Source organism: Haematobia irritans, chromosome 2 (genome assembly GCF_050003625.1).
Source record: "Haematobia irritans isolate KBUSLIRL chromosome 2, ASM5000362v1, whole genome shotgun sequence".
NCBI classification, from domain to species: domain Eukaryota; kingdom Metazoa; phylum Arthropoda; class Insecta; order Diptera; family Muscidae; genus Haematobia; species Haematobia irritans.
The window spans coordinates 25678102-25822280 of record NC_134398.1 but is presented as its reverse complement, the minus strand read 5'-3'; the positions used below and the strand labels follow the sequence as shown (position 1 = coordinate 25822280).

The 144179-nt window shown below is 28.1% G+C and overlaps 2 protein-coding genes and 1 long non-coding RNA gene across 5 annotated transcripts; 2 read left to right on the top strand and 1 right to left on the bottom strand.

Annotated features, from left to right (window-relative positions):
• Positions 1-58557: 58557 nt before the first annotated feature.
• LOC142223739 (uncharacterized) lies at positions 58558-59148 on the bottom strand. The gene is made up of 2 exons (XR_012718882.1): positions 58927-59148; positions 58558-58831 (listed from the first exon to the last, which is right to left on the bottom strand). It is a non-coding gene; the product is annotated as an uncharacterized LOC142223739 (long non-coding RNA).
• A 3920-nt stretch (positions 59149-63068) lies between these two features.
• On the top strand, positions 63069-105463 carry LOC142223738 (uncharacterized). Its single transcript, XM_075293577.1, has 4 exons — positions 63069-63773; positions 74714-74865; positions 90232-90309; positions 103763-105463. Exon 1 carries the CDS (start codon positions 63088-63090, stop codon positions 63211-63213), a length of 126 nt encoding a protein of 41 aa, XP_075149692.1. The 5' UTR covers positions 63069-63087; the 3' UTR covers positions 63214-63773; positions 74714-74865; positions 90232-90309; positions 103763-105463.
• On the top strand, positions 105327-123066 carry PRL-1 (protein-tyrosine phosphatase 4A family member PRL-1). 3 transcript variants are annotated; one of them, XM_075293573.1, is made up of 5 exons: positions 105327-105459; positions 110905-111071; positions 117893-118105; positions 122707-122838; positions 122914-123066. In XM_075293573.1, exons 1-5 carry the CDS (start codon positions 105343-105345, stop codon positions 123023-123025), a joined length of 741 nt encoding a protein of 246 aa, XP_075149688.1. In that variant the 5' UTR covers positions 105327-105342; the 3' UTR covers positions 123026-123066. The 3 variants fall into 3 exon arrangements, with proteins under 3 accessions (XP_075149688.1, XP_075149691.1, XP_075149690.1); XM_075293576.1 differs by lacking the exon at positions 117893-118105; XM_075293575.1 differs by having other exon boundaries at positions 122707-122930.
• Positions 123067-144179: the final 21113 nt, after the last annotated feature.

The window sequence follows — 144179 nt, the reverse complement described above, 5'->3', positions numbered from 1 at the left end:
TGTATACAGCCTAATTTTTAGGACTGACAATTTACGGAAAAAGAATTCATTAAATTTAGGATAGGAAATTTGCATCCTTCTGTTGAAGTCGTATGTCTTTGAAGTATGGAAAATTTTCCTGAAATGAAAACATTCATGGCTTAAAAATTCATCTTTAAATTAATTGGGATATTTAAACTTTCGATTTTTTTAGATTTAAAGATGACTGACCTAAAAAGTCTCTAGTTTAAAAGAGCCTCCACCTTTGGCTCAGAATCAACACCAAAATTTTTTGGAAAAGCTCGAAATCTTTAGATCCAAGTAAATTTTGGTTCGAGGGTCCCTCTAACTTGCATCTTAGTTCGGAATGATGTTCCTGATTTTATTACAGTACACGGCAGCACTATTATATATAACACTGATCATATCTGGAATCAGGGTTAACATTCAGAATTTCTAAAAATTATCACAAAAAGTGTCGAACATTTTTTCTATAGAAACTTTTGTTAAAATTTAATTTCTATAGAAAACTTTGTAAAAATTTTATTTCTATAGAAAATTTTGTCAAAATTTAATTTCTATAGAAAATTTTGTCAAAATTTTATTTCTATAGAAAATTTTGTCAAAATTTTATTTCTATAGAAAATTTTGTTAAAATTTTATTTCTATACAAAATTTTGTCAAAATTGTATTTCTATAGAAAATTTTGTTAAAATTTTATTTCTATAGAAAATTTTGTTAAAATTTTATTTCTATAGAAAATTTTGTAAAAATTTTATTTCTATAGAAAATTTTGTCAAAATTTTATTTCTATAGAAAATGTTGTTAAAATTTTATTTCTATAGAATATTTTGTCAAAATTTTATTTCTATAGAAAATTTTGTCAAAATTTTATTTCTATAGAAAATTTTGTCAAAATTTTATTTCTATAGAAAATTTTGTCAAAATTTTATTTCTATAGAAAATTTTGTCAAAATTTTATTTCTTTAGAAAATTATGTCAAAATTTTATTTCTATAGAAAATTTTGTCAAAATTTTATTTCTATAGAAAATGTTATCAAAATTTTTTCTTTATAGAAAATTTTGTCAAAATTTTATTTCTATAGAAAATTTTGTCAAAATTTTATTTCTATAGAAAATTTTGTCTAAATTTTATTTCTATAGAAAATTATGTCAACATTTTATTTCTATTGAAAATTTTATCAAAATGTTATTTTTATAGAAAATTTTTTCAAAATTTTATTTCTATAGAAAATTTTGTCAAAATTTTATTTTAATAGAAAATTTGGTCAAAAATTTTTTTTCTATAGAAAATTTTGTCAAAATTTTATTTCTATAGAAAATTTTGTCAAAATTTTATTTCTATTGAAACTGTTGTCAAGATTTTAATTCTATAGAAAATTTTGTCAAAATTGTATTTCTATAGAAAATTTTGTCAAAATTTTATTTCTATAGAAAATTTTGTCAAAATTTTATTTCTATAGAAATTTTTGTCAAAATTTTATTTCTATAGAAAATTTTGTCAAAATTTTATTTCTATAGAAAATTTTGTCAAAATTTTATTTCTATAGAAAATTTTGTCAAAATTTTATTTCTATAGAAAATTTTGTCAAAATTTTATTTCTATAGAAAATTTTGTCAAAATTTTATTTCTATAGAAAATTTTGTCGTAATATTATTTCTTAAGAAAATTTTGTCAAAATTTTATTTCTAAAGATAATTTTGTCAAAATTTTATTTCTAAAGAAAATTTTGTCAAAATTTTATTTCTAAAGAAAATTTTGTCAAAATTTTATTTCTATAAAAAATTTTGTCAAAATTTTATTTCTATAGAAAATTTTGTCAAAATTTTATTTCTATAGAAAATTTTGTCTAAATTTTATTTCTATAGAAAATTATGTCAACATTTTATTTCTATAGAAATTTTTGTCAAAATTTTATTTCTATAGAAAATTTTGTTAAAATTTTATTTCTATAGAAAATTTTGTCAAAATTTTATTTCTATAGAAAATTTTGTCAAAATTTTATTTCTATAGAAATTTTTGTCAAAATTTTATTTCTATAGAAAATTTTGTCGAAATTATATTTCTATAGAAAATTTTGTCAAAATTTTATTTCTATAGAAAATTTTTGCCAAAATCTCATTTCCATAGAAAAATTTTGTCAACATTTTATTTCTATAAAAAATTTTGTCCAAATTTTATTTCTATAGAAAATTTTGTCAAAATTTTATTTCTATAGAAATTTTTGCCAAAATCTCATTTCTATTGAAAATTTCTATCAAAACATCCAGAATTCTGCCAATGTAACAAAGGTAACAAATCTACCATTTATTGCAGAATTATAAAAACTGTTGTAATCTTGGGTGTAACACAATTTACCTACTAAAGTAGAATTTCGTTGTATGGTTTTAGGCGGTATATGTGTCCGCTTGCAAAAAGGTAAAGCAGTCACAAATATAATGTTGGTAGCGTACACTCGTTTATTTGTTAAGTTGGCGGTCATATCCTAAGATTACTGAATGGGAATCAAAATTTACAGAATATATTACAGCATAAAAAGAATTATTTAAAAACGGCATAAAGTGTCAAAAAGATGGTAAAAAATTTAAAAATTATGACATTGTTACCCAGCAAAAAAGCGTCGCCAAAAAAGTAATGAAAATGTTCTTTTTGGAACCGGAGGGGGTGCAAAATTGACGCAGAAGCGATGAATTTAACATGGGCTTGTCATAGGACGGAAGTCCTCCATTTGAACAGTCGTCAAAATTTTATTTCTATAAAAAATTTTGTCAAAATTTTATTTCTATAGAAAATTTTGTCAAAATTTTATTTCTATAGAAAATTTTGTCAAAATTTTATTTCTTTAGAAAATTATGTCAAAATTTTATTTCTATAGAAAATTTTGTCAAAATTTTATTTCTATAGAAAATGTTATCAAAATTTTTTCTTTATAGAAAATTTTGTCAAAATTTTATTTCTATAGAAAATTTTGTCAAAATTTTATTTCTATAGAAAATTTTGTCTAAATTTTATTTCTATAGAAAATTATGTCAACATTTTATTTCTATTGAAAATTTTATCAAAATGTTATTTTTATAGAAAATTTTTTCAAAATTTTATTTCTATAGAAAATTTTGTCAAAATTTTATTTTAATAGAAAATTTGGTCAAAAATTTTTTTTCTATAGAAAATTTTGTCAAAATTTTATTTCTATAGAAAATTTTGTCAAAATTTTATTTCTATTGAAACTGTTGTCAAGATTTTAATTCTATAGAAAATTTTGTCAAAATTGTATTTCTATAGAAAATTTTGTCAAAATTTTATTTCTATAGAAAATTTTGTCAAAATTTTATTTCTATAGAAATTTTTGTCAAAATTTTATTTCTATAGAAAATTTTGTCAAAATTTTATTTCTATAGAAAATTTTGTCAAAATTTTATTTCTATAGAAAATTTTGTCAAAATTTTATTTCTATAGAAAATTTTGTCAAAATTTTATTTCTATAGAAAATTTTGTCAAAATTTTATTTCTATAGAAAATTTTGTCGTAATATTATTTCTTAAGAAAATTTTGTCAAAATTTTATTTCTAAAGATAATTTTGTCAAAATTTTATTTCTAAAGAAAATTTTGTCAAAATTTTATTTCTAAAGAAAATTTTGTCAAAATTTTATTTCTATAAAAAATTTTGTCAAAATTTTATTTCTATAGAAAATTTTGTCAAAATTTTATTTCTATAGAAAATTTTGTCTAAATTTTATTTCTATAGAAAATTATGTCAACATTTTATTTCTATAGAAATTTTTGTCAAAATTTTATTTCTATAGAAAATTTTGTTAAAATTTTATTTCTATAGAAAATTTTGTCAAAATTTTATTTCTATAGAAAATTTTGTCAAAATTTTATTTCTATAGAAATTTTTGTCAAAATTTTATTTCTATAGAAAATTTTGTCGAAATTATATTTCTATAGAAAATTTTGTCAAAATTTTATTTCTATAGAAAATTTTTGCCAAAATCTCATTTCCATAGAAAAATTTTGTCAACATTTTATTTCTATAAAAAATTTTGTCCAAATTTTATTTCTATAGAAAATTTTGTCAAAATTTTATTTCTATAGAAATTTTTGCCAAAATCTCATTTCTATTGAAAATTTCTATCAAAACATCCAGAATTCTGCCAATGTAACAAAGGTAACAAATCTACCATTTATTGCAGAATTATAAAAACTGTTGTAATCTTGGGTGTAACACAATTTACCTACTAAAGTAGAATTTCGTTGTATGGTTTTAGGCGGTATATGTGTCCGCTTGCAAAAAGGTAAAGCAGTCACAAATATAATGTTGGTAGCGTACACTCGTTTATTTGTTAAGTTGGCGGTCATATCCTAAGATTACTGAATGGGAATCAAAATTTACAGAATATATTACAGCATAAAAAGAATTATTTAAAAACGGCATAAAGTGTCAAAAAGATGGTAAAAAATTTAAAAATTATGACATTGTTACCCAGCAAAAAAGCGTCGCCAAAAAAGTAATGAAAATGTTCTTTTTGGAACCGGAGGGGGTGCAAAATTGACGCAGAAGCGATGAATTTAACATGGGCTTGTCATAGGACGGAAGTCCTCCATTTGAACAGTCGTCAAAATTTTATTTCTATAAAAAATTTTGTCAAAATTTTATTTCTATAGAAAATTTTGACAAAATTTTATTTCTATAGAAAATTTTGTCTAAATTTTATTTCTATAGAAAATTATGTCAACATTTTATTTCTGTAGAAATTTTTGTCAAAATTTTATTTCTATAGAAAATTTTGTTAAAATTTTATTTCTATAGAAAATTTTGTCAAAATTTTATTTCTATAGAAAATTTTGTCAAAATTTTATTTCTATAGAAATTTTTGTCAAAATTTTATTTCTATAGAAAATTTTGTCAAAGTTTTATTTCTATAGAAAATGTTGTTAAAATTTTATTTCTATAGAAAATTTTGTCAAAATGTTATATCTATAGAAAATTTTGTCAAAATTTTATTTCTATTAGAAAATTTTGTCAAAATTTTATTTCTATAAAAAATATTGTCTAAATTTTATTTCTATAGAAAATTTTGTAAAAATTTTATTTCTATAGAAATTTTTGTCAAAATTTCATTTCTATTGAAAATTTCTATCAAAACATCCAGAATTCTGCCAATCTACCAAAGGTAACAAATCTACCATTTATTGCAGAATTCTACAAACTGTTGCAATCTTGCGTGTAACACAATTTACCTACTAAAGTAGAATTTCGTTGTATAGTTTTAGGCGGTATATGTGTCCGCTTGCAAAAGGGTAAAGCAGTCACAAATATAATGTTGGTAGCGTAAACTCGTTTATTTGTTAAGTTGGCGGTCATATCCTAAGATTACTGAATGGGAATCAAAATTTACAGAATATATTACAGCATAAAAAGAATTATTTAAAAACGGCATAAAGTGTCAAAAAGATGGTAAAAAATTTAAAAATTATGACATTGTTACCCAGCAAAAAAGCGTCGCCAAAAAAGTAATGAAAATGTTCTTTTTGGATCCGGAGGGGGTGCAAAATTGACGCAGAAGCGATGAATTTAACATGGGCTTGTCATAGGACGGAAGTCCTCCATTTGAACAGTCGTTGCACTGAATCTGCATCACTTCTTTAGGTGTGATCCGAATTCAATGTTTTGGTTGTAAATTAAAGAATTCTGTGATATTTTGTCAAATAAATAATTCTTATAATTTTTTATAATTTTTAATGGATTCTAACGCTTGTCGGAAACGTTTGACTTTATAATATTTTCAAAAATTCTCAATTTTTTTCAGATTGGATTTTGCATTTTTTTTGACAAAATTTAAATGATTTGTACCATTTTATGAATTCATACTCCGTTTTTAACGTGTTTGAAACAAAAAAGTTAAAATTATCCATTAAAAGTATAAAAAACCAAGTTCTAAAAAATTGAATTGAAAGAACTTCCTGGGTAGTTAAAATAAAGAACATCATTGGGAGTGCATCTTCTGGAAGTGCTTTTAAAGTTGTGCCTTTGGAAGAACTTCCAAATTTTTTGCTGGGTAGTGGCACAAATTTTGCAAATTTGCAATACTAAAGTGACGACGATGGGTGCTGTCACAAACAAAAGTAAAAATTGTGTCATAAAAAACCGCGTCAAAAAAGTGTCAAAGTTGTAGCTAACATGACAACATAATTTCGTCACTTTGGAACGATTAAGTCTAATTGCCTAAATGTATGCTTTAACAAAAAATTTTAACTAAATAATATCTTAATATTTCTTAGTAATAACAGCAACAAAATCTAACGAACTTTTCTAATGTTCAAAAGAGAAATGTCTAACAAGAAAAAGAGAATTATGAAGTATACTTTTAGGAGTACAACATTTGGAGAAATATACCTTTCTCAATGTAATATTTCTTGAAAGAGCGAAGAGAATATTTCTTTATACAGCTAAAGTCTCCAAAAAAAAGTTGTCTAGCGAAACATTTTCTCTTTGGGCAAATATTTCTCCTTGTACATGAAATACCGTACCAAGCCATAATTCGAATCCTTAACTTTAGACAAATATTCAGACGCGACTGTCTGACGCCTTTGTGTATATGCTTTCGTTTTGGGGAGGCTATACATACATATCGTTGGGTTGTTTTTGTTTTTTTGGTAAATAGCTTTGCCGTATATGATGTGTGTATCATATGGAGTTGTTACAATGTATTCCATGTTGTCTGTGAACATCTATCCCACGAATTGTTTAAAGTATGGTCTTGGATGGCTTACTGCGACTTCTGCGGTGGCGTTGTGTACATGTGATGGCATTGTGGTTTCATTTGTAATATTGTTGTTGCCCGTTGCTGTGCAATGATTGTACATAAAAAACGCGTTTTTTGTTTGGCATTTTCACTTGGTTAGCGGAGAATAGAGTGATGGTGCGATGGCGGTTTTTAAATTGACATTGTGAGTGCATATTAAATTAAGGGCGGAAACATGTTTCAAATTTTATAAAATGACAAGGCTGAATATACTATAAGAAGGACGCTTAACTCCAAAGATGAGTATGGGAATATCAGGGATTTTAGAGTGACTTAATATAGACATTGACAAGTCGTTGATATCATTTTATTTTAAAAATTTGGATGTATAAGAAAGTTGTGATGAAAAAAAATTTAAACAAAAAATTAAATTGTTTAATTCTTATTTTTGAGAGATTTATAATTGGTAACATTTATGGCTGCCTAACAATATGCAAAATTTATCTTTTATATTTTGAGCCTAAAAATAGGCAGTAGTTTGTCAGAAAAATTTTAAATTAATTGATTTTAATTTATTTCAAAAGTTGGGATGCGTAAGCAAATTATGAACAAATTATAAGAAATTTTTTAAATCTTAGTTTTGAAACATTTACCATAGGTAGTAGTTATGACTGCCTAACAATATTTATTTTTTTTTTATTTATTTAGTTTGGTTCCTGCTCAACAACATGAAATAGGCAGCCTAGAAATAGGCAATAGTTTAATCCGTATAAAGCGTTTTTTTTTAATTTTCACTTGGTTAGCGTAGAACAGTGGTTGCGCAATGTCCGTTATTAAATTGACATTGTGAGTGCATATTAAATTAGGAGCGGAAATATGTCTCAAATTTTATAAAATGACAAGGATGAATGTATAAGAATGACGCTTGACTCGAAAGATGGGGATTTTTTGTAATTTATTGACATTGACAAGGCGGTGATATTAATTTATTTCACAAAATGCATACGTGATAGAAAACTAGAAAAAAATTAAGAGATTTCTTAAATCTTATTTTTGAGAGATTTACAATTAATGGCTGCCTAACAATATGCAACCAATTTTTTATAGCCTAGTACTGAGCGTAAAAATATGCAGCAGTTTTTCAGAAATTTGTTAAATTCATTTCAATTTATTTCAAAATTTTGGATGCATAAGAGAGTTATGAAAAATTCTACGATTTTTTAAAATCTTAGTTTTGAAACATTTACCATAGGTAGAAGGTATGGCTGCATAACAATATTTTATTTGTTATATTTATTTTATTTCTTGCGCAACCACATTTTTGTACAGCCTAGAAATAGGCAATACCTTAATTCATACAAACCGTTTTTTGTTTGGAATTTTCACTTGGTTAGCGGAGAACAGAGTGGTTGCGTAATGGTGGTTATTAAATTGACGTGGTGGGTGCATATTAAATTAAGAGTGGAAATATGTCTCAAAATGTATAAAATGTCAAGGATTAATGTATGGGGATGACGCTTGACTCGAAAGATGGGAACATCAGGGATTTTAGAGTAGACATTGACAAGGCATAGATTTCAATACATAACAAAAATGTATATGCATAAGAAAGTTGTGATAAAAAAAATTTGAAAAAAATTTAAGAAATTTCTTAAATCTTATTTTTGAGAGCCTAACAATAGGCAGTAGTTTGTCAGCAATTAATTAATTAATTAAATTGGACCGATTTCGATAATTTTTTGCACGCTTAAAGGGTGGTAAATTAGATTAATTTGTGGCAAATTTGACTCTGATCGGTTAGTAAATGAGCGAAATCTGAACCCATTTATCGAAATCGGATGATACATATATATGGGAGCTATATCTAAATTTGATCCGATTTTTTTCCAAATGCAATGGCGTTCATCCTTGGGCCAAACAAACACTCTGCACCAAATTTCATCAAAATCGGTTATTAACTGCGACCGAAATCCATCGAACCACAAATACATGGACAGAGTGTCCTTCTAGATCGAGTCGGGAGGTGATTCTGAGGCACATTTTTTTGGCAAATCAAAGTTATTATACCCTGACCACTATGTGGTTTAGGGTATAATTACAAGGGCTTGTCATAGGGTGGAAGTCATATTTTTAAGCATCCGCTGAATTGATTTCGCTTTGGATTATAATGCTATTTTAGTATTTTGAATATCATTCTTAAAAAAAATTAGGAGAAACTTCAACTCTAAAATTTTTTGTTTTAAAATAAATTAATTCCAAAAATTTTTAATTGGAACCACCACAATTAATTTCTTTGTGTGAATTTTCGTTTGAATATATTTTCAATTTTATTAAAAAATTCTTATAGAAAAATTATTAGTGATTTTTTTCTAAGTACTAGATGAGCTTTAATTGCGGAAAGGAAAATAATTACTTCAATTATATTCTTTGTGTTGATTGTTGGCGTGCATATCAACTTTGATTTATATTTTTGATATTAAAAAAAATCTTAGTAAACATTTTTCATCAATCACCAACACCAATTAAAAAATTAATTATTCCAATTAAGTTCTTTGTTCGATTTTTGGTTGATTATTTTTTAAACTTTAATAGAAATTAAAAAAAATTTTTTTAGTCCTTTAGTTATATTTTTCCTATGTTCCACAATAGAAGCAGCGCTCGGAATAAGAGGCACCATTCCTTCTAATAAGGGAGAATGGTAAATCTGACTTGACTTCTTTTAATTATTTGTTGCCTACTTTAGGGCATCTTGAAAATAATTCAGTAAATATGGAAAACATTTGTTACTGCATACTTTTAAGAGTTCTTGTTATCTGTTATCTGAAGCATACTTTTGGGCTTTTAATAAAAGAACCACGAAATTCATTAAATATCACAAAAAAAGACCGACATCTTTAATTACGTATCCATACACACAAAAAAAATTTTCTGATTCAATCACGAAATTAATTGATCCAATTAATTTTTAATTGAAATGTCTTCAATCACAGAAATGATAGTATCAATTAAAAAATTAATTGAAGGTCAATTAAAAAGTTAATTGATCCAATTAAAAAATTAATTAATACTATTATTTTTGTGATTGATTTTTGTTTCAATTAAAAAATTTGTTGAATCAATTAAATTTTTAATTGAATATTTTTATACCCTCCATCATAGGATGGGGGTATATTAACTTTGTCATTCCGTTTGTAACACATCGAAATATTGCTCTAAGACTCCATAAAGTATATATATTCTGGGTCCTGGTGAAATTCTGAGTCGATCTAAGCATGTCCGTCCGTCCGTCCGTCCGTCTGTTGAAATCACGCTAACTTCCGAACGAAACAAGCTATCGACTTGAAACTTGGCACAAGTAGTTGTTATCGATGTAGGTCGGATGGTATTGAAAATGGGCCATATCGGTCCACTTTTACGTATAGCCCCCATATAAAGGGACCCTCAGATTTGGCTTGTAGAGCCCCTAACAGAAGTATATTTCATCCGATCCGGCTGAAATTTGGTACATGGTGTTAGTATATGGTCTCTAACAACCATGCAAAAATTGGTCCACATCGATCCATAATTATATATAGCCCCCATATAAACCGATCCCCAGATTTGGCTTGCGGAGCCTAAAACAGAAGCAAATTTCATCCGATCCGGCTGAAATTTGGTACATGGTGTTGGTTTATGGTCTCTAACAACCATGCAAAACTTGGTCCACATCGGTCCATAATTATATATAGCCCCCATATAAACCGATCCCCAGATTTGGCTTGCGGAGCCTAAATGAGAAGCAAATTTCATCCGATCCAGCTGAAATTTGGTACATAGTGTTGCTATATGGTCTCTAACAACCATGCAAAAATTGGTCCACATCGGTCCATAATTATATATAGCCCCCATATAAACCGATCCCCAGATTTGGCTTGTGGAGCCTCTAAGAGAAGCATATTTCATCCGATCCGGCTGAAATTTGGTACATGGTGTTGGTATATGGTCTCTAACAATCATGCAAAAATTGGTCCACATCGGTCCATAATTATATATAACCCCCATATAAACCGATCCCCAGATTTGGCTTGCGGAGCCTCAAAGAGAAGCATATTTCATCCTATCCGGCTGAAATTTGGTACATGATGTTGGTATATGGTCTCTAACAACCATGCAAAAATTGGTCCACATCGGTTCATAATTATATATAGCCCCCATATAAACCGATCCCCAGATTTGGCTTGCGAAGTCTCCAAGAGAAGCAAATCCATCCAAGCCGGTTGTAATTTGGAACATGGTGTTAGTATATGATCTTTAACAACCGTGCCAGAATTGGTCCATATCGGTCCATAATTATATATAGCCCCCATATAAAACGTTCTCCAGATTTGACCTCCGGAGCCTCTTGGAGGAGCAAAATTCATCCGATCCGGTTCAAATTAGGAACGTGGTGTTAGTATATGGTCGCTAACAACCATACCAAAATTGGTCCAATCATACAAAAATTGTACCATATCGGTTCATAATCATGGTTGCCACTAGAGCCAAAAATAATCTACCAAAATTTTATTTCTATAGAAAACTTTGTCAAAATTTTATTTCTATAGAAAATGTTGTCAACATTTTATTTCTAGAGAAAATCTTGTTAAAATTTTATTCGGTTCATAATAAAATTTTCATCATTTTCAAAATTTTATTTCTATTGAAAATTTTGTCAAAATTTTATTTCTATAGAAAATTTTGTTCAAATTTTATTCGGTTCATAATCATGGTTGCCACTCGAGCCACAAATAATCTACCAAGATTTTATTTCTATAGAAAATTTTGTCAAAAGTTTATTTCTATAGAAAATTTTGTTAAAATTTTATTTCTGTAGAAATTTTTGTCAAAATTTTCTTTCTATAGAATATTTTGTCAAAATTTTTTTTTCTATAGAAAATTTTGTGAAAATTTTATTTCTATAGAAAATTTTGTTAAAATTTTATTTCTGTAGAAAATTTTGTCAAAATTTTATGTCTACTTTGTCAAACTGAATTATATACGTATTGGATCGATCTTTTTTGATTTAATATATACCACGTATGGACTTACATACAATTTAGAAGATGGTGTTATGTGGTTTTAAGATACCTTGCCATCGGCAAGCGTTACCGCAACTTAAGTAATTCCATTGTGGATGGCAGTGTTTAGAAGAAGTTTCTACGCAATCCATGATGGAGGGTACATAAGCTTCGGCCTGGCCGAACTTACGGCCGTATATACTTGTTTAAAACTCAATTAAAATTTTAATTGGAAAAATGTTCGTGAAATTTTTTTGTGTGTAGGTAAAAGCATGAGTTCACATTTCCCAAATGAATGTGAATCATAGAGATTGCTAGATTGTCTATGCTGGTATTCTTCATTAGTAAACAACAAGGGCTATACTATAAAGAGAAGCACTTTTTTATAACAAAAACAAACTATGTAATGTAACTATGTAATTTGTGTGATATCATATTCCTTAATTTCTTAACAACGTTTGAATAAATTTTCATAGGCTGTTGCTGTTATATGATATTGCAAATCTTCTACATATAAATTAAATATAAATATTCACGCGGCAAAAGTTTTTAGATACAGAAAAAATGTGTTTGGTGTTGTTGAACATCTGTCTCATATAAAGTTCAGTGACATAGTATTTGGAAGGTTTTCATCAACGAGTTCTCCTCTTCAGGGTTCGAAGCAGATTCTTACTTCTATCAAAAGCAATTTGGAAAATGTTATTATGGAAAAATCATCATCATGCACATTTTCTACCTTAATTGTTAATCTAGATTTATTTCTTCCATTAGTATTTATTAATTGGTTATGATAATTTTATACCAATTTCTCTTTTTTTTCATTACACTCGTTTACTTTATTACCCACATAAATTGCTGATGATATATAATATTTGCTTATATTTCTTTTCTTTTTGCAATATTCTGTTTTCTTTTATTAAGAATTTATATGTGGTTTAACCTTAACATTGCGTGTTTTATTAATATAAATTATTTGTGACAAAGAAACGCAATTTAAAAATTCATAGTGTTGAGGAACGAGTACGTCGTTCTGTATACATTCATTATGGAAGATAAATGGCAGGGAAGTCAGAGTTAAACCCTATTTCAAGGTTTGTGATCAGATGACATTTTTGAAGGATAAACATTATATGTGAAGTTTTCTTCACATTTTAATGTAATGTGGGGTATACTTTAATATTTTAAATAAGTTAAAAAATGTTGCATATCTTTAGGCTTACGAATACCATACAAATAAAATTCTGACAAAATTTTCTATAGAATTAAATTTTTGAAAAAATGTTCTTTAGAAATAAAATTTTGACGAAATGTTCTATATTAATCAAATTTTAACAAAATTTTCTATAAAAATAAAATTTTGACAAAATTTTCTATAGAAATAAAATTTTGACAAAATTTTCTATAGTAATAAAATTTTGACAAAATTTTCTATAGAAATACAATTTTGACAAAACTTTCTATAGTAATAAAAATTTGATAAAATTTGATATAGTAATAAAATTTTGTCAAAATTTTCCATAGTAATAAAATTTTGACAAAATTTTCTATAGAAATAAAATTTTGAAAAAATCTTCACAAAATTTTTTATCGAAATAAAATTTTGATAAAATTTTTTTAGAAATAAAATACAATTTTGACAAAGTTTTTTTTGGAAATAAAATTTTGACAAAATTTTCTATAGAAATAAAATTTTGACAACATTTTCTATAGAAATAAAATGCTGTCAAAAATTTCTCTTGAAATGAAATCTTCATAAAATTTTTCTATAGAAATAAAATTTTGACAAAATTTTCTATAGAAATAAAATCTTGACAAAATTTTCTATAGATATAAAATTTTGACAAAATTTTCTATACAAATAAAATTTTGACAATATTTTCTATAGAAATAACATTTTGAAAAAATTTTCTATTAAAATAAAATTTTTACAAAATTTCTATAGAAATAAAATTTTGACAAGATTTTCTATAAAATAAAATTTTGATAAATTTTTTCTATAGAAATATAATTTTGAAAAAATTTTGACAACATTTTTTATCGAAATAAAATTTTGACAAAATTTCTTACAGAAATAAAATTTTGACAAAATTTTCTGAAGAAATAACATTTTGGCAAAATTTTCTCTAGAAATAAAAAGTTGACAAAACTTTCTATAGAAATAAAATGTTGACAAAATTTTCTATAGAAATAAAATGATGACAAACATTTCTCTTGAAATGAAATCTTGATAAAATTTTCTATAGAAATAAAGTATTGACAATATTTTCTATAGAAATAAAATTTTGACAAAATTTTCTATAGAAATAACATTTTAACAAAATTTCCCTAGGAATAAAATTTTGACAAAATTTTCTATAGAAATAAAATTGTGACAAAATTTTCTATAGAAATAAAATTTTGATAAAATTTTCTATAGTAATAAAATTTCGACAAAATTTTCTATAGTAATAAAATGTTGACAAAATTTTCTATCGAAATAAAATTTTGATAAAATTTTCTATAGTATTACAATTTTGACAAAATTTTCTATAGTAATAAAATTTTGATAAAATTTTCTATAGTAATAAAATTTTGATAAAAACTTTCTATAGAAATAAAATTTTGATAAAACTTTGACAAAATTTTCTATAGAAATAAAATTTTTTATAGAAATAAAATTTTGACAAAATTTTCTATTGAAATAAAATTTTGACAAAATTTTCTATTGAAATAAAATTTTGACAAAATTTTATATAGAAATAAAATGTTGACAAAATTTTGACAACATTTTCTATAGAAATAAAATTTTGAAAAAAATTTTTACAGAAATAAAATTTTGACAAAATTTTCTATATAAATAAAATTTTGACAAAATTTTCTATAGAAATAAACTTTGAAGAAAATTTTGACAAAATTTTCTATAGAAATAAAATTTTGACAAAATTTTCTATAGAAATAAAATTTTGACAAAATTTTCTATAGAAATACAATTTTGACAAAATTTTCTATAGAAATAAAATTTTGACAAAATTTTCTATAGAAATAAAATTTTGACAAAATATTCTATATTAATAAATTTTTAACAAAATTTTCTATAAAAATAAAATTTTGACAAAATTTTCAATAGAAATAAAATTTTGGCAAAATTTTCTATAGAAATAAAATTTTGACAAAATTTTCTATAGAAATAAATTTTTGACAAAATTTTATATAGAAATAAAATTTTAACAAAATTTCCCTAGAAATAAAATTTTAACAAAATTTTCTATAGAATCAAAATGTTGAAAAAATTTTCTATAGGAATAAAATTTTGAAACAATTTTCTATAGAAATAAAATTTTGACAAAATTTTTCTTTAGAAATAAAATTTTAACAATTTTTTTTTAAACTAAAATTTTGACAAATTTTTTTTAGAAATAAAATAAAATAAAAGAAAATTTGACAAAGTTTTCTATAGAGATAACATTTTGACAAAATTTTCTATAAAATTAAAATATTGACAAATGTTTCCCTTGAAATGAAATCTTCATAAAATTTTTCTATAGAAATAAAATTTTGATACAATTTTTCTATAGAAATAAAATTTTGACAAAATTTTTCTATAGAAATAAAATTTTGACAACAATCGAAAAATTTGGATTTTTTTTTTAATTTTCTTTTGTTCACAAACCACTTGTTGGGATTATGTATCAGTGTTGCATATTTTTGCACGTGTGGTCTTTGCATGGGGTTTCGGCAACATTGTGGTAACTGTATAAAATTGTTGTACCATTTGTATACAACACGTTTTTCCGCAAATTAACTCATCACTATTTTTTATTACTAAGTAATATTATTGCATAATTTTAGGGATGTGAATAATGTTGCATAGTGTATGGAGGAAAAAGAGATCTTTTTATGCTTATCTTTTGTATGTTTTATGTATAATTATGTATTTATTATTATCTTTCTTATGTTATGTTCTATGTATCTCATTCATAAATCTTTTTTTTTTTTTTAATTTGTATGACTAATAGAATATATAGATGGCTCAAAGTTTGCATAAAAATTTCCATCCTACATATACCCCAAGGAAAAACAAATTTATTAAATTGACACAAAAAAAAGCTTTTACATATTTAAATATTTATTTACAAAATACATTAAAATTCTTCAAGCTTTGTCTAAGATAAATGTTCTTTAATGAAAACAAAGCAATTACAAATGTCCCATTATATATTCTTCTTGGAGGCGAAATAAATAAACATTTGGTTCCATTTTTTTCATGATTATATTTTCTTTTTCTTTCATTTTATTTTCTTTCATTTCACCTTCTTAAACGTTCTTCTCAACTTTCTGTAAAGTCATGTAAATCATCTTAAGAATTCCACGACAACAAAGTGTGAAATCCTTAAAGTATGCTTTGATTAAGTCTCATGTTTTATTTGATTTATTTAAACCTATTTGCTTGATGTTTGGCATAGCCTTTACAAAAGGAATATTGATTTTGCAAAAAGTGTCGTCACTTTCATGTCATATAATATTAAGAGGCGGCACGTACCAAATTCCAAACCAAAACAAAACGAAAACCGACAGCTAATGTGTCATCTAGAAGGCTATTAAGAAAATTAACTTTTGTTACACACAAAAATTTTTTTTTCTGACTCAATCACGAAATTAATTGATCCAATTAATTTTTAAATTGAAATGTCTTCAATCATAGAAAGTATCCATTAAAAAATTAATTGAAGGTCAATAAAAAAATTAATTGATCCAATTAGAAAATTGATTGATGCTAATAATTTTTGTGATTGATTTTTGTTTTAATTAAAAAATTTGTTGAATCAATTAAATTTTTTAGTGCCAAATATAAGATAATAAAAACCCTTAAAACTAGGCAAATAAATACATATGCTTGTCCTAAAATACATATTTTATTTCATTAGTATTGTTTGTTTTTTTTTTATAAGCTTATTTGGGAAACATAGCTGACCTTACACTGTTGCGAAACCCACTCTTCGAGCTTTTATCCCTTAATTGCTTTTTGCTGGCAAAAAGTTTTCAAAGCCACTTGTTCCTGTGGCTGGCAGAGAATTTGTGGCATATGTTAATGATTTTAACTTGTAATAAATTTCAACATTTTGAATACTTCACACATTTAATATGCTGTTGAAGTTGGCTTTTAATAAACTATAATTGATTTTGTAAATTGTACGACTTTGAAATGTGGTTTGTAATTAAAATTTATACTATATTAATATCAATAGTGTTTGAAATATTATTTAATATTTATAAAATGTTTATTAATTTAAAAAATTTTTGCAAATAAAAATAAATTACTTAGAAAAATTTTAGCATAATTTTAGGAGTTTTTGATTGACAAATACATACCTAATTTGGTGTATGGGACGATTTAATTTAGACGATTTAATATGGAAATTAATTTTAAGATATCTGTGCTAACGAAAAAGTAGATAAATTGTATATAACTTGACTAAAGAAATATGTCTTAAATATGCCTGAAGGTAGGCTGCAGATGTTGGGACAATTTTTTCTGATGTTTATAAATAAGTTTGCAAAAATGTCTGCAATCGATATAAAATAATTTTAGTTGTTTTTTTTTTGGATAAACTTCCTGTCCAAAATTCAATTGGAACATTTCATAGAATATGTTAATTAATGGCCAAATACACCGTAGAAAATAGTATCGTAGCACAAACATTTCAATGCAATTTTTGCGTAGAATTTTTACTTGACCGAAAAGTTGTTCGTTGAAGGCGTTTTTTCCTTAGAAATAGGTGAATTAATATTAAAATGCGTATTTTGCTTGTTTTGTCTGATACAAAGAATTTTTACTTGACCGAAAAGTTGTTCATTGAAGGTGTTTTATCCTTAGAAATAGGTGATTCAATTTTAGAATGGGATTTTTATATACAAGAAAGTTCCCTTGAGCTGAGCATAACTTAGTTTTAATAAATCTCAAAAATTCTGCAATATCTCAATAAAATCATCTTACAAAGCTAAAAAGCTTTAAAAAATAAAAAAAAAAAATCATAATAAATTCGGATAATTCACTAAACCCAATGTGAATTACACTCGAACCTCCCGAAAAAAGTTTTTTGATAGTCGACTTTGCCTTTATAAATTTGCACAAACATATCAATTTTTCCTTTGCTAAAGTTAAATCATCAAAATTTTGATGAAAGTGAAGTTAATATTTATGGCCTCCTAAAAGTGTGCATTTTTTTTAGTTATGATTAGGCATTAATATTTTTTTTTATTTAGCCGAAGGTTTGGAATTTATATCTAGAACAAATTTATACTACTCAAACTATATTGCGGTTAATTTAAGATCATATCAGCCTAACAGTATGCAAGGTTTTATTTTCTTGAAGCCTATGTAATAGGTGTGCACTGAAAACAAAACTATTGACCTAATATGATAGATTATGAAACTTAAATTTTAGGACTTACAATTTACACAATATTAAGGACAAATTTCTTTAAATATAAATAAATTTGAATCCAAAGAAATTTCATAATCTTTGATTTAAAATTTGTTTTCATTAAATTTGGGATACAAACCTTTGAAATGTGCTTCCCTCGAAATTCAATTAATTTTTTAATTAAGACAATCTATTATTTGTTGTGTTATTGTATACTTATTTATAATTATTTTCCCTATAGTCGCAATAATTTGTTATTTTTTTCGAATTTTACATGAGTTTATATTTTTTCCGATTATAATCATAGTTGAATTTTTCTATAGATTTGAGTGAAAACTTAAACTAATTATTTCCAAAGGAAATTTTTAATTATATTTTTAATTGGATATTTTCTTTAAATTAAAATATCAAATGGTATTATTAAAATTTTAATTGAAAATTTTAAAATTATAATCATAGTTGAATTTTTCTATAGATTTGAGTGAAAACTTAAACTAATTATTTCCAAAGGAAATTTTTAATTATATTTTTAATTGGATATTTTCTTTAAATTAAAATATCAAATGGTATTATTAAAATTTTAATTGAAAATTTTAAAATTTGCTATCATTTTTTTAATTGATTTTATTTTCTAATTCGATTAAAAAGTTTATTGTATCAATTACTTACTTTTTTAATTGAGACGTTTTCACCTTCAATGAACTTTGTAATTGGAAATAATTTGGGGATATTGGTTATTGTGAAGGCCAATTGTCCTTAAAGTAAAGAAAATTATTTTCAATTTCATGAATTCATCTTTAAATTAACTGAAATATTCCATCTTTGAATTAAAGATGAAAATAAAAAGTTGATTGAATTTGATTTTTTTTCAATTACTAAATTAATTGATACAATTAACATTTTAATCAATATAGAAACATTAAGTTAAGTCAATGTTTGAAAATTGTAAAATTTTCAATTTAAAAATTAATTCATACAATCAACTTTTTAATCAAACTCGGAAGACTAAGAACACCAAAAAATAATTTTTGGATTCAATCAAGAAATAAATTGATTTAATTAATTTTTAATTGAAATGTCTTCAATTAAAAAATTAATGGATACTATTAATGTTTGCTTTAATTAAAAAAATTTGTTGAATTTAATTAATTTGTATATTTATTAATTGTATATTTTTGAAAATTCAATTAAAATTTTAATTAGATATGTTTTTGTGAAAATTTTTTCTGTGAGTCAATTAAACAAAAGTGATGGATTTTAAATGAAAATAGTTACGTTTTCAATGAAAAAATTAATTGACTTTTGCAATCAACATTAATTAAAAAATTATTTGAAATTTTCTGATGACATCAATTAATTTTTTAACCAAGTAAAATTTTGACTTATTATAGAAATACAATTTTGACAAAATTTTCTGTAGAAATAAAATTTTGACAAAATTTTCTATAGAAATAAAATTTTGACAAAATTTTCTGTACAAATAAATTTTTGACAAAATTTTCTGTAGAAATAAAATTTTGACAAAATTTTCTAAAGAAATAAAAATTTTGACAAAATTTTCTCTAGAAATATAATTTTGACAAAATTTTCTATAGAAATAAAATTTTAGCAAAATTTTCTATATAAAAAATTTTGACAAAATTTTCTATAGAAATACAATTTTGACAAAATTTTCGATAGAAATAACATTTTTATAGAAATAAGAGTTTCACAAAATTTTCTATAGAAATAAAATTTTAGCAAAATTTTCTATATAAAAAATTTTGACAAAAAAAAATTGTTGCCAAAATTTTCTATAGAAATGCAATTTTGACAAAATTTTCTATAGAAATAACATTTTTTTATAGAAATAAAAGTTTCACAAAATTTTCTATAGAAATAAAATTTTGGCAAAATTTTCTATATAAAAAGTTTGATAAAATTTTATATAGAAATAAAATTTTTCATAGAAATAAAACTTTCACAAAATTTTCTATAGAAATAAAACTTTCACAAAATTTTCTATAGAAATAAAATTTTGACAAAATTTTCTTTAGAAATAAAATTTTGACAAAATGTTCTATAGAAATAAAATTTTGACAAAATGTTATATATAAAAAAAAAAATTGACAACATTTTCTATAGAAATAACATTTTTTATAGAAATAAAAGTTGCACAAAATTTTCTATAGAAATAAAATTTTGACAAAATTTTGTATAGAAATAAAATTTTGACAAAATTTTGTATAGAAATAAAATTTTGACAAAATTTTCTACAGAAATAAACTTTTGACAAAATTTTCTGTACAAATAAAATTTTGGCAAAATTTTCTGTAGAAATAAAATTTTGACAAAATTTTCTATAGAAATAAAAATTTTGACAAAATTTTCTCTCGAAATATAATTTTGACAAAATTTTCTATAGAAATAAAATTTTTGCAAAATTTTCTATATAAAAATTTTCACAAAATTTTCTATAGAAATACAATTTTGAAAAAATTTTCTATAGAAATAACATTTTTTATAGAAATAAACGTTTCACAAAATTTTCGATAGAAATAAAATTTTGGCAAAATTTTCTATATAAAAAATTTTGAAAAAAAAAAATTATTTTGACAAAATTTTCTATAGAAATACAATTTTGCCAAAATTTTATAAAGAAATACATTTTTTTATAGAAATAAAACGTTCACAAAATTTTCTATAGAAATAAAATTTTGACAAAATTTTCTACAAAAATAAAATGTTGACAAAATTTTCTATAGAAATAAAATTTTGGCAAAATTTTCTATATAAAAAAATTTTGACAAAATTTTCTATATAAAAAAATTTTGACAAAATTATCTATAGAAATAAAAGTTGCACAAAATTTTCTATAGAAATAAAATTTTGACAAAATTTCTACAGAAATAAAATTTTGACAAAATTTTCTATAGAAATAAAATTTTGACAAAATTTTCTATAGAAATAAAATTTTGACCAAATTTTCTATAGAAATAAAATTTTGACAAAATTTTCTACAGAAATAAACTTTTGACAAAATTTTCTGTACAAATAAAATTTTGGCAAAATTTTCTGTAGAAATAAAATTTTGACAAAATTTTCTATAGAAATAAAATTTTTGCAAATTTTTCTATATAAAAAATTTTGACAAAATTTTCTATAGAAATACAATTTTGACAAAATTTTCTATAGAAATAACATTTTTTATAGAAATAAACGTCTCACAAAAAATAAAATTTTGGCAAAATTTTCTATATAAAAAATTTTGACAAAAAAAAAATTGACAAAATTTTCTATAGAAATACAATTTTGCCAAAATTTTATATAGAAATCAATTTTTTTATAGAAATAAAACGTTCACAAAATTTTCTATAGAAATAAAATTTTGGCAAACTTTTTTATTAAAAAAATTTTGACAAAATTTTCTATAGAAATAAAATTTTTGAAAAAAATTCTACAGAAATAAAATTTTGACAAAATTTTCTATAGAAATAAAATTTTGACTAAATTTCTACAGAAATAAAATTTTGACAAAATTTTCTATAGAAATAAAATTTTGACAAAATTTTCTATAGAAATAAAATTTTGACAAAATTTTCTATAGAAATAAAATTTTGACAAAATTTTCTATAGAAATAAAATTTTGACAAAATTTTTTAACGAAATTAAATTTTGACAAAATTTTCTATAGAAATAAAATTTTGACAAAATTTTCTATAGAAATAAAATTATGACAAAATTTTCTACAGAAATAAAATTATTATTGTTGTTTTTGATTTCAGCTTAAAATCATTCATTGACTAAACTACAAGTGTAGCTTAACCAACAGAGGAAAAGTATGCTTGTCAAACGTATTTGGGCAAAGACCTATAGACTGCAAGATGCGTGTAAATAAGATCTGTATTTGGCATAGATTTAAAGCTAGATGTCTTCTTAAAAACTTTCTTGTTTTAAAAAAGACACAAGGTCTGGCCAAAATCTTCAGTGAAATGTATATAAATAATAGAATAAATAATTAAATGCTTCAAATAAAATATTAATTGATTTTTGTAACCAAAATTAATTAAAGTTTTAATCCAATCAGTGAAAAAATTATTTTTAATCTAAAAAATTATTTTTAAGTTTTTTTTTATTTATAATTATATCTGCGATTTTCGTGAATTATTTTCGTAATTGAATTGTAATTTATAATAATTGTTTCTTATAAGAAAAAAACATGTCTAAAACCATTAGCATTTTACAATAAATTGATAGTCCTTCTTTTAACCAAATGATGATGAAATATATTAATATAAAAGCAATAACATATTACTCTATGATATATTAATATATGAAATATATCAATATAAAAAGTAATAATAATAATAATGACGCTTGTTCAATATCTCAAAACAAAAAATCTAAATGAATTACTCGTATTTGCTTTCCGTTTTAATGATGAAATCAAACCCCTATAGTGCTCTCAATGTGATATTTCACAAAAAGAAAATAAGCCACTGATAAAAAAATTAAAAAAAAAAACAAAAACGTCATACACCGACCACACATATGCAAAAATATATTCGTGATTTATTAGTTCTATGAAATTCTCCCCCATATGGGGATCGAATGCTTGGAGTTAATTCAATTCATAAGAATTCGAAATTTGATATACATATGATGGCGTTGTTTATAGCTAGCTAGCGAGCTATCAGGTCTGGTTGATTTGTTAAATGTATTATTTTATTTATTCTAACAACCAAACGCCGCCAACACTATGACCTTGAACTTGAGATTCGTCGCAAAATGTTTATTTTCTCCTTTTGTGACCTTTTGAAAGATTGAGTTACTCTTGGGTGACAAGAAAAGAATACATTTTCAATGTAAAAATGAAGATAAGAAATTATTTCAACTGCCCTTTTAGGACAATGCCAAATACTTTGCACAACAAGATATTGTATAGAGTTCGTAAATTCATTAACATTTGCCAGTGAAAGCAAGAATTTGTCTTTTAACCTTGGAATAAAACCTGTGTAGATGTAGAGGCATAACTGATAATATTGAAATTTACAGGTAAAACACACCGGTCGAATATATATAATAGGTATAGCACAAACTGCGATAATTGTTTGAAAAAAAAAATTATAATAATATAAGGTATAGTAAGAGGAAAACCATTATTTTTACTTGAAATGACAGGCTATAATTACCATACACAGCTAAAAAATTATATTTCAATCCGTTTAATTTATTTTTTTTTAATTTTATTTCTATAGAAAATTTTGTCAAAATTTTATTTTTATAGAAAATTTTGTCAAAATTTTATTTTTATAGAAAATTTTGTCAAAATTTTATTTCTATAGAAAGTTTTGTCAGAATTTTATTTCTACAGAATATGTTGTCATTATTTTATTTCTATAGAAAATGTTGTCATTATTTATTTCTATAGAAAATTTTGTCAAAATTTTATTTCTATGGGAAAATTTTGTAAAAATTGTATTTCTATAGAAAATTTTGTCAACATTTTATTTCTGTTGAATTTGTCAAAATTTTATTTCTATTGGAAAATTTGTCAAAATTTTATTTCTATAGAAAATTTTGTCAAAAATTTATCTCTATAGAAAATTTTGCCAACATTTTATTTCTATAGAAAATTTTGTCAAAATTTTATTTCTATAGAAAATTTTGTCAAAATTTTATTTCTATAGGAAAATTTTGTAAAAATTGTATTTCTATAGAAAATTTTGGCCAAATTTTATTTCTATATAGAAAATTTTATCAAAATGTCATTTCTATAGAAAATTTTGTCAAATTTTTATTTATATAGTCCAAATTTTATTTTTATAAAAAATTTTGTCAAAAATTTATCTCTATAGAAAATTTTTCAAAATTTTATTTCTATAGAGAATTTTGTCAAAAATTTATCTCTATAGAAAATTTTGTCAAAATTTTATTTCCATAGAAAATTTTGTCAAAATTTTATTTCTATAGAAAATTTTGTCAAAATTTTGTTTCTATAGAAAATTTTGTCAAAGTTGTATTTTTATAGAAAATTTTGGCCAATTTTTTTTTTGATTTTTATTTCTTAGAAAATTTTATCAAAATGTTATTTCTATAGAAAATTTTGTCAACATTTTATTTCTATTGAATTTGTCAAAATTGTATTTCTATTGGAAAATTTGTCAAAATTTTATTTCTTTAGAAAATTTTGCCAAAATTTTATTTCTATAGAAAATTTTGTCAAAATTTTATTTCTATAGAAAATTTTGTCAAAATTTTATTTCTATGGGAAAATTTTGTAAAAATTGTATTTTTATAAAAAATTTTGGACAAATTTTGTTTGTATAGAAAATTTTGTCAACATTTTATTTCTATTGAATTTGTCAAAATTTAATTTCTATTGGCAAATTTGTCAAAATTTTATTTCCATAGAAAATTTTTGTCAAAAATTTATCTCTATAGAAAATTTTGCCAAAACTTTATTTCTATAGAAAATTTTGTCAAAATTTTATTTCTATAGAAAATTTTGTCAAAATTTTATTTCTATGCGAAAATTTTGTAAAAATTGTATTTCTATAGAAAATTGTGGCCAAATGTTATTTCTATATAGAAAATTTTATCAAAATTTTATTTCTTCGGAAGGTTCAACTGTGGTTCACCATGGGTTTAGTGAACTGCCTGAATTTATTCTGATAATTGGTTGATAGTTTTGCTGCAAGTAGCGGATGCTGATGAGGAATGTGGTAATTCCGAAACGTGCGTCCATCCAACCATCTTGCAGTCTATAGGGCTTTGCCCAAATAAATTTGACAAACATTCTTTTCCTCTGTTGTTTAAGCTACTCTTGTAGTTTAGTCAACACAATGGTTTTAAAGCTGAGATCAAAACAATAAATAAAATTTTATTTCTATAGAAAATTTTGTCAAAATTTTATTTCTATAAATTTCGATTAGATTTCTATAATTTTTTCAAAATTTTATTTCTATAGCAAATTTGGTCAAAATTGTATTTCTATAGAAAATTCTTTTTTATAGTAAATTTTGTCAAAATTTTATTTCTATACAAAATTTTGTCAAAATTTTATTTCTATACAAAATTTTGTCTAAATGTTATTTCTATACAAAATTTTGTCAAAGTTTTATTTCTATGGAAAAATTTTGTCAAAATTGTATTTCTATAGAAATTTTTGTCAAAATTTTATTTCTATAGAAAATTTTGTCTAAATTTTATATCTATAGAAAATGTGTCAACATTTTATTTCTATAGAAAATTTTGTCAAAATTTTATTTCTATAGAAAATTTTGTCAAAATTGTATTTCTATAGAAAATTTGGTCAAAATTTTATTTCTATAGAAAAATTTGTCAAAATGTTATTTCTATAGAAAAATTTGTCAAAATTGTATTTCTATAGAAAATTTTGTCAAAATTTTATTTCTATAGAAAATTGGGTCAAAATTTTATTCCCAAATTTATTTATATAAAAAATTGTGTCCAAATTTTATTTCTATAGAAAATTTTGTAAAAATTTTAATTTTATAGAAAATTTTGTCGAGATTTTATTTCTATTTATGTACCTCTTAGTTGGAGCCGAATATTTTGGAAATTAAAGTTCCCACTGTCCATCGATATTCGTGGGGAATGAGCAAATACATTCTTTGGTCATAACGAGTCAAAATTCTAAAACCTTCATGGTATGAATGTATTGAGTCATAGAGTGACTGCAATTTTGGAGCAAAAATTGGTAATAAGGCATTCAATATTGGAAATATTTTTCACTGATGAGTTGTCCATGGTCCGGCAGAAGTGACTTCAGTATCAAGACTAAAGGTCAATAGAAACAATTCATAAAATCCTGAATTTATTTGCCTTTAACAGGTTGGCTGATAAGTCCCCGGTCTAACAAAGAAAAACACATTTTTTTTGTCAACATTCGTCTTTATTATTCAACATAGTTCCCTTCAAGAGGGATACAACGATTATAACGACCTTCCATTTTTTTATACCATTTTGGTAGTACTTCTTCGGTTTTGCCTCAAAATAGGCCTCACCTCTTCATTGTAGCCAAATTTTTTTCCCTGCGAGCATCCTTTTGAGGTCTGAGAACAAGAAAAAGTCGCTGGGGCCAGATCTGGAGAATACGGTGGGTGGGGAAGCAATTCTAGGTTAAAGTGGCAGCCCGATTAAGATTCAGGCTCACTTAGACTATTCAGTCCATTATCTTGGTGGAACAAAACTTTTTCATATGGGGCCGTTTTGCCGCGATTTCGACCTTCAAACGCTCCAATAACGCCATATAATAGTCACTGTTGATGTTTTTTCACTTCTCAAGATAATCGATAAAAATTATTCCATGCGCATCCCAAAACACAGAGGCCATTACTTTGCCAGCGGACTTTTGAGTCTTTCCACGCTTCCGAGACGGTTCACCGATCGCTGTCCACTCAGCCGACTGTCGATTGGACTCAGGAGTGTAGTGATGGAGCCATGTTTCATCCATTGTAACATATCGACGGAAAAACTCGGGTGAATTACGAGTTAACAGCTGCAAACACCACTCAGAATCATCAACACATTGTTGTTTTTGGTCAAATGTGAGCTCGCGCGGCACCCATTTTGCACAGAGCTTTCGCATATGCAAGTATTGATGAATGATACGACCAACACGTTCCTTTGATATCTTTAAGGCCTCTGCTATCTCGATCAACTTCATTTTACGGTCATTCAAAATCATTTTGTGAATTTTTTTGATGTTTTCGTCAGTAACCACCTGTTTCGGGCGTCCACTGCGTTCACCGTCCTCCGTGCTCATTTCACCACGCTTGAATTTTGCATACCAATCAATTGAGTCCGGGAACTCATTATCAAGCCAACTTTTTGCTTCCACCGTATTTTTTTCCTTCAGAAAACAGTATTTTATCAAAACACGAAATTCCGTTTTTTCAATTTTTTCACAAAAGACGCTCTATCTAACAAACTAATTGACTTACAGACGTCAAATTTTGACACGAATCATTTGAAGGTTGGTACTATATAAAAATAATATAAAATAATGTTAGCCGAGTCCGAACAGCGTTCCACATTGCAGTGAAACCACTTAGAGAAGCTTTGAAACACTCAGAAATGCCACCAGCATTACTGAGGTGGGATAATCCACAGCTGAGAAACTTGGTCGAAACTGGGTTTAATTGTATTTCCAACATTTGCCGAGAGTATTTAATGTTTTTGAAACAACAACTTTTCCGTTTAGTTGGTAAAATAAATCAATTAATTATTTTTACATCATGACCCTTCAATAAATTTGCTTTGATCCTAGTCCTCCTCCTCTCTTTGCATTTGTTGTCCTAATATATATTTTATTTTGCAACATTAAAAAAACAAAAACATTACCGGAATGCAGACAAATAAGAGTTGTCCTCATTTTCAATTGTCCGTCTTTACTTTGTTCCCCATTTGATATTCGGCCAATGGTTTTTACCCTTCTCCTTAACCCAACCGTACCGATGAAGTCTTTGTGTCTGAGGTCTCTCAAAAACAACATACAGAGTCCAAAGTCAATGCACTTTTTGCATTGTCTAACCGATTGTGTAGTTGTATGGAGTTGCAAGCAACATATGTTGTATACATTGCTCTGTGCGTTGATGATGAGGATGATGCATGCGCACATTTATCAAACACATCAGTGTGTAACATATAAGGAAGCACAAGCAGCTAGGGCGTTTTATATATCAACATACCTACAGTCAGCAAAAAAATTTGTACACCAATCATGTGAAATAAATTGTGAAACGATATGGAAAATATGAAGTAAATATACAGTGCCATACATAAGTATTGGCACAGCACCCTAAACCACAGAGTGGTCAGGGTGTCTACTAGAAATATTGATTTTAACATAAGCTTCATAAAATATATATCGATCGGCTCAGAACCATCTCCTGAGTCGGTTTAGGCCTTGGTGTTCGTCCGCCTGACCACATATGTGTTATTCACAGTATTCAGGTCACTATTATATACCGATTTTGATGAAATTTGGTACAGTGTTGATGGAAGAATGATGGAATATAGGTTCAAATAAAACAAAAACTTGGGCCATTCATTGTCTAGACTGTTTGATGCTATTATCAAACAAAAAGGAATACCCAAAAACTACAAAATGTAGCAAAAAACTAATTTAGAACTACCTATGCCAATACTTTTGTTCCTCAACAAATGTGCCATTTTTTTTAGTTTTTTATAACTTAAAAATTTCATAACTTTTTCTAAAATAAAAAATGATCTAGATTCTTAATGCAGCCATAATCCAAATTAAAATCTGGTTTAATTTAAATTAGCTTAATAACACTTTTAACATGTGGTTTTTAAACAAAATTGTTTGGTATGCCAATACTTATGTGCGTCACTGTATATGTATTATACCTTAAACACTCAAAAAAGTGAACTATTTAACCATTTAATTTTATTTTTGTTCATGGAATTATTATGTTTGGAGAAAATTTCCTTGAGTTTTGTAATTTTTTGCGTACGTTAGTTAAATGAACTAAAAAACGGGAAAAATCATACATAAATGAAGCACTACTAAATTCGTACTTCCCACAAAATAGTTCGTTATATCTTTAAATTTGTAAATTTTACTCCAAATGTGCCCATCTTGAACTTCGTATGGCACTAAAGACATTCTTGCATTTTTGGACTCCATTTTTTTTTGCTTCAAACAATAAAATTTTCTTTAACAAGTGACAAAAAAATTATATATGTCTAATAAATTTTCTTGAATTTGTCGAAAAATATTTACTTATTTTTATGATATCGGCGTGATGTCAGCGTTTGTAATACTGTTTAGTTAACATTTTCTAAAAGCATTGTTGTTGTTTTTATTGCAGCTTAAAACCATACATTGACTAAACTACAAGTGTAGCTTAACCAACAGAGGAAAAGAATGTTTGTCAAATTTATTAGGGCAAAGCCCTATAGACTGCAAGATGGTTGGATGGACGCACGTTTCGGAATTACCACATTCCTCATCAGCATCCTCTACTTGCAGCAAAACTATCAACCAATTATCAGAATAAATTCAGGCAGTTCATTAAACCCAACAATGAACCACACTTGAAAAAAGGTTTTGTATGTTAGACCGCTTATGCCGAAATAAATTCAAAACAAACATATCTCTTTTCCTATGCCACTGTCAAATCATCGATTTGAATTCAGTTGGCTGGGTTTATTTTGAGCGTGCTTCCTCTTCTTTTTTCTAAAAATTATATAAATTTCATAAAATTAATCCAAAATTTTCTTCCTGGTTGGTTCTCTGTTTTTTTCAGTTTATCCATACGGAGTTTCTTTCCTAGAAATTTTAAAATTCTTCCGCTTCATCACATATGCCGATTGGTGTTCAATTAGTTTCACGTTCGTGCTCTGCGGAGGGTGAGATAATACTTTTTTGGTGTTGTATACCCAGTATTCTTTAAGAATATGGGACGAATGCTTGGGGTCACTATCTTGGACAAAAACAAATCTATCGTCCAGACCCATTTTATGGATAGAATTATCTATTTTGTGTGTATTTACTTCAGGAAATATGAGGGTTCCAATCACGGTTGCCACAGGTGGTAGAATTCTACCAAAAACGGTAGACATTTTACTATTTGGTGGATTGGTAGAATTCTTGTTGTTTTGGTAGATTTTCTGAAACATTCCTCTCCAACGTAGAGGTACTTAAATTTTCTATAGAAATAAAATTTTGACAAAATTTTCTATAGATATAAAATTCTATTTGTTGTTTTGATCTCAGCTTTGAAACCATTGTGTTGACTAAACTACAAGAGTAGCTTAACCAACAGTGAAAAAGAATGTTTGTCAAATTTATTTGGACAAAGCCCTATAGACTGCAAGATGGTTGGATAGACGCACGTTTCGGAACTACATTCCTCATCAGCATCCTCTACTTGCAGCAAACTATGAAGCAATTATCAGAATAAATTCAGAAAGTACAAAACAACAATAAAAAAAAAAACAAAACACGATATAAATTTTGAGAAAATTTTCTATAGAAGTAAAATATTGACACAATTTGCTATAGATATAAAACTTTGACAAAATTTTGACAAAATTTTCATAGAAATAAAATTTTGACAAAATTTTCCATAGAAATAAAATTTTGACAAAATTTTCTATAGAGATAACATTTTGTCAAAATTTTCTTTGGAAATAAAATTTTGACAAAATTTTCTATAGAAATAAAATTTTTACAAAATTTTCTATAGAAATAAAATTTTGACAAAATGTTCTATAGAAATACAATTTTGACAAAATTTTCTATAGAAAAAAAATTTTGACAAAATTTTCTATAGAAATAAAATTTTGACAAAATTTTCTATAGAAATAAAATTTTGACAAAATTTTCTATAGAAGTAAAATTTTCTATAGAAATCAAAATTAACCCAGCCAACTGCACTCAAATCGATGATTTGATTTGAAGGAAAAGAGAAATGTTTGTATGAATTTATTTCGGCATAAGCCGGCTATCATAAACCTTCTTTTCGGACGGTTCAAGTGTGGTTCACTTTGGGTTTAGTGAACTGCCAGAATTTATTCTGATAATTGGTTGATAGTTTTGCTGCAAGTACAGGATGCTGATGAGGAATGTGGTAATTCTGAAACCTGCGTCCATCCAACCATCTTCCAGTCTATAGTACTTTGCCCAAATAAATTTGACAACCATTATTTTCCTCTGTTGGTTAAGCTACTCTTATAGTTTAGTCAACACAATGGTTATAAAGCTGAGATCAAAACAACAAATATGATTGAAGTACAAACCAAAAATAAAAAACAAGACACGATATAAAATTTTGACAAAATTTTCTATAGAAATAAAATTTTGAAAAAATTTTCTATAGACATAAAATTTTGACAAACTTTTCTATAGAAATAAAATTTTGACAAAATTTTCTATGGAAATAAAATTTTGAAAAAATTTTATATATAAATAAAATTTTGACAAAATATTCTATAGAAATTTTTTATGGAAATAAAATTTTGACAAAATTTTCTATGGAAATAAAATTTTGAAAAAATTTTATATATAAATAAAATTTTGACAAAATTTTCTATAGAAATAAAATTTTGACAAAATTTTCTATAGAAATAAAATTTTGACAAAATTTTCTATAGAAATAAAATTTTGACAAAATTTTCTATAGAAATAAAAATTTGACAAAATTTTCTATAGAAATAAAATTTTGACAACATTTTCTATAGAAATACAATTTTGACAAAATTTTCTATAGAAATAAAATTTTGAAAAATTTTCTATAGACATAAAATTTTGACAAACTTTTCTATAGAAATAAAATTTTGGCAAAATTTTCTATGGAAATAAAATTTTGAAAAAATGTTATATATAAATAAAATTTTGACAAAATATTCTATAGAAATTTTTTATGGAAATAAAATTTTGACAAAATTTTCTATGGAAATAAAATTTTATATATAAATAAAATTTTGACAAAATTTTCTATAGAAATAAAATTTTGACAACATTTTCTATAGAAATAAAATTTTGACAAAATTTTCTATAGAAATAAAATTTTGACAAAATTTTCTATAGAAATAAAATTTTGACAAAATTTTCTATAGAAATAAAATTTTGACAAAATTTTCTATAGAAATAAAATTTTGACAAAATTTTCTATAGATATAAAATTTTGACAAAATTTTGGATTGAAATAAAATTTTGTCAAAATTTTCTATAGCAATAAAGCTTCTCTTGCTTTTTGTACTATAGAAATAAAATGTTGACAAAATTTTCTATTGAAATAAAATTTTGACAAAATGTTCTATAGAAATAAAATGTTGAAAAAATTTTCTAAAGAAATAAAATTTTGACAAAATTTTCTATAGAAATAAAATTTTGACAAAATATTCTATAGAAATAAAATTTTTACAAAATTTTCTATAGAAATAAAATTTTTACAAAATTTTCTATAGATATACAATTTTGACAAAATTTTGTATAGATATAAAATTTTGACAAAGTTTTCTATAGATATAAATTTTGACAAAATGTTCTATAGAAATAACATTTTGACAAAATTTCCTATAGAAATAAAATTTCGACAAAATTTTCTATAGATATAAAATTTTGACAAAATTTTGGATTGAAATAAAATTTTGTCAAAATTTTGGATTGAAATAAAATTTTGTCAAAATTTTCTATAGCAATAAAGCTACTCTTGCTTTTTGTTCTATAGAAATAAAATGTTGACAAAATTTTCTATTGAAATAAAATTTTGACAAAATGTTCTATAGAAATAAAATGTTGAAAAAATTTTCTAAAGAAATAAAATTTTGACAAAATTTTCTATAGAAATAAAATTTTGACAAAATTTTCTATAGAAATAAAATTTTGACAAAATTTTCTATAGAAATAAAATTTTTACAAAATTTTCTATAGATATACAATTTTGACAAAATTTTGTATAGATATAAAATTTTGACAAAGTTTTCTATAGATATAAATTTTGACAAAATGTTCTATAGAAATAAAATTTTGACAAAATTTCCTATAGAAATAAAATTTTGACAAAATTTTCTATAGATATAAAATTTTGACAAAATTTTGGATTGAAATAAAATTTTGTCAAAATTTTCTATAGAAATAAAGCTACTCTTGCTTTTTGTTCTATAGAAATAAAATTTTTACAAAATTTTCTATTGAAATAAAATTTTGACAAAATGTTCTATAGAAATAAAATTTTGACAAAATTTTCTATAGAAAAAAAATTTTGACAAAATTTTCTATAGGAATAAAATTTTGACAAAATTTTCTATAGAAATAAAATTTTTACAAAATTTTCTATAGATATACAATTTTGACAAAATTTTGTATAGATATAAAATTTTGACAAAGTTTTCTATAGATATAAAATGTTGACAACATTTCCTATAGAAATAAAATTTTGACAATAATTTCTATAGAAATAAAACTAGCAAGAGTAGTTTAAGCAACAGAGAGAGAAAAGTATGTTTGTCCAATTTATTTTTGGGATTTTTATAAGTTGGTAGATTTGTAGTAAAATTTTAACCTCCTAAGTGGTTAACAGTATTTGAAGTATTTCGTTTTCGTTGAATACATTAAAATTAACTTCTCATACCTGGAGACCTCTAAAATGTGGACAAAATTTACTTACGAATTTTATGTACTCATTATCATGCATTGTGTACAAAATTATACTAGCAACGGTCGCTAATAATCGCAGATAAGAAGTCTAACCTGGCGATCGGTCTGTATAAGAGCTATGTCTAATTTTTTTAGTTGGACATTTGGGAAGTTTTCGGAATAGGATCACCTTAAACACCCAGCAAAAAATTTAGAAGTTCTTCTAAAAGCACAACTTTAGAAGCACTTCCAAAAATGTCCTCCAACAGACGTTCTTTATTCTAACTACAAGAAGTGCTTTTAATTCATTTTTTATAACTCGCTTTCTTCATATTTTTAATGTGTAATTTTATCTTTGTTTGTTTCAAATAGATTAAAAACAGAGTAAGATTTAATAAAATGAGACAAATTATTCGAATTTTTTCGATAAAAATTAAAAATCCAATCTAATATTTGAGTTCAAACGTTTCAAAACAAGCCTTAGAATGCATAAAAATCATAAAAAATCATAAAAAATTATAAAAAAATTTTATTTGTCAAAACATCACAAAATGTTTAAATTAACATCAAAACACTGATTTCAAATCACACCCTAAAAAGTGTTTCAAATTCAATGCAACGGCTGTTCAAATGGTGGACATCCGTCCTATGACAAGTCCGTGTTAAATTCATCGCTTCTGCGCCAATTTTGCACCACTTCTGGATCCAAAAAGAACATTTTCACAACTTTTTTGTCAACGCTTTTTTTTTTTGCTGGGCAGTGATGCCAACTTGGTGCTATTGATTTGAAAACGCAATGGTTACGATTTTATAAAAAAAAAAATTCGCAACCTTGACTCGAATTGTCGCTTTAGCACATTGCGCGAACAGTCGCTTCAGCACATTGCACCACCAACGGAGTTGCCATAAGAACGTCTAACGAATATTTTAAGACTTTTTATGGCCAAAGAAAAATGAAAGCCGTCCATGAAATCGTTAACGCTCGTGCACGGAAGCGTGAACATTTCGTTTTGATTTTTCGTAAACGTTTCCGTTTCAATTTCTAACCGTCCTTTCACCATTTGGGACCGTAATTTTTTCTATTAGGGCAGTGATAATATTGTTTTCTCCATTATTTCACACTCGCAACAACTAATAAATGGCACATTGAGTAATTTCCAAAGCTTTTCATACGGACCTCGTAAATCTTTATTCCTTCCATTGTGCGTACAATGTTTCCTATCTGGATTTTTTTTGTTTGATGAGTGCATACCACCGCTTTACTTGGTAAATTTTATTATTGTTTTGTTGTTGATGTTGTTCGTTTTGTTATTGTTGCTGTTTGTTGTCCTCTTTGTGCCTTTGCCAACAAAATACATATTCGCATACCATCAACATTTTACGATGTGATTCTACTACAACAATGGCCTATGAAAAAAACACAACTCACATGGAATTCCACTCCTCCAATGTTCTCTCTACATCCCTAACAATTATTGAATTGTCCGAGGTCTTAGGCTTCTTGAAACTACACACATGTGGTGGATTGCATTGCATTGCACTGTACAAATTGCATTTTTGTGAAACGGGATGAACTTGTTCAATGGGATCGATTCATGTTGTCGGCTTGGCGTTGTGGTCGATGTGTTTTTGTCTTGGATTTAGCAACCCTTTCATTTTAGAGGTTATCGACCTTGCAGAAGAAGCCGGTTATAATATGAAATTGAATAAAGCTTTATTTTTACCATAAATGATTTATTTTTAACACTGCGTAAAAAGACCGATGTGAAAATCGTATCATTAGCCGAGAATCGAACGCAGTGAGTTGCTAGTATGTGGCATACGTCTGCCTTTTAAATATCCTAATAGTATACACAGGAAACTCTTGTTTTCTTCCCTTCTGGAGGAATGGATTTTTAGACAAATGAAAATTGCTTTTGAAGCTACAAAATTTTCTTTAAAACAAATACAAAAGGCTAGATACTATCGATCCAACACTTGTCATAAACTGGGGTTTATTTCCCCTTACAAAGACTCATTTATGAAAAATCGGAATATCGTTTGTATAAAATCTCGTTGTGGAGGAAAGTGTTTCTTCGTTACGTGTACTGTGGGTTCTGAGACAATGTGCACGGAAAAAAGCATGCCCTGTTCCAAAGATGTTTATACCCTCCACCATAGGATGGGGGTATATTAACTTTGTCATTCCGTTTGTAACACATCGAAATATTGCTCTAAGACAGCGTTGCCAGAATTGTTTCACCAAAAACCGCTAGATTTGCCCCAAAAAATAGCTAAAAAAAGCTAAAAAATTCTAAAAAATAGCTAGAAAAAAGCTAATTTTTTTGTATCAAAAGTCACATTTTTGATTGAAATTTAACAAACTTAAAGGCTTTATTTCACTTACAATGCATATTATTTTCATTTTAATTCCACTTCTGTGAGACTGTAACAATATCTAAGGAATATTAGCTCTGTTTGCGTATTCGATACATTTTTATTACTATCACAAATTTTTTACTGGAAGTCCTTCGTTTTGTGGGAGCTACACGCAAAGAAAAAAAACGTTTGGAAAACGTGTACCGAAACCGTTTTTCTTTTGTTAGAGTTTTTTGAATTGCTTCGAAAAGTATACACTTTTATCACCAAAAAAATTCGTTTGTTACACAATTTTTATTTTTTCAATAAAAAGAGTTATTTTTGAACCAACAACACAGTCCATTTCGTTTATATCAAACACTGTTCTTTTCTGACTTTAGGTCTTTAATAAGACACATTTTACAGTTCATAGTAAAAATTTAATATAGTAGAATGTAATGTTGAAATTTTTTTTCGGAATCTTCCAACCATATCTGGAATATATGTAAAAAAAAAAAAAAAAAACTTTGGTCGAAGCAGGGATCGAACCCACGACCCTTGGCATGCAAGTCCGACGTAGCAACCACTGCTCCACGGTCCCAAACTAAATGTATTTTTCTGTTAAATAAACTTTGTTTAATCGGCTCGTGGGCGCCGCAAGCTATGCTATATTAATATAACTTATATGGATAATTAGCTATTGATGACAATAACAGCTACATAGCTCAGTGGATAGTGTGCTGCCTTACAAATTGCATGGTCCGCGGTTCGATTCTCAGTCCAGGCGAAAGGTAAAAAAAATTTTAAAATTTATAAAATCGTATAATTTCTTCTACATTGTTTGTATTACAGAAAAAGGTGCTAAGAACTAAAAAACTTCGTGGAAGTGAGAAAGATGTGAGGGAAAATGCAATTAGCCAGAAAAAAATTTTTTTTGAGTTAGTCTTTATGAAATTGCTTTTACAGCCTGGAAAAGAATAAACGTTTATCACAAAAAGTATATACTTTTCTTCCAAATACACTTCCTTTCAACGAAAAGCAAATGAGAAACGAACTTTGTTTGTCTAAAATTTCGTTTGGGAGGAAAGAATTATTTTTTTGCGTGTACCTTCCCAACACCTCTATTTTATTTACTTGTTATTTTAAAATATTAAATGATCTAAGCATGCTTTGGATTTGTTCCTGTACATTTAACAAATTTTTAACTCTGAGAGGATTTTCAATATTTCTCTCTTTTACTACTTTCTACTACGAGTAAAGTAAAGGAACACAACTAAAATTTTAGTTTGGATTTGAAATTGTGAAAAATTCGAAATACATTACTTTTATTTAAATTGTAGAAAATACCTATAGTTTACATTTCCCAGTAAAAACATTTTCCTTTTCTTCATGAGCTATCAAAGTGCTTTAAAAACGTGCTAACGCCAACTTAAATTTCCAAATTCAGACTCGACTTCAAGTAGAAATTATTGTATATATACGTTTTTAAAATAAAGTGTTGAAAAACATCTTCTATTTTTGAACGCTATTTTGGTTTGTGGTTAAGATGCAAAAACTCCTCACATTTAAAGACTATTTCATTAATTCTTCCTTCTTTCATGAAAACATACCCATTTTTAAGTTGAATCACTTAATTATAGGGACAAAACGATTTTATCGTCTTTTGGACAAGGAAAACAGTTTATATAAAAGAAATTCACAAATGCTATTATAACCAAAATTCGCGATCGTATTTTAAGGAGACGACAAAATTTTTTCAGTGCACAAAGCTATTCACGTCTACTATTTTAATTTAGTAATATCGTAATAACTTTAGAATATTATAATAACATAAAAAGGATAAACGAGTCAAATGATAATATTCCCAATAATTTACTGACAGTTTATCTAACAAATTTGTATGGTAATAGTAGATTTAAAGTTTACGATAACTTTTATGTATATAATGAAAAAACTTTACAACAAGGTGTATTTGCTACAAAAATGCCCGCATAATGGCTGGACTCATTATTAATGTTTCAACTGAGCTTTGAAATATGTGGAAACCCTTATACTTGCAGCAAGGCTTAGATAAAAACGCCGATTTATCCATATTTCAGTAGAAACATGTCGAAAATAAAAAAAGCCAAAAATAGCTAAAAGGGTCATGAAAAAAAGCCAGAAAAAAAGCTAAAAGCTAAATGCATTTTTTTCCCGCTAAACGTCTTCAAAAAAAGCCAAATCTAGCGGGAAAAAAGCTAAATTGGCAACGCTGCTCTAAGACCCCATAAAGTATATATATTCTGGGTCGTGGTGAAATACTGAGTCGATCTAAGCATGTCCGTCCGTCCGTCTGTTGAAATCACTCTAACTTCCGAACGAAACAAGCTATCGACTTGAAACTTGGCACAAGTAGTTGTTATCGATGTAGGTCGGATGGTATTGAAAATGGACCATATCGGTCCACTTTTACGTATAGCCCCCATATAAAGGGACCCTCAGATTTGGCTTGTGGAGCCTCAAACAGAAGCATATTTCATCCGATCCGGCTGAAATTTGGTATATGGTATTGGTATATGGTCTCTAACAACCATGCAAAAATTGGTCCACATCGGTCCATAATTATATATAGCCCCCATATAAACCGATCTCCAGATTTGGTTTGTGGAGCCTCTAAGAGAAGCAAATTTCATCCGATCCGGCTGAAATTTGGTACATGGTGTTGGTATATGGTCTCTAACAACCATGCAAAAATTGGTTCACATCGGTCCATAATTATATATAGCCCCTATATAAACCGGTCCCCAGATTTGGCTTGCGGATCCTCAAAGAGAAGCAAATTTCATCCGATCCGGCTAAAATTTGGTACATGATGTTGGGATATGGTCTCTAACAATCATGCAAAAATTGGTCCACATCGGTCCATAATTATATATAGACCCCATATAAACCGATCTCCAGATTTGGCTTGCGAAGCCTCAAAGAGAAGCAAATTGCATCCGATCCGGCTGAAATTTGGTACATGGTATTGGTATATGGTCTCTAACAACCGTGAAAAAATTGGTCCACATCGGTCCATAATTATATATAGCGCCCACATAAACCGATCCCCAGATTTGGGTTGCGGAGCCTCAAAGAGAAGCAAATTTCATCCGATCCGCCTAAAATTTGGTACATGATATTGGTATATGGCCTCTAACAACCATGCAAAAATTGGTCCACATCGGTTCATAATTATATATAGCCCCCGTATAAACCGATCCCCAGATTTGGCTTGCGAAGTCTCCAAGAGAATCAAATTTCATCCAATCCGGTTGTAATTTGGAACATGGTGTTAGTATATGATCTTTAACAACCGTGCCAGAATTGGTCCAAATCGGTCCATAATTATATATAGCCCCCATATAAAACGTTCTCCAGATTTGACCTCCGGAGCCTCTTGGAGGAGCAAAATTCATCCGATCCGGTTAAAATTAGGAACGTGGTGTTAGTATATGGTCGCTAACAACCATACCAAAATTGGTCCAATCACACAAAAATTGGTCCATATCGGTTCATAATCATGGTTGCCACTCGAGCCAAAAATAATCTACCAAGATTTTATTTCTATAGAAAATTTTGTCAAAAGTTTATTTCTATAGAAAATTTTGTTAAAATTTTATTTCTGTAGAAATTTTTGTCAAAATTTTTATTTCTATAGAAAATTTTGTGAAAATTTTAGTTCTATAGAAAATTTTGTTAAAATTTTATTTCTGTACAAAATTTTGTCAAAATTTTATGTCTACTTTGTCAAACTGAATTATATACGTATTGGATCGATCTTTTTTGATTTAATATATACCACGTATGGACTTACATAAAATTTAGAAGATGGTGTTAGGAGGTTTTTAGATACCTTGCCATCGGCAAGCGTTGCCGCAACTTAAGTAATTCGATTGTGGATGGCAGTGTTTAGAAGAAGTTTCTACGCAATCCATGATGGAGGGTACATAAGCTTCGGCCTGGCCGAACTTACGGCCGTATATACTTGTTGTGATTGATTTTTGTTTCAATTAAAAAATTTGTTGAATCAATCAAATTTTTAATTGAATATTTTTTAAAACTCAATTAAAATTTTAATTGGAAAATTTTTCGTGAAATTTTTTTGTGTGTAGAAAAGCGTTGGACTAAGTGTATTGAAGTTTCAGGAGATTATATTGAAAAATAAAAATATTTTGAAAAACTAATTATTCTCTTTCATTGATAGGCTAAGAAGTTTCCGAACCGCCCTCGTATATTCTTGATCAGGGAGAAATTCTAAGACGATATAACGATGCCCGTCTGTCTGTCTGGATGTCTGTTGTAATCACGCTACAGCCTTCGAAAATAAAGCTATCTTGCTTAATTTTTGAACAAACTCGTTTTTGTTCAGGTCAAGTTCGAAGATGGGCTATATCGGTCCATGTTTTGGGATAGCCCCCATATAAACCGACCCCCCGATTTTGGGGTCTTGGGCTTCTAGAATCTGTATTTTCTATCCGATTTGCATGAATTTGCAAACCTAGTGGTATTTTAGGACCATAAATAAGTGTGCCGAAAATGGTGCTTATTGGTCCATGTTAGACCGATCTCCCAATTTTACTTCTTGGGCTTCTAGAAACCATATTTTCAATCCGATCTTCCTGAAATTAGAAATCTGGATCAAAAATAGGTGTGTGGAAAAAGAGGTGTTTCGGTCCATGTTTTGGTATAGCCCCATATAAACCGACCCCCGATTTTGGGGTATTGGGCTTCTAGAATCTGTATTTTCTACCCAATTTGCCTGAAATTAGAAATCTGTAGGTATTTTAGGATTAAAAATAGGTGTGTGGAAAATGAGGTGTATCGGTCCATGTTTTGGTATAGCCCCCATATAGACCGATCTCCTGATTTTACTTCTTGGGCTTCTAGAAACCGTAATTTTTATTCAATATGCTTGAAATTTGAAATCTAGAGGTTTTGCAGGACCATGTGTTCCGAGTAAATTGTGTATCGGTATAGATATATCCCCCTTATAAACCCGCCCACCGATTTGTGGTATAAATTCTGTAGGTTTTATATAGACAGATTTTCTGATTTAACTCCTTGGGCTTATACAGGGTGCGGCTAAAGTAACTATATGATTTGTCTTTTAAATAACTATTGAATGGAATGAAAAAAAAAAAAATATGATAAAAAGAAAGTTTAATGTATGTTAGTTTTCTCTAACGCAAAAATGTGCTCTTTTTATGCCATTTTCCATAACTTTGTTGAGTGTTTCTTGAGGTATACGATCAATTTCTTCTTGAATGTTGTCCTTTAGTTGCTGCAAGGTTTGGGGCTTATTCACATAAACTTTGTCTTTGAGATAGCCCCACAAGAAAAATCCGGTGCAGTCAAATCTGGCGATCGTGGCGGCCATTTCAAATTTGACAAAAAATTTTCATTTTGATCAACGAGATTTAAAACTGCTCTAGCATATTCCAAGCGCAATACGAAGCCCTCAGGATTTAGTTTTTGGACTAGTTGGATTTTGTAAGGGAAGAGGTGCAAATCGGATTTTCTTCGACGCTCTGTCGCACAGCATCAATATTTTCGGCCGATCTGCCAGTTCGAAGTCTGCCCGTACGTCTTGAATCTCCGAGAGTCCCATATTCAGCAAAATTATTCACCAACGAACGAATGTTTGGACCCGTTGGAGCAGTTCTTACACCATAAAATCTTCTGTATGCACATTGAGTATTAATTATCGAACGATAATTTTCAATGAATAGTAAAACAATCTTAGTTCTTTGCGCAATTGTATAGCGTTCCATTTTTAAATATTCTCCCAAGTTTAATTTCTGAAATAGAAAAAAGGAAAAAGTTAAATACTCGCAAGCAAAGAAGTTACAATTGTTTTACATCATATAGTAACTTTAGCCGCACCCTGTATATACCGTAGGTTTTAGCCGATTTACCTGTAACGGAATTAGTTTTTATCGCTCCATTTGGTAAGGCCTCCATGTAGACCGATTTCACTTCTTGAGGGTATAGAAGGCGCACTGATCATGAACATTTCTTGAAACTGAAAGTAAAATTTCCAAATCTATAGATTTTAGATTTCAAATCAAGGCGTTATTTAATCATTTCTATATATTATCAACCCGCTATATATTATCAAGTAACACGCTACGACGAAGAGTTTTCAAAGATAACTGTTATATTTGATTCATGGTGGTGGGTATTTAAGATTCGGCCTGGCCGAACTTACTGCTGTATCTACTTGCTTTTGTTCCACAATGGTTGTATCACAATGGACCGAATAGTCTAAGTGAGCCTGAATCTTAATCGGGCTGCCACTTTAACCTAACCTACTTGCTTTTGTTCCAGCTGACCAAAAAATCTGTGGGCCTTACTAGACATTTTCTATTTAATAAATATTGCAAAAAGTGAAAACATGTATTCGGCTCCCCACTGTACATAAGGTGATAATTATTTTTGTCCACTTTTGGACAGATAGACTTTTCATTTAACCTTTTTGAAAAAAAAGTATATTTAATCCTTGACGCCGTGACCAAACATCACATGGTAATATTAGTTTCATTGTCATAGGTCTTTGAACTTAATGGCTGTATAAAAATGAATGAATACCAAAAATTAGTCTGCACTACTCATAATATTCGGCAGTCATGAAAGGGAAAACTGTACTTTACAACTTCCAAAAGAAGTCCAGATACAATTCCCAATCGAAGAGACGAGACGTAAACGGTGTGTGTTTTATTGTAGGTAAAAGGGGAAAGTATTCTTTTGTTTTGAATCCTTCTTTGTTTCACAGGAATTGCATTTCTTAGACATAGTGGTCCTTTATATTTCCTGTGTGGAATTAAAGTTCCTTAGTCGTTGTTTTTTCGGCAATTTTTCTGTTCACAGTTCAACTTCCTTTGTCTCGCAAGAGTCAGCGATTTTTTTGAGATTTTGTTTTGCTAATTTCCACTCCCCTTCCAGACATACGACGGCGTCGCAAGGTAGGAGCAACAAACCAAAAGACATTATCAACAAAAATAATATTGAAAAACTTCAAGTATTCTTTAACTTTTTTCGCATTGGCTGGTATCATCGTACGTGACTGACGACGGTAACATCAAGCCATTGACCTCAGTATTGTTGATTTAAGAGAACGCAATTCATGGGCTATATAACCAAATGATTTTTTGGTTCTCTCTTAAATCGAGTTATCCAGACAGAGTTCAAGTACGTTCACACAAATCCATGTTTGTTGAATTGTTGTATGATTTGAACGCTTCTATAGAATTTCCAAAACTTGGTAGATTTTTATGTGCACAATACATACCCCCTTGATGACTGTCTGGGTAGATTGATAACATTTGGGGAACTGTGAGATAAGAATTGATTATTTTTCAGTCCATATTAATGAATATGCGACTTATTGCATTTCAATTAAAACTATGTAACTATCGGTTTATCTCGATTGGATTTTAATCAAAAGGACGTTCAATTCTTTTCAGGGAGAATTGGGTATTGAGGGAAGTTAATATCAGTTGCAGAAAGCTAAATATTTTTCATATAGGATCTCAAAATCACTGAATTCAACTTCAATCTTGTAAAACATCAGGCCGAAGGACCAGCATTTGCCGAAATGATATGAGAGAGTAGATACAAAGTGTTTACATAAAAAAACAAATCTTTATCTGTTTAGGTTAAAGAAAACGATTTGGCTATACAAAAATACCAGGTCGAAGGACCAAAAATGTACTGGCCTGTTTCTGTAAATCGTAAGAAACCCTATTCGAAAGAAAATTCACTCGAATTCTAGTAAATTTGGGGTTATCTCTTTTTGAATGTTTATTTCTTTTGCATGAGAATACATTGGATAATCAAAACTGAGTATTTTCAAATTTTTGGGCGGAGAATTCATTCAAAATGTTTTAAATTTTTTCTTGACACATATTCTATACGTTTGACTGCTACTTCGAATTAGAGAAACCAAAAACAATTTTCTTTTGAAATACGAAAGAAGACTTTAGTATGAGTAAGAGGAACATGATATAAGCCGAAGATAGTTAATTTGATGGATCTCAATAATAAAATGAAGTGTACAACACTAAAAGTTTGACAAGTCGAAGGACCAAAAGTGTCGCTGTTAAATGGATCTAAGTAATATCTTCAAAGTGTCACAATATACCTAGTTGATGGATTAGACTTCGTCATAGAGTCTCCATTCTATATAGAGGACTCATTCGTGGTCAATATAAATTTAAATGCATGATTTAAATCTTCTAAAAACTCCACGTCGAAGGACCACAATTTGTAGGTCAAAATTAGATGAGAAGGCACACGCAAAATTATATGGGAAGGATGCAAATTAAGGGATACGATTTGAATATACTTGAGGTCGAAAGACCAAGAGTATAGCCGTTAAAAGGATGGATCTCCATAATAACTTCAAGGTTTCACACCTAATTAGTAGATTAGGCTTCCTAATAGAGACTAGAGTCTATATCGAGAACTCATCCGTGGTCGAAGGACCATAATTTGTACGTCGAAATTATATGAGAAGGGTGTCGCGATAAATCAGACATAGATTGCTTACATCGTTTTAGGAACAATAAAGTCTTTCGCCAGTTTAAATTAAGGAATACGATTTGAATATACAAAAATGTGAGGTCGAAGGACCAAAAATGTAGCAGTTAAGTGGATATACCTTAAGTGGTCGAATGACCAACATAAGATTTGAATTGAAAAATACGATTTATAGCTTCTAAATCTCCACGCCGAAGGACCACAACGTGTATATCGAAATTAGATGAGAAGAGGCTCGCAATGCTTACTTCTTTTTAGGAAGAAGAAAATTCTTATCAGTTCAATGTAAAGGATACGATTTGAATATACAAAAACGTGAGGTAGGACCAGAAATGTTGATGGATCTCAAAAACAAGTTCAAGATTTACCTGATGGATTATACTAGTCTTTATCGAAACTGCTGTTTATAAAGAGGAGACTCAACCATGGTAAGAGAGCCAATATAAGACCTGCATTGAAATATACGATTTAAATTGCCTAAAACACCAGTTCGTAGGTTGTAGGTCTCTCGAGATTGAAGGAAGAAGAAAGCCATTTATCAGTTTAAGTTAAGGAAAACGACTTGAATGTACAAAAATATGAGGTCGAAGGACCAAAAATGTAGCCGTTAAATGGATGTATTTCAATAATAACTTCAAGGTTTCATAATATACGTAATTGATGGATTTTTTTCACTGAGATTTCAGTCTATGTAGAGGACTCATCCGTAGTCGAAGGACCAATATAAGATTTGAATTGAAATATAAGATTTAAATCTTATAAATCTCCACGCCGAAGGACCACATTGTGTAGGTCGAAATTAGATGGGAAGGAGCGCGCGCAATTATATGGGCAAATGGCACAAATTAAGGTATACGTGACGTCGAAGGACCAAAAATATAGCTGTGAAATAGATGGATCTCCAAAATAAGTTCAAGATGTGACAATATGCCTAACTGATGGATTAGACTTCATAGAGACTGTAGTCTATATAAAGGACTCATTTGTGGTCGAAGGGCCAATATAAGATTAGCATTGAAATATACGATTTAAATTTTCTAGAACTCCAGGTCGAAGGACCACAATGGGTAGGTCGAAATTAGATAGGAAGGGGCTCACGCAATTATATGAGCGAATGGCACAAATTAAAGGATACGTGACGTCGAAGGACCAAAAGTGTAGCTGTGAAATAGATGGATCTCCAAAATAAGTTCAAGGTTTGACAATATACCTAACTGACGGATTAGACTTCATAGAGACTGTAGTCTATATAAAGGACTCATTCGTGGTCGAAGGACCAATATTAGATTTGAATTGAAATATACAGTTTAAATCTTCTAAACCACCAGGTCGAAGGACCACAATGTGTAGGTCGAAAATAGATGGGAAGGGGCGCGCGCAATTATGACACAAATTAAAGGATACGTGATGTCGAAGGACCAAAAATATAGCCGTGAAATAGATACATCTCCAAAATAAGTTCAAGTTGTAACAATATGCCTAACTGATGGACTGTAGTCCAAATAAAGGACTCATTCGTAGTTGAAGGACCAATATAAGTTTTGAATTGAAATATACGATTTAAATCTTCCAAACCAACAGGTCGAAGGACCACACTGATGTGTATGAGCAAATGGCACAATTTAAGGGATACGTGACATCGAAGGACCAAAAGTATAGCTGTGAAATAGATGGATCTCCAAAATAAGTTCACGGTATGACAATATAACTGATGGATTAGACGTCATAGAGAGAACTCATTCGTAATCGAAGGACCAATATAAAATTGGAATTCAAAATATTTTTCTGTGGTTGCCTTCAATGAACACTTAACTCCCTTACATCTGAATTGATTAATGATTAAAACTCAAAATATATCTACTAAGATCTCTACGTTATTTCGTTTCACATTTAAAATTCTTTTGCTCTCAAAATGTCACATACTAACATCCAAAACAGATCCAAATTCAAAATATAACATCCTGCAAAAACACGAAATTTTTGTGTGGCATTGACATGTCTGGCCCTGTCTGCCAGAGGACAATAAACTTTATGTCGTTATTAAAGGTTCATTCGTTCCCGGGTTTATAGTATAAATTCTCCCTTTGCTTAAGACAAAAATGAAATAAAGAAGATTTTGTTTTTTTGCTTCTGTGTCTTGTGAGTTGTTACTGATGGTGGTTGTGGGCTTCTGTTCTGCTTTTGTCAGTGAGAATTGGTTTATGGCAATTTACCATTGCAGACATTCCATTTTTTTCGTTCGTTTTCTCTTTTTAGAGGCAACAGCCTCAGACTCATTCATCTTCTATACATAATGCAGTAGTTTGTCCATTCCCATGGATCTTGGGTTTATTTACTTGTTGTATCTAGGACGGACACACGTACATATACACACAAAGGGTTTGGACCATCAGTTCATAGGGAAAGACAAACATATAGATTTTGGAGTATGTCCATTTTGGGACATTAAATGAGAGAGGAGGAGGCTAGATTGGAACATATTTTCCTTTAAGATGGCACGCTTGATACTATGGTCTTTTGAAGGTATCCTTCGATGAGGTCTTTGGCCTCTGTACTTTGGTATCATGTGCGTGGTTGGTAATGATAAAATGGCTCAGGAGTTAATTTCATTTTAGGCTTATATTTTTTTTTTGGTTTTCTCCTCTTGGGTTCAATACTCCTTTGAGCGATTCTAGGTTTTTGAGTAAACATGACCTTTTTTGGTCATGAAATGTCTGAAAAATATGTGGAAATAATTTTTTGATATATTATAAAATTTTTAGAGCTTATTCACTAACACAAATCTACTTACTAGAGGTGGACTGAAAGGAAGTAGTTTTTATCAATCGTTTTTCACTTCCCAATATGCCAATATTTTATTTCTATAGAAAATTATATCAAATTTTATAGAAAATGTTTTCAAGATTTTTATATTTCTTTACAAAGTTTTGTCAACATTTTATTTCTATAGAAAATTTTGTCAAAATTTCATTTCTAAAGAAAATCTTGTCAAAATTTTATTTCTATAGAAAATTTTGTCAAAATTTTATTTCTATAGAAAATTTTGTCAAAATTTTATTTATAGAAAATTTTGTCAAAATTTTATTTCTATAGAAAATTTTGTAAAAATTTTATTTATAAGAAAATTTTGTCAAAATTTTATTTCTATAGAAAATTTTGTAAAAATTTTATTTCTATAGAAAATTTTGTCAAAATTTTATTTCTATAGAAAATTTTGTCAAAATTTTATTTCTATAGACATTTTTTTCAAGATTTTATTTCTATAAAAAATTTTGTCAAGATTTTATTTCTATAGAAAGTTTCAAGATTTTTTTATTCTTTACAAAGTTTTGTCTACATTTTATTTGTGTCAAAATTTTATTTCTATAGAAAATTTTATCACAATTTTATTTCTATAGAAAATTTTGTCAAAATTTTATTTCTATAGAAAATTTTGTCAAAATTTTATTTCTATAGAAAATTTTGTCAAAATTTTATTTCTATAGAAAATTTTATCACAATTTTATTTCTATAGTAAATTTTGCAAAATTTTATTTCTGTATAAAATTTTGCCAAAATTTTATTTCCATAGAAAATTTTGTAAACATTTTATTTCCATAGAAAATTTTGTTAAAATTTTATTTCTATAGAAAATTTTGTTAAAATTTTATTTCTATAGAAAATTTTGTTAAAATTTTATTTCTATAGAAAATTTTGTCAAAATTTTATTTCTATAGAAAATTTTGTCAAAATTTTATTTCTATAGAAAATTTTGTCAAAATTTTATTTCTATAGAAAACTTTGTCAAAATTTTATTTCTATAGAAAATTTTGTTAAAATTTTATTTCTATAGAAAATTTTTTTTTAAATTTTATTTCTAAGAAAATTTTGTCAAAATTTTATTTCTATAGAAAATTTTGTCAAAAATTTATTTCTATAAATTTTGTCAAAATTTTATTTCTATAGAACATTTTGTCAAAATTTTATTTCTATGGAATTTTTTTTCAAGATTTTATTTCTATAAAAAATTTTGTCAAGATTTTATTTCTATAGAAAGTTTCGAGATTTTTTTATTCTTTACAAAGTTTTGTCCACATATTATTTCTATAGAAAATTTTGTCAAAATTTTATTTCTATAGAAAATTTTGTCAAAATTTTATTTCTATAGAAAATTTTGTCAAATTTTATTTCTATAGAAAATTTTGTCAAAATTTTATTTCTGTAGAAAATTTTGCCTATATTTTATTTCTATAGAAAATTTTGTCAAAATCTTATTTCTATAGAAAATTTTGTCAAAATTATATATCTGTAAAAAATTTTTTCAAAATTTTATTTCTATCAAAAATTATGTAAAAATTTTATTTCTCTAGAAAATTTTATCAAAATTTTATTTCTATAGAGAAATTTGCCAAAATTTTATTTCTATAGAAAATTATGTAAAATTTTTATTTCTCTAGAAAATTTTGTCAAAATTTTATTTCTATAGTTATATTTCTATATAAAATTTTGTCAAAACTGCAAGAGTAGCTTAACCAACAGAAGAAAAGATTGTTTGTCAAATTTATTTGGACAAAGCCCTATAGACTGCAAGATGGTTGGATGGACGCACGTTTCGGAATTATCCACACTCCTCATTAGCATCCTCTACATGCAGCAAAACTATCAATCAATTACACTAGTTTACACTGAAAATGTACACTTGATGAGAGTCGACTTGTACACTTGATGAGAGTCGACTTATGTATTTTGATCTGCTGAATTCCAAAAAATAGGTTGGAAGAGTTTTTGAGATATCCCGTTATTTTGAGTTTTTCGATCTTTTTCACTATCTCCACTTAGAAATGTCTGATTATATCGTTGTTCCTACTTAAATGAAAGGTATTAAGATGACGAAAAATCGTGTATAATTGGAACTGTGATAAGTTAAGTGGTTCAAAAAATATCGATGCGAAAAAGTCAAATTTTCAAAAAAAAAATTGTACAATCGTTACAATGAACCTTTTCCGCCTGAAAAAGTATATCCCATTGAAAAAAAAACGTCCAGTTTCTCTTCATGATCGTATAGATGATACTCTAACGTAAGTAATAAGACCAACTAGAACAAAAAACTCTAGAAAATTTTGTCAAAATTTTATGTCTATAGAAAATTTTGTCAAAATTTTATTTCTATAGAAAATATAAAAAATTTTGTCAAAATTGTATTTCTATAGAAAATTATGTAAAAATTTTATTTCTCTAGAAAATTTTGTAAAAAATTTATTTCTCTAGAAAATTTTATTTCTCTAGAAAAATTTGTCAAAATTTTACTTCTATAGAAAATATTGTCAAAATTTTATTTCTATAGAAAATTTTGTCAACATTTTATTTCTATAGAAAATTTTGTCAACATTTTATTTCTATAGAAAATTTTGTCAAAATTTTATTTCTATAGAAAATTTTGTCTAAATTTTATTTCTATATAAATTTTTCTCAAAATTTTATTTCTTTAGAAAATTTTCTTCAAATCTTGTTTCTATAGACAAATTTGTAAAAAATGTATTTCTATTGAAAATTTTTTCAAAATGTTATTTCTATAGAAATTCGAAATAATTTCTATTGAAATTCAAAATTTTATTACTATAGAAATTCGATCGAAATCCTGCGAACATCAAATACATGAACGGACAGACGGACACCAAGGGGTAAATAGATTCCAGAGGTGATTCTGGGTCGATTGGTATATATAGCTTATGGGGTCTCAATATTTCTGGTAGGAACATTTTGTTGGCAGATCAAAGTTATTATACCCTTACCACTATGTGGTTTAGTTAGTGTCAACCAACATTTTAATTGAAAGTATTTTGGTGATATATTTCCGTGTAATTTTTTATTATAGTAATAATCAAATATTTTGATATTATGTTATATTTAATTATTTCTGTATTTTTTCTTCTTATAGGTAAGTGACTACAACCTGTTAAGGATAGGACAAGTACGTAATAAGTATCTGAATTACAGTGAGTATAAAATAGTCTCTTAAAATATTCGCATATCTAGAAGGTGACAATGAAGCTAATAAATTCTTTATCTACCCTCACGCAAAAAAATAATTTATTATCTTTACAACGTAATACTAATTTAATATAAAGTACTTTTTTATTTGGTTACAAACCTTTTTTTTTTAGTTTGAGTGGGTGTAATTTTTTTTTATAATGTATCATATTCTCTTTTAGTGTTATCGAGGACATAGAAGTAATGACATTGCTTAGTATTAATTTACTTTTTTATGATATCAATATTTCCTTACGATAATCTTTCCATTGTCCATCACCCTGGCTAAGGCGAATGAACTTTTTTGATGAAAATTGGTCCTTCAATTTTCACATAGCATTCATTGCAAATTTAGTTTGCAAAACACGCGATATTCTAATGATTCTAAAGGACATTAGAAGACATTAAACTATGCCATAGTATAAATGTCATCAAGTATTAACCTTTAATTGCGATTGCAAATAATCCAAGGATAAGAGTATGCAATATTAATTAAGGATTCACGCAAAAGTTCAATTAATTTTAATCGAAATGAAATTGAAAAAAATACAAAACTTCCTTTTGTTGTCAAATTCGCTATATTTTGAAGGCAAATATAGTAACAAAAGGTTATTGATCCAAATAATATTTACTATTGTTGCTAGTTTCCTTTTTAAAAAATTTTATATAAAAAGATTTCTCTAGAAATAAAATTTTGACAAAATTTTCTCTAGAAATAAAATTTTGACAAAATGTTATATAGAAATAAAATTTTCACAAAATTTTCGATAGAAATAAAATATTGACAAATTTTTCTATAGAAATAAAATTTTGACAAAATTTTCCATAGAATAAAATTTTGACAAAATTTTCAATAGAAATAAATTTTTGACAAAATTTTCTATAGAAATAAAAATTTCACAAAATTTTCTACAGAAATAAAATTTTGACAAAATTTTCCCTACAAATAAAATTTTAACCAAATTTTCTACAGAAATAAACTTTTTAGAAAATTTTCTATAGAAATGAAATTTTGACAAAATTTTCTACAGGAATAACATTTTCACAAAATTTTCTATAAAAATAAAATTTTGACAAAATTTTATATAGAAATAAAATTTTGACAAAATTTTATATAGAAATAAAATTTTGACAAAATTTTCTCTACAAATAAAATTTTTACAAAATTTTCTAAAGAAAAGAAATAAAAAGAAAAAAAAACAAAATTTTCTAAAGAAAAAAAATTTTCTAAAGAAATAAAATGTATCAGACTCACTTATTCTATTCAGTCCATTGTGATACCACATTGGTGAACTTCTCTCTTATTACTGAGTGCTGCCCGATTCCATGTTAAGCTCAATGACAAGGGACCTTCTTTTTATCGCCGTGTCCGAACGGCGTTCCACATTGCACTGAAACCACTTAGAGAAGCTTTGAAGCCCTCAGAAATGTCACCAGCATTACTGAGGTGGGATAATCCACCTCTGAAAAACTTTTTGGTGTTCGGTCGAAGCAGGAATCGAACCCACGACCTTGTGTATGCAAGGCGGGCATGCTAACCGGTGGCTCCCAAATATTCTATAGAAATAAAATTTTGACAAGATTTTCTATAGAAATAAATTTTTGACTAAAAATTTTCTATTTTGACGAAGAATTCAATAGAAACAACATTTTGACAAAATTTTCTATAGAAATAAAATTTTGACAAAATTTTCAATAGAAATAAAATTTTGACAAAATTTGCTATAGAAATAAAATTTTGACAAAATTATTACTATAGAATTTTGATAAAATATTCTATAGAAATAAAATTTGGACAAAATTTTCTATAGAAATAAAATTTGGACAAAATTTTCTATAGAAATAAAATTTTGAGAAAATTTTCTATAAAAATAAAATTTTGAGAAAATTTTCAATAGAAATAATATTTTGAGAAAATTTTCTATAGAAATAAAATTTTGAGAAAATTTTCTATAGAAATAAAATTTTGAGAAAATTTTCTATAGAAATAAATTTTTGGCTAAAAATTTTCTATTTTGACGAAGAATAGAAATAAAATTTTGACAAAATTTTCTATAGAAATAAAATTTGGACGAAATTGTCTATAGAAATAAAATTTTGACAAAATTTTCTATAGAAATAAAATTTTGACAAAATTTTCTATAGAAATAAAATGTTTACCAAATTTTCTATAGAAATAAAATTTTGACAAAATTTTGTATAGAAATAACATTTTCACTAAAAATTTTCTATTTTGACGAAGAATTTAATAGAAATAAAATTTTGACTAAGATTTCTCTAGAAATAACATTTTGACAAAATTTTCTATAGAAATAAAATTTTTACAAAATTATTACCATAGAAATAAATTTTGTACAAAATTTTCTTTAGAAATAAAATTTTGACAAAATTTTCTATAGAAATAAAAATTTGACAACATTTTCTATAGAAATAAAATTTTGACAAAATTTTCTATAGAAATAAAATTTTGTTTTGTGTTGTTATTGTTGCTTTTTTGGTCTTTAATCATTGTTGTTGTTTTTTTGATGTCAGCTTAAAACCATACATTGACTAAACTACAAGTGTAGCTTAACCTTTTCTTTTCCTCTGTTGGTTTTTGACCAAAATTTGACAAAATTTGAATTTTGACAAAAATTTCTACAGAAATAAAATTTTGACAAAATTTTCTATAGAAATAAAATTTTAACAAAATTTTCTATAAAAATAAAATTTTGACACAATTTTCTATAGAAATAAAATTTTGACAAAATTTTCTATAGAAATTAAATTTTGACAGAGATTTCAATAGAAATAAAATAACAGAAAAAGGCACTCTTGGCAACAATTAGTCACATTTATATGAGTATATTATAAAGCGTAGTAAAATAAATTAAATTAGACCTTAACTAGCCTAACATTAAGTTTGTCTCCATTTAGTTACTAGGAGTTATTTTTTAGTTTTCCTAGTTCTTTGATTTGACTCTGCGTTGTTTTCCTTTTTGCTAGAATGCGTCCATCACTTTTCCTTGCTTGTCTCTAAGACACTAGTTATCTACACTCCTCCTCCACTTACATTTCCTAGATAAGAATGCAATCAATTAAGTTACAGTTTTATAGGAAATTTTTGGTTATATGGTACACGTGTCGTCGTTCGTCTTCATGGTGCATAGGATGCTTTCATTTTTACTACGACATCCATTGCTCCATTTAATTCCTTCACCATTACCATACACCCACACTATTCATTCCAGTATTTCAACTCTGACCTTTGCAGGTATACAATATTTTATAATAATCCAGGATATAAAGAATTAAATGAAAGGGTTATAAGGCACATGACAGAATCCGTGTGAAAATAATATATTGCCGAAAAGTTTCATAAATTTAAGTTTGCATAGGAAATATTTATATAAGTATTTTTTGTTATATGAGTGTAAAACTGTATAATGCAAGATGTAAAATCTGGTAGAGAGATAATATAAGAATTTTGATTTAAATTGAAAATGTAATCAATTCAAAAATTCACGGAGATAACTTTTTAATAAAATAAAAAAATAAATAAAAAAATTTGGTAAATTTTTATTTCTATAGAAAATGTTGTCAATGTTTTATTTCTATAGAAAATTTTTTCAAAATTTTATTTCTATAGAAAATTTTGTCAAAATTTTATTTCTATAGAAAATTTTGTCAAAATTTTATTTGTATAGAAAATTTTGTCAAAATTTTACTTGTATAGAAAATTTTGTGAAGATTTTATTTCTATAGACAATTTTGTCAAACTATTATTTCTATAGAAAATTTTGTCAAAGTTTTATTTCTATAGAAAATTTTGTCAAAATTTTATTTCTATTGAACATTTTGTCACAATGTTAGTTCTCTAAAAATTTTGTCAAAATTTTATTTCTATAGAAATTTTTGTCAAAATTTTATTTCTATAGAAAATTGTGTCAAAATTTTATTTCTATAGAAAATTTTATCAAAATTTTATTTTTATAGAAATTTTTGTCAAAATATTATTTCTATAGAATTTTTTTTTCAACATTTTATTTTTATAGAAATTTTTGTCAAAGTTTTATTTCTATAGAAAATTTTGTAAAAATTTTATTCTATGGAAAATTTTGTCAAAATTTTATTTCTATAGAAAATTTTGTCAAAATTTTATTTCTATGGAAAAGTTTGTCAAAATTTTATTTCTATAGAAAATTTTTTACAAAATTTTATTTCTATAGAAACTTTTGTCAAAATTTTATTTCTATAGAAAATTTTGTCAACATTTTATTTGTATAGAAAATTTTGTCAAAATTTTATTTCTATAGAAAATTTTATTAAAATTTTCTTTTTATCGAAATTTTTGTCAAAATATTATTTCTATAGAATTTTTTTTCAACATTTTATTTGTATAGAAATTTTTGTCAAAGTTTTATTTCTATAGAAAATTTTGTAAAAATTTTATTCTATGGAAAATTTTGTCAAAATTTTATTTCTATAGAAAATTTTGTCAAAATTTTATTTCTATAGAAAATTTTGTCAAAATTTTATTTCTATAGAAAATTTTGTCAAAATTTTATTTCTATGGAAAATTTTGTCAAAATTTTATTTCTATAGAAAATTTTGTCAAAATTTTATTTCTATAGAAAACTTTGTCCAAATTTTATTTCTATAGAACATTTTATCAAAATTTTATTTTTATAGAAATTTTTGTCAAAATATTATTTCTATAGAATTTTTTTTTCAACATTTTATTTGTATAGAAATTTTTGTCAAAGTTTTATTTCTATAGAAAATTTTGTAAAAATTTTATTCTATGGAAAATTTTGTCAAAATTTTATTTCTATAGAAAATTTTGTCAAAATTTTATTTCTATGGAAAAGTTTGTCAAAATTTTATTTCTATAGAAAATTGTATACAAAATTTTATTTCTATAGAAACTTTTGTCAAAATTTTATTTCTATAGAAAATTTTGTCAACATTTTATTTGTATAGAAAATTTTGTCAAAATTTTATTTGTATAGAAAATTTTGTCAAAATTTTATTTCTATAGAAAATTTTATTAAAATTTTATTTTTATCGAAATTTTTGTCAAAATATTATTTCTATAGAATTTTTTTTCAACATTTTATTTGTATAGAAATTTTTGTCAAAGTTTTATTTCTATAGAAAATTTTGTAAAAATTTTATTCTATGGAAAATTTTGTCAAAATTTTATTTCTATAGAAAATTTTGTCAAAATTTTATTTCTATAGAAAATTTTGTCAAAATTTTATTTCTATAGAAAATTTTGTCAAAATTTTATTTCTATGGAAAATTTTGTCAAAATTTTATTTCTATAGAAAATTTTATCAAAATTTTATTTTTATAGAAATTTTTGTCAAAATATTGTTTCTATAGATTTTTTTTTTCAACATTTTATTTGTATAGAAATTTTTGTCAAAGTTTTATTTCTATAGAAAATTTTGTAAAAATTTTATTCTATGGAAAATTTTGTCAAAATTTTATTTCTATAGAAAATTTTGTCAAAATTTTATTTCTATGGAAAAGTTTGTCAAAATTTTATTTCTATAGAAAATTTTTTACAAAATTTTATTTCTATAGAAACTTTTGTCAAAATTTTATTTCTATAGAAAATTTTGTCAACATTTTATTTGTATAGAAAATTTTGTCAAAATTTTATTTGTATAAATTTTTATTCTATGGAAAATTTTGTCAAAATTTTATTTCTATAGAAAATTTTGTCAAAATTTTATTTCTATAGAAAATTTTGTCAAAATTTTATTTCTATAGAAAATTTTGTCAAAATTTTATTTCTATGGAAAATTTTGTCAAAATTTTATTTCTATAGAAAATTTTGTCAAAATTTTATTTCTATAAAAAATTTTTTCAAAATTTTATTTCTATAGAAAATTTTGTCAAAATTTTATTTCTATAGAAAATTTTGTCAAAATTTTATTTCTATAGAAAATTTTGTCAAAATTTTATTTCTATAGAAAATTTTGTCAAAATTTTATTTCTATAGAAAATTTTGTCAAAATTTTATTTCTATAGAAAACTTTGTCCAAATTTTATTTCTATAGAACATTTTATCAAAATTTTATTTTTATAGAAATTTTTGTCAAAATATTATTTCTATAGAATTTTTTTTTCAACATTTTATTTGTATAGAAATTTTTGTCAAAGTTTTATTTCTATAGAAAATTTTGTAAAAATTTTATTCTATGGAAAATTTTGTCAAAATTTTATTTCTATAGAAAATTTTGTCAAAATTTTATTTCTATGGAAAAGTTTGTCAAAATTTTATTTCTATAGAAAATTGTATACAAAATTTTATTTCTATAGAAACTTTTGTCAAAATTTTATTTCTATAGAAAATTTTGTCAACATTTTATTTGTATAGAAAATTTTGTCAAAATTTTATTTGTATAGAAAATTTTGTCAAAATTTTATTTCTATAGAAAATTTTATTAAAATTTTATTTTTATCGAAATTTTTGTCAAAATATTATTTCTATAGAATTTTTTTTCAACATTTTATTTGTATAGAAATTTTTGTCAAAGTTTTATTTCTATAGAAAATTTTGTAAAAATTTTATTCTATGGAAAATTTTGTCAAAATTTTATTTCTATAGAAAATTTTGTCAAAATTTTATTTCTATAGAAAATTTTGTCAAAATTTTATTTCTATAGAAAATTTTGTCAAAATTTTATTTCTATGGAAAATTTTGTCAAAATTTTATTTCTATAGAAAATTTTATCAAAATTTTATTTTTATAGAAATTTTTGTCAAAATATTGTTTCTATAGATTTTTTTTTTCAACATTTTATTTGTATAGAAATTTTTGTCAAAGTTTTATTTCTATAGAAAATTTTGTAAAAATTTTATTCTATGGAAAATTTTGTCAAAATTTTATTTCTATAGAAAATTTTGTCAAAATTTTATTTCTATGGAAAAGTTTGTCAAAATTTTATTTCTATAGAAAATTTTTTACAAAATTTTATTTCTATAGAAACTTTTGTCAAAATTTTATTTCTATAGAAAATTTTGTCAACATTTTATTTGTATAGAAAATTTTGTCAAAATTTTATTTGTATAAATTTTTATTCTATGGAAAATTTTGTCAAAATTTTATTTCTATAGAAAATTTTGTCAAAATTTTATTTCTATAGAAAATTTTGTCAAAATTTTATTTCTATAGAAAATTTTGTCAAAATTTTATTTCTATGGAAAATTTTGTCAAAATTTTATTTCTATAGAAAATTTTGTCAAAATTTTATTTCTATAAAAAATTTTTTCAAAATTTTATTTCTATAGAAAATTTTGTCAAAATTTTATTTCTATAGAAAATTTTGTCAAAATTTTATTTCTATAGAAAATTTTGTCAAAATTTTATTTCTATAGAAAATTTTGTCAAAATTTTATTTCTATAGAAAATTTTGTCAAAATTTTATTTCTATAGAAAATTTTGTCAAAATTTTATTTCTATAGAAAATTTTGTCAAAATGTTATTTCTATAGAAAATTTTGTCAAAATTTTAGTTCTAAAGAAAATTTTGTCAGAATTTTGTTTCTATAGAACATTTTGTCAAAATTTTATTTCTATAGAAATTTTTGTCAAAATTCTATTTCTATAGAAAACTTTGTCAAAATGTTATTTCTATAGAACATTTTGTCAAAATTTTATTTCTATAGCAAATTTTGTCAAAATTTTATTTCTATAGAAAATTTTGTAAAAATTTTATTTTTACAGAAAATTTTGTTACAATTTTATTTTTATAGAAAAAATTTTCAACATTTTATTTTTATAGAAAATTTTGTCACAATGTTAGGTCTATGGAAATTTTTGTCAAACTTTTATTTCTATAGAAAATTTATCAACATTTGATTTCTGTAGAAAATTTTGTCAAAATTTTATTTTTATAGAAAATTTTGTTAAAATTTTATTTTTAGATATATAGACCATCGGCCATTATGACGGCTCATATCATTCTGGGGCGCTTGAGTTCAGCGAAACTCTTTGGCAAAAATCCGATTCTTTTGTATGTTCATAAAATTATCAATTTAGAATCACTTCTTATCGAAGAAAACAAAATTCGGTAAATGACCTCATTCGTGCATCTCTTTGCCTCTTTCCTGTCTAACTTTTGTTGTGCATCGGTGAGCTCTTATTTTGGAAGTTTAATGGCTTTTATTCAAAGTAATTTTTTTTTCAATACGTGTTCCATCCGTTCTCAAGATATGTTCAGCTCAGGGGAAAGTTTTGTACCACTACGGCTTGATATTCAATCAAATTTGCCCACAACTTTTCACATTTAAATGTTTGGATGTCTCTAACGATAGCCAATTGTGGTTTACCACCTAATCAATCACATTATCACTCTTTTATTCCATCACACTAATAGCTTTATTTCTAAATGCAATAAATCAAAATGCTTTTGTATGCTTATAAACAATAAAATGAACTGTCTCTTATATACACATGTTAACTGTCAAACGAGCGGTTTTGCAACCTGAAGTTGGTTACAATCAAATGGTGATATTTAGAAAAAATTATTAATCGGGCAAAGGTTCATATTGACACGTTCACAAGCGAAGATTCATTGTTGTCTATTTGTCGTCAATAGAATATGCATCGCTTTCCTCTTGTAAAAGGTCTACGAATGTAGAAAAAAGCCAATTATATCCTTGTAATAAAAGTTGTCTTCACAATTAACCATGACATTTAGAAGTAGTTTTTGTAGTTGCTTACATGTTACTTAATGTGTATCTCTCTCTATTGTTCTCCTTCAGTAAATCTACTCTATTGTAGTTAAGTAGCAAAGCTCAAATTCCTTATCTTAAGTGCATAAGCTCTCTTTCTCCAATCTCTTTCTTACAAAATAAAAATCACTTAACAAAAGAATGCACTTCCTTACTGAATATAGCACAAATGTTTATAGTTTGTTATTGCAAATGTTATTCGCACCTATACCTGAACGAACTATTGCTTTATCACTGCAGGCACATTCTCAAAACTCTCTTCATAATTGATAGACCAACGATTGCTTGGCATGCCCTTGGGGTCGGTTTCCGTTGTAGTTTCTCCCACACTGCAGGAGCTATCTATTCTATCTCCCTTTACGCTTTGTTTGACTCTGCAAAGTAAAAAGCTCAATTTCCATATCTCACTATGTGTAGTTACTTGTATATTTGCGTTGTTGTGTGTGTGTGCGTTTGTGTTTTTATAATGATGACGACAATAAATTCTGCTCTTGTTATTGTTGTATATTTAATGACGTAGTTGTGGACATACCCTCGTATCATACATATACAGTACATTAAATGTTTGAATTTATATATGCATACATGTTTGTTGTTTCTCCCCCCCCCATTGGTATAGCAACAATTTTTTTAGTAGTAGAATATATGGAGAGAAGAAAGTTTAAGAATATAAAGAGAATCAAAAGTTGTTGTTATTCTCTCAATGCTATATTGAAGTTCTCTCAATGAAATGCGATTGTAGAAAAATTCTCCAATTAACAAATTTGATATGAATAATGTTTTAGAGTTGCCAGCTTTTGTTTTAAGACGAAAATTTTCTTTTATGGAATTTCGGGGGAAAAAAACATCGGAACTGAAAATGTGTTCATGGTCAAAAGTTCATTGCTACAATATATTGAAAATACATTTAAGAAATTGATAGGATTTTTTTTTTTACTTTTGAATTGAAATATTAAATATCCTAATTAGAATTTTAAATAAATAAATAAGGTTACATTCAATTAACCCTTGTACATAACAGGTTGGCTGATAAGTCCCCGGTCTGGAACATAGATGGCGTCGCTAGTATTAAATGCATATTATTTTTATATAGTACCAACCTTCATATAGTACCAACGTGTCAAAATTTGACGTCCCTTAGACAATTAATTTGTGAGATAGAGCGTCTTTTTGAAGCAACTTTTGTTATTGTAAAAAAAATGAAAAAAAAGGAATTTCGTGTTTTCATGAAATGCTGTTTTCTGAAGGGAAAAAATACGGTGGAAGCAAAAACTTGGCTTGATTATGAGTTTCCGGACTCTGCCCCAGGGAAATCAACAATAATTGAGGACGGTGAACGCATTGGACGCCCGAAAGAGGTGGTTACCGACGAAAACATCAAAAAATCCACAAAATGATTTTGAATGACCGTAAAATGAAGTTGATCGAGATAGCAGAGGCCTTAAAGATATCAAAGGAACGTGTTGGTCATATCATTCATAAATATTTGGATATCCAGAAGCTCTGTGCAAAATGGGTGCCGCGCGAGCTCACATTTGACCAACAACAACAACATGATGATTCTGAGCGGTGGTTGCAGCTGTTAACTCGTAATACACCCGAGTTTTTCCGTCGATATGTGACAATGGATGAAACATGGCTCCATCACTACACTCCTGAGTCCAATCGACAGTCGGCTGAGTGGACAGAGACCGGTGAACCGTCTCTGAAGCGTATAAAGACTCAAAAGTCCGCTGGCAAAGTAATGGCCTCTGTTTTTTGGGATGCGCATGGAATAATTTTTATCGATTATCTTGAGAAGGGGAAAAACCATTAACAGTGCCTATTATATGACGTTAATTTAGCGTTTGAAGGTCGAAATCGCGGCAAAACGGCCCCATATGAAGAAGAAAAAAGTGTTGTTCCACCAAGACAACGTACCGTGCCACAAGTCATTGAGAACGATGGCAAAAATTCATGAATTGGGCTTCGAATTGCTTCCCCACCCACCGTATTCTCCAGATCTGGCCCCCCAGTCTCAAAAGGATGCTCGCAGGGAAAAAAATTTGGCTGCAATGGGGTGATCGCCGAAACTGAGGCCTATTTTGAGGCAAAACCGAAGGATTACTACCAAAATGGTATCAAAAAATTGGAAGGTCGTTATAATCGTTGTATCGCTCTTGAAGGGAACTATGTTGAATAATAAATATGAATTTTGACAAAAAATGTGTTTTTCTTTGTTAGACCGGGGATTTATCAGCCAACCTGTTAAATAATAATTACGTTTTAAAATCAGTTTTGCACTGAAAAAATAGCATGCCCGGTTCCAAAGATTTTGTCTTTACTTTAAAAATTTTTGTATTGATTCCGAGCCAAAGAAGCGGAGAATACAAGTATGGATACTTTTAAGACACAATTCTCTTTTAAATTTGGGTTTTGTGTACTTTCTTCTAAGAAGGAAATTTTAATTTTTCGCATTTTCAGCCTTTCTTCTTCATATGCTATCAAAATCCTTTAACAACGAGTTAACGACAACTTTATTTTTCAAATTAAGACTCGACTTCCAGTGGAAATTATGCTATGTTTCAAGGAAAAAAACGTCTTTAAAATAAAGTTTTGAAAAACATGTCCTATATTTGAACGATTTTTTGCTTTGTAGTCAAGATGCAAAAAGACAACAAATTTAAAGACAATCTCATTAAAATTAAAGAATTTTTCTGAATTTATGACTTTAGGCCAACAAATTTTTCTTTCATGTTATGATACCCATTTTTAAGTCAAATCACTTAATTATAAGGACAACACGGCTTCATTGAAAAATTTATCGACTTTTGGACAAGGACAAAAATTTATATTAGAGAAATGCGTCTTCTATGCCCAGCAAAAGTTGCATTCGTATATTAAGGACATGAAATCTTTGACCTCACGACAATATTTTTTTCAGTGTATATAGAAAATAATTGCAATGAAACCTCCCAAATTTAGACACTCTGAAAACCCGACACCTCTCAAAAGTGAGCAACTGTGGGGAGACTTTTTCTATATTAACACATTAGCCTCTCATAACTGGACACCTCCTAAATATGGACAAAATTTAGGCGGCCGTGAGTGTCCACTTCTGAGAGGTTTCACTGCAGAAAAAATTTCAATTATATTTTTAATTGTAAATATTTAATTAAAATGCTAAGAATAAAATTTTAATTTCCATCATTTTCTTAATTGACTTTATTTTTTCTTTGTAATTTGATTAAAAAGGAAGACAATTAATTTTCTAATTACGTTTTCATCTTCAATTAACTTTTTAATTTTGAAATATTTTTTTTTTTTTTCAGTGTACATTTAATATTATTAGATTTATTTTATATTATATAATCAACTCATATATTATTTTAATATTTTTATATTAATATTATTTACTTGACTTTGTTGTGTAGATTTAAATATGGAAGTTTTAAAATTATTAAATCATATCCATGTATTATTTAATAATGACATTGGTTTTAACGGTCATTAACCGCCTCAATGTCTAATAAGTCAAAGAACTTAATGACCGCACCCCACAAATCAATGACGAACAAAAATTTGGGTACTGAAGTTTATAATATTTTATAAATCTTATTAATATACTCATATAAAGAAATTAATGTTTAATAACATTTTTGTATTTTTAGATAAAAAAAAAATTTATAAAACAACCTTATAAATAAAAACTAAAATATATTGTTATTAATAAATTCGTATAATTAAGAGTAAATTTGTAAAAAAAAGTCGAACTATATATGATTAAGACTTAAGCTATTGGTGTAGAGTTTTTTATATTTGCTCTCATAAGAGAACAGTCCCAGTCATTGTTAAAAGAGATACAAGAGTTGGTAAATTGCTTTGAAAGAGCAAGAGAGTAGAAATCAATTTATTTGCCTCCACTGTTCCTATTGTGCGAAATTCTTTCCTACATATTACTTTACTTTGCATTATAATGATAAAGAGATTTGTGGACGATGAGAGTAGAGAGAGAGAACGAGAGAAAGAGACAAATTAATTTTTATTGGTATATACTTTTGATAGCTATATTGTTGTTGTTGTTGTTGTTTGCATCAACAATGACTACTGTTGTATGGTGATGAGGCTTGTTGGCTAAAATATTGAAACCCCTGTCGTCAGTCTACATCAAATGATGAAACTGTGCTCATCTTGCAGAAGCTCTAATCTGCTGAATATTGTGATTGATCAACGTCTTAGAATTGACACCTGTCGATATCTAATCGAGATACTGTCGCGTCGTATAACGGGCGAATAAAGCGGATAGCAAACGTTATTTAACAAGGCAACAAATTTTATTCTGAAAAAAAAAGAAGAAACCAACAAATAAATTATCTATCATTTCAAATAGATAATACATAAAACGAAAGCAAGAGTATAGAAAACCAACAACAACAACAAACATCAGCTAAAACTAAAATGCTTAGGAATTGAAAAGATATTCCAAAAGGCTAAAGAAAAAGAAGCTATAGAGAGCTTAATAAAATTGCCCCCTGAACATAAGGCAAAGTTAAATGAAATTTGCAAAGAATATGAAGAAAAATTAAATTGAAAAAAAAAAACAAAAGCAAACAAAAAAAATTGTGAACACAAATAAAAAAAAAATAAAAAACAAAACAAATACAAAGCATTTACTATAACAAATAATTTGGAAAAAATAGAATTTTTAAAAAAATTAATTTAAAAAAATTAAAGTGTAAAAAATAACTAAAAAAATTGTGCAAAAATTAAAACCAATAATTTTGTGTCCATCTATATACATATTTATGTTTTAATTTGTTGTGAATATAATAAAATTAATTTATCATAAATTCAAAGGTGAAATATCAATACAAATTTAAATTTAAAGCTTAAAAACAGAAAACATTTCCTAGAAATTTTTACCAAATATTTTATTGAAATTCCAATAACAATTTCATTGTAAACAACCATTTGGTTTTTGTGAATCTTGTCCGCCTATTCAATAGTGTGGATTTACTCTCTAATCAAAAAGGGGATTTTCCAAACATTTTGCGTTGTACTTACACCTTTCAACACCAGTTTATATTTTCCTTTACTTTTGTTTTGATTTCACACAAACCACCAGGTAATTAATTTGGGGGAAAATCCCACATTGATAATGGTTAAGTTTTTCTTTCATTTTCGTCCACACAGTAAATCCATAAATTTCCATAATCATGATAATCAACAATAGCAACGTCATTATTATCATAGTTTTTCGTTTTCAGCTTGAATTATTTTAAGTTGTTATTTATGATTATTTGCAAGTTTCATTTGATATATGGGGAATTGCACAAAAAATCTGAAGGCGCTAAAAATTTTGGAATTTTCTTAACTGTTTATTTTTATGCAAAATATAATTTCGAACTCCCCATTTTTTTTTTGTTGCAATAAGCAAGCTTATTCACCACTTCTAAAACTTAGTATTTTTGCGATTGTGGAAAAATTTCTAATTAGGTAGGTTGTTATTGATGTAGGTCGGATGGTATTGCAAATGGGCCATATCGGACCACTTTTACGTATAGCCCCCATATAAACATACGCTCAGATTTGGCTTGCGGAGCCTCTTGGAGGAGCAAAATTCATCGGATCCGGTTGAAATTTGGTACATGGTGTTAGTATATGGTCTCTAACAATCATGCAAAAATTGGTCCACATCGGTCCATTATTATATATAGCCCCCATATAAACCGATACCCAGATTTAGCTTGCGGAGCCTCTAAGAGAAGAAAATTTCATCCGATTCGGCTGAAATTTGGTACATGGTGCAAGTATGTGGTCTCTAACAACTATGCAAAAATTGGTCCTCATCGGTCCATAATTATATATAGCCACCATAAAAACCCATCTCCCGATTTGGCTTGCGGAGCCTCTAAGAGAAGATAATTTCATCCCATCCGTCTGAAATATGGTACATGGTGTTGGTATACGGTCTTAACAACCATGCAAAAATTGGTCCACATCGGCCCATAATTATATATAGCCCCCATATAAACCGATCCCCAGATTTGACCTCCGTAGCCTCTTGAATGACCAAAATTCATCCGATTAGGTTGAAATATGGTACGTGTTGTTACTATATGGTCTCTAACAACCATGCAGGAATTGGTCCAAATCAGTCCATAATTATATGTAGCCCCCATTTAAACCGATCCCCAGATTTGACCTCCGGAGCTCTTTGAGGAGCAAAATACCATCCCATCCGGTTGAAATTTGGTACATTGCGCTAGTATATGGTCGCTAACAACCACGCCAAACTTAGTCCATATCGGTTTATAGTTATATATAGCCGATCACCAAAAAAAAAAAAAATCTACCAATATTGTATTTCTATAGAAAATTTTGTCAAAATTTTATTACTATACAATATTTTGTCAAGGTTTTATTTCTATACAAAATTTTGTACATTTTTTTTTCTATAGAAAATTTTGCCAAAAATTTATTTCTATAGAAAATTTTGTCAAAATTTTATTACAATACAAATTCTTTTCAAGATTTTATTTCTATAGAAAATTTTGTCAAAATTTTATTTCTATAGAAAATTTTGTCAAAATTTTATTTCTATAGAAAATTTTGTCAAACTGAATTATATACGTATATAATCGACCTTTTTTTGTTTAATATATACCCCGTATGGACCAACTTACAATTGAGCAGACGGTTTTAAGATACCTTGCCATCGGCAAGTGTTACCGCAACACACGTAATTCGATTGTGGATGACAGCCTTTAGTACAAGTTTCTATGCAATCCATGGTGGAGGGTACATAAGATTCGGCCTGGCCGAACTTATGGCGGTATATACTTGTTTTAATTGACTTAGTCTTCTGAGTTTGATTAAAAAGTTAATTGCATCAATTAATTTATTAATTGAAAAAATTTTCAACTTCGAACAGCTTTTTAAATTGGAAATATTTTGGTGATATTTTTTTCTGTGTGATTGCAAAAAAAATATTTGTTTAATTGATTCAATTAAACATTTAATTGATGTTGATAGCAAACATTTTTTTTAATTTATTCAATGAAACATTTAATTGATGTTGATAGCAAACAACCATTTTTTTTTAAATTGATTTAATTAAAAATTTAATTTATGTCGATTGGAAAACTTTTTAAATTGATTAAATTAATTATTTTTTGTTTAATTAAATCAGTTAAACAATGAAATGAGTTTTGCAATCGACATCAATAAAATTTAATTTAGTTAAATTATTAATTGGAACAATTGATTGTTTAATAAAACCCGCGAACATTTTCACTCATTTTCTTAACTATCCAGTTACCCAGTTTTTGGATCCGGAAGTGGTGCAAAATTGACGCAGAAGCGATGAATTTAACATGGGTTTGTCCTCCATTTCAACAGCTGTTGCACTGAATTTGCATCACTTCTTTAGGTCTGATCCGAATTCAATGTTTTGGATGTAAATTAAAAAATTCTGTGATATTTTGTCAAATAAATAATTTTTATAATTTTTTATAATTTTTAATGGATTCTAACGCTTGCCGGAAACGTTTGACCTCAAATATTTTCAAAAATTCACAATTTTTTCAGATTGCATGTAGCATTTTTTTAAATGATTTGTACCATCTTATGAATTCTTACTCTGTTTTTAACCTATTTGAAACAGAAAAAGTTAAAAATTCCCATTAAAAGTATAAAAAAAACCAACTTATAAAAAATTGCTTTAAAATAACTTCCTGCACACAAAAAAAAACTTTCTGATTCAATCACGAAATTAATTGATCCAATTAATTTTTAATTGAAATGTCTTCAATCACAGAAATGATAGTATCAATTAAAAAATTAATTGAAGGTCAATTAAAAAGTTAATTGATCCAATTAAAAATTTAATTGATACTATTATTTTTGTGATTGATTTTTGTTTCAATTAAAAAATTTGTTGAATCAATTAAATTTTTAATTGAATATTTTTTCTAACTCAATTAAAATTTTAATTGGAAAAATTTTCGTGAAATTTTTTTGTGTGTGGGTAGTTAAAATAAATAACATCATTGGAAGTGCATCTTGTGGAAGTGCTTTTAAAGTTGTGCCTTTGGAAGAATTTCCAATTTTTTTTTTGCTGGGTAACTTTGTGTTCTTAGTTTGATTAAAAAAAATTATTGTATCAATTAATTTTTTAACTAAAGACGTAACAATTTTCAATCCCTTTCCTTATTGATTTTCTTGTTTTCTTTTGACAAAAAAAAAAAAAAAAATTGATTGTATCAATTAAGTGTCTTTGTTTATAGATCACATGCAGTATAAAGCTGTCAAATGTGTCTTTAAAATTACAAAAATAATGGGTAGCTCATAGTTGTTTGACTTTAAACAGGTGTCCCCATATGGAGACAGAGGGCTGTAATTCGTTAAACATGGAATGGCCCATATGCAAACATTTATTTATTTTGTTATTTTGATAGAAGTGAAAGTTTAAGGTTTTGCAAATAGTTCATTTGAATGAATTAACACCTTTGGGACAGCATTTTAAAATGTTCGACTCATTTCGGTTCTTGGGACCAAGGCAAAATCTTTGATATATTTTCGTATTTAACCCAAAAAAAACAGAATAAATTTTAAAATTTAAATTCAAGTAGTAAATTTTCTAAAACCTAAAAATTTATACACAAATGCGCCCATCTTGAACTCTAAAGAATTTTTTCAATTTTGATCTCTAATATTTTTTCTTCAACCTAGGAAATTTATAACAACTGCAAAGAAAAATATAGCTAATAAATTGTAATGATTTACTTCTTTTTGTGATATCGACGTGATATCGTTGTTTGTTTAGTTTAGCTAACATTTAAAAAAAAAATGTTCCTTCCTGGTGGGTTCATCTTTTTTTTTTTTTTTTGAGTGTACATAAAAGACCAAATTTCCCTGATGGAATATATTTTGATAATTACGAATTTTATAGAATTAGTTTACATTTAAGTTAATAATTGGAATAAACAATATTTGCATGGAATTTCTTACGAAATAGATAATTGCTCTAAGAGCATAGTTTTTAAGGTTCCCTTCCTGTGTAAAATCACCAAACTCTATTTTTATATAAGAAACTTGTGTAAATATACAACATTGTGTATGCTATACTACTTACCACATATACGGCGGGAATATGTGGTCTCTTATTTACTTCTTTCATGTCTTTATCTTATGACACACATGGCCCACATTTCATTGTGCATATTTTATTTTGCCCAGAATCCAGAATCATATGATTTCCATTAAATGAAATGATTTCTTGTCATTGGATTTTGTTTTCTTCTTTGTGTTCTGCCCATCATTGAACATTCCTACGTCTGATGATTACACTATGCCACACAAAATATCAATTTTATTGTAAAAAAGAAAATATTTGCATATAAGTAAAAAAATCAAAACTAATTTCCTTAATAAGTGGTACAAAGCTCAAACATACATGCAGAGAAGCGAATATCCACACATCGTGAATTGCCGCTCTGAAGAAATATTGTCGTTTCACATGACCAAAGATTTCATTTCCTTAAAATACGAATGCGAATTTTTCTTCGCTTAAGGATTTTGGTATTGATTCCGAGCCAATGATGCGGCTTCTTTAAAATAAGGAAATTTTTTAGCGGCCTATCTAGGTTAGGTTAGGTGGCAGCCTGATGTATCAGGCTCACTTAGACTATTCAGTCCATTGTGATACCACATTGGTGAACTTCTCTCTTATAACTGAGTGCTGTCCGATTCCATGTTAAGCTCAATGACAAGGGACCTCCTTTTTATAGCCGAGTCTGAACGGCGTTCCACATTGCAGTGAAACCACTTAGAGAAGCTTTGAAACCCTCAGAAATGTCACCAGCATTACTGAGGTGGGATAATCCGCCGCTGAAAAATTTTTTGGTGTTCGGTCGAAGCAGGAATCGAACCCACGACCTTGTGTATGCAATCTAGGCTTTAAATCTAGGATCTATAAATTTAAAATTATGATACAGATCTCATTTCCATTCGAATTTGCATTCTATTTTCTCGGTATATTAATAAAGCTATTCACGTACAAACAAATGCCAATTTAACATAGTAAACCCTATTTTCTTAATTCCAAAAAACAAAACAAAAAAAAAACTTTACAAAGATGCTAAATCCTCAAAATAAGTATAAGACTATACACAGAAAACAAAAATTCACAAAAAATTTTCCAATTAAAATTTTAATTGAGTTAAAAAAAGTACTCATTTAAAAAGTTAATTGAATCACCAAATTTTTTAACTGAAACAAAAATCAATCACAAAAATTAATAGTATCAATTCAATTTTTAATTGGATCAATTATTTGTTTAATTTACCTTCAATTAGATTTTTAATTGACATTATCATTTCTGTTATTGAAGACATTTAAATTAAAAAATTAATTGGATCAATTAATTTCGTGATTGAATCAGAAAAACAATTTTTTGTGTGAGCTTGAAGCTTTTTTTTCTTAAATTTAAAGATTCAAAATTTTAGTTAATTTAAGGATGATTTTTTAAAATCAAAAACGTATTTATTTACTTAAAAAAATTTGCCTTAGTTCAAAGACATGTGACTTTAACGAAGGGGCCAAATTTTCAAAATTTGTGTCTTAAATTTAATGGAAAAAATTGAAGCAAAGATTGTCAACTTTGTTTTAATTAAAATTTCATTAGTTTAAAGAAATTTGTCCTTAATAGTCTGTCAATTGCGCATCCTAAAAATGAGGTTGCGTAATCTTTAATACCAAGTAAATATTTTTTTCCGATTTTTTTACTTGTCCAAAAGTCGATAAACTTTTCAATGAAGTAGTTTTTTTCTTATAAGTTTTTATGGTAAATTTGTTCAAAATTTTATTTCTATATAAAATTTTGTCAAAATTTTATTTCTATAGAAAAATTTGTCAAAATTTTATTTCTACAGAAAATTTTGTCAAAATTTTATATCTATAGAAAATTTTGTCAAAACTGTATTTCTATAGAAAATTTTGTCAAAATTTCATATCCATAAAAAAAATTGTCAAAATTTTATTTCTATTGAAAATTTTGTCAAAATTTTATCTCTATAGGAAAATTTTGTCCAAATTTTATCTCTGTATAGAAAATTTTATCAAAATTTTATATCTATAAACAATTTTGTCAAAATTTTATCTCTATCGAAAATTTTGTCAAAAATTTTATTTCTATAGGAAATTTTGTCAAAATTTTATTTCTATAGAAAATTTAGTCAAAATTTTATTTCTATAGAAAATTTTGTCAAAATTTTATCTGTATAGAAAATTTTGTCAAAATTTTATTTCTATAGAAAATTTTACCAAAATTTTATTTCTATAGAAAATTTTTTCAAAATTTTATTTCTATAGAAAATTTTGTCAAAATTTTATTTCTATAATTTTGTCAAAATTTTATCTCTATAGAAAATTTTGTCAAAATTTTATCTCTATAGAATTTTTTTTTTCAAAATTTTATCTCTATAGAAAATTTTGTCAAAATTTTATCTCTATAGAATTTTTTTTTTCAAAATTTTATCTCTATAGAAATTTTTGTCAAAATTTTATCTCTAAAAAATTTTGTCAAAATTTTATCTCTATAGAAAATGTTGTCAAAATTTTATCTCTATAGAAAATTTTGTCAAAATTTTATCTCTATAGAAAATTTTGTCAAAATTTTATCTCTATAGAAAATTTTGTCAAAATGTTATCTCTATAGAAAATTTTGTAAAGATTTTATCTCTATAGAAAATGTTGTCAAAATTTTATTTCTAAAGAAAATGTTGTCAAAATTTTATCTCTTTTGGTAAAATTTACAAATTTTAATTCACGAAATTATTAAATCTTTTTATATTATTTGTCCATAATTTTCCTCTTTTTTTAGTTTATTTAACTAACGTACACAAAAAATTATTAATGTCAAGAAAACTTTCTTAAAGCATAATATTTCCATGAACTAAAAGAGGGTTAAATTTGCTTTAGTGACATATAGGTTTCACTTTTTTTGAGTGTAGATAACTACTCGATAGTATTAAGACGCTTTTGTTTTTTTTGCATCACAGATTAATAATTCAAAAATATGGGCAAAGGGTATATGAGCATCAATACAGTTGTTCTTATTTCTTCATAATAATTGCGGTTTTGTCGTCAATACTTCATCATAGAATGTTATCAATTAATGTATATTAATTTTAATAATAAAGCATGAATTGACTTTTGTTACAATTCATTTAAATGAATATCTTTTGTATGCGTTCAGTTTTCGTTGTTTTTGTTGTTGTTTTTTTTTTAAATTATTATATTACTCTGTCAATTTCCATGTTTATTTTTTGCTTTCGAGAATGCGTCATCGTTTGTTGAGTTCGTTGCAACGAGATTATTGTTTTTATTTTATTATAATTTTTTTCTATTATGTTTTGGTTTTAATTGTTTATTTTTATTTTACATTTGAACATCGTCTCAAGTTCAAGTAAATGACCTTTTCCCCGTTTTTTCTGTTCACGTCTCGCCGTTTTGTATTCGTTTGGCTTGCAATTCAATTATTTTTGTTTGTTTTTGGGCAGGAGTACAAAATGAACTTTTGAGAGAATTAATACAAGTTTCTTCGATATGGCATTTTGTGACGAGTGATTTCGAATAAATTATTTGAATTTATTTTCCTTTGTGTTGATTTTTTTTTAGCAAATACGATTTATATACACGGTTTCCGCAGTTGGTAGAATTCTACCAAAAGTGGTAGATTTTTTACTGTATGGTAGATTGGTAGAATTCTTGAAGTTTTGGTATACTCAAAAAAAAAAAAAAAAAGTTACTTGGATCCAAAGATTTTGACCTTCCTTTAAAGGGTTTGTTATTGATTCCGAGCCAAAGATGCGGGTTCTTTGCGACCTATCTGGCTTTAAATCTAGAATCTATAAAATTAAAATTAGGATACAGATCTCATTTATCGAATTTCCATTCTATTTTTCCGGTATATTAATTAAACTATTTCACGTACAAACAACTTCCAGTTTAAACATCCAAATTATGACGGATACTTCGAAGTAGAAAATATTTTCCTAATTCCAAAAGAACTTTAAACCAAAGATGCTAAATCCTCAAAATAAATCTTATCCTATACTTGAAGCGTTTTTATCTTAAATCTAAAGATTCAATATCTCATTTAATTTAAGGACGATTTCTTTAAATCAAAAATGTGTTTCTTTACTTTAAGGAAATTTTGCCTTAGTTTGAAGACATGCAACTTTAACGAAGGGACGCAAATTTTCAAAATGTGTGTCCCAAATTTAATGAAAAAAATTTTTGATGCAAAGATTATAAACTTTCTTTTAATTAAAATTTCATTATTGTAAAGAAATTTGTCCTTAATAGGACATCCTAAAATTGAGGTTGCGTAATCTTTAATATCACGTAAATATTTTTTTTAGTGTTGATATTGCAAAATATTCCTATAATTTTGAGTCAATTTGCTATACTAATAAAATATTGGACAAATTTTTTATAGATATAATATGTTGACAAAATTTTCTATAGAAATAAAATTTTGACAACATTTTCTATAGAAATAAAATTTTGACAAAATTTTCTATAGAAATAAAATTTTCTATAGAAATAAAATTTTGACAAAATTTTCTATAGACATAAAATTTTGACAAAATTTCCTCTAGAAATAAAATTTTGACAAAATTTCCTCTAAAAATACAATTTTGACAAAATTTTCTATAGAAATAAAATTTTTACAAAATTTTCTATAGAAATAAAATTTTGACAAAATTTTCTATAGAAATAAAATTTTGACAAAATTTTCTATAGAAATAAAATTTTAACAAAATTTTCTGTAGAAATAAAATTTTGACAAAATTTTCCATAGAAATAAAATTTTGACAAAATTTTCTATGGAAATAAAATTTTAACAAAATTTTCTTTAGAAATAAAATTTTAACAAAATTTTCTATAGAATTAAAATCTTGACAACAGTTTCTATAGAAATAAAATTTTGACAAAATTTTCTATAGAATTAAAATCTTGACAACATTTTCTATAGAAATAAAATTTTGACAAAATTTTCTATAGTAATAAAATTTTGACAAAATTTCCTATAGAAATAAAATTTTGATACAATTTTCTAGAGAGATAAAATTTTAACAAAATTTTCTATAGAAAAAAAAATTGACAAAATTTCCTCTAGAAGTAAAAAATTGGTAAAATTTTCTATAGAAATAAAATTTTGTCAAAATTTTGACGAAATTTTCTATAGAAATAAAATTTTGACAAAATTTTCTATAGAAATAAAATTTTAACAAAATTTTCTATAGAAATAAAATTTTGACAAAATTTTCTATAGAAATAAAATTTTGTCAAAATTTTCTATAGAAATAAAATTTTGACAAAATTTGCTATAGAAATAAAATTTTGACAACATTTCCTATAGAAATAAAATTTTGATAAAATTTTCTAGAGAAATAAAATTTTAACAAAATTTTCTATAGAAAAAAAATTGACAAAGTTTCCTCTAGAAGTAAAAATTTGGTAAAATTGTCTATAGAAATAAAATTTTGAAAAAAATTTCTATAGAAATAAAATTGTGACAAAATTTCCTATAGAAATAAAATTTTGACAAAATTTTCTATAGAAATAAAATTTTGACAAAATTTTCTATAGAAATAAAATTTTGACAAAATTTTCTATAAAAATAAAATGTTGGCAAAATTTTCTATAGAAATAAAATGTTGACAAAATTTTCTATAGAAATAAAATTTTCACAATTTTTTCTTTTATATAGAAGTTCAACTTTGACAAAATTTTGTATAGAAAACAACAAAATTGACAAAATGATCATTAAAAATTTTGACAAAAATTTCCTTAGAAGTTAAAGTTTCGCAAAATTTGGTACAAAAATAAAATTTCGTATTAGGTCAATATTTTTTGGTAATTTGCATTCCTCCAAGAAGAACGTAGTAAGGAAAATTGTCATTATTTTTTTTTACTACGAATATTGATTTTTTGTATTAAAGTTAAAAAAATAACAGTTTCGACTATAGGCTAAGACTTATTTGAGGAGTTTGCATCTTTGGTTTAAAAGTAGACATAAAATATTTGTTTCTATGAAGTATCAGATATAAGTTAGATACTTCAGATATAATTTAAATTTCTAAACATACAAATTTGGACAAAATTTAGTCGACCTTGGGTGTTCACTTCTGAGAGGTTGCACTGTATATGATTTCAAGAAAACTCTGTCAATCTCAATTCTTCTTTTGGTTTTATTTGTGCAAAATACGAAAATCTTTAGTTGTCTTGGCATAAAATTTTCACTTGAGAAAATATTCTGTTTAGCCTCTTTTTTATAAAACCATTATCGATTATCGGCCTTTATCCAAAATCAGATATTTTTACAACCAAATTAACCACTCGTTAAGTAAATTTTAGGCAAATTAACATGAAAAACCAGACATTACATTGGGAAAAAACATCAAACATAATAATATTTAGTTTTTTTTTTTGTATTACAATATCATCTAATCTAAATGCACAATATTAATATTTCCCCTCCCTCACAGTAAAAAAAAAAAAAAAAAAAAACAATACAAAAACAATTACATTTTATCCCCAACATTGTCCATTAATTAAATAAATAATTTCTAATATGTGTAAATATAATTATGAAAACAAAAACAAATCAAAATCTTGTTTAATATACATTGAATAGTGGGAGAGAAATTTTAAAAAAGACTGATTTGTGTAAAGAACCAATTAAAAAAATTTTTGCTTCAACATTTATCGTATTAAATTACTAGTGATTAAAAACTACGAAATAATTTGCTCACAATAATTAAATACAAAACTCCCATTAGTTTGTGGATTAAATAATATTGACCGTAGTTTTCCGATACTAACTCAGGATTGTTCGAAATCATCAAAAATACCATGGTATAGCTGCAGCTGAAAGGTAAGATTGAAGAAAAGTACTATAGGGTTAGTTAATCAGGAAAACCATTGTGAGAAATATACAAGAAATTCGATTATATTTATTTAGATATTTACATAACGTTATATCCCAGTGAAAAAATTGGAAATTGTTCCCAAAAAAAAAAAAAGTTTTTTAAGCAGAGATTAGGCAAGGTTAGGTTGTAGAGGATGACATCAATTTTGTGTTGAATTGATATCCACTTATCCAACACTGGCACAGGAAGTGGCGCGAGTCCTCCGTAACTTCCGGGTTCAGGCACCATCTACAAATATCATCATCTTTAAGGCATATTCTTACCATGTGTTTCCCAAGTATATTATGTCCTGTTATGATACCAATCAATGGCCGCAATTCTTCTCTGTTTATCGCCATCAAAATTTCGCAGTTCCTACGTTTCTTTTCGCCCCATATGAACTTGGTTTGCTCGCAACCATCCGAAGAGACCCTGTGTCTTCGCCATAGTTCATCATATTTGGCCTCTATCCTGTAATGATAAGAATATAGTGGAGGAAAAACGTCCACTAGGACATTACTCGTTCCACGAGCCACCTCCTTAGCCAGCACATCCGCTTCCTCATTTTCTATTATCCCACAGTGCCCAGGTACCCAGAACAGAGTTATATTAGTGAGAACCTTGATTTCTTTACGACAGCGGCTGACTACCTTAGACCTTATGTCAGCACTGCACAATGCCTTTATAGCTGCCGCCTGACTGTCGATGAAAAAGCTGATGTCGCTTCTGAATAACAGCCTCAACAACAGCGACTCAGCAGCCTTTGTGATCGCCGAAATCTCAGCTTGAAAAATACTGCAATCAGTATTCAGCGTGTAAGACACCCTTATTCCCAGTTCACTATAATAGATTCCACTGTCCGTTCCTTCATCCATCTTTGATCCGTCCGTATACATGTTCAGAGTTCCATCTTCCTGTCTTCCCACTCCTCTATACTTGGTATAATGTGTCCCAGTTTGTGATGATAAACATGCTCCGTGGCCATATGGTCCGTCTCTCTATACTGCCCGACAAGAATTTCAGTATGCCTGCAGGCAGTCTTCTCCAGCGCGTTCAAGCTCTTAAGACTCAAAAGTGTCAGCTCTGCTGTCTTCCTTACGTATAAATCGAGTGGGATAATCTCCAAAGCGGCAATGTCTGTGGTCCTCATAGCGCCTGTCATATAACTAAGTGCAGTCCTATTTATCCTATTTATTATCGATATATGATTTTGGTATCTCACGATTGTCCACCAAACATGACAACCATATGTGGCCACAGGTCTTACAACCGCGGTATAAAGTCATCGACTTAAGTGAAACAAGTATATACGGCCGTAAGTTCGGCCAGGCCGAAGCTTATGTACCCTCCATCATGGATTGCGTAGAAACTTGTTCTAAACACTGCCACCCACAATCGAATTACTTAAGTTGCGGTAACGCTTGCCGATGGCAATGTATCTTAAAACCTCCTAACACCATCTTCTAAATTGTATGTAAGTCCATACGTGGTACATATTAAATCCAAAAAGATCGATCCAATACGTATATAATTCAGTTTGACAAAGTAGACATAAAATTTTGACAAAATTTTCTACAGAAATAAAATTTTAACAAAATTTTCTACAGAAATAAAATTTTAACAAAATTTTCTATAGAAATAAAATTTTCACAAAATTTTCTATAGAAATAAATATTTTGACAAAATTTTCTATAGAAACAAAATTTTGACAAAAATTTCTACAGAAATAAAATTTTAACAAAATTTTCTATAGAAATAAACTTTTGACAAAATTTTCTATAGAAATAAAATCTTGATAGATTATTTTTGGCTCGAGTGACAACCATGATTATGAACCGAATAAAATTTGAACCAAATTTTCTATAGAAATAAAATTTTGACAAAATTTTCTATAGAAATAAAATTTTGACAATGATGAAAATTTTATTATGAACCGAATAAAATTTTAACAAAATTTTCCCTAGAAATAAAATTTTGACAAAATTTTCTATAGAAATAAAATTTTGACAAAATTTTCAATAGAAATAAAATTTTGGTATAGAAATAAAATTTTGGATCTAGTGGCAACCATGATTATGAACCGATATGGACCAATTTTTGTGTGATTGGACCAATTTTGGTATGGTTGTTAGCGACCATATACTAACACCACGTTCCTAATTTGAACCGGATCGGATGAATTTTGCTCCTCCAAGAGGCTCCGGAGGTCAAATCTTGAGAACGTTTTATATGGGGCTATATATTATTATGGACCGATATGGACCAATTATGGGACGGTTGTTAAAGATCATATACTAACACCATGTTCCAAATTACAACCGGATTGGATGAATTTTGCTTCTCTTGGAGACTTCGCAAGCCAAATCTGCGGATCGGTTTATATCGGGGCTATATAATTATGAACCGATGTGGACCAATTTTTGCATGGTTGTTGGAGACTATATACCAATACCATGTACCAAATTTCAGGCAGATCGGATGAAATTTGCTTCTCTTTGAGGCTCCGCAACCCAAATCTGGGGATCGGTTTATATGGGCGCTATATATAATTATGGACCGATGTGGACCAATTTTTGCACGGTTGTTAGAGACCATATACCAATACCATGTACCAAATTTCAGCCGGATCGGATGCAATTTGCTTCTCTTTGAGGCTTCGCAAGCCAAATTTGGAGATCGGTTTCTATGGCATCTGTATATAACTATGGAGCGATGTGGACCAATTTTTGCATGGTTGTTAGAGACCATATACCACATCATGTACCAAATTTCAGCCGGATCGGATGAAATTTGCTTCTCTTTGAGGCTCCACAAGCCAAATCTGGGGATCGGTTTATATGGGGGCTATATATAATTTTGGACCGATGTGGACCAATTTTTGCATGATTATTAGAGACCATATACCAACAACATGTACCAAATTTCAGCCGGATCGGATGAAATATGCTTCTCTTAGAGGCTCCACAAGCCAAATCTGGGGATCGGTTTATATGGGGACTATATATAATTATGGATCGATGTAGACCAATTTTTGCGTGGTTGTTAGAGACCATATACCAACACCATATACCAAATTTCAGCCGGATCAGATGAAATATGCTTCTGTGAGAGGCTCCACAAACCAAATCTGAGGGTCCCTTTATATGGGGGCTGTACGTAAAAGTGGACCGATATGGCCCATTTTCAATACCATCCGACCTACATCAATAACAACTACTTGTGCCAAGTTTCAAGTCGATAGCTTGTTTCGTTCGGAAGTTAGCGTGATTTCAAAAGACGGACGGACGGACGGACGGATGGACATGCTTAGATCGACTCAGAATTTCACCACGACCCAGAATATATATACTTTATGGGGTCTTAGAGCAATATTTCGATGTGTTACAAACAGAATGACAAAGTTAATATACCCCCATCCTATGATGGAGGGTATAAAAAGTACAAAAACCATGATAATAAAAATGATAACAAAAATTAAAAAAAAAAAATCACACCAGCCGGTATTTGAACCGGTCCCATTTGGCTTTTTCAAATTAACAGAATTATAAACTCTTTCTTCAGGCATTCCTGTTATGATGCCAATATACCCAGGTTCAACTCACGGTGGAAATACATTTTTAGAAGTTCCATTTTTACTGGGATACCATATTTTTTGCATAAACTATCTCATATTTAATATTGCATACTTTTAGGCTTTTTGTAGAAAAATTTATTTTTTATCGTATTTAAGAAAGATAAGGATTTTGAGAATTGTAATGTCCTTGAAACTAGATTATACTTCTGGAGATTTTTATAGCATATTCTATAGCATATTTTTTGGATGAACAGTATGATAAAGGATATAACATATTTTTAGGCATACGGAGAAAAAGCAATGACGCATATATGTATGAATGCCTTTTTGTCTTCTATAATTAAAATGTCTACACTTATATTAAAAAACTTCAAGGGTTTCAACTAAAATCCGAAAACGGAGTACTTCCATTTGGAAAGCCCATAAAAAATGTATTTAAGATAAGGGATAACTTCTAAAGCTATGCATAGGATCCGAAAACGGAGTTCTTCCTTTGACAAGCCCATGGTAAATGTATTTTAGATGATCCAAATGTGCACTACTTGTGGAGGACCCATCAAATTTTTATTTTCTATTTTTGGTGGGATTTCATATTTTTAGGATGAACAATATGGAATTTTATATTGCATACTTTTAAACTTTTTGCAGAAAATATCATTTTATCGTATTTTAAGAAATGTAACCATTTTGAGAATTGTAATGTACAAGAAACTAGATAATATTTCAACAGGCTTTTACTTTCCATTTTATAGCATTTTTTTAGTATGAACAGTATAATAAAGGCTATGGCATATTTTTAGGCTTTACTGAAAAATCTATAAAACTAGTTTTCTTTTCAATATCAGCTACACCCTCAAAAAAAATCGCTTCTGTAATATATACCCCAAGCACATTTTGCTTCAAGCAAATTTTCAGGATTGGTCCAAACAAAATATTGTTTGTATTGTTCAAACATATAATGTTTCACCTTAGGACACACACTGGTAGTAAACAATTTTAATGGAATTTTCTTTGTGTGGAAATATTTTTAAGGCGCCAATTGGTTGCTTCCATTATTTTACTTGCAGCATACTCTCTAGTTAGGTCTCTCTTTCTAAACACATATATGTTTATAGGCTATTTCCAAATTAATATATGTTTGCATCTAAGCATATTATATTTACAAACATTTTATGTCCCAAACATAATATGTTCTAACATATTAACATATATGTCCCAAATATGTTATGCTAGTTTATGAACATTATATGTTTGCATTTAAAAATATTTTGGTAAAAAATTTTAGTTCCAAACATATAATTTTTACACCCAAACATATGAAACACAGTCTTTTTCGTCCATGTACGCATATATGTATGCACGTTTTTTTGTCTTTTATAATTAACATTTCTACATTTATCTAAAAAAACTTCTCGGATTTTCCATTAAAATCCGAAAACCCATGTAAAATGTATTGGAGATGTTCTAAATAGGCACTACACCTAGACCTCGCTTTGCGTCGCAGATACGTTCCAAAAAAAAAACGACGCAAAGTGATTTTCTATGGCAAACTATACAAAGATTTGAGATGGATAATAACGCAACTTTGAAAATCTAATGACGCAAAGTGAAAACTAGTACTAATTCAACAGCTACGCAACTTCGAAACAACGCAAAACGAAACGACGCAAACCGAGGTCTAGATATACATGTTTCTGGCCCAAACTAATTTTTAAGAGTTCTGTTTTTATTGGCATACCATATTTTTAGGATCATTATTTTATATTGCATACTTTTAAGCTTTTCTCAGAAAATTTTATTTTATCGTATTTTAAAAAAGAGAACACTTTTGAGATTGGTTATGTACAAAACAATAGATTGTACTTCTGGAGACTTTTATTATCCATTTTGTAGCCTATTTTTAGGATGAATAGTATGCTGAAAGCTATGGCATATTTTTAGGCTTTACGAAGAGAACAAAAATCAATAAAACAATTTTCTTTTCAATATCAATTAAGCATGAATGTATGTATGCATGTTTTTTATTCCTTTATAATTAAAATGTCCACAGTTATATAAAAAAACTTCAAGGGTTTCCATTAAAAGTCAATTAATATCTTAGTAGAAAAAGAAACGGTGAAGAGAGAGAGAGTCTCACTATAATAAATCACAAATAACCTATAATAAAGTTCAAGACAATAAAATTGATATAAATTATTTCGATATGAGTGTGTCAACAAATAAATTGTTGTACATGTGACTCCGATGATTCCACAATATGGACTCTTATGACGTATCTAAAGAATTTCATTTTATGGATATTCTTTTATTTTCTTTTGCAAGCGAATACATAGTTAGCTAAATGCCATTTCAAATTCATAAACGTACAAGGGTCAAGTTCAATGATAATGTTTCACACGTGTTTGGTGAATACACCATTTGAAAATACCTTGAAAATAAATGGAAATGTGATAAATATATAATACACAGTTTTTAATGATTTCTTGAGTCTATGTTCATAAACACTTTTGTATTTTCGTTCAAATCTATTACTCCTGACAAATGTCAATATTTCCCATTTTTTTAATATATTTTCCTTAAGGCAGGCATCCAACAAATTGTTTACATTTAAAAATTTTAATAGTTTCATTTTGTTTTTCTGCTCATTAAGGCTATTAATATTTTCATAAATTTTTCATTTTATTTCTTCCAATCCAATGGTGGTTTAAAATTTGTATGAAATATTATTAAAATATGAAGGAAGGCTTTGTCGTTGCACTCAACCATATAACATTTCTGTGACTGTTCTTCCCCTCTGGTGTATGATTAATGTACAATTATGACATTTCTTTGTAAATGCTCATAGATTTACATTTTGTAAAATGTGATTGTGGGTAAAATATGGTATGCCATTTACAAGTCTATTTGAACGAAATGACCAAAAGATTCTTTTTAAAATTTCAGTTTCCTCAATGGGCATATATGTCAACACAACCATTCCGATTTTTTTTTTGTATTTAATTTTGATTGAATGGTCGCCGACGGCTGACATTTGCAGGGTAGATTAAAGGGTGTCTTTGGTAGAATATTGCTTGAAAAAAATATTAGATATTAGGAGATAGAATGTTTGTGAATATTTATTAAAATATCCAAATTCTATATAAAAGTTAAAAACAACGAAATTAATTTTCTATTTTAAAAATATGTAATACAAAACATGTCAAATTTAATTTGATAATGACAAAATGAAATAATCGGATCAATTTTTATTTTGTAAATAATAAGTATATGTTTTAGAAAAATTTTTAAAGCATATTTTTGGGCATTTTGTTATTCATGTTTGTTTTTTTGCATAAATGGTCGTAGGTTTATTTCATAACAAAAAGGAAGGTATGCCTGCAAATGAAATTTAATATCGGCCAAATAGCCGCCACGGTTACTAAGCGCATATGGCCTCATCTAAGCCGCCACGGTTACCATGCGCATATGGCGTCATCTAAGCTTAAACCATACAAGGCGCTGTCTGATAGGCGAATTTGAAAAATTCGGTTGGTGCGAAGTACAATGACTACAACAGGCAGTGTTATATTTGTATCACTTTTTTAAGCGGCGATACCTTTTTTTGTTGTACCGCTTAATGTCAGACTTTTTAAATGTTTGTGCCACCTTTTGTCATACTGTGCCACTTTTTATTTACATTCATTTATACTGAAATGTTTTTTTTTATACGTAAAAAAGATTTAAACATAACTACAAATTACGAAATTATGAACAATTTTCTTTTTTTGTACCATAATATTTTTATTGAACACTTATATCGCCTAAAAATATGCAACGATTTTTATACCCTCCGCAATAGGATGGGGGGAGGGGTGTCAATCTGACAACGATAATATGATCTGAAATCGTAATGGTTACGAATTTATAATTATAAAAATAATAAAAATTCCGCTAGCGTGACTTGAACTTGGATTGTCTGCCCCGTACGCGTTAACAGTCGCCTTAGCACATTGCACCACTGACGGTGTTGCCATAAGAACTTCTAACGAATAGTGTTGAGACTTTTAATGGCCAAAGACAAATTAAAGCCGTTTGTGAATTCTGGATCGCCCGTAGACGAAACCGTCAAATTTCTGTTTTGATTTTTCGTAAACGCTTCCGTTTCATTTTGTTACCATCCGTTCACGATTTTGGAAAGTTATTTTTATACCCTCGGCCATAGGATGGGGTGTATATTAACTTTGTCATTCCGTTTGTAACACATCGAAATATTGCTCTAGTATATGGTCTCTAACAACCATGCAAAAATTGGTCCATATCGGTCCATAATTATATATAGCCCTCATACAAGCCGATCCCCAGATTTGACCTCCGATCCGATTCATCCGATCCGGTTGAAATTTGGTACGTGTTGTTAGTATATGGTCTGTAACAACCATACAAAAGTTGGTCCATATCGGTTCAGAATTATATATAGCCCCCATATAAACCGATCACCAGATATGACCTCCGGAACCTCTTATAAGAGCAACATTCATCTGATTCAGTTGAAATTTGGTACGTGATGTAAGTATATGGTCTCTAACAACCATGCAGGAATTGGTTCTTATCGGACCATATTTATATATAGCTCCCATATAAACCGATCCCCTGATTTGACCTCCGATGCCTTTTGGAGAAGCAAAATTCACCCGATCTGATTGAAATGAAAGTAAGTGGTGTTAGTATATGGTCTCTAACAACCATGAAAAAATTGTTCCATATCGGTCCATAATTATATATAGCCCCCATATAAACCGATCCCCAGATTTGACTTTCGGAGCCTCCTGGAGGAGTAAAAATTCATCCGATCCGGTTGAAATTTGGTACGTTTTTATACCCTGCGCCACACTGTGGAACAGGGTATTATAAGTTAGTCCATATGTTTGTAACACCCAGCAGGAGACGAGATAGACACATGGTGTCTTTGGAAATAATGCTCAGGGTGGGTCCCTGAGTCGATATAACCATGTCCGTCTGTCCGTTCGTCCGTCCGTCCGTCTGTCTGTGAACACATTTTTGTGATCAAAGTCTAGGTCGTAATTTAAGGCCAATCGCCTTCAAATTTGGCACATGTTCCTAATTTGGGTCAGAATAGAACCCTATTGATTTTGGAAGAAATCGGTTCAGATTTAGATATAGCTCCCATATATATCTTTCGCCCGATATGCACTAATATGGACCTAGCAGCCAGAGTTTTATACCGATTTGCTTGAAATTTTGTACAAACAAAACACTTAGTCGTATAGTCAAGTGTGCAAAATTTGATTGAAATCGGTTCAGATTTAGATATAGCTCCCATATATATCTTTCGCCCGATATGGACTTATATGGCCCTAGAAGCCAGATTTTTGGCCGAATTTGGTTGAAATTTTGCACTAGGAGTACAATTACTAGTATAGTCAAGTGTGAAAAATTTAATTGAAATCGGTTCAGATTTAGATATAGCTCCCATATATATCTTTCGCCCGATATGGACTAATTTGGTCCTAAAAGCCAGAGTTTTGGCCCAATTTGGTTGAAATTTAGCACAGGGAGTTGATTTAGCATTGTAGCTATGCGTGCCAAATTTGGTTGAAATCGATTCAGATTTAGATATAACTCCCATATATACCTTTCGCCCGATATGCACTTATATGGACCCAGAAGCCAGAGTTTTATCCCGATTAGCTTGAAATTTTGCACAAGGAGTACAATTGGTAGTATTGTCATATGTGTCAAATTCGATTGAAATCGGTTCAGATTTAGATATAGCTTCCATATATATTTTTCGCCCGATATGGACTTATATGGCCCCAGAAGCCAGAGTTTCGGCCCAATTTGACTGAAATTTTGCACTAGGAGTACAATTAGTAATATAGTCATGTGTGCCAAATTTGATTGAAATCGGTTCCGATTTAGATATAGCTCCCATATATATGTTTTTCTGATTTCGACAAAAATGGTCAAAATACCAACATTTGCCTTGTTAAATCGCCACTGCTTAGTCGAAAAATTGTAAAAATGACTCTAATTTTCCTAAACTTCTAATACATATATATCGAGCGATAAATCATAAATAAACTTTTGCGAAGTTTCCTTAAAATTGCTTCAGATTTAAATGTTTCCCATATTTTTATTTTTTACTAAAATTGTGTTCCACCCTAGTGCATTAGCCAACTTAAATTTTGAGTCTATAGATTTTGTAGAAGTCTATAAAATTCTGTCCAGATCGAGTGATAGTTAAATGAAGGTATTTGGGACAAACCTTTATATATAGCACCCAACACATTTGACGGATGTGATATGGCATCGAAAATTTAGATGTACAAAGTGGTGCAGGGTATAATATAGTCGGCCCCGCCCGACTTTAGACTTTCCTTACTTGTTTTCAATTAAAAAATTGTTGAATCAAGTAAATTTTTAATTGAATATTTTTTTAAAATTCAATTAAGACTTTAATTGTAAACATTTTCGTGATTTTTTTTCTGTATAGTGACCCTTTTTTTCTTGTGCCACTAAATGCCATAATTTTTACATTTATGAGCCATATTTTTACCATGTTGGATCGCATTTTTATTTATTCTTTCTATCTCTCTCTCTCTCTATTCTTCCATTTTGAAAATAAAATCGAACTTATTTATCCAATATTATAATTTTGGGGACTTTTTCATTCTCAATATAACATAGGGTATTATTATTGGAAAGCCTTAAAATATGCTACGAAATTTGTCCATGGTATGTTAACCGAGTTCTCCATTGGATTGTTAGTTTCAACGATTGATTTGAAATGGAGATAAAATAATTCTTGGATTTATTTATATTTAATTTTTAAAATTGCGACTTTTAATTTCAATATAACAAAATTTTTAAAAGCCAATCAATTCGTATTGTTTTCTTTATAAAAAAGTGTGCGACTTTGTTTATTTTAAATTAATTTGTTATATATTTCGGCAAGTGAGCTTTTGGTGTCACTTTTCATAACTTCCAATTTTAGATAAAATGGAAATTAATGGCTCTCGTGTTACTACAATACTTGAATGTGTAATTTTTAATTAATTTAGACGACCGTGAGTGACCATTTCTGAGAAATTTCATTGTATATTAAAATTATCCTTTCATAAGTGGACACCTTTCACATGTGGGTCTCCACTTGCAGGCAGGTCTCACTTGATATACAAATTGGTTTTATTCGCTCAATTTTATGGACAAATGTTCTTAATATTACAAAGCGTTTCTTATAATTAAAAAAAGGATAATCCTACACACAAACATTTTTTTCTGATTCAATCACGAAATTAATTGATTAATTAATTTTTAATTGGAATATCTTCAACCACAGGAATTATAGTAGAAGAATATAGAGTAGAAGAAATTAATTGAAAGTCAATTAAAAAATTAATTGATATTATTAATTTTTGTGATTGATTTTTGTTTCAATTAAAAAATTTGTTGAATCAATTAAATTTTCAATTGAATATTTTTTTAAAACTCAAAATTTTGATTGGAAAAATGTTCGTGATTTTTTCTGTGTAGATAATCCATTTTAGATTAGTAAAAAGTTGAGTCGAAAATGTTTGCTTGCATATACAGTACATGATTTCTTTCCGTGTTTATTATTAATATTAAATAAAAACAAATATTAAAATTTATGATCATCAATAATGTGTCATTCACAAAGTTGCACAAGCATAAATTTTTGTAAATCTATTTTCGGAAAAAAATACCAAGGAAAACGCGCAATTTAATGATAAAAACACACACATACACAAGCTTTCTTTTCCATTTAATAAAAATGAGAAAAACACAAACGTGAAATTTCCAAAAATAGAAACAAAGAAGAGGAAAATCTAGCGAATATTTTTGGGGACATATACTATGTGTGGGGTGTGTTTTGAATAATTGAAAATAAACAATTTCTTCCATTCAAAAATAAATGAACGTAAACATCAAGGATATTTTCATCTCAGCAAAACGAAAGATTTTCCATCAAGATTAAATCTAGTCATTCGGACGCCCCAATAGCTTTTGTTATATTTATCAGAGAACATAAAATATTTATATTAAATTTGGAAATTTTTCACCGAAAAAATGTAATTACATACAAACAAAGAAACAATATTTTTTGAACCCATTAACGAACACATATTAAAGATTGTATTGTATATAGACTGTGTGCCAATTTGTTGACCTGAATATGTCAACATATGCTCTTTGGTTTGAATAATGAAAATGAATAAAAAAAAACAACAACAAAATTAACGGTGTGGAATATGTAGACTTATTGGATTATTGACACTGCATGCCATTAGCCTTTTGAAAATAGAAATGTAATGCAATTGTTCACAAGTGAAAACATGGGGGTTTTTAACTGCGGACACGTGACAAACAAAATTAGACAAATAAACAAATTTTATTGCTACTGTATAAAAACAAAAATAATCACATATTATTTACCCCAAAAATATGCAACAATTTTTCGGGCGAAATTTTCAAAATATCGTATTTGGGGTAAATGAAATATTCATTTAATTTTTTTCATTTTGTATTTATATTCTCATTTGAATACACTGAAAAAACTATTATCAAAATATTTTATTTAAATCCGAAAGTTTAGATTAAATGAAGGACAGATAAAATACAAATTGAAAAAATAAAAAATAAATATTAATAAAATCCATATATTTCATGATTAAAGAATAACAATATTATTTTGCTTTTGTTTCATAATTCATTTGAGAAAAGAAGACATGATCATAAAAAAATCTCATTTTATTTACCCCAAAAGTATGCAACAATTTTTTTTTTTTGGGAAATCTTCAAAATATCGTATTTGGTGTAAATGGCACCATTTAATTTTTTCATTTTGTATTTATATTTATATTCTCATTTGAATACACTGAAAAAACTATCATCAAAATATTTTATTTAAATCCGAAAGTTTAGATTAAATGAAGGACAGATAAAATAAAATAAAAAAATAAATAAAAAAATAAATTCCACAAATTTCATGATTAAAGAATAACAATATTATTTTGCTTTTGTTTCATCATGCATTTGAGAAAAGAAGACATGATCCTATAAGAATTCACCTATTATTTACCCCCAAAAATATGCAACAATTTTTTGGGGAAAATTACAAAATATCGTATTTGGAAGCATGGAACATTCATTTAATTTTTTCATTTTGTGTATGAAATATTCATTTAATTTTTTCATTTTGTATTTATATTTATATTCTCATTTGAATACACTGAAAAAAACTATCATCAAAATATTTTATTTAAATCCGAAAGTTTAGATTAAATGAAGGACAGATAAAATAAAATAAAAAAAAAAAAAATAAAAAAAATAAATTCCATACATTTCATGATTAAAGATAACAATATTATTTTGCTTTTGTTTCATCATTCATTTGAGAGAAGAAGACATGATCATATAAAATTTTTTATTATTATTATTTACCCTAAAAGTATGCCACAATTTTTTGGGAAAATTAAAAAAAATCGTATTTGGAAGTGTGGTGTAAATGAAATATTCATTTAATTTTTTCATTTTGTATTTATATTTATATTCTCTTCTGAACGCACTGAATAAACTATGATCAAAATATTTTAGTTAAATCCAAAACTTTCGACTAAATGAAGGGCAGATAAAATACAAATTAAAAAAAAATAAATTCCACACATTTCATTAATAAAGAATAACAATATTATTTTGCTTTTGTTTCATAATTCATTTGAGAAAAGAAGACATGATCCTATAAAAATTCACCTATTATTTACCCCCAAAAGTCTGCAACAATTTTTTGGGGGAAATTACTCATTTGAGACAAGAAGACATCATAAAAAATATCCTTTTATTTACCCCAAAAGTATGCAACAATTTTTAGGGAAAATTTCAAAATATCGTATTTGGAAGCATGGTGTAAATGAAATATTCATTTAATTTTTTCATTTTGTATTTATAAATATATTCGCATCTGAATGCAGTGAAAAAACTATGATCAAAATATTTTATTTAAGTCAGAGAGTTTCGATTAAATGAAGGACAGATAAAATACAAATTAAAAAAATAAAAAATAAATATTAATAAAATCCATATATTTCATGATTAAAGAATAACAATATTATTTTGCTTTTGTTTCATAATTCATTTGAGAAAAGAAGACATGATCCTATAAAAATTCACCTATTATTTACCCCAAAAGTATGCAACAATTTTTTGGGGGAAAATTTCAAAATATCGTATTTGGAAGCATGGTGTAAATGAAATATTCATTTAATTTTTTCATTTTGTATTTATATTTATATACGCGTTTGAAAACACTAAAAAAAAACTATCATCAAAATATTTTATTTAAATCCGAAAGTTTAGGCTAATGAAGGACAGATAAAATAAAATAAAAAAATAAAAAAAAAATAATAAAAAAAAAATCCATTAATTTCATGATTAAAGAATAACAATATTATTTTGCTTTTATTTCATAATTCATTTGAGAAAAGAAGACATGATCATAAAAAATCTCCTTTTATTTATCCCAAAAGTATGCAACAATTTTTTTGGGGAAATTTTCAAAATATCGTATTTGGTGTAAATGAAATATTCATTTAATTTTTTCATTTTGTATTCATAATTATATTCTCATATAATTATAAATACAAATATTTTATTTAAATCCGAAATCAAAATATTTTATTTAAATCCGAAAGTTTAGATTAAATGAAGGACAGATAAAAATTAAACCTGATGTATAATACTCTATGTATAATTAAGACAATACATTATAGTCTTAAGAATTTCCTTCTAACCTTTGATTGTATCATTTACGTAAAAAAAGACTCAATAAATACAAAAAATAATTAAAAAAAAAAAAAATAAATAAATAAATTCCATACATTTCATGATTAAAGAATAACAATATTAGTTTGCTTTTGTTACATCATTCATTTGAGGAAAGAAGACATGATCATATAAAAATTTGTGTTATTATTATTTACCCCAAAAGTATGCCACAATTTTTTGGGGAAAATAAAAAAAAATCGGATTTGTGTATTTGGAGGCGTGTGGTGTAAATGAAATATTCGCATCTAAATGCACTGAAAAAATTATCAAAATATTTTTTTTTAAATCAGAGATTGGTATTGACTCTCTTTAGATTAAATGAAGGACAGAATAAAAATTATGGACTCCAATTTTACGAAATTTTGTGAATAAAATTATGTCTTGAAGGTGTTGCAAAATATTTACTTATTTTTGTAAAATCGGTGTGACATCTGCATTTGTAATACAGTTTAGTTAAAATTTTCTCAAATTAACCTAACGGTCATTTTCATGTAGCTGCGTTAGATTTTAACTCCCAGTTAACAGAAAGTAAAATAGAAATATCTTCCCTCTGATTAACTTTAACTGAAAAAATTTTTAGAAGTTAAGTTCCTAACTGGCATATGGAATATATAGGCAAAATGACATAGTACGGTTTCAAAGTTCATTAGCTAACGTAGCACTAACGGAGATTCATGAAAATGGGGGTAACTATTCTAAAATTAACCAAAATTGTCCTTTCTGGTGGGTTCATGTTTTTTTGGTTGTAGAATTCTAATTGAGGAAATATTTATGATACTTTCTTCTTTCTCCCCATTTGATATATATATATATATATAAAATAATAAAGACCTTTTGCATAATACAGCATTTACTTTAACATTTATGAAAAAAGGCTTTCATTCATTTTTTTATTTTTTTTTTATTTTTATTCCAGCTGGTTCGACCTGTTCCTACATCTATGGAGTTTCATCTAGACAGTGCAGAATACTGCCAGGCACAGCACAAATAAAAAGTAAGTGAGCAACTACATACATTTGTTTGCTATAAAAGGGAGTCTCTTTATTATGTAGCTGATATCTTGCAAACATTTCATTATCCCCCGGTTAGCTACTAATCCCCCGCAATAACTTAGTAAATAGTTACGGTGAAAACTGCTTACTTTGAGGATTTATGCCATTTATTGTAAGAACATGTTACCACAAATCTAACATATTAAAAAAACCCAACCTATGTCAAAATTATATTTCTATAGGAAATTATGTCAAAATTTCATTTCTATAGAAAATTTTGTCAAAATTGTATTTCTATAGAAAATTTTGTCAAAATTTTATTTCTATAGAAAATGTTGTCAAAATTTTATATCTATAGAATATTTTACCAAAATTTTATTTCTATAGAAAATTTTGTTAACATTTCATTTCTATAGAAAATTTGGTCAATATTTTATTTCTATAAAAAAAATTTTTCAAAATTTTATTTCTATAAAAAAATATTGTCAAAATTTTATTTCTATAGAAAATTTTTCCAAAATGTTATTTCTTTAGAAAACTTTGTCAACATTTTATTTCTATAAAAAAATTTTGTTAACATTTTATTTCTATAAAAAAAATTTATGAACATTTTATTTCTATAGAAAATTTTGTCAAAATTTTAATTCTATAGAAAATTTCGTAAAAATTTTATTTCTATAAAAAATTTTGTCAAAATTTCATTTCTATAGAAAATGTTGTCAAAATTTTATTTCTATAGAAAATTTTGTCAAAATTTTATTTCTATAGAAAATTTTGTCAAAATTTTATTTCTATAGAAAATTTTGTCAAAATTTTATTTCTATAGAAAATTTTGTCAAAATTTTATTTCTATAGAAAATTTTGTCAAAATTTTATTTCTATAGAAAATTTTGTCAAAATTTGATTTCTATAGAAAATTTTGTCAAAATTTGATTTCTATAGAAAATTTTGTCAAAATTTGATTTCTATAGAAAATTTTGTCAAAATTTGATTTCTATAGAAAATTTTGTCAAAATTTGATTTCTATAGAAAATTTTGTAAAAATTTTATTTATATAGAAAATTTTGTCAAAATTTTATTTCTATAGAAAATTTTGTTAAAGTTTTATTTCCATAACAATTTTTGTATAAATTTTTTTTTCTATCGAAAATTTTGTAAAAATTTTATTTCTATAGAAAAAATTATCTATTCATTGTTTTTAATTGACCTATACTATATCACAAATTTACAAATTTAATGTATTGACAAATCAGTTCATCATCTGTTTTACTTTCAATTAATACATTTATTTGTACTACGTATCCCTTAAAAGATTTTATTCCGCATGACTGAGTCAGCAGATAAAGATGAGAAATGCAATAGAAAGAACAAATTAGGGATACAAAAATCGAAAATCAACTTTTCGATTGTGTGCAAAAAAAAAAATGAAAATTCGAATTCGACTTTCTGTAATCTTTTTTGAGAAAAACAAATTCAATAGCAGACATTCCCAAATTTTGAAAAAAAAATGCATGGCATTCCCTAATTCAAAGCAGGTGAATTCTTCAAACTAACACATAGCGCAACCATCTATCATCTCTCAATCGATTTGTGTGAAATGTTTTGCTATTTTTGGTTTACAACTAAACGATTTGCGATGTTTAATAACCTCTGGTGACCGCTAAGTACGATAATGGGCTACCGAAAATAAATACATTTTTTTTGTAAGAAAAGCATGATTAATTTAATAAAAATTAATTAGGATTACATTGGGGAAAAAATTTCGTTTTTTTTAGACCCCCAGGAAGTCAAAACGGGACATCGTTATAATCCACATTGGACTCATAAATTAATTTTTTAAGTCAAAGTCTCAAATTTTTTCAACTAATTTTTATACCCCTTTACCATATGATGGCGGATTTATGAACTTTGTCATTCCGTTTGTAACACTTCGAAATATTGATCTCAGACCCCATAAAGTACATTTATTCTGGGTCGTGGTAAAATTCTGAGTCGATCTAGCTATGTCCGTCCCTCTGTTGAAATCACGCTGACTTCCGAACAAAACAAGCTATCGACTTGAAACTTGGTACAAGTAGTTGTTATTGGTGTAGATAAAGTAGAAAAATTAAATTTTTGACAAAATTTTCTAAAGAAATAAAATATTGACAACATTTTCTATAGAAATAATATTTTGGCAAATTTTTCTATTGAAATAAAATTTGGACAAATTTTTCTATAGAAATAAAATTTTGACAAATTTTTCTATAGAAATAAAATTTTGACAAAATTTTCTATAGAAATAAAAATTTGACAAAATTTTCTATAGAAATAAAATTTGGACAAATTTTTCTATAGAAATAAAATTTTGACAAATTTTTCTATAGAAATAAAATTTTGACAAAATTTTCTATAGAAATAAAATGTTGACAAAATTTTCTATAGAAATAAAATTTTGACAAAATAGTCTATAGAAATAAAATTTTGACAAAATTTTCTATAGAAATAAAATTTTGACAACATTTTCTATAGAAATAAAATTTTGACAAAATTTCCTATAGAAATAAAATGTTGACAAAATTTCCTATAAAACTAAAATTTTGGCAAAATTTTCTATAGAAATAAAATTTTGACAAAATTTCCTATAGAAATAAAATTTTGACAAAATTGTCGATAGAAATAAAATTTTGACAAAATTTTCTATAGAAATAAAATTTTGACAACATTTTCTATAGAAATAAAATTTTGACAAAATTTCCTATAGAAATAAAATGTTGACAAAATTTCCTATAAAACTAAAATTTTGACAACATTTCCTATAGAAATAAAATTTTGACATAATTTGCTATAGCAAGAAAGTTTTGACGAAATTTCCTATAGAAATACAATTTTGACAAAATTTTCTATAGAAATAAAATTTTGACAATTTTTTCTATAGAAATAAAATTTGGACAAATTTTCTACAGAAATATAATTTTGATAAAATTTTCTTGCGAAATATAATTTTGATAAAATTTTCTATAGAAATAAAATTTTAAAAAAGTTTCGATAGAAATAAAATTTTGATAACATTTCCTATAGAAATAAAATTTTGACAAATTTTTCTATAGAAATAAAATTTTGACAAAATTTTGTATAGAAATAAAATTTTGACAAAATTTTCTATAGAAATAAAATTTTGACAGATTTTTTTAGAAATAAAATTTTGACAAAATTTTCTATAGAAATAAAATTTTGACAAAATTTTCTATAGAAATAAAATTTTGAAACAATTTTCTACAGAAATAAAATTTTGAAAAAATTTTGTATAAAAATAAAAATTTTGACAGTCCATTATAATATATAGCACACATATGAAACGATCCTCCGATTTTACTTCCGTAGCCCTTTGGAAGATCAAATTTCATCCGATCCGATTGAAAGTTTGTATGCGATTTTACTATATTATCTTTAACAACCAGTTAGTTGGTATAAAATGCCACTAATAAGTGTGCAAAAATTCGTCGATATCGGTCTATAATAATATACAGCCTCCATATTAACCGTCTCCCCAAGAATTGACTTTTGATATCTCATGGAGTAACAAATTGTGATCAGATCCTGTTGAAATTTTGTCCAATAATTACCACGCGAAAATTCCTTGGATCCAACGATTTTGACCTCCCTTTAAAGATTGGTATTGATTACGAGCCAAAGATGCGGCTTCTTTAAAATAAACAAAATCTTTAGTAAATTATCTGGCTTTAAATCTAGAATCAATAAAATTAAAATTAAGAAACAAAACTCATTTATCGAATTTTCTGTCTCCCGGTATGTTAATAAAGCTTTTCACGTACAAAGAAATGACAAAGAAATCCAAATTATAACATATACTTCAAACTAAAAAATGTTTTCTTAATTCCAAAGAATCTTTAAACCAAAAATACAAAAAAATCAAAATAAGACATAGCCTACTATATTTGAAGCGTTTCTATCTTAAATCTAAAGATGCATCATATCAGTTATTTTAAGGACGATTTCTTTAAATCAGAAAAGGTGTTGATTTACTTTAAGGAAAATTGTCCCTAGTTCAAAGACATACGACTTTAACGGGGCAGACACAAATTTCTAAAATTTATGTCCTAAATTTAATAAAAAAAAACAATTTTTAAAAACAATGATAATAAACTTTCTTTTAATTAAAATTTCATTATTTTAAAGAAATTTGTCCTTAATATTGTGTAAAATTGCATATCCTAAAATTTATGTTTCGTAATCTTTAATACAACGTACATATTTTTTTCAGTGCATGGTGGCAGGTACATAATATTCGGTATATACCTGTTTTTTGTGTAATTTGAATGTTTATTTTGCAAATGTCCCTTCAAAATTATTGAGAATTTTTAAGAAATACGCTCCCCTTAGCAATTGTCTTGCAAATTTCTATTGACATTCTAAAGCGTTTTGTTTTTGCTCGAACATTCCTTCATGTTAACCACTCAATTGACATTTATTGTCTTTTGGGATACCAACTCTTTTTGTTCTGTATATTTAATTTAAAATTTTGATGACATTGATTTTGGGTTGGTCTGTATCACTTTCACGCTTCATTTAGGTGTTTTGTTCAGCTAACAATTGTCGCAAATTCGACATTTGGCATTATTTCGGGGAAAAATACACAAAAATCAAATAGCGCGACAGACAGCATGATGGGTGGTGGCGGTTTTTGTGCATAATTCATAGATCTACCCTCCCACATAATGAATATATTATGCCACCGGCACGGGATAATGTTTTGTATCCAATAATAATTTGTGTTTGTTTACTTACCCTAACCCTTGGGGGAAATAGCCTTCCTTGATTTTGATTTGATTAACATAAAAATTGTACATGGTAAATAGATCAACAAAATTTGTATTCTGTTTGGTTTTCTCCACCACCATGCTTTGTTTTTTTTTTTTGCCTTTTAGGAAAAATGTTTTGATGTCTGTTAAATGTATAACCATCTATCTATTCAATACAAACTAAATGTGTATATTATATTAAAGGTTTGGCATTTTACCAAATATTGTAGATAGTGATAATGAAAACAAAGAATATTATGTAGTTTTTTTATGGTATACATGGCGCATATGGATGAGTCCATTTAAGAGAGAAACAGAAAATTGTCATCGCTGTTTTTAATAAAAATAAAGTCTTTTGTTTGTTTAAATTCGATTTGAAAGTTTGTATTGTAAATTAAAGTTATTTGTGTTAAGATACCATTGCATACTTTCAGGCGAGAGCCAAAAAATATAATAAATGATAATAAATGAAGAAACATTTCTATAGAAAATTTTGTCAAAATTTTATCTCTATAGAAAATTTTGTCAAAATTTTTACTGCTATAGAAAATTTTGTCAAAATTTTATTTCTATAGAAAATTTTGTCAAAATTTTATTTCTATAGAAAATTTTGTCAAAATTTTATTTCTATAGAAAATTTTGTCAAAATTTTATTTCTATAGAAAATTTTGTCAAAATTTTATTTCTATAGAAAATTTTGTCAACATTTTATTTCTATAGAAAATTTTGTCAAAATTTTAATTCTATAGACAACTTTGTCAAAATTTTAATTGCTATAGAAAATTTTGTCAAAATTGTTTATCTATAAAAATTTTTTTCAAAATTTTATTTTGATAGAAAATTTTGCCAAAATGATATCTCTATAGAAAATTTTGTCAAAATTATATTTCTATAGAAAATTTTGTCAAACTATTAATTTCTATAGAAAAATTTGTCAAAATATTATTTCGATAGAAAATTTTGTCAAAATTTTATTTCTATAAAAAATTTTGTCAAAATTGTATTTCTAAAGAAAATTTTGTCAAAATTTTATTTCTATAGACAACTTTCTCAAAATTTTAATTGCTATAGAAAATTTTGTCAAAATTTTATTTTGATAGAAAATTTTGTAAAAATGTTATTTCTATAGAAAATGTCAAAATTTTATTTTGATAGAAAATTTTGTCAAAATTTTATTTCTATAGAGAATTTTGTCAAAATTTTATTTCTATAGAGAAATTTGTCAAAATTTTATTTCTATAAAAAAATTTTTCAAAATGTTGTCAAAATTTTTATTTCCATAGAAAATTTTTATCTCTATAGAAAATTTTGTCAAAATTTTATCTCTATAGAAAATTTTGTCAAAATTTTAACTGCTATAGAAAATTTTGTCAAAATTTTATTTCTATAGACAACTTTCTCAAAATTTTAATTGCTATAGAAAATATAGTCAATTTTATTTTGATAGAAAATTTTGTAAAAATGTTATTTCTATAGAAAATGTCAAAATTTTATTTCTATAGAAAATTTTGTCAAAATTTTATTTTGATAGAAAATTTTGTCAAAATTTTATTTTGATAGAAAATTTTGTCAAAATTTTATTTTGATAGAAAATTTTGTCAAAATTTTATTTCTATAGAAAATTTTGTCAAAATTTTATTTCTATAGAAAATTTTTTCAAAATTATATTTCTATAGAAAATTTTGTCAAAATTTTATTTCTACAGAAAATTTTGTCAAGATAATATTTCTAAAGAAAATTTTGTCAAAATTTTATCTCTATAGAAAATTTTGTCGAAATTTTAATTGCTATAGAAAATTTTGTCAAAAATTTATTTCTATAGAAAATTTTGTCAAAATTTTATTTCTATAGAAAATTTTATTTCTCATCGAATTTTTATAGAAAATTTTGTAAAAATTTTAATTGCTATGGAAAATTTCATCAAAATTTTATTTCTCTAGAAAATTTTGTCAAAATTTTATGTCTATAGAAAATTTTGTCAAAATTTTATTTCTACAGAAAATTTTGTCAAAATTTTATTTCTATAGAAAATTAATGAATATTATATTAGTGAACTAAAAGGTAGTTGGAGAGGAATATTGTGCAAAATCTAGTAAAACATCAAGAATTCTACCAAACAGTAAAAAGTCTATTTTGTATGGTAGAATTCTACCAACTGTGACAACCGTGCTACCGAGTATTAATGTTTTGCTAATGTAAGCACATTTGCCACTTTTCACGTGACACATTGTTGTTGTACCACTAAATGCCATACCTTTTACAATTTTGTGACATTTCTTTTTTGTCATGTTGCGCCATTTTTTCATTAATTCATTAATTACGAGGCAAACACTAGATTTGTAAGCATTTTCCCCATTTCATACCATAACGTTTCGCCTGAAAATATACAAAGAAATTCGATAGTATGTAAACCTGGTAGCTCCCCGGAAAATTCAAACACCAGGAGTGGTTTTAGAAAAACTAAAGGATAAATGATTGTTAGATTAAATTTTATTTATATAATTTCAAACCCATATGATTTCAAAATTCCATAGAAAAAAAACTTAGATAAATTCATTTCATTCGTTTTGTTTACATGGTATTAAAGATTACGCAACCTAAGACTTTTTTGGAGGATTTTATATCTTTGGTTTTTTGGAATTAATTAATTTTCTACATTGACGTACTCGTTATAATTTAGACTTTTATGCTAGCATTTGTTAATTGATTACGTATTGAATCAGACAAACTTTTGTAGCGTATGTCTTATACATATCATATAAAAAATATTTCTGAGAGAAACTTCTTTATATTTTGAGCCTGAAGATATGCTATACTTAATTGGTAGCATACCATCCCTAAAGTATGCAAAATCCATGCATAGAATTATTTTTGGAATTTAATTCCAAAACTATTTCTACCGATTTTTCAGTTAAAAAAAAAATTAGAAACCATGTTAAAATTTTAAACCAATTAAAAATTTTTTAATATTTTATTCAGCGTTTTGCCCTGTATGTATTGCCTCATATGTAATTTTCCCTCTTCTAAGAAATCACATTATATTATTGTAGATGAATAGTATGACCAGGTTGTCAATAAAAATACAAACTAGAGACACGAATAAATAAATATAAAACACAATGACCATTATCAAAGATATCACATGGGACCTACTAATTGTCTGTAGTTTATCTTCCTTCCAACAATATCCATATCTTTTCGATTCATTTGAGAAATTCTATAATGCAATTCTATAAATGGATGATATAATTTTGGGCATGTTGTCCCTACTAATATTGTGAACTGTTAACCCTCTTATTAGAGACTGGATTTTTTGTTGTATTTGTTTCCAAAAATATTAAATGTGATATTAGTGTTATGAATTGTCTATTTTTAGATAATATTACTATTAAACGTGCATTTGATATGCGCAAGAATCCACACATAAATTACTGAGATTAAATTGCTGATAAAAACATTATTTTGTTGGATGATAAGCCAACGTATTCTATAGCGGATGTTATTGTACATTGGGAAATATAAAGAAATTACAGAGTTAATTTTTTTTAATGGTTATTGAACCTCTAAAAGAAAAATTAAAAAAAAAATAAAAATTTACTGCCAAATGTACTTTTAGGGGTTTAAACAAATAAATAAATAAATAAAAAAAAACAGAAATATTCTTTAATTTCTGTTGTCTTTATATAACAGTACATATTGAGACTATAGAAATTAAAGAAAATTAATGCTGTTTAATTTAATTTTTTTTAACGCCTAAAAGTAGGCCATAAAAACAAGCTTTGATTTTGCGAATATTTCATATTAGGTTATGTTCAGTAACTCAGCACTGCTACAGCAAGCTTTTGTATCTTTAGCAATTCCTTTGAGAGTTATAAGAATTTTACTTACACTGAGAAAAAAATATAATATTGTCCTATTATGAAATTTTGATTCAAAGAGATATATGTAGGTATGAAGATATTAACTGTGAAATTGAATATTTATTTTGAGGATTTGAAAACCTTTGGTTTAAATTTTTTTTTTTTGTAAAAAGTTTTGTTTTGCTATGAAAACATATTGAATATGGAAAATATTAATATGGAAGATTATGTAACCTAAGGACACATTTTTCTAAAATAAAGAAATTTTAATTAAAATAAAGTTCATAAATTTGCATTAAAATTTTTTTTCTTTAAATTTAGGACACGAATCTTTGAAATTTGGACCCCTTAGTTAAAGTCGCATGTCTTTGAAATAAAGCTAATTTGCCTTAAGGTAAAGAAAAACATTTTTGATTTAAAGAAATAGTCTTTAAAATACACACAAAAAAAATCACGAACATTTTTCCAATTAAAATTTTAATTGAGTTTTAAAAAATATTCAATTAAAAATTTAATTGATTCAACAAATTTTTTAATTGAAACAAAAATCAATCACAAAATTAATAGAATCAATTAATTTTTTAATTGGATCAATTAACTTTTTAATTGACCTTCAATTAATTTTTTAATTGATACTAACATTTCTGTGATTGAAGACATTTCAATTAAAAATTAATTGGATTAATTAATTTCGTGATTGAATCAGAAAAAAAATTTTGTGTGTATCTGAGATATGGACCTAAATCTTCACGATTCCATTTACCCTGCGCGCAATCCCCGTTGATCTTCGTTGTCTCTGCCTTACATTTGACTAGTGTACTTATCAAGGTCACAGTCACTCTCGATCTTCACGATCCCATTGACTTCATCCCATATTTGACCTGTGTACTTATCAAGGTCACGGTCGCCCTAGATCTTCACGATTCCATTTACTCTATGTTTGACTTGTGTACTTACCCAGGTCGCATTCACTCCAGACGTACACGATCCCATTGTCTCTGCCCCTCGTTTGACTTGTCTACTTACCCACTCCAGATCTACACGATCCCATTGTCTCTGCCCTACGTTTGACTTGTGTACTTACCCAGGTCGTAGTCACTCCAGATCTACACGATCCCATTGTCTCTGGCCCTCGTTGACTTGTCTACTTACCCAGTTCGCAGTCACTCCAGATCTACACGATCCCATTATCTCTGCCCTTCGTTTGACTTGTGTACTTACCAAGGTCACAATCTCTTCAGATCTACACGATCCCATTGTCTATGCTCTACGTTCGACTTGTGTACTTACCCAGGTCGCAGTCACTCCAGATCTACACGATCCCATTGTCTCTGCCCTACGTTTGACTTGTGTAGTTACCCAGGTCACAGTCTCTTCAGATCTACACGATCCCATTGTCTATGCTCACCACTGTCTCGTTTCCATACGTCTCACCGGATTTACGGGGTGTACTTAACCAGATAGCCATTTCATCACCCAGATTCGCCAGTGCACGATCCTGCCCAGACTTCCAGAGCGTACTTAGCCAGGTCGCCATTTCATCATCCAGATTCGTCAGCGCAAGATCCTGCCCAGACTTCCAGAGCGTACTTAGCCAGGTCGCAATTTCATCACCCAGATTCGCCAGCGCAAGATGCTACCCAGTCTTCCAGAGCGTACCTGGCTACGTCACCATTTAGCTCGCTCATTCCAGCCATACGATGGATCAGGCCAAACACGTGGCTAGTCCAGTCCGGTGTGCTTATCCAGGCCACCATCTCAAGCCCATCCAGACCTATCGAAACAGTACCATGTCCCGGAACAAGCTCACACCACCCGTATCTCCAGTCATTATATACCACTCTAATTATAGATGATTTACCATCAATAAACTTTAATATCGACGTATAACACCGTATTTTCCTTTCTCTGTCACTACACAAACAAATTTCTGTGACGGACCCTTCCCTCGCGTGCAAAAACCCAGCGACCGGAGGAAACTCGTTATTGCAGTGGGTTTGAAAATATTTGGATTACAAGTTTTTGGAAATTAAGACAAAATTTTCTTGCTTTGAAGTACCATTCCTCCGCGAGCAATAACCCAGCGACCGGAGGAAACTCGTCGTTACAGTGGGTCTGAAAATCTTTGGGTTAAAATTTTTTGGAAATTAAGACAAAATTTTCTCGCTTTGAAGTATCTTTTATAATTTGGATTTTTAAACTGGCATTTATTTGTACACAAAAATAGTACGGAAATTCGATAAATGAGATCTGTATCCTAATTTTAAATTTATATAGCCTAGACTAAAGGTAGATCCTAGTAAAGAAGCAGCATCTCTGGCTCGTAATCAATAACGAAATCCTTAAGCGAAGGTCGAAATCTTCGAATTCAAGGTTTTTTTTCGACAGTACACACAAAAAAAGTTTTTTTCTGATTCAATCACGAAATTAATTAATTTTTAATTGAAATGTCTTCAAGCACAGAAATGATAATATCAATTATATAATTAATTGAAGGTCAATTAAAAATTAATCGATACAATTAAAAAAATAAATGATATTATTAATTTGTGTGATTGATTTTTGTTTCAATTAAACAATTTGTTGAATCAATTAAATTTTTAATTGAATATTTTTTCAAACTCAATTAAAATTTTAATTGGAACAATTTTCGTGAAATTTTTTCTGTGTAGGTACTGTTTCAGCTAGCTTTCAATGTTTAGTATGAATATCTTTGAGTGTTATAAGAATTTTTCTTACTTATTTTTACTACATAGAAAGTTAATTGAAAACAAGTATATACGGCCGTAAGTTCGGCCAGGCCGAATCTTATGTACCCTCCACCATGGATTGCGTAGGAACTTCTACTAAAGGCTGTCATCCACAATCGAATTACTTGGGTTGCGATAACACTTGCCGATGGCAAGGTATCGTAAAACTTTTTAACACTGTCTTCTAAATTGTAAGTTAGTCCATAAGGGGTATATATTAAAAAAAAAGGCCGATTAAGTACGTATATAATTCAGTTTGACAAAATTTTCTATAGAAATAAAATTTTGACAAAATTTTCTATAGAAATAAAAACTTGACAACATTTTCTATAGAAATAAAATGTTGACAAAATTTTCTATGGAAGTAAAATGTTGACAAAATTTTCTATAGCAATAAAATTTTGACAAAATTTTCTATAGAAATAAAATGTTGACAAAATTTTCTATAGAAATAAAATGTTGACAAAATGTTCTATAGAAATAAAATGTTGACAAAATTTTCTACAGAAATAAATTTTTTACAAAATTTTCTATAGAAATAAAATTTTGACAAAATTTTCTATGGTAATAAAATGTTGACAAACATTGCTATAGAAATAAACTTTTTACAAAACTTTCTATAGAAATGAAATTTTGACAAAACTTTCTATAGTAATAAAATTTGACAATTTTTACATGGCAGTTAGAGGCCATATACTAACGAAATGTACCAAATTTCAACCGCATCGGATGACTTTTGCTCCTCCAAGAGGCTCCGGAGGTCAAATCTGGGGATCGGTTTATATGAGAGCTATATATAATTATGGACCGATATGGACCAATTTTTGCATGGTTGTTAGAGACCATATACTAACACCGCGTACTAAATTTCAATTGGATCGGATGAATTTTGCTCATCCAAGAGGCTCCCGAGTTCAAATCTGGGGATCGGTTTATATGGGAGCTATATATAATTATGGACCGATATGGACCAATTTTTGCATGCTTGTTAGAGACCGTATACTAACATCAGGTACCCAATTTCAAACGCATCGGATGAATTTTGCCCCTCCAAGAGGCTCCGGAGGTCAAATCTGGGGATCGGTTTATATGGGAGCTATATATAATTATGGACCGATATGGACCAGTTTTTGCATGGTTGTTAGAGACCATATACTAACACCATGTGCCAAATTTCAATCGGGTAGGATGAAGTTTGCTCCTCCAAGAGGCTCCGGAGGTCAAATCTGGGGATCGGTTTATATGGGAGCTATATATATTTATGGACCGATATGGACCAATTTTTGCATGGTTGTTAGAGACCGTATACTAACATCAGGTACCAAATTTCAACCGGATCGGATGAATTTTGCCCCTCCAAGAGGCTCCGGAGGTCAAATCTGGGAATCGGTTTATATGGGGGCTATATATAATTATGGACCGATATGGACCAATTTTTGCATGGTTGTTAGAGACCGTATACTCAGACCACGTACCAAATTTCAACCGGATCGGATGAATTTTGCTGCTCCGGAAGGCTCCGCAAGCCAAATTTGGGGATCGGTTTATATGGGGGCTATACGTAAACGTGGGCCGATATGGCCGATTTTCAATACCATCCGACCTACATCAATAACAACTACTTGTGCCAAGTTTCAAGTCGATAGCTAGTTTCGTTCGGAAGTTAGCGTGATTTCCACAGACGGACGGACAGCCGGACAGACGGACGGACGGACGGACATGCTTAGATCGACTCAGAATTTCACCACGACCCAGAATATATATACTTTATGGGGTCTTAGAGCAATATTTCGATGTGTTACAAACGGAATGACAAAGTTAATATACCCCCATCCTATGGTGGAGGGTATAAAAAAAATGATAATTGAGCCAACGAAAATTTGTTTAATTGACATAAACGCCATTTAGCATTAGGACAATGAAAATGTTCATTAATAATATGAAATGTTTCGTTATTTAATGAAAAGTTTCATTGTATTTATGATTTGCTACCAGTATATAAGCTTACATTATTCTATGTTTTTCTCTATTTTTTTTTTGTAGGGGGAAAACTTCCATAGCGGCAAAGGCTGGAGAAGAAAATCAAAACGTTTACGCAGGCGTTTAAAAGTCAGACGAAGAAACTGCAAGTTTAAGAAGGGAAGGCAAACAACAACAAAAACACCCAAGGACGAATTTTGACAAGAGCCTTAGAAAGACAAAAGCCGGTAAACGTATCATTCAACATACGTACATCGTGCAACATTAAGGGAAAACAAAGAAAGGATATTCAAATCCATAAAGGGAAAATAACGCTATCACATCATATCAGAGGAGCTAACCATCAAATCAATTAGCAATAACAGAATACCAATTTCAATAACACATCAAAACTCTTCACATTGAAAAATACACCAAACAAAATTCATTAGTTTTTGGGAATATCCTCGCCGTCAACAGACCCATCACCACCCTCCCCCCTTTAAATCAGCAATATTCTAAGGAAATTGAATCCAGCAACAACATCAACATTGAACAGGGATATTTATTGTAAGAAAACAAAAAGAAGAACAAGAAGAAGTCTAGAAGAAAAACAAAAGTGAATATTTTTTAAATAATTTTTTTCTAAAAAAAAAATCTTAATTTTTTGTGATAATTTTTAAGCTTAAAAAGGTTAAACTTATCCTAAACAAAACCAACAACAACAAAACAAACGAACTTAAAAGATAATTGAAGTACTTAAGGGAAAACAACTGGCTTAAAAAATTGTAAGACAAAAAAAACTGTATTTTACTTAATTGTATTTTAATTTGGAAGTTAATCGCTGAATTTAAGAAAACAAAAAACAAAAAAAAAAATATCTTCCTTTAGACTATAGAAATTTTAAACAAAATATCCTGAATAAGCCGTCTTAAATTATTGTATAAAAAATTTACTATTTTCTGAGTTTCTAAACAAAAAAAATTCCAATAATTTTCTGTTTGATCAAAACCTAAAAACATAAGAAAACTGAAGTAACCTCATTTTCTAATACAACAAACACCAATAGAAAAATAAATTTGCAATACAAAAAAGACACTCAATCCTAAAAGAAGAAGAAAGAAACGAAAAACGCTACAAATCTCTCTTTGAAAGGAAAATAAGAAACAGCCTAAAAGCATACTTCAAAAAAAAATTCTTTTTTTTACTATTCTATTTCTCACTAAAAACGAGAGAATTAAAACATTTTGTAAAAACTTAAAAAAATCGATTAAACATCCAATAATAATTACAGCTAAATTATATTTGCATATAAGATCAATTTATATTATATACGAATTATTACAAAAAAAATTAATTAAATTTGAGAGAGAATCACACAAGAGTGTTCGGGATACCCAAACAAATTTGAGTCCATAATTTCTCTCCGGTTTTTTTTCTCCGATATTTGTTCTATTGTTTGTGTGTGTGTGTAACATTTTTCTAAAACGCGACTCTAAATTCATTTGTATTTATTATATCTATTTATAGGGCATACCTACTTACACATATAAATATATACATATATTGAGATAAGTTTGTAAGCGTTTATTTTGTTTATACCTATATATATATATATTTATACATATACATATTTTTTAAAACAAAATTGTATTTTGATATTAATGAGCAACATGCGTCAAAAGGATTTACGTCCCGCGCCAGCTCTTATTGAGTTTAAGGGAATGAAGTTCCTAATCACTGATCGGCCATCGGATGTAACCATACATCATTATATTATGGTAAGTTGAATGAATATCGAGAATTAAAAAAATAAAAAAACAAGGAAACAATGAAAAACGGTAGGGATGTTGGAGCCCTGTGAACAGAAAACACGTTAATTTGGTGATTGTAAAAAGCCAGATAAGAAAAACTTCAAGATCCATATAGACACAAAAAAAATATTTTTTGTCTTCAATTACAGAAGTGATAGTATCAATTAAAAGAAAATTTATTCAAAGTCAATTAAAAAATTAATTGATCATCCAATTAAAAAATTAATTGATACTATTAATTTTTATGATTGATTTTTGTTTCATTTAAAAAATTTGTTCAATCAATTAAATTTTCAATTGGATATTTTTTTAAAACTCAAGACTTTAATTGGAAACATTTTCGGGATTTTGTTTTCTGTAAAGGTGGGTATTAAGTTCGAGTTTAGCCGCTAAAACCGAAATTAAATCAGTAAAAACAGCATAAATTAGTACCTCTTTGATGCAAATTTTATTAAAACTTGATGGGGAATATCCCAAAGTAACTTTTCGCAAAGTTTATAATCTTTTTAATTGATTATTAGAGAAAAGTAATCGTGAAAAAGTGGCGATTTTAGCGGCTAAACTCGAACTTAATACCCACCTTAAGCCGTTACCATTTAGAATTTCATAAAAGTGCCACAAAAAAAGTCACTTATTATAAAAGGTGGAACACGTATTTCCACCCTCATTTCATTCATAAATATTGTTTTTTTTTTCATTGAAAACCACTCCTTGAAATTCAATTTCCAGTAGATATCTAATATAGAAAAATTTCTTAGCATATTTTTAGGCGGTACACATGTCCACTGAAATATGATAAACAAGTATATGCGTCTGGGTTGAATCTTATGGCGATTTCGATTGGGGAAAAAGGTGCAACATTCTCGAAATTGACAGCTAAATATGAAGGACACTGTGATAGATTTTGGATCCTGTATCTCTCACAATATTGGGAATTAAAAATAACTTTGCAATGACGCTATCATTTGGTCGAAAATGCAATAAGGAAAAAAGTAGGGCAACATATTTTTTGCGAATCGAAAACGCCATTAAATACCCACCACCATGAATCAAATATTATACTTTCCTTTGAACACTTTTTTGTCGTAACACACTCGAACCAAATTCGAGAGATGCCTTTTTGAATTAAAAAAACAAAAAAAACCTAAATATAAAATTTCAGCAAAATCGAAAAAAAAACTTATGGTTTCTAGAGCCCTAAGAAGTGAAATTGAAAGATCGGTCTATATGAGGGTTATACTAAAACATGGACCGATACATACTATATTCGAAAAATATTTTTGTGGACCTAAAATACTTCTAGATATCGAATATCAGGCAAATTGGATACAAATTGCGGTGTCTAGAAGGCCAGAAAATCAAATCGGCAGATCGGTTTATTTAGGGGCTATATAAAAACCTGAACTGATGTAGGTAATAAAGAGCTCGACCGAAGCATCGCATTCGGCATTCGACCAAAAATCGATAATAGGCCATGAATCGGCCTTCGGCCTCAAGAGGTCGATTAACCAAAGCCGAAGCTTTTTGAATAATTTATTTCATATTGAAACCAGGGCTGTGGAGCCGGAGTCGGAGTCTTGGAGTCGGAGTCTGAAGATTTTGCTGGAGTCGGAGTCGTAAAAATTTTGCTCGACTCCGACCAAACAAAATTTTTTAAAACATTTCACATTTTTGTAACTAAGCAAGTTTTAACGCAAATTAGTTTCCATTGCGTTATTCATTCGATCAATGTACAGCATGATTGTAAATGAAAATCAACTTCCAATTACTGCTACCTTTTTATGTTTCCTAGAATGTTAGACTAGCAGATGGGTTGGATCGATCCATTTTAATGCCCATATCAATTTATTTGAAATATTTCGAACAATCGAAATTATTTTTTTTAATTTTATTTTAAGGCCATATACATATGTGGAATATTGACAGAAAATTTTTTCAAAGTTGTTTTCTATAGCAAATTTTGTCAAAATTTTATTTCTATAAAAAAGGTATTAAAAATTTTATTACTATAGAAATATTTTTTTCTATAGAAAATTTTGTCAAAATTTTATTTCTATAGAAAATTGAGTCAAAATGTTGTTTCTATAGAATATTTTGCAAAATTTTATTTCTATAGAAAATTTTGTTTGTTACACAAAAATGTTTTCAAAATTTTATTTCTATTGATCATTTTATTTCTATAAAAATTTAAGTCAAAATTTTATTTCTATAGAAAATTTTGCCAAAATTTTTATAGTAATAGATTTTTTATTAGAAAATTTGGTCAAAATTTTATTTTTACAGAAAATTTTGTCAAAATTTTATTTCTATAGAAAATTTAGTCAAAATTTTATTCCTATAGAAAATTTAGTCAAAATTTTGTTTCTGTAGAGTATTTTGCATAATTTTATTTACTACACAAAAATTTTTCTAAAATTTTTTCAAAATTTTATTTCTATTAGAAAAAATTGTCAAATTTTATCTCTATAGCAAATTTTCTCAAAATTTTTTTCTTATTGATGCTCATTCAAAATTTTATTTCTATATATTTGGTCAAAATTTGATTTCTATAGAAAATTTTGCCAAAATTTTGTTTCTGTAGAAAATTTTGCAAAATTTTATTTCTATATAAAATTTTGCTCACTGATACTCACTGCTAAGTCGAAAACTTGTAGAAATGACTCAAGTTTTCAAATTTTTCAATGAATGAATCATAAATGCATTTTTGCGAAATTGTCTAAACGTCCCATAACGTTAGATTTAAATTTTAATGTCCATATGTAAAATAATTTATTGACAGTTTATCGAAGGAATTTATAAGGTAAAAGTAGGCTTGAAGTTTTCTTTAACGTTTTTGCATATGGGGGTAAGTACATAGATTTTGTATACAGTATATACAATTTTGTCTAAATCGATTCTGATTCAAATTCATGCATATGGGAATATAAACCTTTATAAAGCTCGCAAAAAATTTAAAGGATTTGAGATAAAGGGTGATACGGTCAAAATTTGGTCAATATAAACTTGACGTATTTCCTTCAATTTTGCATTTAAAAAACCTGAACACCCCTCATTTTGAAGGTGTGTGTGTGTAGAATGTTGCTCCTATTTTGATTTTGGAATTCACTCTTCAGTTGTCAAAATGCCGTCCAAGCAAGAAGAGCAGCGTATCAAAATTTTGCTCGCGCATCGCGAAAATCCGAGCTACTCGCACGCAAAGCTGGCAAAATCGCTAAAAGTTGCCAAATCAACCGTTACAAATGTAATTAAAGTGTTTGGGGAACGTTTGTCGACAGCCAGGAAGTCTGGATCGGGGGGAAATCGAAAACCGGAAGCCGCTGAGACGACAAAGAGAGTTGCCGGTAGTTTCAAGCGAAACCCTAACCTCTCTCTCCGAGATGCCGCAAATAAGCTGGGTGTATCGTCTACAACCGTCATCGAGCCAAAAAACGAGCCGGACTATCGACTTACAAGAAGGTAGTGACTCCAAATCGCGATGATAAACAAAATACGACGGCCAAAGCGCGATGCTGACGAAGTTTGACTGCGTGGTAATGGACGACGAAATCTACGTCAAAGCCGACTACAAGCAGCTTCCGGGACAGGAGTTTTATACGGCAAAAGGAAGGGGAAAGGTAGCAGATATTTTCAAGCACATAAAACTGTCAAAGTTCGCAAAGAAATATCTGGTTTGGCAAGCCATCTGTACCTGTGGCTTGAAAAGCAGCATTTTCATAGCTTCCGGGACTGTCAACCAAGAAATTTACGTGAAAGAGTGTTTGAATAAACGTCTGCTGCCTTTCCTGAAGAAACACGGTTGTTCCGTACTGTTTTGGCCGGATTTGGCATCTTGCCATTACGGTAAAAAGGCGTGGTATGGAGTGGTACGCCGCCAACAACGTGCAGGTGGTTCCCAAGGACAAGAACCCTCCCAGAGCTACGCCCAATTGAGAAATACTGGGCTATTGTCAAGCGGAACCTAAAGAAAACCAAAAAAAACTGCTAAGGACGAGCAGCAGCTCAAGGCAAACTGGCTTTCTGCGGCGTACAAAATCTGATGGCAGGTGTCAAGGCAGGTGGCTGTACAAAATCTGATGGCAGGTGTCAAGCGTGAGGCCCGGCAATTCGGATTTGGAAAAGCGAAAGCCTAACTGAATATTTTTCCTGAATTTTATACTAATTGAACTTGAAAAAGAAATTTAATTTGATTTTTTAAATAAACGATTTCACCGATTTACACGCGTTTTCCCTTGACCAAATTTTGACCGTATCACCCTTTAGTATCAATAATTTTGGTCCACAAATACCATTATTTTATTTATTAAACATTGTCCTAAATTTGAAATATAGAGTTCAATTGGCATCTAATGTGAAATTAAGACCTTTTTTGCACACATAAATAAATACGATACTTTATATCGATCCACTTATGGTACCCCCACAATAGAACTACAAATTAGTGTTATTAAAATGAGATTTAGTTATATTACCCGGAGTCGACTCCAGAGTCGGAGTCGAGCTGATGAAAAATGCTGGAGTCGGAGTCGAGCAAAATTGGCTCGACTCCACAGCCCTGATTGAAACTGTGATTGATACTATCATTTTCGTTATTGAAGACATTTCAATTAAAAAATCAATAGGATCAATTAATTTCGTGAATGAATCATATTTTTTTTCTGTGTATTAAGCGCTGTAGCGTGATTCCAACAGACAGACAGACGACCAGACGGACATTGTTAGAATTTCTCCCTGATAACTCACTAACCTGACAATCATGTTATCCCCATTTCATTAAGAACCACTCGTTGAAATTTAATATTCAGAAGATTTATTTATTTTATTCAGGATGTTTATATAATATAGAAAAAAATTCTTTGCATATTTTTAGGCGGAACACGTGTTCAATTCAACTTTTGTTAGAACACCGATCATTTTCGTAATCTTAACCCTTAACGCTATTGGGTTCAAAATGTACAAAAAATCTTACAGTATTGATGAATGTAAATAAAAAGTGGCACAATATGACAAAAAGATGGCACAAAAATGTGAAAAAAAATTTCAAAAAATTTAAACATTATAGCATATACAACAAAAAAGTAGAATAAGAGGATTTGACTACATAGGGATTATATCAAAACATGGACCGATGGCATTCATTGTTTGGGTACATTAACAGTATCACTCTAAATTCCAATTATTCTCTAATGTCCAGGGACCCTCCGAAGTCCTTTGAATTGGCTCATTCTGAAACTAAGCATCTAGTGTAGATCTCCAAACTGGTCTGTATGTCTGTCTGATGATACCAATTCCCTATGGGAATTGGTATGAATTTGGATCTCTCTAACTTAGCACCGTTTTTACTTGTTCTTGTTTTACTTTTCTTACAACTTTTGAATTTATCTCAAATTAATTTACGTATTATTTGAATTACAGGAATTAAAGAAAAATAATGTCAATACTGTTGTTCGCGTCTGTGAGCCCAGTTATAACACTGAGGAATTGGAAGCACAAGGCATCACTGTTAAAGATTTAGCATTCGAAGATGGTACTTTCCCGCCGCAGAATGTTGTTGACGAATGGTTTGAGATTTTAAAACAAAAGTGAGTATCAAAATATTAAAGCAATTTGTATTTTTTTTTTTTATTAAAATTAATAAAAAACAAATATTGGCTTCTTTGTATGCATTTAAATTTAAGCTTGTTATTATTATTTTTAATTTTATATGTAGTTTTATTTTTTTCTCAGCTGTTTTAATGTAAAGTGATTAATTACTTGTATTATGTTCATTGTAAGCCAAATTGTGGTTACTAACGGGTTGGCTGATAAGTCCCCGGTCTAACAAAGAAAAACACTTTTTTTTGTCAAAATTCGTTTTTATTATTCAACATAGTTCCCTTCAAGAGCGATACAACGATTATAACGACCTTCCAATATTTTGATACCATTTTGGTAGTACTCCTTCCTTTGCCTCAAAATAGGCCTCAGTTTCGGCGATCACCTCCTCATTGCAGCCAAATGTTTCCCTGCGAGCATCCTTTTGAGGTCTGAGAACAAGAAAAAGTCGCTGGGCCCAGATCTGGAGAATACGGTGGATGGGGAAGCAATTCGAAGCCCAATTCATGAATTTTTGCCATCGTTCTCAATGACTTGTGGCACGGTGCGTTGTCTTGGTGAACCAACACTTTTTTCTTCTTCATATGGGGCCATTTTGCCGCGATTTCGACCTTCAAACGCTCCAATAACGCCATATAATAGTCACTGTTGATGGTTTTTCCCTTCTCAAGATAATCGATAAAAATTATTCCATGCGCATCCTAAAAACAGAGGCCATTACTTTGCCAGCGGACTTTTGAGTCTTTCCACGCTTCGGAGACGGTTCACCGGTCGCTGTCCACTCAGCCGACTGTCGATTGGGCTCAGGAGTGTAGTGATGGAGCCATGCTTCATCCATTGACACATATCGACGGAAAAACTCGGGTGTATTACGAGTTAACAGCTGCATACACCGCTCAGAATCATCAACACATTGTTGTTTTTGGTCAAATGTGAGCTCGCGCGGCACCCATTTTGCGCAGAGCTTCCGCATATCCAAATATTGATGAATGATATGACCAACACGTTCCTTTGATATCTTTAAGGGCTCTGCTATCTCGATCAACTTCATTTTACGGTCATTCAAAATCATTTTGTGGATTTTTTTGATGTTTTCGTCGGTAACCACCTCATTCGGACGTCCACTGCGTTCACCGTCCTCCGTGCTCATTTCACCACGCTTGAATTTTGCATACCAATCAATTATTGTTGATTTCCCTGGGGCAGAGTCCGGAAACTCATTATCAAACCAAGTTTTTGCTTCCACCGTATTTTTCCCCTTCAGAAAACAGCATTTCATGAAAACACGAAATTCTTTTTTCCATTTTTTTCACAATAACAAAAGTTGCTTCACAAAAGACGCTCTATCTCACAAACTAATTGATTTACAGACGTCAAATTTTGACACGAATCATTTGAAGGTTGGTACTCTATAAAAATAATATGCATTTAATACTAGCGACGCCATCTATGTGTCAGACCGGGGACTTATCAGCCAACCTGTTATGTTTTGTTTTTAAGGAAAATTTTTTAATATTAAAAAAAAATTGTTTTGGTATAAAATAGGGCCCGAATTTTATTGCCCTGATGTCGGCCGACATTGAGCCTTTAAGAATCCTAAAATATATCTATATTTTACTGTAGATCGTATATAGTCCGATCCAGTGTTACCGTTCACACAAAACAATTTTTTCCTGATTCAATCACGAAATTAATTGATCCAATTATTTATTTAAATGAAATATCTTCAATCACAGAAATGATAGTATCAATTGAAAAATTACTATTAATTTCTGTTTCAAGTATAAAATTTGTTGAATCAGTTAAAGTTTTAATTGAATATTTTTTAAAACTCAATTAAAATTTTAATTAGAAAAATTTTTGTGATTTTTTTTCTGTGTTGAGAATTTCTAAATAGTGGCATAAAAAGTGTCACTTGTAGTGCAAAGGTACATTAATTTAAAAAGGTGGACCATTTTTTATACACTCAAAAGACTGTGAACCCTCTAGGGAAATAAAACCAATTTTGCACAAATCAATATTTTACGGTAAATCGTATATCCGATCCACTTTTGCCGTTGAGAAGCTCTACTTGAATCTTTCTCAGAAAAAAAAATTCCCTTCGATCACGAAATTAATTGATCTAATTAATTTTTAATTGAAATTTCTTCAATCACAGAAATGATTGTATCAATCACCAACGTCAATTAAAAAATTAATTGATGCAATTAAAAATTTAATTGAAACTATTATTTTCTGTGTTTGATTTTTGTTTCAATTTAGAAATTTGTTGAAGCAATTAAATTTTTGATTGAAATTTTTTAGAATTCAATTAAATTTTTAATTGGAAACATTTTGGTGATAGTTTTTTTAGTGTGTTGTCAGATAGTCTAGGGTTTTAAGAATTAGGGTTACATTTCTTCGATTTCTCAATTCTTTTTATCCATAATTCTTATAAAATTTTATGAAAATTTTCATTAGCTTATTTGTCCTTGCTGAGTTTTAAATGCCCTTAAATAATAATTTATTTCGTGAAACTGTGCGAAGCAAATGTTTCTTATATACCATCTCAAAAGAACACCTCGTGACGTGATTATTAGGTCCATATCGAGAAGAATATTTTTGGATGAACACTCAGGAAGGATGTATGACTTAGGAAGGACTTCTAATTTTTTTTTGCTTGGTTAATATGTGAGACATTAATTTAGATTTTTATGTAAATAAATAATTATGATTTTCCATTCATTTGTTAAATGTCACTATCGATACATCTTGTTTGATTTTTAACAACCCATATACTAAACTAATCTATGTTGAAGTTATGAAATTCATTACCATGAGACAATCAGATAGTTATTCAGAAATACAATATTGTCATATTGCGATAAGATTTCAGTTTTTCTATTTCAATAGACTCTCTATCATGGTATGTGATCATTTTAATTAATTTTATAATATTATTCCAACTTTGATAAGATATTTTGTATTGGATTCTTTCAGTAAGATATCATAAAGGCTTGAAAATCCAATGTTTCAAGCATGTACTAATCCAAAGCGATCGAAAAGCACTAGAATATATAAAATGCTGACAACAGTTTTATTAACAAAATCCTATCGTTTTTGAAAATGCTTCGAACTCATATTCATATTGAAGTATACGAACAGAAAATAATATTTTTTTGTCTTCAATCACGAAATTAAGTGAACCAATTAATTATTAATTTAAATGTCTTCAATCACAAAAAATGATAGTATCAATCACCAAAGTCAATTAAAAAATTAATTGATGCAAATTGAAAATTAATTGATGCAATTAATTTTTGTGATTGATTTTTGATTCAATTGAAAAATTTTGACAAAATTTTCTACAGAAATAAAATTTTGACAAAATTTTCTATAGAAATAAAATTTTGACAAAATTTTCTATAGAAATAAAATTTTGACAATAATTTTCGCTAGAAATAAAATTTTGACAAAATTTTCTATAGAAATAAAATTTTGACAACATTTTCTATAGAAATAAAATTTTGACAAAATTTTCTATAGAAATAAAATTTTGATAAAGTTTTCTATAGAAATAAAATTTTGACAAAATTTTCTATAGAAATTAAATTGCGACAAAATTGTTCTATAGAAATAAAATTGCGACAAAATTGTTCTATAGAAATAAAATTTTGACAAAATTTTCTATAGAAATAAAATTTTGACAAAATTTTCTATAGAAATAAAATTGCGACAAAATGTTCTATAGAAATAAAATTTTGACAAAATTTTCTATCGAACTAAAATTTTGACAAAATTTTCTATAGAAATAAAATTTTGACAATACTCCTTTCTTTAGAAATAACATTTTGACAAAAATTTCTTTAGCAATAAAACTTTGAAAAATTTTTCTATAGAACTAAAATTTTGACAAAATTTTCTATAGAAATAAAATTTTGACAAAATTTTCTATAGAAATAAAATTTTGCCAAAAATTTCTATAGAAATAAAACTTTGACAAAATTTTCTATAGAAATAAAATTTTGACAAAATTTTCTATAGAAATAAAATGTTTACAAAATTTTCTGTAGAAATAAAATTTTTACAAAATTTTCTGTAGAAATAAAATTTTGACAAAATATTCTATAGAAATAAAATTGCGACAGAATTTTGTGTAGAAATAAAATGTTGACAAAATTTACTATAGAAATAAAATTTTGAAAAAAATTTCTATAGAAATAAAATTTTGACAAAATTTTCTATAGAAATAAAATTTTGTAAAAAAAAGATTTTTGTGTTTGGTAGTTTTTTGGTAAATTTTTTTCCAAATTTTGGTAGATTATTTTTGGGCTGAGTGGCAACCATGTCGCTAATAATTACAGAGAGAATAAAAACACAAGAGGACGAAAATTTCTCTTCTACAAAAACAACAAATGTCAACCGTGTAGATGTCGCACAATACCTGCAGCTTTGGTATTACCGACGTTGCGGTCGAAGCGCTGTTTTGATAAATTGTTTATAAAGGTATCGGCAGTAATAATTTCAAATTGTATGCCAAAAAATTTAATGGAATTAAAACATCTTTAAAAAAGAAAATTTGTTACACCAAAGTAGGTTCTTAATCCTATTTTCCTTACGTTTCCTAAGGTCGGCAGAGAACTGAACTGGGTGACGCTGACGCAAACTGTATGATATTTGAGAGAAGCTCCCAAAGACTTTGTAATTATAACAAGATGTCCAAATTGCCTCTTGGTCTTGAATAGATAAAAGTGCACGACTTTAGGTTCACACACGTTCGTTATCTATTTTGCTTGTTGGGGACCAATAATGTGTAATAATTTGTGACTCTTGAATTTTTCGTTTAGACAAAAGCATGAACAAAAAGAGCTAAAAAACAATAATTGGCAAATAAAAAAGTTGAAAGAGGGAAACATTTTGAATTGGCCGCTACTACGTGCGTGTTTCATAACCCTGCCAACATTTTTTGAATTTGGGGGCGCTTCAGAGAATCCCCACTACGTCGAAAACAGTCGTATACGATATCCAAAACTCCTCGGAAAAGCGCCGTCACTATTGAGAAGTTGTACCACGCCAAGTTACTACAAAAAAGTATCGCATGAGTGCAATTATTAGGAGCCCTTCTGGATACATTTAGAAGGACGCCAATAAGAGCCCCTTCAAGCAATCAGACGAAGTGCATTTTAAGATAGTTGTAAAAGAATCATTGTGGTCAAGTAAAACACGATTGTTTAGAAGTTTATTAATTTTATGAAACATTTATAAATTCTCCGTATAAATGGCTATCACATCACATTTAACACATTTTTATGCATTAATAAGAGATTGATGTTGAGTTACAAGTTGTAAGTTAAATGTTGTAGCGTCTATCAGCCAGTACTTTTATTCCCAATGGAGGCAGCGTGTCTGGAAAAATATTTGAAAAACTATCACTGTATTCCATTTGGAAAGTTAAAAATTGTTCACCAATTTACTTTTCACAATTTTAAGCGTAATAACAACGTTTTCAGCACTTTATTTTCGTTTTCATTGAAATAAATTATAATAGGCCAGTTGCGCTTGGTGTTTCACAAAATATAAAATGGCTCTTGTAACAAGAGTGATGGCAAAATACTTTCATGCGAATAGTGATGGCAAAATACTATCACAGTTGGCGATTGTTGCAGTGTCACTTACGAGTTTGTGGTAGCGATGAGGATGAAATGGAACATTGAAATGCTGGCAGGGAAGTTAATTTTGGTTTATTAAAAGTGTAAAGTAAAAAATTCCTATTTTCTCAGAAAAACTGTAGAAAACTTAACGCAGAAAGAACACCAGGGAACATAATAAACATCTCTTAATGATTTACATCTTAAAGTGACTATTAAGTTCCAGTTTAGCCGTTAAAATTGCCATTTTTATCATTATATAATTATAAATAAACCATATTAGTCATTATGTCTTGTATGGAAATGTTATTTGCAAATAAAGACACAACAAAATAAAAATAAACACAATTTACTTGAAGTAATTTCTTTTGGCATAAATGTTGAATGAAAAGAGTGCAGAAACAGGCCTATTAACCAAATTGAAAATTCGTCATTTTCTTTTCTTTTTTAAATTCGTAACATCATATCCATATTTTTTTCAAACTCTCTCATACATGTATGGACCTAAACTCATGAGCCTATTGGAAAAAAGAGGAAGCATATAGACATCTTGTTATTTCAGATAATCTTTGGAAGCTCCGATAAAAACTGCATGATATTAGAGAAATTTTCCTCATGACTGCCACCTACTGATGCAGTTTCGCTTCACAGTTTCGTCCTCTTGTCTTTTTATTCTCTCTGATAATTATTTTGCTTTAAACCCACAGTAGTAGTAGGTCAGAGCGATATTATGGTTTTGTATGAAAACTATCAGCATTATTTTTTATTTTGCAAATTTTTAGATTTTTTTGCCAAGTTTTGATGATATTTCTACTCATTTCGTTGCCAATAGAAATTATTTGCCTTGATGTGTGTTTTTACAATATAAGTACACATTTATTAATCCATATACGTTTCGTATTAATCCCATCCATTTTAATGCTATTAACACTGCTGTTATTGATTTTTAATATCCATAGCTTTTTTGTGCTAAACTCTAACTAAATTTAAAAACAAAATGAACTTGTCCATAACGACGTCCTGTTTTTTGTTTCTTTTCTTAATTATCCACAAAGTTTTATTTGCCTTGTTCTCGTTGTTGTTGTTCGTTCTATATTCTTGTTTCGATGAGTTTTAAAAATTCTCATTTTTCCCTTAATTTCTTCTTATCCCAAAATTCTACTTTTTTTCTTTTTTTGTAGTTTTAGTAAGAAATCCTCTTCCTCTCGTGCATCCTTTATGAGGAGCAAGCGTTTCTCATTTCGACATAAATCTCATAAAACAGCAGATTCAAATACCAACACCAACACCACCACTTCTCCTACTACTACTACTACCTACAACACTATCAATAATTTACAATATCAAAATTTAAATAATACAAAAATCACTGATGATACAGATACCACTTGTAGGTAAGGTTATTTCTCCCTCCATGTTTTGTTTTTGTTAACGTTTTTTTTCGAATTTTCTTACGAAAAAGGTTTTAATTTCTGTGTATATATATTCCAAATGTTGTTTATCTTTTCATTAATTTTTTATAAGTGATTTTTTTATTGTATTTATCTTGAAAATATTTTTAGTTTTGTGATTTACTTTTCCACTTTATAGTTTCTTGTAACTATGTTGCGCATGAGATCGAAATTTGTTATAAAGTGTACCGAATGGCCCGAATCATACACAGAAAAAAATATTTTTTTGTTTTCAATCACGATCCAATTAAGTTTTAATTGAAATTTCTTCAATCAACGTTAACTAAAAACTTAATTGACCCAATTAAAAATTTGATTGATACTATTAATATCTGTGATTGATTTTTATTTCAATTAAAAAAATTTGTTGAACCAATTTAATGGAGCCACCGTGGTGCAATGGTTAGCATGCCCGCCTTGCATACACAAGGTTATAGGTTCGATTCCTGCTACGACCGAACATCAAAAAGTTTTTCAGCGGTGGATTATCCCACCTCAGTAATGCTGGTGACAATTCTGAGGGTTTCAAAGCTTCTCTAAGTGGTTTCACTGGAATGTGGAACGCCGTTCGGACTCGGCTATAAAAAGGAGGTCCCTTGTCATTGAGCTTAACATGGAATCGGGCAGCACTCAGTGATAAGAGAGAAGTTCACCACTGTGGTATTACAATGGACTGAATAGTCTAAGTGAGCCTGATACATCGGGCTGCCACATAACCTAACCTAACCTAATGTTTAATTGAATTTTTTTTTTTAGAAAATTTTAATTGGAAAATTTTTAGTGATTTTGTGTGTAATACAAGCAATAAGCAGAAGGATTATTTTTTAAGCAGTCCAACAAGATTCACAAATTTTCTATAGAAATAAAATTTTGACAAAAAAAAATCTCTAGGAATAACATTTTGCCAAATTTTCCCTAGGAATAAAACGTTGACAAAATTTTCTCAAGGAATAAAATTTTTACAAAATATTCTCTAGAAATAAAATGTTGACAAAAATCTCTCTAGGAATAAAATTTTAACAAAAATTTTTATTTATTATTTATTTTATTTTTAGGAATAAACTTTTGATAAAATTTCCTATAGAAAAGTTGGTAGAATTCTATCAAAAATGACTGATTTTTATAAAAAATTGTTGATTTTTATCAAAAATGGTTGATTTTTACTCGTAGATAGGTCCTTGATGTCTGTAGAAATAAAATTTGAACAAAATTTTCGAATTTTGACAAAATTTTCTGTAGGAAGAAAATTTTTAAAAATTGTCTCTAGGAATAAAATTTCGACAAAATTTTCTCTAGGAATAAAATTTGGCAAAATTTTCTATAGAAATAATTTTTTTAGCAAATGTTCTATAAAAACAAGTATATACAGTAGTAAGTTCGGCCGGGCCGAATCTTAAATACCCACCACAATGAATCAAATATAATAGTTTCCTTTGAAAATTTCAGGGGGGTTTGATGACAGATATTTTCCCAAGCAGATCAGTTCAAACAGTACGCTTCCCACAGATAAATGTAAAGATTTTACCTATGAAGACTAGATCAGATTCTGAATTTATAAGAATCAATTTTTGTTTGAGTTTTAGAGGAATCATAAACATCTCTTATAAGTGTGCAAGAAAATGATGAAATCTAAAATCTGTAGATTTTCATCCCAATTATTTAAATGATTACGAGAAGTAAAATCTGGAAATTTTGCATTCAGTTTCAAACAATTTTTAAGATCAGTGCGCCTTCTCTATCGGGAGTTCGGTGTAATGGGGGCTATAGAAAAACATGGCAGGATACACACAGTATTCAGCACATCTAATTGTAGTTTTAGAATCTAGACCCCAAATCGGAGGGCCGGTTTGTAAGGGGGCTATATCAAAAACTATACCGATACACAATATATTCGGCACACCTCTTTGTGGTCCTAGAATACCTCTATATTTGCAATTGCAGACAAATTGGGTAAAATCTATATGGGGACTATATCAAAACATGGACCGGTTCTCACTATTTTCGGCACACCTCTTTATGGTCCTCGAATACCTCTAGATATCCAATTTCAGGCGAATCGGGTAAAAGAAAACTGCGGATTCTAGAAGCCCAAGAAGTAAAATCGTGAGATCGGTCTATATGGGGGCTATGTTAAAACATGGTCCTCTATATTTGCAATTGCAGACAAATTGGGTAAAATCTATATGGGGACTATATCAAAACATGGACCGGTTCTCACTATTTTCGGCACACCTCTTTATGGTCCTCGAATACCTCTAGATATCCAATTTCAGGCGAATCGGGTAAAAGAAAACTGCGGATTCTAGAAGCCCAAGAAGTAAAATCGTGAGATCGGTCTATATGGGGGCTATGTTAAAACATGGTCCGATAATCATCATTTTCGGTACACCTCTTTATGGTCCTAGAATACCTCCAGATTTTCAATTTCAGGCAAATTGGATAAAAACTACGGATTCTAGAAGCCCAAGAAGTAAATCTGGGGATCGGTCTATATGGGGGCTATATCGAAACATGGTCCGATAATCACCATTTTCGGCACATCTCTTTATTGTCCTAGAATACCTCTAGATTTCAATTTCAGGTAAATTGGTTAAAAACTACGGATTCTAGAAGCCCAAGAATTAAAATCGGGAGATCGGTCTATATGGGGGCTATATCGAAACATCAACCGGTACTCACCATTTTCGGTACATCTCTTTATTTTCCTAGAATACCTCCAGATTTCCAATTTCAGGCAAATTGAGAAGAAGCAAAATCGGGAAATATGTCCATATGGGAGCTATATCAAAACATGGACCGATAGGCACCATTTTCGGTACACTTTTTGATGGTCCTAAAATACCTGTAGATTTCCAATTTCAGGCAAATTGGATAAAAACTAGGGGTTTCATAAGCCCAAGACCCCAAATCGGGAGGTCGGTTTATATGGGGACTATATCAAAACTTGGACCGATATAGCCCATCTTCGAACTTGACCTGCCTGTAAACAAAAGACGAATCTGTGCCAAATGTCAGGACAATAGCGCCATTATTGAAGGCTGTAGCGTGATTACAACAGACAGACAGACAGACGGTCATGATTATATCGTCTTAGAATTTCTCCCTGATCAAGAATATATATACTTTACATAGTCGGAAATCGATATTTCGATGTGTTACAAACGGAATGACAAACTTATTATACCCCCGTCACCATTCTATGGTGGTGGGTGTAATAACATTTTGATAAATTTTCCTATAGAAAAGAAATTTTGATAAAATTTTCTATAGATAAAATTTTGATAAAATTTGATAAAATTTTCTATAGAAATAAAATTTTAAAAAAATTTTCTATGGAAATAAAATTTTGAAAAAAATTTTTTATGGAAATAAAGTTTTGACAAAATTTTCTATAGAAATAAAATTTTGATAAAATTTTCTATAGAAATTAAATTTTGAAAAAATAAAGAAACCAAAAACCCTTTTTAATTCATTATATTTTATTAAATTTATAATGTTGTAATAAAACCTCTAATTTTTTTATGTGAGTACTTTCTTATAAACGCAGATGATACGTTGCTCCAAACATCGAAATTCTTTTACTCTCCTTCTTTTTGTTGTTTCTTTGCCCAATCCGTTGGCTTTTTCAAGGGATTCGTCTATTTAAACTTACTCTTTTATCAATGAATGCTGCCCGGTTTTATGTTTAGCTCAATAACAAGGAACCTTCTTTTATATAATTCATTTTTTTATAAGAAAATAACACCCATGTTCGGATATCAATTTCAACCATATTTCTATTATTCATGACCAATACACCAACATGAAAATTTGGTGTCATGAATTCCACGACAGCTTTTGAATTTTTCTGTAATCAGCTGGGTTGCACAAATCACCAAAAAATCACTAGGGTGGAAATCTAAATAAGTGGAATCAAGAGACTTTTATTGTAAATAAATAAATATTTTTAATAAAACTCATGTATTATAAAACAAGACATTTAAATTTTTTTATGTCAGTATTTTTTTAAGCATTAATTCACCCATCATGGACATAATTCAAGTTTCACCATGACTAATACTAGTGAATTAATTTCACGAAAATTCCGCTGAATGTGGAGTGTAGGACATCAAAATCGTGGATTTGATTCACATTCACCTGGTAGTGGATTTGCGAACATGGGTGTAAATATAGCGAATTTCTTCATTTTGAATAGCTGAAGAGCTTTTTTCCTTAGTTTTGTTAAATTAATCTCAAAATTTCACCTAACACTGCAGATATACGACATCTATTGTCAAAATACGAAAAGTCATATCCGAATAGCCAATATATCTGGGCACCTGAAAGTATGCAAATATATGCAGGGTCGTTTTTTTTAAGTAGACCATCATATTTAATTTTCCCATTTTGAAACATTTGTCATTTGTCTTCAATTTTGTAATATTCGTATATGTGATATCCCTTTTGCACCAAAAGAAATATTTGTGAAATATTTTTCTAAATTTTTAGATATAAATTTCTAATCATTTATTTGTTTTTTCTTCTCTGTCTTTTTTTTTTTACAGATATCAACAGAATCCCGAAGCTTGTGTTGCTGTGCACTGTGTCGCTGGTCTCGGCCGTGCACCGGTTCTGGTGGCATTGGCTCTTATTGAATTGGGTCTTAAATATGAGGCAGCTGTAGAAATGATAAGAGAGTAAGTACATATCCTTAAAAAAAAAATAATGTGAATGCTAATTTTTTTTTCTCTCTCTCTCTCTCTCCACTATAGCAAACGACGAGGAGCAATCAATGCCAAGCAGTTATCATATTTGGAACGCTACAAGCCCAAGGCAAGGCTAAAGCACAAAAATGGCCATAAAAATTCATGTTGCGTGCAATAGATTTCCAAAATAATAAAAAATAATCATATATGAAAAAAAAATTCCCACCAGTTGAAAAGTGTTCATTTTTTTTAATTTAAAACAAAAGAAAAGAAAACAAGACAAAGGAAGCAACCACACCAACAACAGCAACAAGAGACAAAAATTAAAACCAATAAAATAGACCAATAATCTCAACAGCAACAATCTAATCTGATCTGATGAAAAGCCGAATACGAAGACAACAACAATAAAAACCACAGCAAATTAATATGTGAAGAAATAAAAAAATATATATTTAAATTATAGATTGCCTCTATGATATGATGATGATGGTGATGAAGCTGCTGCTTTGCTACGAGTATTAATACCATCTACCTAAGGTCTCTGCCCCCGCCCTACATCAATGAATATAATGATTGGCAAGGCAAATATTTAAAAACCCTGAATTGAAATGACAACCAACAGCGATTAAAGACTTTTCTAATTCCCTTAAACGCAAAACAACAAAGCAAAACTCCCTCTCTCACATAGCTCAGTGTCAGAGATCATATTTTTTGTTTTTGTTTTTATGAATATTAAATGGATGCGTCAAACTATTTTCCATAATCCTTAGTAAAGATAAGCCCTTACAATTAAAAGAAAATCTAAATCATTCGGATTTTTTTTTCGAGTATCAACTCATCTTCCCTGAAACTTCTATGACTTCTATACCATATGATGACTCTCATACCGTAAAACCCCTCCTATCCCCAAAGGCAATACTTACATCTATATAATATGACTATACTTTTTTCTTTTTGAAAAACAAAAAAATTGATTTATTTTATTCAATAGAGGATCAATCCCTTACCATAAAATGATGAGGTTCATATCCCTAGATTTTCTGTCCGCAATTAGCATAAAAAACAATTGAACGAAAAAAATGCAACACACTTCTTCTTAATGTGAATAATAATAATAATAATTTCGATATTTTTTAATGATTATAAATATATTAATTATTTTTTACGTACATATATTGGAGCTTAAAGAAAAACAAACAAAAGATATAAACAATTAAATGTGTGTAGTTTTTAATTATTTTTATTTTGTTAATTGATTTTTTAATTTAGATTTTTTTTGTAATATTTTATTTGCATCTTAGTTAAAATAATTTGAATGATAAGAAGCGATATATTCATTCAGTATAACAAAGAAGAAAAAAACAAGAAAATAAAATTTAAACAAAAAATACTAGTACATTTGATTGGTTTCTAAAAACTAGGGTTTATTTTTATTTTATTAAAAAAAAAAAAAAAAATACAGAATTTCCTATATAATGTATGGGGATGGGTTTTTAAAAATAAATTGCCTTATATTTATAACGATATTTTGGACATGCCAGGAATATTGAATTGTGACAATGTCAAATAATTTTTCTTAACAGAGGTTTTTTAATAATGTCAACAAAATATGACTGCAAATCTGCTTTTTGGATAGGAAGCTTAATGTCGGATGGACTGACTACGAAAAGGTTGAAGTGCATTCATTCTTTCACTAAAAAACAGTCGGTGTCTGCAATAGTACACACAAATTTTTTTTTCTGATACAATCACGAAATTAATTGATCCAATTAATTTTTTAATGGAAATGTCGTCAATCACAGAAATGATAGTATCAATTAAAAAATTAATTGAAGGTCAATTAAAAAATTAATTGAAGGTCAATTAAAAAATTAATTAATCCAATTAAAAAATTGATACTATTAATTTTTGTTTCAATTAAAAAATTTGTTAAATCAATTACATTTTTAATTGAATATGTTTTTGTATTAATTAATACTTTAAATGGAAAAATTTTCGTGAAATTTTTTTCTGTCAGTTGCAATCACGTTATAGCCTTCCATAAGATGGAAGATGGGCTATATCGGACCAAGTTTTGATATAGTCCCCATATAAACCGACCTCCCGATTTGGGGTCTTCGGCGTATAAAATCTGTAGTTTTTATCCAATTTGCCTGAAATTGGAAATCTAGAAATATTTTTTTGGACCATCAAAAAGTGTACCGAAAATGGTGCCTATCGGTCCATGTTTTGGTATAGCGCCCATATGGACCGAATTCCCGATTTTGCTTCTTGGGCGTCTAGAAAGTGTATTTTCTATACGATTTGCTTGAAATTGGAAATCTAGAGGTATTCTAGGACCATAAAGAGGTGTGCCGAAAATGGGGTGTATAGCGCCATGTTTTGATATAGCCCCCATATAGACCGATCTCCCGATTTTACTTCTTGGGCTTCTAGAATCCGTAGTTTTAATCCAATTTACCAGAAATTGGAAATCTAGAGGTACTCTAGGACTCTAAAGACGTGTACCGAAAATGGTGAGTACCGGTCCGTGTTTTTATATAACCACCATATAGACCGATTTCCAGATTTACTTCTTGGGCTTCTAGAATCCGTAGTTTTTATCCAATTGGCTGAAATTGAAAATCTAGAGGTATTCTAGGACCACAAAGAGGTGTGCCAAAAATGGGAGTATCGGTCCATGTTTTGGTATAGCCCCCATATAGACCGATCTCCCGTTTTTACTTCTTGGACATCTAGAATCCGTAGTTTTTAACCAATTTGCCTGAAATTGGAAATCTAGAGGTATTCTAGGACAATAAAGATATGTGCCGAAAATGGTGATTATCGGACCATGTTTCGATATAGCCCCCATATAGACCGATTTACTTCTTGGGCTTCTAGAATCCGTAGTTTTTATCCAATTTGCCTGAAATTGGAAATCTAGAGATATTCTAGGACCATAAAGAGGTGTGCCGAATATATTGTGTATCGGTATAGTTTTTGATATAGCCTCCTTATAAACCGACCCTCCGATTTGAGGTCTAGATTCTAGAACTACAATTACATGTGCTGAATATTGTGTGTACCCTCCATGTTTTTGGCATAGCCCGCATTAGACCGATCTCACGATTTAACTCCTAGGTTTTCTAGAAATTGTAGCTTTTATCCGATTTGCTACAAATTGAAAATATGCTGGCATTTTAGACCCACAAAAAAGTGTATATGATTTAGTTTTTATAGGTCCATTTGGTAAGGCCTCCATATAGACCGATTTCAGATCTTGAAGTTACAGAAGGTGCACTGATTATGAAAATCGCTTGAAACTGAATGTAAAATTTCCTGATTTTACTTCTCGTAATCATTTAAATAATTGGGGTAAAAATCTACAGATTTAAGATTTCAAGTCAAGGCGTTAGTTCATCATTTTCTTGTACACTTACAAGAAATGTTTATGATTCCTGTAAAAATCAAACAAAAAATGGTTCTTATTAATCCAGAATCTCATCTAGTCTTCATAGGTAAAATCTTTACATTTATTTTCGGGAAGCGTACTGGTTGAACTGATCAGCTTGGGAAAATACCTGTCATCAAACTCCCCTGAGATGTTCAAAGGAAACTATAATATTTGATTTTTGGTGGTGGGTATTTAAGAATCGGTAAGAGTAGCTTAACCAGCAAAGGAAGGTTCAAGTGTGGTTCACTTTGGGTTTAGTGAACTACCCGAATTTATTGTGATAATTGGTTAATAGTTTTGCTGCAAGTAGAGCATGCTGATGAGGAATGTGGTAATTCCGAAACGTGCGTCCATCCAACCATCTTGCAGCCTATAGGGCTTTGCCCAAATAAACTTGACAAACATTATTATCCTCTGTTGGTTAACTACCGAAATAAACCTAATGTTAAAAACGTTCATTTGTCTTCTGTTTTTACTAGTACTAACAGCATGTAGAACAAAAATTGTCATTTTGAGAACCCACTTCACTTTTTGTATGAATGTCCATTTACTACACGCTCACAAAAAATCGCTTCTGTAACATATACTCCCAAACATATTTTGCTTCAAGCATATACATTTTTGGGTATTGCCCAAACATTTATATGTTTGATCTCTTCCAATATATAATATGTTTGAAAGCATATTAGTCTAAACAATATATGTTTGGGTAGTCTATGTTTCAAACATTTTGTATTTTTGCATCCAAATTCAATAATGTTGTCTTCCAAAAAACAATATGTTATTATGTATATAATATGTTTGGAAGCATTTTGCACCCAAAAATATTATATGCTTAAAAAAATTCTCCCAAACAATATTGTGCTCAAAATTTTATTTATTTATTTATATATTTACAATCATAACGAATTATGAAAATAAACAGGTAATATAGGTGCTAACAACATAGGTTTTCGACCTGAATGCTCAAAATTTTGTTTCTGCCCAATTGTATATTCCCCAACATCTTTCTCACTTCCACGAGATTTTTTAGTTCTTAGCACCTTTTTCTGTAATTCAAACATTGTAGAAGAAATTATTCAATTGTATGATTTTTTTTATTTTAATTTTACCTTTTGCCGGACGGGGATTCGAACAGCGGACCACACAGTTTGTAAGGATCAAAGAAGTAGCTGATCAATTGCCCAAGGAAAAATAAAATGTTAATTTTGTAATAACAAGCAACAACCACCAACTTAATTCAATATCGCTCCCTGTTAAATAGCGCTCCAAGCTACTAAACACATATATGTTTATAGGCTATTTCTAAATTAATATATGTTTGCATCCAAACATTTTATATTTACAAACATTTTATGTCCCAAACATAATATGTTCTAACATATTAACATATATGTCCCAAACATGTTATGCTAGTTTATGAACATTATATGCTTGCACTCAAAAATATTGTGTTTAAAAATTTGTGTTCCAAACATATAATGTTTATAGCCAAACATATGAAAAACAGTCTTTTTCATCCGTATAGAAACATACAGTAGAAAAATTGTCTCAAATTTTCATAGATTTTGTTTATTGTTAAAGAAGCCACCGTGGTGCAATGGTTAGCATGCCCGCCTTGCATACACAAGGTCGTGGGTTCAATTCCTTCTTCGACCGAGCACCAAAAAGTTCAGCGGTGGATTATCCCACCTCAGTAATGCTGGTGACATTTCTGAGGGTTTCAAATCTTCTCTAAGTGGTTTCACTGCAATGTGGAACGCCGTTCGGACTCGGTTATAAAAAGGAGGTCCCTTGTCATTGAGCTTAACATGGAATAGGGCAGCACTCAGAGATAAGAGAGAAGTTCACCAATGTGGTATCACAATGGACTAACCTAAATTTATAAAAATATATTTTAGTGCTCACCAATATGGAAAATATTTATAGCTTATTTAGATTAAAGCCTCTACTTTAAAATAACATAGAGAAATAAATCGAAACTAAGTGAGAAAATAAAATTTGGAATCTTTTTCGAATGTCCTTCTAAGTGGACATCGGTAGTGAAAGGGTTAAGCTACTTTTGTAGTTTAGTCAACGCAATGGTTTTAAGGTGAGATCAAAACAACAAAAATACAATTTTGACAAAATTTTATATAGAAATAAAGTTTTGACAAAATTTTCTATGGAAATAAAATTTTGACAAAATTTTGTATTAAAATATAATAAATAAGATTTTTTTTGTTTGGTAGTTTTTTGGTAATATTTTCTCCAAATGCTCCTGATACCACAATTTGCTTCAAATTCTATATGTGTTCTCACACTATCTGTTATACTTAATTACCATGTTTGGGAGCCACCGTGGTGCAATGATTAGCATGCCCGCCTTGCATACACAGGGTCGTGGGTTCAAACCCAGTTTCGACCAAACACCAAAAAGTTTTGCAGCAGTGGATTATCCCAACTCAGTAATGCTGGTTACATTTCTGAGGGTTTCAAATCTTCTCTAAGTGGTTTCACTGCAATGTGCAACGCCGTTCGGACTCGGCTATAAAAAGGAGGTCCCTTGTCATTGAGCTTAACATAGAATCGGGCAGCACTCAGTGATAAGAGAGAAGTTCACCACTGTGGTATCACAATGGACTGAATAGTCTAAGTGAGCCTGAAATATCGGGATGCCACTATACCTAACCTAACCTAACAACCATGTATAAATTCGTTTGTATCGGTAAATAATTATATGTATATAGTCCTCTATAATAAACCGGTATCTATATTTGATTTCTGGAGCCTCTTGCAGTTGTAAATGTCATCAGATCCAAAAGAAACTTTGATATATCATCTGTGTGAAAATGTACATATCAAATGTATTCTAGACTAGAGATTATAATGAGAATCGAAAAGACTTTTTCAAAATTTGGAAAAGTAGATTTTAAAAATTTGAAAAAGTCGACCTATTCGACTATTCCAGCTTCAAAAAAATTAATTTTTCGACATTTGCGATTATTGAAAAGTAGACGACCACTCGCATGAGATTTGACTGCATATAAACTTTTTTATCAATAAAGCCATCTGGCAATAACAGTTACGAAGGGATACAGTCAATTCAATACATGAGATTTGACTGCACATAAAATTTTATATCAATAAGGCATCTTGAAATAACGGTTACGAAGGGATACAAAATTGGAATTTTTAATATTTTCATACTATGTATTTTCAAACTAGCGGCCCGATATTATATTTAGATCTACGTGTCATATAACACAGAAAAAAATTTCACGAACATTTTTCCAATTAAACTTTTAATTGAGTTTTAAAAAATATTCTATTAAAAATTTTATTGATGTAACAATTTTTTTTAATTGAAACAAAAATCAATCACAAAAATTAATAATATCAATTAATTTTTTTTATTGGATCAATTACATTTTTAATTGACTTCCAATTAATTTTTTAATTCATACTATCATTTCTGTGAGTGAAAACATTTCAATAAAAAAATTAATTGGATCAATTAATTTCGTGATTGAATCAGAAAAAAAAATTTGTGTGAATATGGATAAAGTTTTGGTTTGTTTCAACGGTCGATGAACGGTAAGTATTTCTTTGATAAAAATTATAAGGAAATAACGAAAAAGGAATTTAACAATTAACCCGTCCATACTTTAATATGTCGATTTGTGGGCTTCAAATAGTGATAAAATGGGAATTTCAGTGCGTTGAAACCAGTTCTGGGTCCCACCATACAACACACATTCTTCACACTTCACAAATAGTTAGTTGTTCTCAGGAGCCATCGTGTTGCAATGGTTAGCATACACAGGGTCGTGTGTTCAAACCCAGTATCGACCAAACACCAAAAAGTTTTTCAGCGGTGGATTATCCCACGTCAGTAATGCTAGTGACATTTCTGAGGGTTTCAAAGATTTTCTAAGTGGATTCACTGCAATGTGGAACGTCGTTCGGACTCGGCTATAAAAACGAGGTCCCTTGTCATTGAGCTTAACATAGAATCGGGCAGCACTCAGTGATATCACTGTGGTATCACAATGGACTGAATAGTCTAACAGGTTGGCTGCTAAGTCCCCGGTCTAACAAAGAAAAATCACATTTTTTTGTCAAAATTCGTTTTTATTATTCAACATAGTTCCCTTCAAGAGCGATACAACGTTTATAACGACCTTCCAATTTTTTGATACCATTTTGGTAGTACTCCTTCGGTTTTGCCTCAAAATAGGCCTCAGTTTCGGCGATCACCTCTTGATTGGAGCCAAATTTTTTTACCTGCGAGCATCCTATGAGGTCTGAGAACAAGAAAAAGTCGCTGGGGGCCAGATCTGGAGAATACGGTGGGTGGGGAAGCAATTCGAAGCAATTGCCATCGTTCTCAATGACTTGTGACACGGTGCGTTGTCTTGGTGGACCAACACTTTTTTCTTCTTCTTATGGGGCCGTTTTGCCGCGATTTCGACCTTCAAACGCTCCAATAAGGCCATATAATAGTCACTGTTGATGGTTTTTCCCTTCTCAAGATAATCGATAAAAATTATTCCATGCGCATCCCAAAAAACAGAGGCCATTACTTTGCTAGCGGACTTTTGAGTCTTTCCACGCTTCGAAGACGGTTCACCGGTCGCTGTCCACTCAGCCGACTGTCGATTGGACTCAGGAGTGTAGTGATGAAGCCATGTTTCATCCATTGTCACATATCGACGGAAAAACTCGGGTGTATTACGAGTTAACAGCTGCAAACACCGCTCAGAATCATCAACACGTTGTTGGTTTTGGTCAAATGTGAGCTCGCGCGGCACCCATTTTGAACAGAGCTTCCGCATATCCAAATATTGATGAATGATATGACCAACACGTTCCTTTGATATCTTTAAGGTCTCTGCTATCTCGATCAACTTCATTTTACGGTCATTCAAAATCATTTTGTGGATTTTTTTGATATCGTCGGAAACCACCTCTTTCGGGCGTCCATTGCGTTCACCGTCCTCCGTGCTCATTTCACCACGCTTGAATTTTGCATACCAATCAATTATTGTTGATTTCCCTGGGGCAGAGTCCGGAAACTCATTATCAAGCCAAGTTTTTGCTTTCACCGTATTTTTCCTCTTTAGAAAACAGTATTTTATCAAAACACGAAATTCTTTTTTCCATGTTTTTTCACAATAACAAAAGTTGCTTCACAAAAGACGCTCTATTTCACAAACTAATTGACTTACAGACGTCAAATTTTGACACGAATCATTTGAAGGTTGGTACTATATAAAAATAATATGTATTTAATACTAGCGACGCCATCTATGTGTCAGACGGGGGACTTATCAGCCAACTTGTTATATTTTTTTATAAAATTAAATTTCAGCGCAGATTTCTATATTATTATAATTTTTTCAATTCTTTACAAAAAATTATACAATTTAATTCCACAAAGAAAAAGCTTTATGTGAAACAAAAAAAGAAAAAAAGTATCCTATGTTATATAGAGTATTTTATTTTCAATGAAAAACATTTAAACAATTCATTTAATTACTTGCAAAAATGGCTACTTTCTTCCCTACTTCAAAGATATTCGACTATAAATAAGAGAAAGACGCAATATTTATCAAAGAAATATCCTAAATATTAACATTATAAATTGTTTTTTTTTTTTTTAATTATTATAAAATAAATTATAGTACAGATTTCTTTATTACTATCATTTTTTGCAATTCTTAAAAAAATTATAAAATAAAAAATCTTTATAAGAAACAAAAACAAAACAAATATATATCCCTAAAATGGTATCCCTAAATTTTATATTTAATGAAAGACATTTAAATAATTCTATTAATTAATTTAACGATATTCGTCCAAGTGAAAGAAATGTTCTATATATTACCATTATAAACTTTTGATTTTTTAAAATTATTTTATTAAATTTCACTATATATTTCTTTATTATTATAATTAATTTTCCAATTCTGAAAAAAATTACAAAATTTTAATTTAAAAATTTTTTTATGCGAAACAAAAAAACTAACTTTAATGTAAATATTTTATCCTACAATTCATATTATTTATTTAGAAAATATTTTTTTTTTCAGTGTATGGTGGGTGGTATGTTCTTTGTAGAAATTTAATATTTATAACAACATTGTTTCCAATCTTGAATTTTCATTAAAACAAATTTTTATTTTCTTGTTTTATATATACACTACAAAAAAAAAAAACAAATCATTGCTAAATTTTAATTTTATAAATCAATTTCAAAAATAAATTTAAAAAATCGTAAAAATAAATAAAACTAAACAGCTAAACTTTTTGGATTATATTCTTTATAAATATTTAAAAATATATTGACTAAATTACTAAATAAAAAATTATAAATTGAAAAAAAAAACTGGAAATCAATTGTAAATTAAAATCATAACAAAAGTAAAATCACATACATTTATATTTAAATAACAAAAAAAAATACAATGTTTTTGCTTTGTTTCGTTTTTTTTTTTTATCATAAAAATCAACTGGTTATTAGAAATTAATTTCAAATTCTTCATCCCCAAAGATCTCCAATCTTGGAATTTTTCACTCCCATATTTTTTTTAGTTTATATTGTAACATGTCTTGATGACCATTTAAACATTAAGCGACAAATAATTTAACATAAAATAAAAGTAATAAATTAGCATAGTAAATATGTATGAAATTCCCTAATAAAAGCATATATAGATATATATATATACAAATCAAGTAACATACAAAATTAAAATAAACCATAACCATTACAAACTCATAATCTATGGAATTAAGTCTTAGACTATATTCCATAAAATATTCTTTGACAAAAAAAAAAAATACAATGAGACAATTTATGGAATAATTCACAAAAAAAAAACAACAACAACAACAAAACGAAAACAAATATTAATCATGTGTATGTTTTAGTATCGTACAGCAACAACAACAAACAACCACATGTAGTTTTATAAATAAAAACTTAAAGAAAAGTAAAGGAGAAAAAAAAATAATACAAAAAATACCAAAAAAATCGTTGTTTTATTTTGACTAAATTAAAATCATATCAGCGTGAATGAGGTCCCAAACACAAAGTTGTTAGCTTATTTGTGCAAAATAATGTCATTAAAATCACAATAAATGGCGATTGTGAATCGAAGAAACGTCACTTTATGAAAATTCATCCTGGCAATACTGGTGAGATTTGCAGTATGCTATTTATGTTAAAAATCAACTACCACGTAGGAAAATTAATTAATCGAGCCGGATCTGGTACTCACATCTATCGCTTTCGTGAGGTATTTCACTTACTACTCTTTACACTGCCGCAGACCGGAAAAATGTACAAGGCCATTCGAAACATTCAGAAACGTCACCGGCATTACTGATGTGAGAAAATCCACCGCTGAAAAACTTTTTGGTGTTTGGTCGAAACTGGGTTCGAACCCACGACCACACGAGGCCGCCACGATAGAATATTTGTTTGCAATATTATTGTAAATAAAGGGTGATTTGTTAAGAGCTTGATAACTTTTTTTAAAAAAAAAACGCATAAAATTTGCAAAATCTCATCGGTTCTTTATTTGAAACGTTAGATTGGTCCATGACATTTACTTTTTGAAGATAATTTCATTTAAATGTTGACCCCGGCTGCGTCTTAGGTGGTCCATTCGGAAAGTCCAATTTTGGGCAACTTTTTCGAGCATTTCGGCCGGAATAGCCCGAATTTCTTCGGAAATGTTGTCTTCCAAAGCTGGAATAGTTGCTGGCTTATTTCTGTAGACTTTAGACTTGACGTAACCCCACAAAAAATAGTCTAAAGGCGTCAAATCGCATGATCTTGGTGGCAAACTTACCGGTCCATTTCTTGAGATGAATTGTTCTCCGAAGTTTTCCCTCAAAATGGCCATAGAATCGCGAGCTGTGTGGCATGTAGCGCCATCTTGTTGAAACCACATGTCAACCAAGTTCAGTTCTTCCATTTTTGGCAACAAAAAGTTTGTTAGCATCGAACTATAGCGATCGCCATTCACCGTAACGTTGCGTCCAACAGCATCTTTGAAAAAATACGGTCCAATGATTCCACCAGCGTACAAACCACACCAAACAGTGCATTTTTCGGGATGCATGGGCAGTTCTTGAACGGCTTCTGGTTGCTCTTCACTCCAAATGCGGCAATTTTGCTTATTTACGTAGCCATTCAACCAGAAATGAGCCTCATCGCTGAACAAAATTTGTCGATAAAAAAGCGGATTTTCTGCCAACTTTTCTAGGGCCCATTCACTGAAAATTCGACGTTGTGGCTCGTTAGTAAGTCTATTCATGATGAAATGTCAAAGCATACTGAGCATCTTTCTCTTTGACACCATGTCTGAAATCCCACGTGATCTGTCAAATACTAATGCATGAAAATCCTAACCTCAAAAGAATCACCCTTTATTTAAGCAATACAAATGAGAAAAATCTTAACAGAATAGTTAATTATTAACAATTAAAATAATAATTAATTAAATTTCCTTGAATGTATGGATGTTAAAAACTGTTTGACCAAAACCAAAATAAAAACTTCTCCGCCGTCAAAAACAAAAACGAGAACGACACGGCGATCGATAGAAAAAAAAACAAATCAAAACAGATATGAAGCATCACGCAATTGTCGCCTTCTTATTTGTTCTTGATAAATTGCTCTTGTCCTTACATTATTCACTGCTAACAAAAATCCGGCAGGCATTTTATGGCTTTGAATTACGCACTTACTTTTAAGTTTTTATGTTTATACCGTTATGTTTTGTTTATAATTTCTGTCTGCAAATAATATGGCTTGAAGAAAAAATCAGCTATCACATTTTGCTATTAAAAGTCCGAAAAAAGTGTTCACACGTGTGACTCAGAACAACTAACTTTGTGTGTGGTGTGTAGAAAGTGTATAGTGTGGTGCACAATGCGGTGTGACCCAGAACAGACATGATAGTTTTGGAACCACTGTTCAGGTATTTCTGTAACTATTCTTGAAATTATGTTGGCAGAGACCTCTACCGTTTTTGCTTTGCAATGACACACATGTATCGTAATCGGTACAATATTTGTATCTTGTGTATGTAGTGTTGCCAATACTTCACCATTTGTAGCCTACCCTGTAGCCACGGGAGTTAGTTTCAAACCTGTAGAATAAATAAATCTCAAGTAAGCAGAGCTGGTTCCACATTTGACTACTTTCCATTTAAAAAACTGGTGAATTTAACATGGGCTTGTCATTGGAGAGAGTCAGTCACCTCCAATTAGCATTACGTATAACTAGCTCCCCAACTAGTTCTAAAGAACTCCCTACTAATAAGTAAACCACGACCAGATACAGAGCTACCTCCTAACCACTAACTACTAAAGTATAGTGGTGAAGCCAGTTATAGTACCGTTTTTTTTTAATACGTATTTATTCTGAAGAAAAAAGTGTAATTGTCAATACAATGGCTTTTATTTAACAAAACATAAAATTTTTCTTAAAATATGTTCCAATCTATGTTTCAAAATATATTATTCCACCATGAATTCCAGCTCTCCTAAAAATGCAAACAGGGTTGAAAACGTTAGCTAAAAATATATTTTTACAAAAATGTCAATTTAATCTACCGCAACATATATTTCAATATTTCTCTATTACCTGTACTTTTAGATATTTTTTGATATTTTCACCTTTATTTTACTCACTCTTATTTGGTGCGAACGGACTGACCAATAGAAATCGACTGACTTTGAAAACAGCCTTCCCTCCAACAGGAATAGCTGTACTTTGTTTTGTTTTTGTTTCTCTATTTGTAAAAAAATCATGAAGTAAATTGTGAAATTTGTACATGGATTTCTTGTTTTCGTCATTCAAGCATTCCCTTGAGCCCAGTTCTGTAGCTAGTAGTAGTACGCCACAAAAACATATTTTGTGAACTAGATACCTTTTTTGGATTCTACATTAAATACCTGTAGTATAAAATGGTGCCAGCTCAATAAGGCATTTCCAAAAGCTCATTTCGGAACTAGATGTTGGTGGCATTTGGTTACTTTCATGACTAGAGGGTAACGATAAACGACATAGTGATGAACGAGTACACTAATACAAACAACACTGCACTTTCGTTTTTAATAAATATCATTCGACGACTGCAATATTTCACCACTAGCTACAGTGTTGTATTTCATCACTTGGTTAAGATGACCATCATTCAGTTGATGAAATCGCATATAAAAATTATAAACTGCACCACACTGCACTATGGGTAATTTGACCCCATTTTTGTGACAAAAATTAATAACAATTAAAGTGTAAATATTTTTAAAATTGTTTTTGGGGGGTTATGTAGAGATTAGCAGTGAGAAAAGTTTAAATTAAAAAGATTTTGCAATTTATACATTTTTAACCCACGTTTGCGATTTCCTTTATTTATTTTGAATATATCTAATTTAATCGAATTTTGATTCAGTTTAAAAAATTTCGCATAATCCCAATACTGTATTTGTAACTCCATATATACTTCTGAAACACACACATACTCGTATATCTAGAACCTCTTGTAGCAGAATCATTCTCTATAGAAATAAAATTTTAACAAAATTTTCTATAGAAATAAAATGTTAACAAAATTTTCTAGAGAAATAAAATCTTGATAAAATTTCTATAGAAATAAAATGTTGACAAAATTTTCTACAGAAATAAAATTTTGAAAAAAATTTCTGTAGAAATAAAATCTTAACAAAATTTTCTATAGAAATAAAATCTTAACAAATTTTTTTTTATAGAAAAAAATTGACAAAATTTTCTACAGAAATAAAATTTTGATAAAATTATCTACAGAAATACAATTTTGACAAATTTTTCTATAGAAATAAAATCTTAACCAAATTTTCTATGGGAATAAAATTGTGACAAAATTTTCGATAGAAGTAAAATTTTGACAAAATAGTTTACAGAAAAAAAATTGTGACAAAATTTTCTATAGAAATAAAATTTTGACAACATTTTCTATAGAAATAAAATGTGGACAAAATTTTCTATAGAAATAAAATTTTGACAAAATGTTCGCTAGAAATAAAATTTTGACAAATTATTCTATAGAAATAAATTTTTGACAAAATTTTCTATAGAAATAAAATTTTGACAAAATTTTCTATAGTAATAAAATTTTGACAAAATTTTCTATAGAAATAAAATTTTGGCAACATTTTCTATAGAAATAAAATTTTGACAATATATTCTATAGAAACAAAATCTTAACAAAATTTTCTATAGAAATAAAATCTTAACAAATTTGTTTATAGAAATAATTTGACAAAATTTAGAGAAATAAAACTTTATAGAAATAAAATTTTGACAAAATTTTCGCTAGAAATAAAATTTTTACAAAATTTTCGCTAGAAATAAAATTTTGACAAAATTTTCGCTAGAAATAAAATTTTGACAAAATTTTCTATATAAATAAAATTTTGACAAAATTTTCTATAGAAATAAAATTTTGACAAAATAGTTTACAGAAAAAAAATTGTGACAAAATTTTCTATAGAAATAAAATTTTGGCAACATTTTCTATAGAAATAAAATTTTGACAATATTTTCTATAGAACTAAAATCTTAACAAAATTTTCTATAGAAATAAAATGTTGAAAAAATTTCTATAGAAATAAAATTTTGACAAACATTTTTATAGAAATAAAATTGTGACAAAATTTTCTATAGAAATAAAATTTTGACAATATTTTGTATAGAAATAAAATCTTAACAACACAAAAAAAATCTTAACAACAAGAAAAGTTTAAATTAAAAAGATTTTGCAATTTATACATTTTTAACCCACGTTTGCGATTTCCTTTATTTATTTTGAATATATCTAATTTAATCGAATTTTGATTCAGTTTAAAAATTTTCGCATAATCCCAATACTGTATTTGTAACTCCATATATACTTCTGAAACACACACATATTCGTATATCTAGAACCTCTTGTAGCAGAATCATTCTCTATAGAAATAAAATTTTAACAAAATTTTCTATAGAAATAAAATGTTAACAAAATTTTCTAGAGAAATAAAATCTTGATAAAATTTCTATAGAAATAAAATGTTGACAAAATTTTCTACAGAAATAAAATTTTGAAAAAATTTTCTGTAGAAATAAAATCTTAACAAAATTTTCTATAGAAATAAAATCTTAACAAATTTTTTTTATAGAAAAAATTTGACAAAATTTTCTACAGAAATAAAATTTTGATAAAATTATCTACAGAAATACAATTTTGACAAAATTTTCTATAGAAATAAAATCTTAACCAAATTTTCTATGGGAATAAAATTGTGACAAAATTTTCTATAGAAGTAAAATTTTGACAAAATAGTTTACAGAAAAAAAATTGTGACAAAATTTTCTATAGAAATAAAATTTTGACAACATCTTCTATAGAAATAAAATGTGGACAAAATTTTCTATAGAAATAAAATTTTGACAAAATGTTCGCTAGAAATAAAATTTTGACAAATTATTCTATAGAAATAAATTTTTGACAAAATTTTCTATAGAAATAAAATTTTGACAAAATTTTCTATAGTAATAAAATGTTGACAAAAGTTTCTATAGAAATAAAATTTTGGCAACATTTTCTATAGAAATAAAGTTTTGACAATAGAAACAAAATCTTAACAAAATTTTCTATAGAAATAAAATCTTAACAAATTTGTTTATAGAAATAATTTGACAAAATTTAGAGAAATAAAACTTTATAGAAATAAAATTTTGACAAAATTTTCGCTAGAAATAAAATTTTGACAAAATTTTCGCTAGAAATAAAATTTTGACAAAATTTTCGCTAGAAATAAAATTTTGACAAAATTTTCTATATAAATAAAATTTTGATAAAATTTTCTATAGAAATAAAATTTTGACAAAATTTTCTATAGAAATAAAATTTTGACAAAATAGTTTACAGAAAAAAAATTGTGAGAAAATTTTCTATAGAAATAAAATTTTGGCAACATTTTCTATAGAAATAAAATTTTGACAATATTTTCTATAGAAATAAAATCTTAACAAAATTTTCTATAGAAATAAAATGTTGAAAAAATTTCTATAGAAATAAAATTTTGACAAACATTTTTATAGAAATAAAATTGTGACAAAATTTTCTATAGAAATAAAATTTTGACAATATTTTGTATAGAAATAAAATCTTAACAACATTTTCTATAGAAATATAATCTTGACAAATTTTTTTATAGAAATAATTTGACAGAAATTTCTATACAAATAAAATTTTAAAAAATTTTGTATAGAAATAAAATTTTGACGAAAATTTTTATAGAAATAAAATTTTGACAAAATTGTCTATAGAAATAAAATTTTTGGCAAATTTCTCAATAGAAAAAAAACTTTGAAAAAATCTTCCATAGAATTAAAATTTTGACAAAATTTTCTTTAGAAATATAATTTTATCAAAATTTCTTTAGAAATAAAATATTGACAAAATTTCAATAGAAATAAAATGTTGACAACATTTTCTATAGAAATCAAATTTTGACAAAATGTTCGCTAGAAATAAAACTTTGACAAATTTTTCTATAGAAATAAATTTTTGACAAAATTTTTTATAGAAATAAAATTTTGACAAAATTTTCGCTTGAAATAAAATGTTGACAAAATATTCTATAAAAATAAAATTTTAACAAAATTTCTTTAGAAATAAAATATTGACAAAATTTCAATAGAAATAAAATATTGACAAATGAAATTTTGACAAAATGTTCGCTAGAAATAAAACTTTGACAAAATATTCTATAGAAATAAATTTTTGACAAAATTTTCTATAGAAATAAAATTTTGACAAAATTTTCGCTTGAAATAAAATTTTGACAAAATATTCTATAAAAATAAAATTTTGACAAAATTTTCTATGGAAATAAAATTTTGACAAAATTTTCTATGGAAATAAAATTTTGGCAAAATTTTCTATAGAAATAAAATTTTTGGCAAATTTCTCAATAGAAAAAAACTTTGAAAAAATCTTCCATAGAATTAAAATTTTGACGATATTTTCTATAGAAATAAAATTTTGACAAAATTCTCTATGGAAATAAAATGTTGACCAAATTTTCAAGAGAAATGAAATTTTGAAAAAAATTTCGCTAGAAATAAAATTTTGACAAAACTTTCTATAGGAATAAAATTTTGATAAAATTATCTACAGGAATAAATTTTAACAAAATGTTAACAACATTTTATTTCTATAGAATTAAAAATGTGGCAAAATTTTCTATATAAATAAAATTTTGCCAAGATATTCTATAGAAATAAATTTTTGACAAAATTTTCTATAGAAATAAAAATTTGACAAAATTTTCTATAGAAATAAAATTTTGACAAAATAGTTTACAGAAAAAAAATTGTGACAAAATTTTCTATAGAACTAAAATTTTGACAAAATTTTCTATAGAAATAAAATTTTGGCAAAATTATCTATAAAAATAGAATTTTGTTAAAAAAATCGATATCTCGAAAAACCCAGAAACATCCCAAAATTTATGGAAATTCCCCACCAAATCCCCAACTCACAAATTTCGTCTCCATTCAAGAGAAAATATCCCCAATTTGGGGGGGGAAATCCGCAATACTGGCAACACTATCTGGAAATAAGGTATTTTCTACAATTTCTCTTGAATGAATCAACAATACTTTGTCGCCGTCATGGGAAGCCAAAGGGTATTTGAAAATATCATTTTAGTGGTGTTGTGGCAAAAAATTTGAAATTTCTGGGTATTCAATGGGATTTGGCATCAAATAGTATTGAGTAGAATATTAAGGGAATATGTAAGCTCAACATCAACATCAACTACTTTCGAAAATATGGCATGGACAGAAAAGGCTCTACGGGCTGTATTGCGATCATCGGTTTTTCCAAATCCCCCCGTTGTTGGTTGATCAACTTTAAGGCTCATTTTCGACCAAACTAAATGTTAAACGAAGGTCGCCTACGAAACAACGACATAACTCAAAAATCGCAACAAATCCCAACGTGAAATTAATAAAATAAACTCGAAATCGTCCACTCTCTGAAAGTCAAAACACGGCCAACATTTATAGAGCTTAACCTAAACGCATGTTTATGAAAACAAAACAAATATTTAAGGTTAAGTCACAATAAATAATATTTAATAAAGAAATAAAGGCAAATCTGTCGACTTAGGTGACTCAGGAGGTGATTCTGAGTCGATCGGTATATATTTTATGAGTCCTAAAATTAATATTTCTGGTAGACACAAAGTTATTATACCCTGACCACTATGTGGTTTAGGTTATAAAACGTCACTCATTTACAGACGAAAAAGTGTCATCTACGGAGTGCAGACAAACTACAGCGCTGTGAAAGGACTTGAGACGTCTATCTATCTTTCTTGGTCTATGGTATGTTATTATAAGTTAGTGCATATGCTTGCAACACCCAGAAGGAGACGAGATAAGAACATGGTGTCTTTCACAATAAGGCTCAGAGCCGGCTCCTGAGTCGATATAGCCATGTCCGTCTGTCTGTGAACACACTTTTGTAGCCAAAGTGTAGGTCGCAGTTTTACTCCAATGGAACTTTGAAATTTGGCACAAGTATGTGTTTTGGATCAGAATAGAACCCTATTGATTTTGAAAAAAATCGGTTCAGATCTACATATATCTCTCATATATATCTTTCGCCCGATATGCACTTCTATGAACCCCGAGGGAAGAGTTTCTCACTGATTTAAGAGGGAGTAGAATTATTTCAAATTAATTTGGTTGAAATCGGTTTAGATTTAGATATAGCTTCCATATATACCTTTCTCCCGATTTACATTCATATTACCAAAGATGCCATAGTTTTACTCCGATTTACGCGAAATTTTTTGTGAATATTTAATATGAAATTTTTTGAATATTTAATATGAAATCAATATCAAAATCTTTAAGGGAAATCAAAAAAATGTTTTTTTTTTTGTGTAAAACCTTATAGATTTCGCCCCGCTTGAATACCCCTAATTTCATTTAACGTTAACATAGATCTCTTCTCACATAAATAATATCAAACAAATTGAAACGAATACCAACAAAATAAATAGATTGTATTAAAAACATCTGGTTTAGGTTATTTTTTTATCAATATGTTAACACCATTTAATATGTCAATCCAGAAAATACCATATCACCATTTTATAGGCGACAAAAGGCAATAGCGAAAAAAAAGTTTAGTTTAGGAATCCAGACAATAATTGCATTGCGTGTAAAACGGCAAACGTGTTTGTTTTTTGGTAATTTTAAAATATTAAAATAAAACAAACACTACAAATTTATTTAGATGTTAATTATATTGTGAAATTATTGTAACAGTGTGTAAAGTTTATTTTTAATGTTGTAACAAAAAATCATGAACGGAGTGTTCGTTTCACAACGATTCGTTCATGAAAGTGAATCAACATACATGTGGTGTCAAACGGAGAACAGGCGGTGTCAATCGGACAACGATCAAATGATCTTAAAACGTAATAGTTACGCATTGCCAACTACAAAAATAATAAAAATTCCGCTAGCGTGACTCGAAATTGGATTGTCTGCTCCGTACGCGTTAACAGTCGCCATAGCACATTGCACCACCGACGGAGTTGCCATAAGAACGTCTAACGAATAGTTTTGAGACTTTTCATGGCCAAAGAAAAACTAAAGCCGTTCATGAAATCGTGATCGCTCGTTGACGGAATAGTGAATATTCTATTTTGATTTTTCGTAAACGCTTCCGTTTCATTTTGTTACCATCCGTTCACGATTTTGGAACGTTATTTTTATACCCTTCACCATAGGATGGGAGGTATATTAACTTTGTCATTCCGTTTGTAACACATCGAAATATTGCTCTAAGACCCCATAAAGTATATATATTCTGGGTCGTGGTGAAATTCTGAATCGATCTAAGCATGTCCGTCAGTCCGTCCGTCTGTTGAAATCACGCTAACTTCCGAACGAAACAAGCTATCGACTTGAAACTTGGCACAAGTAGTTGTTATTGATGTAGGTCGGATGGTATTGTAAATGGGCCATATCGGACCACTCATATTTGGCTTGCGGAGCCTTTTGGAGGAGCCAAATTCATCCGATCCGGTTGAAATTTGGTACATGGTGTTAGTATATGGTCTCTAACAATCATACAAAAATTGGTCCACATCGGTCCATAATTATATATAGCCCCCATATAAACCGATCCCCAGCTTTGGCTTGCTGAGCCTCTAAGAGAAGCAAATTTCATCCGATACGGTTGAAATTTGGTACATGGTTTAAGTATATGCTCTCTAATAACCATGCACCAATTGGTCCATATCGGTTAATTATTACATATAGCCCCCATATAAACCGATCCCCAGATTTAGTTTGCGGAGCCTCTAAGAGAAGCAAATTTCATCCGATTCGGCTGAAATTTAGTACACGGCGTAAGTATATGGTTTATAACAACTATGCAAAAATTGGTCCACATCGGTTCATAATTATATGTAGCCCCCATATAAACCGAACTACCGATCTGGCTTGCGGAGCCTCTAAGAGAAGAAAATTTCATCCCATCCGGCTGAAATTTGGTACATGGCGTTAGTATATGGTCTCTAACAATCATGCAAAAATTGGTCCACATCGGTCCATAATTATATATAGCCCCCATATAAACCGATCCCCAGATTTGGCTTGCGGAGCCCCTTGGAAGAGCAAAATTCACCCGATCCGGTTGAAATTTGGTACGTCGTTAAATTTGGTACATTGCGCTAGTATATGACCGCTAACAATCATTCCAAACTTGGTCCATATCGGTCTATAGTTATATATAGTCGATCCCAAAAAATACAAAATTACCAAATTTAGTTTCTATAGAAAATT

What these genes read in the sequence shown, in the direction of transcription:
- LOC142223738 (XM_075293577.1), top strand. Translation starts at nt 63,088, where the DNA reads ATGATGAAACTGTGCTCATCTTGCAGAAGCTCTAATCTGCTGAATATT.
- PRL-1 (XM_075293573.1), top strand. Translation starts at nt 105,343, where the DNA reads ATGAGCAACATGCGTCAAAAGGATTTACGTCCCGCGCCAGCTCTTATT. An exon ending in TTTGAGATTTTAAAACAAAA is followed by an intron (nt 111,072 to 117,892) that starts GTGAGTATCAAA and finishes CTTTTTTTGTAG; the next exon opens with TTTTAGTAAGAAATCCTCTT. An exon ending in GATACAGATACCACTTGTAG is followed by an intron (nt 118,106 to 122,706) that starts GTAAGGTTATTT and finishes TTTTTTTTACAG; the next exon opens with ATATCAACAGAATCCCGAAG.